Source organism: Oncorhynchus masou, chromosome 30, assembly GCF_036934945.1.
Source record: "Oncorhynchus masou masou isolate Uvic2021 chromosome 30, UVic_Omas_1.1, whole genome shotgun sequence".
Taxonomy (NCBI): Eukaryota; Metazoa; Chordata; class Actinopteri; order Salmoniformes; family Salmonidae; genus Oncorhynchus; species Oncorhynchus masou.
The window spans coordinates 7,799,615-7,943,793 of NC_088241.1; the positions used below are offsets into that span (position 1 = coordinate 7,799,615).

The following is a 144,179-nucleotide window of genomic DNA, read 5'->3' on the forward strand; positions in this document are numbered from 1 at the left end:
ACTCGGGTGGGAAAGTCTCTGTTTTCAATTTACTTGTGTTTGGCCGTGTGTGGTTCCCAATCAGAGGCAGCTGTCTATTGTTGTCTCTGATTGGGGATCACATATACGTTGTCATTTTTCTTTTGGGTTTTGTGGGATCTTGTTTTTAATTTAGTGTCTGTACCTGATAGAATGGTGCGCTTTCGTTTTCATGTTTGAGTGTTTTTTGAAAATAAGATCATGAACACCTTCTACACTGCGCTTTGGTCCACTCCTTTCGACGAGAGCTGTAACATTTACCTCTTCCCTGTCTACTCTACACTGTTGTGGGAGAGGAAGGTTCCAGTGAAATTATCCCATGGAAATCATAATCAATCCTTCTTAATATTGAGTTAAATCCCTTCAACCTCTGAATGCTCAGCTATGAAAAGCCAACTCACATTTACTCCTGAGGTACTGACCTGTTGCACCTTCTACAACCACTGTGATTATTATTTGAATTTCTTTGTCATTTTTATGAACGTTTGAACATCTTGAAGAACAATCTGGCCTTAATGGCAATGTACTCCTCTAATAACCATCCGGCACAGCCAGAAGAGGACGGCCACCCTTCAAAGCCTGGTTCTTCTGTCATTTTCTACCTAGGTTCCTGCCTTTCTAGGGAGTTTTTCCTAGCCACTGTTCTTCTACATCTGCATTCCTTGCTGTTTTCGATTTTAGGCTGGGTTTCTGTATAAGCACTTTGTGACATCTGCTGATGTAAAAAGGGCTTCATAAATACGTTTGGTTTGATTCTGCTTTCAGAACGAGGTCATCTCAACAACAACAATGTACAGAAATATGAATAATAATAATACAGTACGTACAGTGCCTTGCTGGCACGATCGTTTGTAGAATTAACGGACCAAGGCGCAGTGTGCGTAGAGTTCCACATGTTTCACTTTTTATGGCTGCAGGGGCAGTATTGAGTAGCTTGGATGAAAAGGTGCACATATCAAACGGACTACTCCTCAGTAATAGTTGCTCATATTTACGTATTAGTATTAGATATAACACACTCTGAAGTTTCTAAAACTGTTTGAATGATGTCTGTGAGTATAACAGAACTCATATTGGCAAAATCCTGAGTTGATATCTAAACAGGAAGTCAGAAATCTGAGCTTGTATGTATTCACCAGAGTCCCCAATGAAATCCCCTTGAGATATGATGTTGCACTGCCTATGGGTTCCACTAGATGTCAGCCATCAATAGAAATTATAATGAGGCTTCTATGTTATTGTGGGAGTGAATGAGAGCAGAATATATCAGCTGTCCATCAAGCAGCCATTTTGTGATCCCACTTTTTCCTCATGGTAGTCACTTGCATTCCATTGCTCACGAAGACAAGAAAGAATACTCCGGTTGGAACTTTATTGAAGCTATATGTTAAAAACATCCTAATGATTGATTCTGTACTTAGTTTGAAATGTTTCTTCGACCGGTAATATCACTTTTTGAAGTTTTTGTCTGATATAACGCTGACCAGAATTAGCTTTTGGATATGTATACCAAACGCTCTAACAAAAGAAGGTATTTGGACATAAGACATTTTCCAACAAAAAAAAAACATTTATTGTGGACCTGGGATTCCTGGAGTGCATTCTGATGTAGATCATCAAAGGTAAGGGAATATTTATCATGTAATTTCTTGTTTATGTTGACACCATCTTTGCGGCTGTGGTGTTTTTAAATTGAGAGCTGTCTCAGATTATTGCATGCATTTCTTTTTCCGTAAAGTTTAAAAAAAATCTGAAACAGTGGTTGCATTAAGGAGAGGTATATCCATAATTCCATGTGTATAACTATATTATCTACATTTATGATGAGTATTTCTGTTGAATGATGTGGCTATGCAAAATCACTTGATGTTTTTGGAACTAGTGAATCTAACGCGCCAATGTAAACTCAGATTTCTTTTATATAAATATGAACTTTATCAAACAAAACATGCATGTATTGTGTAACATGAAGTCCTATGAGTGTCATCTGATGAAGATAATTCAAGCTCAGTGTCAGGACCCAGTTACGAACCTGGGTCTCCGGAGTGAGAAACAGTTACTTAACCAACTGAGCCACGAATAGTCAGCAGAACCCAGAAGATGAGGCAGACACAGCAGTACTTAAGACGGTGTATTTAATAAAGTAAAAAGGAGAAGTCCTTAAATACAAAAATGGCAAATCCAAAAGGTGGTAGGAATAGCACAAAAAAGCCTTAAGAGATACTCAAAAACAAAAACAGAATTCCACAAGCGCATCCACCGGAATCGACAAGAATACACAGAACACTAGGGCTGGGTGCTAACATACAAACACAGAGCACAGAACTGAGGGAAACTAAGGGTTTAAATACAATCAGGGAAAACGAGGCACAGGTGCAAATAATAATGGGGAACAAGGAAAAAACATAAGGTCAAAAAGCACAATGGGGGCATCTAGTGACCAAAACCCGGAACAACCCTGGCCAAATCCTGACAGAATCCCCCTAGGAACGGCTCCTGACGTTCCTACCAGCTCTCTCAGGGTGGAGGGCCCTGAACTGACGAATGAGGTCAGGGTCCAGGATGTCTTTGGCAGGAACCCAGGAGCGCTCCTCGGGACCGTAGCCTTCCCAGTCCACCAGATACTGCCAGGACCGCTGCACCCGGCGGGAATCCAGTATCCGATGGACGGTATAAGCCGGCTGGCCTCCAATGACACGAGGCGGAGGGGGAGGTCTGTCTGCCGGGACAAGGGGAGAAAAAACAACAGGTTTTAACAATGAAATGTGAAATGTGGGATTAATCTTAAGGGATCTGGGTAAGTGTAGGCGATAAGAAACTGGGTTAACTCTCCTGGCAACCTTGAAGGGACCGATGTATTTTTGGGACAGCTTGCGAGACTCCACCCGTAGAGGTAAGTCTCTTGTGGAGAGCCAGACTCTCTGGCCGGGGCGCAGGGTAGGCCCGGGACGGCGACGTCTGTTGGCTTGTTGTTGGTACCTCTGTGAGGAACGCATAAGATTAAGACGGGTCTTCCTCCACATAAGCCGACAGCGTCTTACGAACTTCAAGGCTGAAGGCACTCTGACTTCTGCCTCCTGGTCCGGGAACAATGGAGGAGCATAGCCAAACTGACACTCGTGCGGGGACATACCAGTGGAGGAGGAGCGCAAGGTGTTGTGCGCGTATTCGGCCCAAACAAAGGATGACCATGTGGACGGGTTGTCACGAGTCATACATCGGAGGGTGGTTTCCAGCTCTTGATTCATCCTCTCTGTTTGGCCGTTGGACTCCGGATGGTACCCTGAAGATAGACTGGCAGAAGCCCCCATGAGTTGGCAGAAGGCCTTCCAAAACCTTGAAGCGAACTGGGGACCTCTGTCAGAAACCATATCTTGAGGAATGCCGAAGACTCGGAACACATGATTAATTACCAACTCAGCCGTTTCCTTGGCAGAAGGTAACTTAGTCAGAGGGACGAACCTGGCCGCCTTTGAAAACCTGTCGATTATGACTAGGATAGTAGTATTGCCATGGGATGGTGGAAGTCCAGTAATAAAGTCCAATGAGATATGGGACCAGGGTCTGTGGGGAACAGGTAAAGGATGAAGGAGTCCTTGAGGGCGGAGATGAGAAGATTTGCCCTGGCAGCACACGGGACAGGCATTGACGAAAGTGGCAACATCTTCTCTTATGGTAGGCCACCAGAACTTACGCTGGATGAACTCCAATGTGCGACCTACGCCCGGATGACAGGTGAGGCGAGAGGAGTGCCCCCACAGAAGGACCTGAGTCCTCACTGCCTTGGGGACAAACAACCGATTGGCAGGACCTCCTTTCGGGTCCGGTTCGCTAGCTTGAGCACGTCTCACGATATCCTCAACTTGCCACGAGATCGGAGCCACAATCTTAGCAGCAGGAAGGACAGGCATGTCCGTGTCATCTCGAATGGCAGGAGCGTAGACTCGGGACAGGGCATCCGGTTTGAGATTCTTCGACCCGGGCCGATAGGTGAGGATAAACTGGAATCGATTGAAGAAAAGAGACCATCTAGCTTGTCTAGAGTTCAACCGCTTCGCCTGCTGGATATACTCCAGATTTTTGTGGTCCGTAAGCACTTGAAACGGGTGAGAAGCCCCCTCGAGCCAGTGTCTCAATTCCTTCAATGCCATCTTAACCGCTAGGAGTTCACGATCCCCCACATCGTAGTTCCTCTCAGTCGGGGTAAGCCGGTGTGAGAAGAAAGCGCACGGATGAAGCTTCTTGTCTTCACCCCTCTGAGACAGGACAGCTCCAACACCAACCTCTGATGCGTCTACCTCTACCACAAATGGTTCATCCGTAGTCGATAGTATCAGGATGGGAGCAGAGAGAACGCGCTGCTTGAGTCCTTGGAAGGCCGTCTCAGCTTCTCTTCCCCACAAAAACCTTGCATTGCCACCCTTGGTTAAAGCTGAGAGAGGGGCTGCCACCAAGCTGAAGTTCTTGATGAACTTGCGGTAAAAGTTTGAAGCCCAGGAAACGCTGAACTTCCTTAACGGATTTGGGGGTGGGCCAATCCGCTACCGCCCCTACCTTCCTGGGGTCCATTTGGACTCGACCGGGTTCCACTACAAATCCCAGGAATTGTACTCGGGATGAATGGAATTCACATTTTTCCGGCTTAACGTACAGATGGCTGACCAGGAGGCGTTTGAGTACTTGTCTGACATGCTTAGTGTGTTCTTGAAGGGAGCTCGAAAAGATGAGGATGTCATCCAAGTAAACGAACACAAATATGTTAAGCATATCCCTAAGCACATCGTTTATGAGCGCTTGGAACACCGCTGGGGCGTTGGTCAGGCCAAAGGGCATCACCAAGTATTCATAGTGACCAGTAGGCGTGTTGAAAGCGGTCTTCCACTTGTCACCAGGTCTGATCCGCACAAGATGGTATGCGTTCCGCAGGTCAAGCTTAGTGAAAACAACTGCTTCCTGGAGCAGCTCGAAGGCTGTGGCCATAAGGGGTAGCGGGTAACGGTTACGGACGGTTATGGCATTGAGTCCCCGGTAGTCGATGCAAGGACGTAATCCACCGTCTTTCTTGGCCACAAAGAAAAACCCTGCTCCCGCCGGGGAGGTGGATGGACGCATGAGGCCTGCTTCCAGAGCGTCCTTGATGTAGGTCTCCATAGCAGCTCGTTCTGGTGGAGATAGGGAAAAGATCCGACCCCTGGGAGGGCAAGTGCCCGGAAACAGGTCGATGGGGCAATCGTAAGGTCTATGGGGTGGTAGCATGGTGGCCCTCTGTTTGCTAAACACCAGTTTGAGGTCATGGTAACACTCGGGAACTCGGGTCAGGTCAATGGATTCTAAAGACTCGGGAGTAGAACTCGGGGAATTCGGGAAAATACAAGTAGCTTGGCACGTAGGACCCCACTGCTTGATAGTGCCCACAGACCAGTCGATGTGAGGGTTATGGCTGTGAAGCCAGGGGTATCCAAGGACGAGAGGGAACTCGGAACAGGAGATCAAATGAAAGTTCATCAATTCCTGGTGTTGTGAAACTGAAAGTCGCAAGGAGGTAGTGACATGAGTGACAAGTCCAGATCCCAAAGGGCTTCCATCCAATGTAGTGACCCTCATGGGTTCACTTAGAGGTTCAGAGGGAACGCCATTCTCCTTCGCCCAGACACCATCCATGAAGTTACCTGCGGCTCCAGAGTCTACCAAGGCTTGAAGGTGAAGCTTGTGGTTGTCCCAGGAGAGGGTGACTGGAATGAGCAGACGGGAGTTGGACGGATGGGAGGAGGTTATGTTTCCCGTTACAGTTCCCCCCGGTCTGTACGGGACAGAGCGTTTCCCTGGAGTCCGGGACACGTGGAACGGAAATGGCCCGGTTTGCCGCAATATAGACAGCGTCACTCCCTCATCCGGCGGTCTCTCTCAGCCTGGGAGATGCGTCCAATCTGCATGGGTTCCGTTGGAGCCAGCGAGGATAAAGGTGGGGACTCGGAGCTGGGACTGATAGGGGCTAGAGGTCTACGGTTGAGTTCTCTCTCTCTCAGACGCTGGTCAATGCGTGAGGCCAACTTGATCAGGGACTCGAGATTGTCCGGTGGTTCCCGAGTGGCCAGTTCATCTTGGATAGTGTCGGAAAGGCCTTTCAGAAAGCACACCGTGAGCGCCTCGTTGTTCCAGCCACTTGCTGCTGCCACCGTGCGGAACTGGATGGCATAGTCCGTCACGCTGCGCCAACCTTGGTGGAAAGTCAGGAGCTGTTTGGCTGAGTCAGAACCACTGCTTGGGCCTTGAAACACTCGTTTGAATTCCTCAGCAAAGGCAGAGTAGCTGGCACAGCAGGAACTATGGGCATCCCACACAGCAGTAGCCCAGGCCAGGGCTTTTTCCGACAGCAGGGTGATGATATAAGCGATCTTAGACCGGTCGGTGGGAAACGACGAGGGTTGTAGCTCAAAGGAGAGAGAACATTGGGTGAGAAACCCTTTACACGCACTTGGATCACCTGAGAACCGTTGGGGAGGTGGAAGACGAGGTTCAGCCAGGGGGTTAACTGCCATGGGTACGTGAATCTGAGGTACTGGGACGGGAACTGTTGCCGGGGTAAGACGATCAGATATTTGCTTAATGGAAGTCAGCATCTCCGACAGAAGATGAGAATGTCTAGCCATTAAGGCCTCTTGCTGAACCAGGGCGGCTTTGTGGCGTTGGACAGTCTCCTGGTGGTGGGACAGCATGGCAAAAAGGTCCTGGGAACTGGCTGCCTCTGGGTTCATTTTTGGCTCTGTGTTTCTGTCAGGACCCGGTTACGAACCTGGGTCTCCGGAGTGAGAAACAGTCACTTAACCAACTGAGCCACGAATAGTCAGCAGAACCCAGAAGATGAGGCAGACACAGCAATACTTAAGACGGTGTATTTAATAAAGTAAAAAGGAGAAGTCCTTAAATACAAAAATGGCAAATCCAAAAGGTGGTAGGAATAGCACAAAAAAGCCTCAAGAGATACTCAAAAACAAAAACAGAATTCCACAAGAGCATCCACCGGAATCGACAAGAATACACAGAACACTAGGGCTGGGTGCTAACATACAAACACAGAGCACAGAACTGAGGGAAACTAGGGGTTTAAATACAATCAGGGAAAACGAGGCACAGGTGCAAATAATATTGGGGAACATGGGAAAAAACATAAGGTCAAAAAGCACAATGGGGGCATCTAGTGACCAAAACCCGGAACAACCCTGGCCAAATCCTGACACTCAGTGATTAATTTTCTTTTTCTGTTTTTTTGTGAAGGCTATAGTTTGCTGGAAAATGGCTGTGCTTAACCTAACGTAATCGTTTGTAGTGCTTTCGCTGAAAAGACTATTTGAAATCGGGCACTTTGGTGGGATTAACAACGAAAATAGATTTTTAATTATAAGACACGTATGTTTTAGAAATTGTAATTATGAGATTTGTGGTTTGAATTTTGGCGCCCTCTATTTTCACTGGTAGTTGTCATATCGATCCCGGTATCGGGATTCCAGCCATAACAGGTTAATAAATGAAACTCGCCAAAACAATAAAGAGCAAACTAACCGTGACGCTAATGGCATGCTCACGGGCATCTAAACAAAAACAAGATCCCACAACAAACAGGTGGGAAAAGGCTTCCTAAAAATGATCCCCAATCAGAGACAACGATAGACAGCTGCCTCTGATTGGGATCCATACCAAGCCAACCTAGAAATAAAGAAACTAGAATGCCCACCCTAGTCACACCCCGACCTAATCAAAATAGAGAATAAAGGATCTCTAAGGTCAGGGCGTGACACTTGCAAAGGTATTCATCCCCCTTGGTGTTTTTCCTATTTTGTTGCATTACAACCTGTAATTTAAATAGATTTTTAATTTGGATTTCATGCAATGGACATACACAAAATAGTCCAAATTGTTGAAGTGAAATAAGAAAAATAACTTTTTTTAAAACATTTAAACTGAAAAGTGGTGCGTGCATAGATATTCACCCCCTTTGCTATGAAGCCCCTAAATCAGATCTGGTGAAACCAATTACCTTCAGAAGTCATAATTACAGAAATAAAGTCCCCCTGTGTGCAATCTAAGTGTCACATGATCTCAGTATAGATTCTATATAGTACTTCCGACAGAGATGGCCACCTCGCTTCTCGTTCCTAGGAAACTAGGAACATTTTTTTATGTGTTATTTCTTTCATTGTTACCCCAGGAAATCTTTTATTACATACAGTCAGGAGGAACTATTGGATGTAAGAGCAACGTCAACTCACCAACATTACGACCAGGAATACGACTTTCCCGAAGCGGATCCTCTGTTTGGTCCACCACCCAGGACAATAGATAGGATCCCAGCCGGCGACCCAAAACAACGGTGCCGCAGAAGGGGCAGACGGATGCGTTCTTCTAGTCAGGCTCCGTAGACGGGCATATAGCGCACCGCTCCCTAGCATACTACTCGCCAATGTCCAGTCTCTTGACAGACAAAATCCGAGCAAGGGTTGTCTTTCAGAGAGACATCAGAGATTGTAATGTTCTTTGTTTCACTGAAACATGGCTCACTCGGCATACGTCATCAGTAGGTACAGCCACCTGGTTTCATCATGCATCGCACCGACAGAAACAAACATCTCTCTGGTAAGAAGAGGGGCGGGGGTGTATGCCTTATGACTAACGAGATGTGGTGTGATCATAACAACATACAGGAACTCAAGTCCTTTTGTTCACCTGACCTAGATTTCCTTACAATAAAATGCCGACCGCATTCGCTACCAAGAGAAATCATCTTCGATCATAATCACAGTCGTGTATATTCCCCCCAAGCAGACACATCGATGGCCCTGAACGAACTTCATTTGACTCTATGTAAACTGGAAACCACATATCCTGAGACTGCATTTATTGTAGCTGTAGATTTTAACTGGGCTAGTCTGAAAACAAGGCTCCATAAATTTTATCAGCATATCGAATGCATGACCCGAGCTGGCAAAACCCTGGATCATTGTTATTCTAACTTCCGCGATGCAAATAAAGCCTTGCCCCGCCCTCCTTTCGGAAAATCTGACCACGACTCCATTTTGTTGCTCCCAGCCTATAGACAGAAACTAAAACAGTAAGGGAATACCCCCTTGAAAGGGACAAAAATGAATGGGAAAACATTGGCATAGTACAAACCATGTACACGATGGACAATACCACCCAAATCGGCATTGATTCATGCAAAATGTTTTGCAAATGCCATATGGCAATTGCCAGTTGTAACACTTCAAAAATCCAACAGGTGGCGTGTGCACTCCACCGTGGTTTTTCATATAGGAAATGGACCCCAAGTCAACATCCAAAAGCCAAATTTTGAAAAAATGAATTTTTTGTCAAACTTATCACCCCTTAAAAAAGTCCTTTCTGGACCGTTTTTCGAAATTCTTTCGCTTTTTTTGTCAATTACACATGTGTAAGAACTGTATGAATATACTTTTGTCCAATTTTATTATCAATTTTCTTTTTTTTTATTAGTTGCGCATAGGCAAATGTTTTGTCCATTTGCAATATGATTTCATAGGAAGTCAAAAGTCAAGTCAAAAATTGCAAAATTTCATAAACTTCACACACCCCTAAAAAAGTGCTTTCTGGACCGTTTTTCGAAATTCTTTCGAATGTTGTGTCAATTACACACGTATAAGAACTGTATCAACATACTTTAGTCATATTTTATTATCATAATTTTAATTTATTTTTTTTACTTGTGCATAAGGCATACTTGTGCATGTTTTGTGGGGGCCAAATGTCATAAGAAATTTGACATGCTCAAAAATCCTGCAGAAATGCAAAATTGACTGGCCTGATGAACTCGGGATGGCCGGGCAGTGATTGTTGTTCCTTTCCATCACTCGTGGTGTTGATTTCATCATGTCCATTTGTTTATGTTTTCTCACTTTTGCAAAGTCACTGTGCATTTGCAATATGGTTCAATGGGCATTCACCATCACGAATTTGTCATGCTATAAAAATCGTGCAGGAATGCAAAATTGACTGGCCCGATGAACTCGGGATGGCTGGGCAGTGATTCTGGTACCTCTCCATCGCTCGTTAGGCTTGATTTCAGAATGTCACTTTTGGTGATGGTACCTCACTGTTTTAAACATATTGCAAATGGACAAGAGTCACCAGCAAGTCACCGTCCATCAGTCAATTTGATATCATTCTGACACCAAACTGATACAAACTGACACCAAACCCACTTTTCCCAACTCGTTTAGTAGCCAAGTATCACATACTTCAGAGCTGGCCCAAAATTCACAACGCCTTCGGGTCAAACCATAAAAAAAAACATAAAACATGTAGTTACATTCTAGCTGCGGGTCCATTTATTGTGTTATGTGTAGGCCTAGCTGAGGCGACCCCGAATCCCAAGTTTCGGCTCGATAGGTCATTTGGTGTCTGAGTAAAACCCTAATTGGTGCTGAAAATCCACTTTTTTCAATTACTTGCTACGGGGTCCTTGAATGAGCTATCTGACAGAAACGTTGGGGTCAGTCTCTATGGGCCGAGCCGGTTTCAATGCACCTAGTCTTGTGTCTCTGAGACTTTTCTAAATGTCGCCATTTTTGTAATGGTCAAAATGAATTGAAGTCATTGCAAATGTACGAGGCTGTTTCTCGGTCCGAGAACCTTCTAGAGCCACCTAACTCACCACGCACTATCGACCTGAGGTCTAGAACAAGTTTCTAAAGTTTCGGAACTCTAGGTCTGACGGTTCTTTTTTAGGTCGAACAAAGCTAACTATTGGAGGCAGTGTCAGTCTCTACGCACCCCAATACGTCCCTCCAAGTTGTGTATCTGTGTGATTTAGTGTTCCTTTTAATTTTTATGGGAAAAATGACTGATTTACAGTTCATGGGGGTTGCCTAATCACACATATGAAGTTTTGGACAGATCTGATTTTTTTAACCCTTCCAAACAGCCCCTGAGACACCAATTATGGCACTTCCGGTTGGCACAGGAAGCTATAAGTCAACACATATCCTCATTGGGGTATTTTTTTACAGAATTCTGAGTTTTAAGTCTTTACGTTAAGAATTGACTGATTTACACAGGGTTCAATGCACTATGTCTATCAAATTGCAGGCAGGGTATGGATACACACTTTCAGGGTGATTTTAAGCACTTACGGTTGGTCCAGGAAGCTTAGAATCGACACAGGTAGACCTCATAGTGTCCTGATGGACTGTCATAGAAGACAGGTTCATAAGGCATTCATAACCCACATAGGCCTCAGGTTGAATTTAGAGGAGCAGGCAATGTATTCCTATGGGGAGAGAAGTCAATGCAAACTGTTTGATGTAAACACCTTCTTTTAACTGTGAAGGGTTAATGCCACACAGTCAAGGTTAGGCTTGCACAGATCGGGAGGACCTTGGGGACATTCCTGTGTTTGAATTGTCCTTCTAAACCTAACGGTTCCGCCGCTGTCACCCAAAATCAAATGACGTTGTGGTGCAGGCTTCATTTTGGGCCTACTTTTCTAATGCTCGCTGCGCTTAGACCGATCGAGCTACGGTCAAGCGGGATATCTCGTTGAACTCGGCACGGCCTTGTGATTATGTTTATGCCATTGCCTGCTCTCTGTGTCTTTAAGCACCGTGCTTTGTCACTCCATCCTTGCTGTGTGTGTGTGAGAGCTTTTCTTTCACATCTGTTGGGAGAAATGACTGATTTTACAGTTCAGGAGGGTTGCCTAATCACACATATGAAGTTTTGAAAAGATCTGACCTTTTTAACCCTTGGAAACAGCCACTATGACACCATTTAAGGCACTTCCTGTTGGCACAGGAAGCTATAAATAAACCCATATCCTGATTGGGGTATGCCTTTACAGAATCCTGAGTTTTAAGTCTTTACGTTAAGAACTGAGTTATTTACGGAGGGTTTAGTGAGTGTGTGTTATTTCAGAAAATCATAGAAAATCACAGAAATCTCGCAGAGCTCCGCAGCACACTTTAAAAATATTCGTATGAACACTCTGCAACTGGATCTGTAACTGTTGAAAAAAACACCTATATTTGAACATCACCAATCTGTCATTGTGCGATTTCTCTTAATTGACAATAGATAAATGGTTGATTTTTATTTTATTGACACCGGAGGCTCCTTGACTTTGACGTGAAGTGAAAAAATAATTTCTCTATTTTCTTTTTGGACCTTTAATCCCAGAAAAATGGCCATAACTCAAAAACCGTTGAGGCCTAGACGCCATCTTGTTCGGGACCACCTTCCCATTATGCCAAGCCTATGCTCACCAAGTTTCGGCTTCGAAATATTTTCAGTTTTCGAGAAGGCCCGTCGTGATTCGTGATGTTTTGTCAAATTGCAATTTGATTGCTTATGCCCTCTTGTGGGATTTTCCGGGATAGCGGAAAAATGACCAAAATTTGATTATTTTATAAAACGAAAACCGAATGTCCGACAAAGTTCATTTGATGACTTCCCAGTAGGTCTGGCCTTGCCGCTCGGCCTGACGCCGTCCCCGAGTTTTACAAATGTTTTCGGACGTCTAGTAAGGGACGGTACATTTGCAATATGGACATTCTCACTAACCATACAGAAAATGTCAATGTTCCCTTAAGGTATGGAAGCGCCCGTGCTCAGGTCTGTTCAACGCTGGTCCGACCAATCGGATTCCACACTTCAAGATTGCTTCGATCACGTGGACTGGGATATGTTCCGCATAGCATCGGACAATAACATTGATGAATACGCTGATTCGGTGAGCAAGTTAATTAGCAAGTGTATCGGTGATGATGTAACTATTAAAACATTCCACAACCAGAAACCATGGATTGATGGCAGCATTCGTGCAAAACTGAAAGCGCGAACCACTGCTTTTAATCAGGGTAAGGTGACAGGTACCATGACCGAATACAAACAGTGTTGCTCTTCCTTCCACAAGGCAATCAAACAAGCTAAGTGTCAGTATAGAGACTAAGTAGAGTCGCAATTCAACGGCTCAGACACGAGAGGTATGTGGCAGGGTCTACAGTCAATCACAGACTACAAAAGGAAAACCAGCCCCATCGTGGTCCACGATGTCTTGCTCGACAGACAGACTAAACAACTTCTTTCCTCGCTTTGAGGACAATACAGTGCCACTGACACAGCCTGCTACCAAAATCTGCGTGCTCTCCTTCACTGCAGCCAACGTGAGTAAAACATTTAAACGTGTTAGGGCTTTGAGAGACTAGTCAAGGACCAGATCACCTCCACCTAACCTTACACACTAGACCCACTCCAATTTGCTTACCGCCCCAATAGGTCCACAGACCACACAATCTCAATCACACTGCCCTAACCCATCTAGACAAGAGGAATACCTATGTGAGAATGCTGTTCATCGAGTCCAGCGCAGCATTTAACACCATAGTACCCTCCAAACTCGTCATCAAGCTCGAGACCCTGGGTCTCGACCCCGCTCTGTGCAACTGGGTCCTGGACTTCCTGACGGGCTGCCCCGAGGTGTTGAGGGTAGGTAACAACATCTCCACCTTGCTGATCCTCAAAACTGGGCCCCCACAAGGGTGCGTTCTCAGCCTGTACTCCCTCTTCACCCATGACTGAATGGCCATGCATGCCTCCAACTCAATCATCAAGTTTGCAGACGACACTACAGCGGTAGGCTTGATTACCAACAATGATGAGACGGCCTACAGTGAGGGCCCTCAGAGTGTGGTGTCATGAGAAAAACCTCACACTGAATGTCAACAAAACAAAGGAGATGATCGTGGAATTCAGGAAACAGCAGAGGGTGCATCCCCCTATCCACATCGACATGACAGTAGTGGAGAAGGTGGAAAGTTTTAAGTTCCTCGGCGTACACATCACGGACAAACTGAAATGGTCCACCCAAACAGACAGCATGGTGAAGAAGGCGCAACAGCGTTTCTTCAACCTGAGGAGGCTGAAGAAATTCGTCTTGTCACCAAAAACACTCAACTTTTACAGATGCACAATCGAGAGCACCGTGTCGGGCTGTATCACGGCCTGGTACGGCAACTGCTCCGCCCACAAACGTAAGGCTCTCCAGAGGGTAGTGTGGTCTGCACAACGCATCTCCGGGAGCAAACTACCTGCCCTTCAGGACAACTACACCACTCAATGTCACAGGAAAGCCAAAAAGATCATCAAGGACAACAACCACTCGAGCCACTGCCTGTTCAACCCGCTATCATCCAGAAGGCGGGGTCAGTACAGGTGCATCAAAGCGGGGACCGAGAGGCTGAAAAACAGCTTCTATCTCGGCCATCAGACATGCCATCACTGACATTGAGTGGCTACTGCCAACATACTGACTCATCTCGAGCCACTTTAATAATGAAAACATTTATTACATAAATGTATCACTAGCCACTTTAAACAATGTCACTTTATTTAATGTCTACATAACCTACATTACTCATCTCATATGTACAGTGGGGCAAAAAAGCATTTGTAATTTTCATCATAGGTACACTTCAACTATAACAGACAAAATGAGAAAATAAAATCCAGAAAATCACATTGATTTTTAATGACTTTATTTGCAAATTATGGTGGAAAATAAGTATTTGGTCAAAAACAACGTTTTATCTCAATACTTTGTAATATACCCTTTGTTGGCAATGACAGAGGTTAAACGTTTTCTGTAAGTCTTCACAAGGTTTTCACACACTGTTGCTGGTATTTTGGCCCATTCCTCCATGCAGATCTCCTCTAGAGCAGTGATGTTTTGGGGCTGTTGCTGGGCAACACGGACTTTCAACTCCCTCCAAAGATTTTCTATGGGGTTGAGATCTGGAGACTGGCTAGGCCACTCCAGGACCTTGAAATGCTTCTTACGAAGCCACTCCTTCGTTGTTTGGGATCATTGTCATGTTGAAAGACCCAGCCACGTTTCATCGTCAATGCCCTTGCTGATGGAAGGAGGTTTTCACTCAATCTCATGATACATGGCCCCATTCATTCTTTCCTTTACACGGATCAGTCGTCCTGGTCCCTTTGCAGAAAAACAGCCCCAAAGCATGATGTTTCTACCCCCATGCTTCACAGTAGGTATGGTGTTCTTTGGATGCAACTCAGCATTCTTTGTCCTCCAAACACGACGAGTTGAGTTTTTACCAAAAAGTTCTATTTTGGTTTCATCTGACCATATGACATTCTCCCAATCTTCTTCTGCACCATCCAAATGCTCTCTAGCAAACTTCAGACGTGCCTGGACATGTACTGGCTTAAGCAGGGGGACACGTCTGGCACTGCAGGATTGGAGTCCCTGGCGGCGTAGTGTGTTACTGATGGTAGGCTTTGTTACTTTGGTCTCAGCTCTCTGCAGGTCATTGACTAGGTCCCCCCGTGTGGTTCTGGGATTTTTGCTCACCGTTCTTGTGATCATTTTGACCCCACGGGGTGTGATCTTGCATGGAGCCCCAGATCGAGGGAGATTATCAGTGGTCTTGTATGTCTTCCATTTCCTAATAATTGCTCCCACAGTTGATTTCTTCAAACCAAGCTGCTTCCCTATTACAGATGCAGTCTTCCCAGCCTGGTGCAGGTCTACAATTTATTTTCTGGTGTCCTTTGACAGCACTTTGGTCTTGGCCATAGTGGAGTTTGAGGTTGTGGACAGGGGTCTTTTATACTGATAACAAGTTCAAACAGGTGCCATTAATACAGGTAACGAGTGGAGGACAGAGGAGCCTCTTAAAGAAGTTGTTACAGGTCTGTGAGATCCAGAAATCTTGCTTGTTTGTAGGTGACCAAATACTTATTTTCCACCATAATTTGCAAATAAATTCATTAAAAATCCTACAATGTGATTTTCTGGATATTTTTTTTTTCTTATTTTGTCTGTCATAGTTGAAGTGTACCTATGATGAGAGAGGCCTGTAATTTTCATCTTTTTAAGTGGGAGAACTTGCACAGTTGGTGGCTGACTAAATACTTTTTTTGCCCCACTCTATATACTGTACTCTATACCCTCTACTGCATCTTGGCTATGCCGTTCGGCCATCGCTCATTCATATATTTTTATGCACATATTCTTATTCATTCCTTTACACTTGTGTGTTTAAGGTAGTTGTTGTGTAATTGTTAGGTTAGATTACTTGTTCGATATTACTGCATGGTCGGAACTAGAAGCACAAGCATTTCGCTACACTCTCATTAACATCTGCTAACCATGTGTATATGACAGATAACATTTGATTTGATTCACCTGTTCTGAAATGCCCGAGAGTCTGCAACATCACTAAACAAGGGGTACCACAAAGCAAGCTGCACCATGAAGACCAAGGAGATCTCCAAACAGGTACAGATCAGGGTTGGGTTATAAAAAAAATATCCCAAACTTTGAACATCCCATGGAGCAACATTAAATCTATTCTTTAAAAATTGAAAGAATATGGCACCACAACAAACCTGCCAATAGAGTTCCGCCCACCAAAACTCAGACCAGGCAAGGAAGGCATTAATAACCTTGAAGGAGCTGCAAAGATCCACAGCGGAGATTGGAGTATCTGTCCATAGGACCACTTTAAGCCGTACACTCCAGAGCTTGGCTTTACAGAAGTGTCCAGAAAAAAGCCATTGATTTTAAAGAAATAAAATAAGGAAACATGTTTGGTGTTTGCCTAAAGGCATGTGGGAGACTGTCCAAACATATGGAAGAAGGTACTCTGGTCAGATGAGACTAAAATATAGCTTTTTGGGCATCAAGGAAAATGCTAACACCTCTCATCACCCTGAAATCATTTTCCCCACAGTGCACGGTGGTGGCAGCATCATGCTGTGGGGATGTTTTTCATCGGCAGGGACTGGGAAACTGGCCAGAATTGAAGGAATGATGGATGGGCGCTAAATACAGGGAAATTCTTGTGGGAAACCTGTTTGTCTTCCAGAGATTTGAGACAGGGACAGCGGTTCATCTTCCAGCAGGACAATGACCCTAAGCATACTGCTAAAGCAACGCTCGAGTGGTTTATGGGGAAACATTTAAATGTCTTGGAATGGCCTAGTCAAAGCCCAGACCTAATCCAATTGAGCATCTGTGGTATGACTGTACACCAGCGGAACCCATCCAACTTGAAGGAACTGGAGCAGTTTTGCCTTGAAGAATGGGCAAAAATCCCAGAGCCTAGACGTGCCAAGCTTATAGAGACATACCTCCAAGAGACTTGCAAAAGGAGGTTCTACAAAGTATTCACTTTTGGGGGGGGGGGGGGGGGGTGAATAGTTATGCATGCTCAAGTTTTCTGTTTTTATGTCTTATTTCTACAATAAAACATTTTCTTAATCTTCAAAGTGGTAGGCATGTTGTGTAACTCAAATGATACAAACCCCCCAAAAATCCATTTTAATTCCAGGTTGTAAGTCAACAAAATAGGTCAAATGCCAAGGGGGTGAATACTTTCACAAGCCATTTTATTGAAAACCAGAAAATAAAAAGTATAAATATGCTGGTTTGTTATTTATCCCATCATTATCCACTGCATGTGAATGATAAACATAATTCACTGGATAACTTCCAACTATCCTTATGCCATAACAGAGGAAACATTATTATGGAAATGAGTAATGAGCATTCTTTTTGGACACGACTAAATTTCAAAATGTTAGTTCCTGTTTTATTGTTCATTCTGAATGTGAACCTGGCCTCATTCAACGTTCTCCTAAATCCTGCCAATCTGCTGTTGTCCAATAGCGCCCCCTCTAGGGATCCAGGAGGAACAGCAGTCCCATACAGATGACCAGCAGAAGAAACAACAGGTCTCATATAAAGTGTGCCCCTTCAACAACCAGGTGTAGTGCATCCTAGAATGCGGTTGGAGGTACAGGTGACGGTTGTCTTGAATTCAGCTCTCACCAGAACCACATAGGACAGGCCTGTTAAATCAGGTCAACTTTCCAGGGAGATTGATTTACTATACACTTCATTGTTACAGCATAATAACCACTGTCGCAATGTCATAACAAAATAGCAAACATACAAACCCACTGTCGCTGGACCAGACAGGACTGGCAAAAAGTGCTCTTCAATGACGAGTCACGTTTTTGTATCACCAGGGGTGATGGTCGTATTTATTGTCGAAGGAATGAGCGTTACAACGAGGCCTGTACTCTGGAGCGGTATCGATTTGGAGTTGGAGGGTCTGTCATGGTCTGTGGCGGTATGTCACAGCATCATCGGACTGAGCTTGTTGTCATTGTACGTGGTACCTTTCCTGCAGGCTCATCCTGACATGACCCTCTAGCATGACAATGCAACCAGCCATACTGCTCATTCTGTGCGTGATTTCCAGGAATGTTAGTGTTCTGCCATGGCCAGCAAAGAGCCCAGATCTCAATCCCATTGAGCACATCTGGGACCTGTTGAATCGGAGGCTATGGCTATGGCCATTCCCCCACCAAAAATGTCTGGGAACTTGCAGGTGCCTTTCTGTAAGTCACATGTCTGTGGAACTTGTTCTTTTTATGTCTCAGTTGTTGAATCTTATGTTCATACAAATATTTACACATGTTAAGTTTGCTGAAAATAAACGCAGTTGACAGTGAGAGGACGTTTATTTTTTTGCTGACTTTATTTGGTTTAAAATATACTTAAGTATCAAAAGTACATGTCATTTCTAAAATATACGTACGTATCAAAAGTAGAAGTAAAAGCATAAATCATTTCAAATTCCTTATATTAAGCAAAGCAAACTGCACCATTTTCTTGTTTTTAAATGTACGGAAAGCCAGGGGCACACTCCAACATTATTTACAAAAGATGCATTTGTGTTTAGTGAGTCCGCCAAACCATAGGCTGTAGGGATGACCACACGTTCTCTTGATAAGTATGTGAATTTCACAACTTTCCTGTCCTGCTAATCATTCAAAATGTAATGAGTACTTTGGGTTGTAAGGAAAACTGTATGGAGTAAAAAGTACAGCATTTTCTTTAGGAATGTAGTGAAGTAAAAAATATAAGTAGTAAAGTACAGATACCCCCCCCCAAAAAAAAATACTTAAGTAAAAATAGTTTAAAGTACTACTTAAGTACTTTACACCACTTCTACCTAGTCATCACGCATGGATCCCTGGGTAAAAACAAATAGGTTAACATAAGTCATGACATCACACACTGTGAAAACACTTATAGGTGGGGCCTTGACTTTTTCTTGACTAAGTGACCTTAAAGAGAGCTCTCAGCCAGGCTGCAGTTTTAGGCTGTAAATACGGTCAGAATTTTCTATGTCAACATCCCTTGGCCCTAAAATAAAGGACATCTATAAAGGAGGGGGAAAACACAGAGACGGACACTTGCCACAGCAGCAAGATCCATATGACATTGAAAGGAGCCATTTTCCTCATCCTCATCTGCTCCCACCCACTATCCACTAGACAGTCATCAGCTCCACCCTTTCTATCGCTTCAACCGCCACACCCAATCAGCCATGTAATCTCCAGGTCCCACCTTCCTGACATGACCTACTATCCCCCCTCCCACATGCTAGAGAGTGGCCTGTTCCCTCTGCCCCCCGGGTCCCTGCCTGCTTTCCCCAGCCCTGAACACTGGTCTTTCCCCCGGATGAGACTGTACTGATCCACATCCACTGTGACTGTCCAGAGACTGCATAGAGATGCCTCTGTGTAGTAGAGACATGCATAAGTGCAATGCTTAGACTATATGTTATGTTGATGAGTGAGTATTTTCCAAATGCATAACATCAAGTCTAATTGTTTACAATTACAACTGACTTGATATTTTATTTCTCTGTTGAATAGTGTCAGGCCATTTGGTTGGCAGAGAGACAAAGTGCCAGCTAGGAAATGTTTGCATTTTTACAAATATTTTGACATATTTTCTTTCATATGTTTCACATACTCTAAAACTACTTCCATCCTGGACAATCAAAGCACAATAATGCTGTGGAAAAGTAACCGCAGCAGAATGTATTTTTTACTGCATGAATACTTCTAATTGAAACATGTGCATGCAAAAACATACAGAAGCACTATAAAATAAAATGTATTGCATAACTTATACAGTATGTTGTTTACAGACAGCTACAGTGAGAACTTTGGCAGAACACAAATGTGTCCCTCAGGTTTTTTTTGCCACTGGGCCTACTCAAAGTATATTTGTAATTATTTTTGACAAGCAGAATTAGTCAGCACAGAAGATCAAAGACATAAATCAGCATGAATGCGTTATGCAGAGGACTGTCTGCTGTCCATGGGAAGATCTCAATTGCATACTCCTCACATCTTCTCAGAGGTCCCTCCCATCTGACCTTTTCCTCTGGGTTTTGAGGAGGAGAGAGGATGTGATTATGTAATTGAGATTCTCAGCATTTAAGATGGACTGAATCAAATGAAACCTGTGAATATAATACTGTACAAAGTAACACACTGTTTTATATTAAAATCTCATAATAGATCATTAATTAAATTTGTTTATTTTGTGCATTCTTCATTGAGAAAGTGATATTTACCATCAAGAAGTATACTTATAGAATATGTAAATTAACTTAACTTTGCAACATGATTTGTCTGCTCATCCTATTTCTCATGTCCATATCCATTTTCCTGTAATACATACAGTATTACAATATTATTAAGTACTGATCACAGCAGGGTTAAGTTAGTTTTTTCCATTACAAAAGCAAATTACAAAATCAAATAAATTATGACTTTCGCTTATTATTGCAATCGATCAAAGCATAAACAATGCTGGATTTCAAGCAAGTAGAATGTTATGGTAATGAAGGCACTTTCACAAGATATTCAGTTCCTCTCTGGATTTGTATGTGTGTGGGTAGGCAAAATTTCACTACTTTTCTCAATTGAACTTAGTTTCATATCCTGGAATCAGGCTGTTGCCAGGGCAAAGTGTGCCCTCTAACCATTCCCTTTAGTCATTAAGTAATACATCTCGTCTGTCAGTGTATTACATTTTGAGCCAGTGATATAATTATTATAGAATATTTAAATGAACTTTGCAACATGATTTGTCAGGGTACGTCTCATCAATTTAATACCCATTTCCATTTCCCTCTACATCTTTTAAATGTACACACAGTATTACAATATGATTAAGTACTGATCATGACAGGATTAAGTTTGTTTGCCATGAGAGCAAATTAAAAAAGGAAACAAATCATGACAAGCTTATTATAGCAATCGATCAAAGCAAGTAGAACATCATTGCACTGAGGGCACATTTCCAAAATATTCAGTTCCTCTCTCTGTGTATGTGTGCATCATTTTGGTACTTTAACAACATTGAACTTTGCTTCATATCCAGGAATCAGGCTGCTGCCAGAGCAAAGCGTGTCCTCTAACCCTTTCCTAAAGTCATTAAGTAATACTTAGCATCATCGTCGTGGCTAAATGAAATATCCTTCCAACCCCTCTTCCTCATCTTCCTCTTCAAAACTGCTGCTCCGGCTCCTTAGCGCTCTCCGCAGATGGTTCCAAAACAGTTCCTGGGCCTAGACCGACTCAGTGCAGTCTGACCCCGGCCACTGCAGGTAGGTCTTCTTCAACATGACCTTTCTCATACGGTGGTAAGCTGAGAGCTGCCTTTCAGCGATGGGGTCCAGGAATATGAGCAGGGGCACATCCTGGAGCTTGAGTAAGAGCCTGTAGATGGCCTGTTAATCACGCAGATGGTCTTGCGGCTGCTGTACACGGTGGAGACGATGTTGTCCACAATGTTGCGGCCCAGCTCAAAGTCACGGTGGTGCAGGCACAGCCGGAAAGAGGCTCCGTTGCCCTCCAGGTTGGGAAGTAGCTGGTCTACTAAGCAGGATTATAGTCAGCAGTAAAATCACAGTGGTTGTGGTGGCTTAAAGGTACTCACCCAGGTCCAGGTAGAAGACATTGGTGTCAAAGTTGTATATGGTTTGTTGGAGTTTTTTTCTGGGCAATGCAGTCAATAGAGTAAGACTAACTGGACTCTCTGGTTTGTCAAAGTCCAGTTCTGAAGATCGCTGTTGAGGCAGTTACAACTAAGAGGAATATTACGCAGAGCCTCCAGCACATTCTCATCTAAGGATTACATTACGTTTTGGTTGAGAAGCAAGATCTCCAGCTCCGTCAGATCCCTGAAAACCTCCTTTTGAGAATAACTGGACACGCATGTTCCTTGCGCTGAGCTCAACTTCTGCAGATTTTTGAAGATGCTCATCTGCAGCTGCATCACCCCAAAGTCAACTTGGTCAGATTGTCAAAAGTGTCCGCTGCGAGGTGTAGGGTCTTCACATTTGGTGTGTGGTGGAAAGCAAAAGAGTGTGGTTCTTGATTTGATCCTGTTCTTTGAGAAAGTGGAGGCATCTCAACTGGTTGAAGAAAAGATACAATAAACCTCTGATTGTTGGACAGTTGGAAAGTGTGTTCTTCCGCAATGACATAATCCCATTGCTTCCCAGAGACAGCTTTTTAAAAATGTAACCTTTGTACTCAAAAGGCTGCATAACTCCATGAGCAGATTGTGAGTCTTCAACCCCATACCAGAAAAGTCTATGTTCCCAGCTCTAACATTGCTAATGTTCAAAAGCTTTGGCACTGTGACATTGGTTGAATGCAAACGCATGTAGTTTAGCTTCCGCAAGTCCAGACCTTGGAAAGCCCTTGAAGGGAGCTGGTCATTGTAGGAGAGATCCAGTAGTAGTATATGGCTATGGAATCCCCACTCACATGCTAAAGTGGCCAGTTACAGAGATAGAGGGTGGTGAGGGACTCTGGTAGGTCTGAATGGTTATAATGCTGGATGGACGTTAGATTGTTATTGCACAGATCTAGTCTTTTCAACTTTAGTGAGTCACAGATTCTGCCACCGCTGAGAAGTTGTTCAGGTATTTCTGCTGTAATATGAGGACATCCAGATTGGAGAGTGAGGAGAAAATACCTGGAGGGAGCCTAATCAGTGAGTTATTATTTAGTGACAGGTTGACAAGGTTTTTGAGGACTTGAAATACAGAGGAGCTGAGATTTTATATTTTTTTCAAGGACATGTTTAGGCTCTTCAGTTGGATCAGATTTTGGGATGTCTGGTTGTCTATGGTTTCCAGATGGTTATTGTCAATCTGAAGCGTCCTGAGGTTTGGAAGATGGTCGAAGGTATTTACATTACATCTTTTAGCCTGGCCATGTTGTCTGACGTGTGCAGCAGGAAAGGGAAAAGGTGAGTAATGTTCTATATCTAGTCTGAACTCTTTCCAATGAGAATCTTGTCCTTTAATTAAAAGCACATTAACATCATTTTAATTAAGTTCCAGGAAATGTTTGCATTGGGAAAATAAATGTGTTATTTTTGTTTCTTCAAATGACTATATTCTCCATAGGTATGCATGCCAATAAGCCAGCTCAATTGGGAAGGGAAAAACACATTTTAGTGACTTTACAATACATTTCTCAGTGACTTCATTGGAAAATAAAAAAATAACTGTGCCATTGTTAATTGTTAGTTCTCTTGCAGTTTTATGTTCCTCTTTTCCATTAGGTATTTTCCTTCACCATATCACGATACACCTCAACCTTATGGTGCCATTGTTCTGCTTTACCAAATGAGGAGTTACAAACTACACACCAGTCAGAGATACACTTAAACTGCATCTTTTTATTAAGAGCTTTGCAATAGCCCTTTTTGACTTTCAATGATGCTCTATCTCCAATGAACCATTGAAAAGTGAATACAGAAAAGTACAAAGATCTTTTATAGCCAAGATACACCCCTCTCAACTTGCATGACGAACCACAGATCTTAGGAACAATTCACAAAGGTTAAGATTTGTGTGAAAGATATCTATAAAACATAGCAGACAGTTACTGCTGTGTCAACAGTTCTCATTGTAAAGACCAGTGTCTGGCCACCTCGTACTCCAAACTGGAACCCGTCTCACCCTGGTACGGTATAGCACAAAAACATTACCTTTACTATCTGGAATGCTCTTTAGGCTTTATTACCCAAAGACATCGTAAATCTCCTCTGTCAGTGCTATCTCATAGAGGCCCATCCTCAGTGGAACACACACACACAATAGTTAACAGAATACTATATTCTGTTGATTAAAACAACCATTCTAATGCAATACAAAGATTATAATCTTACCAGCACTATAACAGAATGTTGCAATTTTCCACGACAATCTCACCTCAGACATCTCCCAATGATGTCTTTGTAAATTGGACAAAGATCACAGTTTTGTTTTTAAATAATTGTTTTTGTTGTTGTTGTTTTATGGACAGTGATAGTCGAAGATGTAGAGGGGAAGCAGATACAGAGAGGACGGGTTGAGAGGGAATTGTTTCCACATCACCAGGTGTATACAGTGCGAAACAGAATAACAACAAAGAAATCCAGAAAAACACATGTCAAAAATGTTATAAATTGATTTGCATTTTAATGAGGAAAATAAGTATTTGACCCCCTCTCAATCAGAAAGATTTCTGGCTCCAAGGTGTCTTTTATACAGGTAACAAGCTGAGATTAGGAGCACAATCTTAAAGGGAGTGCTCCTAATCTCACTTTGTTACCTGTGTAAAAGACACCTGTCCACAGAAGCAATCAATCAATCAATCAGATTCCAAACTCTCCACCATGGCCAAGACCAACGAGCTCTCCAAGGATGTCAGGGACAAGATTGTAGACCTACACAAGGCTGGAATGAGCTACAAGACCATCGCAGCTTGGTGAGAAGGTGACAACAGTTGGTGTGATTATTTGCAAATGGCAGAAACACAAAAGAACTGTCAATCTCCCTTGGCCTGGGGCTCCATGCAAGATCTCACCTCGTGGAGTTGCAATGATCATGAGAATTGTGAGGAATCAGCCCAGAACTACACGGGAGGATCTTGTCAATGATCTCAAGGCAGCTGGGACCATAGTCACCAAAAGAACAATTGGTACCACACTACGCCGTGAAGGACTGAAATCCTGCAGCGCCCGCAAGGACCCCCTGCTCAAGAAACCACATATACATGCCTGTCTGAAATTTGCCAATGAACATCTGAATGATTCAGAGGACAACTGGGTGAAAGTGTTGTGGTCAGATGAGACCAAAATGGAGCTCTTTGGCATCGACTCAACTTGCCGTGTTTGGAGGAGGAGGAATGCTGCCTATGACCCCAAGAACACCGTCAAACATGGAGGTGGAAACATTATGCTTTGGGGGTGTTTTTCTGCTAAGGGGACAGGACAACTTCACCGCATCAAAGGGACGATGGACGGGGCCATGTATCTTCAAATCTTGGGTGAGAACCTCCTTCACTCAGCCATGGCATTGAAAATGGGTCGTGAATGGGTATTCCAGCATGACAATGACCCAAAACACACGGCCAATGCAACAAAGGAGTGGCTCAAGAAGAAGCACATTAAGGTCCTGGAGTGGCCTAGCCAGTCTCCAGACCTTAATCCCATAGAAAATCTGTGGAGGGAGCTGAAGGTTTGAGTTGCCAAACGTCAGCCTCGAAACCTTAATTACTCAGAAGATCTGCAAAGAGGAGTGGGACAAAATCCTACCTGAGATGTGTGCAACCCTGGTGGCCAACTACAAGAAAAGTCTGACCTCTGTGATTGCCAACAAGGGTTTTGCCACCAAGTACTAAGTCATGTTTTGCAGAAGGGGTCAAATACTTATAAATTAATTTGCATTTTAATGAGGGAAATAACATTTTTTTGACATGCGTTTTTCTGGAATTTTTTGTTGTTATTCTGTCTCTCACTGTTCAAATAAACCTACCATTAAAATTATAGGCTGATCATTTCTTTGTCAGTGGGCAAACGTACAAAATCAGCAGGGGATCAAATAGTTTTTTCCCTCACTGTATGTGGTCCAGTGTCTTGGGGGCTAACCATTACACCAGACTGCCACAGTTTTGTGACATGTAATTTTAGTGTGTACCGTATATTGTAATTATAGTATTTTTACTTTTTTTATTTTTTATTTAACCTTTATTTAACCAGGTAAGCTAGTTGAGAACAAGTTCTCATTTGCAACTGCGACCTGGCCAAGATAAAACATAGCAGTTCGACACGTACAACAACACAGAGTTACACATGGAATGAACAAAACATACAGTCAATAATACAGTAGAAAAAGAAGAAAACAAAGTCTCTATACAGTGAGTGCAAATAAGGGAGTTAAGGCAATAAATAGGCCATGGTGGCGAAGTAATTACAATATGGCAATTAAACACTGGAATGGTAGATGTGCAAAAGATGGATGTGCAAGTAGAGATACTGTGGTGCAAAAGCAGCAAAATAAATAAATACAGTATGGGAATGAGGTAGATAGATGGGCTGTATACAGATGGGCTATGAACAGGTGCAGTGATCTATGAGCTTCTCTGACAGCTGGTTCTAAAAGCTAGTGAGGGAGATGGGAATCTCCAGCTTCAGTGATTTTTGCAGTTTGTTCCAGTCAGTGGCAGCAGAGAACTGGAAGGAAAGGCGACCAAAGAAGGAATTGGCTTTGGGGGAGACCATTGAGATATACCTGCTGGAGCGTGTGCTACGAGTGGGTGCTGCTATGGTGACCAGCGAGCTGAGATAGGGCGGGGCTTTACCTAGCAGAGACTTGTAGATAACCTGTAGCTAGTGGGTTTGGCGACGAGTATGAAGCGAGGGCCCGCCAACGAGAGCATACAGGTTGCAGTGGTGGGTAGTATATGGGGCTTTGGTGACAAAACGGATGGCACTGTGATAGACTACATCCGTTTTGCTGAGTAGAGTGTTGGAGGCTATTTTATAGATGACATCGCCGAAGTCAAGTATCGGTAGGATGGTCAGTTTTACGAGGGTATGTTTGGCAATTCTAAATTAAATTTTTGATTGGAGATGCTTAATGTGAGTCTGGAAGGAGAGTTTACAGTCTAGCCAGACACTTGTAGTTATCCACGTATTCTAAGTCAGAGCCGTCCAGAGTAGTGATGCTGGATGGGCGGGCAGGTGCGGGCAATGATCGGTTGAATAGCATGCATTTAGTTTTATTTGCGTTCAAGAGCAGTTGGAGGCAACAGAAGGAGAGTTGTATGGCATTGAAGCTCATCTGGAGGTTAGTTAACACAGTGTCCAAAGAAGGGCCAGAAGTATACAGAATGGTGTCGTCTGCGTAGAGGTGGATTAGAGAATCACCAGCAGCAAGAGAAACATCATTGATGTATACAGAGAAGAGAGTCGGCCCGAGAATTGAACCCTGTGGCACCCCCATAGAGACTGCCAGAGGTCCAGACAACAGGCCCTCCGATTTGACACACTGAGCTCTATCAGAGAAGTAGTTGGTGAACCAGGCGAGGCAATCATTTGAGAAACAAAGGCTGTTGAGTCTGCCAATAAGAATGTGGTGATTGACAGAGTCGAAAGCCTTGGCCAGGTCAATGAATACAGCTGCACAGTAATGTCTCATCGATGGCGGTTATGATATCGTTAAGGACCTTGAGCGTGGCTGAGGTGCACCCATGACCAGCTCAGAAACCAGATTGCATAGCGGAGAAGGTACGATGTGATTCAAAATGGTCAGTAATCTGTTTGTTAACTTGGCTTTCAAAGACCTTAGATGCAGGGTAGGATAGAAATAGGTCTGTAGCAGTTTCGAAAAATGTTATAGTTAGGAGTGGAAATTTCAAGGTTTTTGGTGGTCTTCCTAAGCCAGGATTCAGACACGGCTAGGACATCCAGATTGGTGGAGTGTGCTAGGGCAGTGAATAAAACAAACTTAGGGAGGAGGCTTCTAATGTTAACATGCATGAAACCAAGGCTTTTACGGTTGCAGGAGTCAACAAATGAGAGAGCCTGGGGGATGGGAGTGGAGGTAGACACTGCACGGCCTGGATTAACCTCTACATCACCGGAGGAACAGAGGAGGAGTAGGATAAGGGTACGGCTAAAGGCTAACAGAACTGGACGCCTAGTACTTTCTTAACAGAGAAAAAAAGGAGCAGATGTCTGGGCAAGGTAGAATATATTCAAGGCATAATGTACAGACAAAGGTATAGTAGGATGTGAATACAGTGGGGGTAAACCTGTGCATATAGTGATAATGAAAGAGATATTGTCTCTAGAAATAACATTTAAACCAGGTGAGTTCACTGCGTGTGTGGGGGGTGTAACTAAACTGTTAGCCGAGGAGTGTTGTGCAGTGCAAGAGGCTCTACAGTGACTGCTAGCTCGTGGCTTCGGAATGTATTCGATGGGCCTCGTAAGCCAACAGTCCGTTGTGCTCTAGACAGCTAGCATTCAGGGAACGTTAGCTGCGAAGGTGAGAAAGTTCAGAGCTTGCGATAGGAATCCGGGGATATGGAGAGAAAAAAAATAAGTCCGGTATGCTCTGGTTGAATCGCGTTGTACAAACTGGCGAGAGCTTTCCAAGCTAAGGTTAGCTGATGACCGTTCGCTGACTAGTTTATGTTGGAGAGATTCCAGTAAGAGGCAAAGAAAAATACGTTAGAGAAAAAGCAGGTCCACACCACATTGGGTGAGGTGGGTTGCAGGAGAGTATTTTGAAGTACGTGTTTAGAAAAATATAAAAAGATATGCAAAAAATATATATATATACATGGGACACGACGAAGGACAAATACGTCTGACTGCTACGCCATCTTGGATATATATGATATATATTATGATACATATTATATATGATACATATTTATGTAATTATAGTGTACAGTATATAGTGTTTAAAAATATTACACTTTAGTCAATTCGTGAAGTAAAATTCCAATAACATAATTTAAAAGTGATAATTTAACTAAAAATCATCCCATCCTTCGAATGGTACATTTACATTACACATTTCCGTTGCCATACTCCTTAGCCAAATACATTTAAACTCAGTTTTTCACAATTCCTGACATGTAATCCTACTAAATATTCCCCGTCATAGGTCAATTAGGATCACCACATTATTTTAAGAATTAAATGTTAGAATAATAGTAGAGAGAATGATTTACGTCAGCTTTTGTTTTTTTCATCACAGTCCCAGTGGGTCAGAAGTTTACATACACTCAATTAGTATTTGGGTAGCATTGCCTTTAAATTGTTTAACTTGGGTCAAACGTTTCGGGTAGCCTTCCGCAAGCTTCCCACAATCAGTTGGGTGAATTTTGGCCCATTCCTCCTGACAGAGCTGGTATAACTGAGTCAGGTTTGTAGGCCTCTTTGCTCACACATGCTTTTTCAGTTCTGCCCACAAATTTTCTATAGGATTTAGGTCAGGGCTTTGTGATGTCCCTCCAATACCTTGACTTTGTTGTCCACAACTTTGAAGTGTGCTTGGGGTCATTGTCTATTTGGAAGACCCAGCAGTTGCTTCTTCCTTGCTGTTGATGTAGGACTTGTTTTACTGTGGGTATAGATACTTTTATACCTGTTTCCTCCAGCATCTTCACAAGGTCCTTTGTGGTTTTCGCACTAAAGTAGGTTAATCTTTTGGAGACAGAACGCATCTCCTTCCTGAGCGGTAGGACGACTGCGTGGTCCCATGGTGTTTATACTTGATTACTATTGTTTGAATAGATGAACGTGGTACCTTCAGGCATTTGGAAATTGCTCCCAAGTATGAACCAGACTTGTGGAGGTCTACATTTTTTTCTGGAGGAGGTCTTGGCTGATTTCTTTTGATTTTCCCATGATAACAAGCAAAGAGGCACTGAGTTTGAAGGTAGGCTTGAAATATATCCACAGGTACACCTCCAATTAACTCAAATAATGTCAACTAGCCAATCAGAAGCTTCTAAAGCATTGACATCATTTTCTGGAATTTTCCAAGCTGTTTAAAGGCACAGCCAACTTAGTGTATATAAACTTCTGACCCACTAGAATTGTGATACAGTGAATTATAAGTGAAATAATCTGTCTGTAAAACATTGTTGGAAAAATTACTTGTGTCATGCATAAAGTAGATGTCCTAACCGACTTGCCAAAACTATAGTTTGTTAACAAGAATTGTGTGGAGTGGTTAAAAAATGTGTTTTAATGACTCCAACCTAAGTGTATTTAAACTTCCAACTTCAACTGTACATGTAGGTAGTTATTAAAGTGACAATGGTTTAAAGAGGGAAGGGGAGGGGGCAAATCAAATAGCCTGGGTAGCTATTTGACTAGATGTCCATTAGTCTTATGGCTTGGAGGAAGAAGCTGTTTAGAAGCCTCTTGGACCTAGACTTGGCTGTGCAGTAGCAGAGAGTATAGTCTATGACTAGGGTAGCTGGAGTCTTTGACAATTTTTAGGGCCTTCTCTGACCCAGCCTGGTGTAGAGGTCCTGGATGGCAGGACGCTTGGCCCCAGTGACGTACTGGGCAGTTCGTACTACCCTCTGCAGTGCCTTGCGGTCGGAGGCCAAGCAGTTGCCATACCAGGCAGTGATGCAACCATGCTCTCGGGTGCAGTTGTAGAACCTTTTGAGGATCTGAGGACCCATACCAAATCTTTTCAGTCTCCTGAGGGGGAATATGTCTTGGTGTGCTTGAACCATGTTAGTTTGTTGGTGATGTGGACACCAAGGAACTTGAAGCTCTCAACCTGCTCCACTGCAGCCCCGTTGATGAGAATGGGGTCGTGCTCTATCCTCTTTTTCCTGTAGTCCACAATCATCTCCTTTGTCTTGATCACGTTGAGGAAGAGGTTGTTGTCCTGGCACCACATGGCCAGGTCTCTGATCTCCTCCCTATACGCTGTCTCGTCGTTGCCTATGATCAGCCCTACCACTCTTGTGTCATTGGCAAATTTAATAATGGTGTTGGAGTCGTGCCTGGTCGTACAGTCATGAGTGAACAGAGAGTACAGGAGGGGACTGAGCACGCGCCCCTTCACATGAATTATTAGAATATCACTTACTATTCTGTATTTAAATCAGTTTTGTAGTGGTAAAAAAATGAAAGGTGATGGGTAACCTATAATATCCGGTGGGCGATGGAGATAAGACAAACAAACATTGATATAAACAAAAACGTTTTACATTGTTAGAACTGTATTGTTAGCATGTTGATTGCATTTTAAATAGGCATATAGGGAAGATAGGCCATGTGGATATGTTCATATTTAAATATCTCCTTTTTTAAAGTTCTTAACTTGTTCGATAAGATTAGTACAGATTTTCTCAGGAGACCCCACATGGGGCCCAACCCCAAGTTTGGGAACCACTGTACTAACCTCTCTCTGTCTCTTCTGCTTCCTTCTGCATGCATTGCAGCCTGCCTCAGCCTCACCACTGAGGCTTCTATCACACCAACAGCGTCATTGCATTTTGGACCAGAATTACACCAGAATAACATTCATTTCCAATGAAACGCTGCGTTTGCCTTGCAGCATTGTGCGTTCGTTCGGTGTGGTGCTATGCTATCGAACGTATGTATCGAACGTATGCTCAAACTGTATGTGTAGATGGTTTGACAGAAGTTGGGTGAACATTGAACTTTTGTTGCATACATATCCAGATGATGCTGCATACTATGGTGTGTTTGAAGCGTGAGAGCTACATCACGGGTCTGTCTCAGTAGCCTACTCTCTGCAAAGAAAAGTTATTGTGAGAATTTAGTAGTCTATTTGGTGCTCAGTTTAGGCACTGTTTGAAGCTGCAATATGTAACTTTTTGGGCCACCCGATCAAATTCACGTAGAAATGTTATTTGTTGTTTTATACACCAGCTTAAAACAGCTGAAAATACAATATTTTTGGTTATGGAAAATATTTTTCACAGTGGTTTACAATTATTCTCTACACTATACTTCCTTGTTTGTCACATAAACTGAGATTAAGCTATTAGAATTTTAGCAATACATTTCTGAATATTTCACTTTAACGTTAGCTTCTTAAGTCCTCTTAGCTGGCTAAGGAATACTATCCAGAGCCCATCAATGTTACTGCAATATAAGTCTGCTGCCAGCTGACTGATCTATGAACAACTCTTTACAAGTTGTGCACTCATTGTCATAGTGGGTTTTTGTTTGTTTGGGGATGTCTGTAGACATGGCAGGAGAAGTGGGCCGGTTAAAAAAATTGTCTGGCATATCGCAAACCCACTGTCAGCAGCGTCTCTAGTTGCATTCTTGAACAGGTGTTGTGCCGAAAATCTCCCCCCTGACAGAATCCCCACCACCACCACCCACCCACCCACTCCCTAAACAGAGGAGGGAGTGAAATGTAGGCAAGCAATAAACATTTCAGAACAACTACTAGTCGAATAGGACATGGGAGTGATGACGAATTTTGGCAAAGAGATTTATTTATAGACTAATACACTTGAAACAAATAGCCAAACCAAAAACTGCAGACATTAGTGCCTCCCCCGCGATCAAACCGCCATAAAAAAATAAAATGAAACGCAACCTAATGTGATCATTGACAGCTGCCTTGAAGGACACGAATAGAAAATGCTTTCTGCTACTAAGATCAGTTAAATGTGGGCTAAACTGACCAGAGTTTAGAGCCGAAATCTCCACTAGCAAGCAAGTTGCAGCAATGAAAAATTGAGTGTGTGCACGCTCAAGCGAAGAGGGGGGATTCTGGCAGGGGGAGATTTTCGGCACAACACCTGCTCTGAGCTGGGGTAGTCCGTTTCATGTCTCAGGCCCTCGGCCTGCGCTGCGTGAGGGCGGAGTTGGCCGTTTGAGGGAGTGGTTATTGTGCTGCTAAAAAGGAAAATCCGAGGGACACAAGCAAACATAACGAACAAACCACTGTTAATGATTCCACTTGTTCACAGAGGCAGGCTGATTAGAACTCAGATCAAGAAGATAAATAAGCCTTCTGAGCTTTGATCGACGCTGGAAGCAATATTTAGAAGTTGAACAACTTGCATAATCTACAACTTTCATTAATTAACCTATCATAATCCATCATAACATAATTTGATTGAGTTATCAAATACTTTTGTTATTTTTAGGAGAGTCTATATATATATAACATTAAAGTAAAGCAAAATCATATCTGAAGTCCCATATAATCTTATTGAAAAGCCCCCAGTCCCGCTTTACCTGTGCTCTGAGGGCTGTGTCATGTTGGTCCTTTCTGCTACGTTATGAAAGTGTGTCTCTTAATACTTGATTAATGACTGACACGATTTTCACTTTGGTTGTACAGAAAGAGGAAGGACAACTGACCCGACACATTCAATTGATAGTTGCTCTCCATTTATTGTTCTTTATTTACACCGAGAGGGAGAAGAAAACCCAGGGACTCCAGTCAAGAATGTGCCGAAAAAAGCTTTGGTAGAAAAGCACATTCTTGACTTTTCTACCTCTGGATTTTCGTCTCCATCTCTAAGGAAATGAAAAAAAGTGGAGAACAACTTTATTTTGAATGTGAAAATTGTGCTTTATTGAAATCTGAAACATCTCAATCAGGTCATTTTCCGACAAGCAAATACACACCATTGGATAATGATAAAAAACACCACTATATAAAGTACCTCATAGTAGTAAACTATAATGTATAGTTTAAGGTACGGTTCTTTAGTAGTATAATGATATTATTAGAGTATTGCACAGCCCATAATAAATATAGGATGGACTGGCCACAGTCAAGGCAATACTTCAACAAAGTTGTGTTCAAAGCATAGGATATTCCAACCAGGCTGTGACATTGTACCTGTGACGTCAGGTACACTGTTTTTTTCCCATGACTGGATGCATGATTGTCATTAAGCCTGTACCTATTACCCTCATTTAACCAATCAGCCTCTCATCTTCTGCTCCCTGGCCATCTGACAGAGTCCGCAGAAAGGCAGGCAGGTCATGACTACCCAGTCATCACACACGGAACCCTGAGTAAAAACATAAAAGATTAACATGTCAAGCATAACATAAACACCATGACAACACTTATATGGCCTTGACGTTTGCTTGACCACATGACCTGAAAAGTAAAATCTTAGTCAGGTCGCAGTTAGGCTATAAATAGGGTCAGAGTTTTTCTTGGTCGGGTCATGTTGTCAGAAAAAACTCCTGACCCTATTACAGGGGAGTTCTGTAAAGGAGGGTGTAGAGAGAACAGGGGGGGACCCATAAGGTTGACTTGTCTAAACTCTCATCTCTTTGCATTCTTTTTTTCACCATCTTTTTTTTGCATTCTATGGTCTGCAGTAGAAAAACAGAATGAAAACACCCAGTTGTGGCTAACTGTAAACTTGCACATCCTTGACTGCATTGTTTTTTAATAGGAATAGCCAACTGTTGACTCCTTCAGTCTTCACTACTAGACTAAGGCCAGTATTCAATTAAATCGGAGGTTATAGGCATTGCAGCTCAGGCAATGTTCCTGTGTTCACAGAGATCCCACTCACGGTAAATGCTACATATATTGTCTCAATTGGATTGCCTTTAAAAAACGCAATGCCTATCAACGAGAAAGATCGGATTGATTCCCAGGCTTACACTATATACTATACTCGCTAACATTCAGTTAGTGATAAAGGAAATATTTAAATTACAACTCTTTGAGGAGGCTTAGAATTGTATTTTTCCCATTATATGTAGGTCCTGGACATAGGTTTTGTATTGAGGATGTAGTAGGGTCACTCACAGAGATGCGGTATTTGCTCCGGATGCTTGTCCTCAGGGCGATCAAGGCTCCAGGGAGGAAAGGCACACAGCAACTGTCCCCATTGTCCTGTGCAACTTTACAGCCCAGGATACAGGGCACGAAGATCGCACACAGACCTGGAAGAAAAAACATTTAAAGTCACACACTGTCTCCACCATTAATTGTTGGTGTGGCCGTTTGAGAGGTCATCACAGTTACATTAGTTGTGCAGAACTCCTGATACCGAATAACCTCACCCAGTCTATGGATTTTTAAACAGTGTACTCAACACAATGCAAACATTGTGCATATGCATAACTTTACACACACAGAGGGGGACTCACAGATGCCGCAGTCATCGCAGCAGTCACAAACGTTGGAGCTCCAATCTGAGGACCCAGAGGAGGTCACGGTGTAGTTGTTGATGGTGACCTGAGGCTGGGAGCTGATCACCATCTCACTCTGATAAGCCATTACTATCAGGGAGAAGAAGAAGACATTTGGACAAAGTTCTACATCCGTTTACACCTCCACACACTGATACCATTCAATATTCATATTCAAGCCGACTAGAGTCCCAATGGTTATCTCCTGCCACTTACCTGCTGGTGCTCAGTCCCTGTCAGTCTCCACTGGGGCCTTAGATATCCTGGGTGACCTTTGGGAAAAGCTGTGAATGGGAGCGCCACGGGGCCCTTTGCTCTTATACCCATGGTGACATCATTATATGGTGACAATGCCATTTCCATGAAATATGGCGAGACTACGAGTACCTGCGTTCTGCCCACCCATTTGGAACTGTCGGAACACCTCATAGAGAGAAATGTCAAATGTTTGGTTTCTGGGCGTAGAAGTTTCAGTCCTTTCAAGCTCTTTGGTTGTTGTTATCAGTATGGTAAATGGGACAAAGCAGGAACATAGTGCGTCACCTTGTACTGCAGCCACTCAGGTGTGTGCATGTGTGTGTTTAATGATGAATGTACAAGCCGAGGTTCGTGTTGTTTACACTCTCTTAAAAAATACATAGACTGGGTGAGGATAATCAAGACCAGCAATTCTGTACATCTAATGCAAGAGCGATGGCCATTAACAGACCCAACGGCCCCATCCAATATCAGAAATTGAACAAATTATCAGGGCAACAACACTACTGACAGGGCATTTTGGGGGGCCCTAAGGGAGATTTGGTTGGGGGGCGGCAGGGTAGCCTAGTGGTTAGAGCGTTGGACTCGTAACCGGTTAACCCACTGTTCCTAGGCCGTCATTGTAAATAAGAATTTGTTCTTAACTGACTTGCCTAGTTAAATAAAGGTAAAATAAAAATTGAGGCAAAACATTTTAGTGGCTCCCCTCTTGATGACGGAGAGACAAATGTATGTTTATTTCTTGCAATTCCACAAATTTTGCCATGGGGGGGAAGATAATTGTTTTGCAATTTTGTAACAAAATTCATGCAATTGTCTCATGGGGCAGAGGTTTAAAAAAATCTGTTTTACATGTCATTTCATGCAATTCTACCCATTTTTGCATGGGGTGGAGAGACATTTTTACAGTTTTAAAGAGAATTTGCTGCAATTCTACACACTTTGCCAAATTTATGCCAAATTAATATGATATCTGAGTGAGAATGATAGAACATATATGGGGTTTCCCTGGCTATTGACATTTGTGTGGTAGCTGTCAAGAAAACAATCATCTTCACAATTAAATCTCATACTACCCACTGAGGTCATTTTGACCAGGAGGCATATATTTTTTTTCATAGCCCATTCAGTTCTTCAAAATATTCATGACTTTGTCAATCAATTTATCAATCGATTAGGCCTACTTCTAGGATGCCTTTTAATTTCAGAAAGGATGTTCACGAAATGTCCATTTGATACCTTTCTGTTTTCTCAATGAAATTCAAATCAGCATTGGAAAAAGGCGCAAGTTTAAATTTGTTCAGCCTGAGCGAGTCTGACCACAAGTCGGAGACCACTATGATGACACACCAAATCGGTTTGATGGATCGCGGAAAAAGAGCAGGAATAGGCTTGTAGGCTACAGTCCAAGCTACTGTATGTCTTCTAATGGTGCAACTGCTGTTGGTATCCAAAGATTATCCAACTTGAATAAACGCTTGGAGGTAAAAGACGACAGTCGTGGTGTAGCCACGGGCGATACGGATATCGCTTATTTATATCTACATAGCTCATTGATGTGAATCACACTTCTGCTCTCATTTAGCTTATTGCACTTTACAGTTTGTGGTGGTTGTGGATGAATTTTCACAAATGTAGACTATATGTGTATTTTAATGGTTGGATTGAAGAAGTTTAAACTGCGTATCAAGCTTGTGTTTGTGACCAGTGGAGAGTCAGTGAAAAATAAGCTCTTACAGCAGCTGCCTAGTGCGAACCCCAGTCTTTGGAAAACAAGTTTGAGGGAGTTCCTGGTATTGTGCTCCATACTGTCAAAAATGACTTTAATTTAAGAAGACCACGAGTAGGGCTTTTATTGCTTAATCTACAGTAATTGGTACTGATTTTAAAAAAAACATGTCATAGGCCTACACTGTAAAAACAGAAAGACTTAAAACACCATGATTGTGAAGTGAAAGTAGTTTACCTGCAGCGCCTAGCTCCTCTCCCCTTCCCCAGGCGCTCTCATGTGTTGACTTCTGTAACCGTAAAAGCCTTGGTTTCATGTATGTTAACATTAGAAGCCTCCTCCCTAAGTTTATTTTATTCACTGCATTAGCACACTCTGCCAACCCGGATGTCCTAGCCATGTCTGAATCCTGGCTTAGGAAGGCCCCCAAAAATCACGAAATTTCCATCTCTAACTATAAAATTTTCAAACAAAATAGAACTGCCAAAGGGGGCGGAGTTGCAATTTACTGCAGAGATGGCTTGCAGAGTTCGGTCATACTATCCAGGTCTGTGCCCCAACAATTCAAGCTTCTACTTCTAAAAATCCACCTTTCCAGAAACAAGTCTCTCACCGTTGCCGCTTGTTATAGACCACCCTCTGCCCCCAGCTGTGCCCTGGACACCATATGTGAATTGATTGCTCCCCCATCAATCTTCTGAGCTCATACTGTTAGGTGACCTAATCTGGGACATGCTTCACACCCCGGCCGTCCTACAATATAAGCTAGATGCCCTCAATTTCACACAAATTATCAATGAACCTACCAGGTACAACCCCAAATCCGTAAACACGGGTACCCTCATAGATATCATCCTGACCAACCTGCCCTCTAAATACACCTCTGCTGTCTTCAAGCAGGATCTTAGCGATCACTACCTCATTGTCTGCCTCTGTAATGGGTCGTGGTCAAACGACCACCCCTCATCACTGTCAAACACTCCCTAAAACACTTCAGCGAGCAGGCCTTTCTAATCGACATGGCCCGGGTATCCTGGAAGGATATTGACCTCATTCCGTCAGAAGAGGATGCCTGGTTATTCTTTAAAAGTGCTTTCCTCACCATCTTAAATAAGCATGACCCATTTAAAACATGTAGAAACAGGAACAGATATAGCCCTTGGTTCACTCCAGACCTGACTGCCCTTGACCAGCACAAAAACATCCTGTGGTGTATTGTATTAGCATCGAATAGCCCGCGCGATATGCAACTTTTCAGGGAGGTTAGGAACCAATATACACAGGCAGTTAGGAAAGCAAAGGCTAGCTTTTTCAAACAGAAATTTGCATCCTGTAGCACAAACTCCAAAAGGTTCTGGGACACTCTAAAGTCCATGGTGAATAAGGGCACCTCCTCCCAGCTGCCCACTGCACTGAGGCTAGGAAACACTGTCACCACCGATAAATCCACGATAACTAAGAAATTCAATAACCATTTTTCTATGGCTGGCTGTGCTTTCCACCTGGCTACCCCTACCCCGGTCAACAGCCCTGCACACCCCACAGCAACTTGTCCAAACCTTGCCCATTTCTCTTTCACCCAAATCCAGATAGCTGATGTTCTGAAAGAGTTGCAATATCTGGACCCCGACAAATCAGCTGGGCTAAACAATCTGGACCCTCTCTTTCTAAAATGATAAGCTGCAATTGTTGCAACCCTTATTACTAGCCTGTTCAACCTCTCGTTCGTATTGTCTGAGATCCCCAAAGAATGGAAAGCTGCCGCGGTCATCCCCCTCTTCAAATGGGGAGACACTCTAGACCCAAACCGTTACAGACCTATATCTATCCTACCCTGCCTTTCTAAGGTCTTTGAAAGCTAAGATAACAAACAGATCACCGACCATTTCGAATCCCACCGTAACTTATCCGCTATACAATCTAGTTTCCGAGCTGGTCATGGGTGCACCTCAGCCACGCTCAAGGTCCTAAACGATATCATAACCGCCATCGATAAAGACAATACTGTGTAGCTGTATTCATCGACCTAGCCAAGGCTTTAGACTCTGTCAATCACCACATTCTTATTGGCAGACTCAACAGCCTTGGTTTCTCAAATGACTGCCTTGCCTGGTTCACCAACTACTTCTCAGACAGAGTTCAGTGTGTCAAATCAGGGGGTCTGTTGTACAGACCTCTGACAGTCTCTATAGGGGTGCCACAGGGTTCAATTATCAGGCTGACTCTTTTCTCTGTATACATCAATGATGTCGCTCTTGCTGCTGGTGATTCTCTGATCCACTTCTACCCAGACGACACCATTCTGTATACTTCTGGCCCTTCTTTGGACACTGTGCTAACTAACCTCCAGACGAGCTTCTTTGGCATACAACTCTCCTTCTGTGGCCTCCAACTGCTCTTAAATGCAAGTCAAATTAAATGCATGCTCTTCAACTGATCACTGCCCCACCTGCCCGCCCATCCAGCATCACTACTCTGGACGGTCTGACTTAAAACATGTGGACAACTGCACATAACTAAGTGTCTGGTGAGACTGTAAACTCTCCTTCCAGACTCACACTAAGCATCTCCAATCCAAAATTAAATCTAGAATCGGCTTTCTATTTCACAACAAAGCAACCTTCACTCATGCTGCCAAACATACCCTTGTAAAACTGACTATCCTACCGATCCTCGACTTCGGCGATGTCATATACAAAATAGCCTCCAACATTCTACTCAGACTACATCCAATTTGCTATCACAGTACAATCCGTTTTGTCACCAAAGCCCCATATACTACCCACCACTGTGACCTGCATGCTCTCGTTGACCTGTATGCTCTCATATTCGTCGCCAAACCCACTGGCTCCAGGTCATCTATATGTCTTTGCTAGGTAAAGCCCCAGATCACTGGTCCCCAAGGCAGCACCCACCCGTAGCATGCACTCCAGCAGGTACATTTCACTGGTCACCCCCAAAGTCAATTCCTACTTTGGCCACCTTTCCTTCCAGTTCTCTGCTGCCAATGACTGGAACAAATTGCAAAAATCACTGAAGCTGGAGACTCATATCTCCATCACTAACTTTAAGCATCAGCTGTCAGAGCAGCTCACAGTTCATTGCACCTGAACATAGCCCCTCGGTAAATAGCCCATCCAACTACCTCATCCCCATATTGTTATTCATTTTTTGCTCCTTTGCACCCCAGTATCTCTACTTGCACATTCATCTTCTGTACATCTCGCTCCAGTGTTTAAATGCTAACTTGTAATTACTTCGCCACTACGGCCTATTTATTGCCTTACCTCCCTTATTTTACCTAATTTGCACACAATGTATATAGATTTTTTACTATTTTGGTATTGACTGTACGTTTGTTTATTCCATGTGTAACTCTGTGTTGTTGTTTGTGTCGCACTGCTTTGCATTATCTTGGCAAGGTCGCATTGGAAATGGGAACTTGTTCTCAACTGGCCTACCTGGTTAAACCAAGGTGAAATAAAAAAATAAAAAAATAACTTTGTAGGCCTCCTTGCTCGCACCCCCACAACATGATGCTGCCATTCCCGTGCTTCACGGTTGGGAAGGTGTTCTTCGACTTACAAGCCCCCCCTTTTCCTCCTAACATAACGATGGTCATTATGCCCAAACAGTTCTATTTTTGTTTCATCAGACCAGAGGACATTTCTCCAAAAAGTACGATCTTTGTCCTCATGTGCAGTTGAAAACCATAGTCTGGCTTTTTTATGGCGGTTTTGGAGCAGTGGCTTCTTCCTTGCTGAGCGGCCTTTCAGGTTATGTCGATATAGGTCTTGTTTTGCTGTGGATATAGATTATTTTGTACCTGTTTCCTCCAGCATCTTCACAAGGTCCTTTGCTGTTGTTCTGGGATTGATTTGCACTTTTCGCACCAAAGTACATTCATCTCTAGGAGACAGAACGCATCTCCTTCCTGAGTGGTATGACAAGTGCGTGGTTCCATGGTTTTTATACTTGCGTGCTATTGTTTGTACAGATGAACGTGGTACCTTTAGGCGTTTGGAAATTGCTGCCAAGGATGAACCGTATTCGTATTACCCTCTGTAGTGCCTTGCAGTCGGAGGCCAAGCAGTTGCCATACCAGGCAGTGATGCAACCAGTCAGGATGCTCTCGATGGTGCAGTTGTAGAACCTTTTGAGGATCTGAGGACCCATGCCAAATATTTCAAGCTGTTTAAAGTCACAGTCAACTTAGTGTATGTAAACTTCTGACCCACTGGAATTGTGATACAGTGAATTATAACTGAAATAATCTGTCTGTAAACAATAGTTTGAAAAATGACTTGTGTCATGCACAAAGTAGATGTCCTAACCGACTTGCCAAAACTATAGTTTGTTAACAAGAATTTGTGGAGTGGTTGAAAAACGAGTTTTAATGACACCAACCTAAGTGTATGTAAACTTCCAACTTCAACTGTAAGTGTTAGGATACAGAGAAATTAAATGAAGTACTCTATATCACCCAAAGTGGTTCTTCAATCTGAATCTTTGTGTTTTTAAGAGAGTAGTTGGAAAACACGTTTTTGTGTTTCTGTGCATGTAAAAATCTGTGTCAAAACACAAAAAGAATGCTTTGGCATACTGTGTCACTCATAGAATCAAATGGTGAAATACAAATAGTTTACTGCTATCTATTGATTGATACTGATTCTTTAATAAATATTTTACACCAAAAAATCTAAAAAGATTTAGATACAGATCTGTTATATTTTCAAAAATATGTTCACACATTAAAGGACACTGGGAACTAAACCATTTTCCAAGGGTAGTCTAATTGTATTTATTACCTTTATTTTACTAGGCAAGTCAGTTAAGAACAAATTCTTATTTTCAATGACGGCCTAGGAACAGTGGGTTAACTGCCTGTTCAGGGGCAGAACGACAGATTTTGTAACTTGTCAGCTCGGGGATTTGAACTTGCAACCTTTCGGTTACTAGTCCAATGCTCTAACCACTAGGCTACCCTACTGTGTATGTTTCAGTTCACAGGCCAATTGTGAGATTACATACTACGTTACAATCAAATTGTAGTTTATGTGAATTTTGAAATGTGTTTTATTGCATATCCCGCTCCTACAGATAGTGTGGTCAAAGCCATTACTAACTTAAATTGGGATTGTGTGCCTTGCTCAAGGACACAACCATATTTCTCCACCAGGATGCGAACCATCCGCTACTGGACCATCTTTCTAACCTCAATTATATTTTCCACCCCAAATGTGTAGAGAATGGTAACATTATGAAGAGGAAGTGAGACATGGCACTCCCTCATTTTATTTCTGGTTCTATGGAAGTCAATGAGCTAAGCCAAAGAGATGGATAGAGGCAAAAGGCAGATTAGCATGAGCAGTGTCATCAATAGCAGTGCGTGGGTAACATCACTAGGGAAGCCAAGCTAGAAAAAAATTCCATATTACAATCTGTGTGTTGCAATAATTGCGTTGTTTGCCCTATAACCCGTTAGTGTCACAAATAGTACCGATGTTGACTCCCCTTCTGGTTCAGGTGGCGGTCGTCATCACCGGTCTACTAGCTGCCACCGATCCTTTGTTCTGTGTTCTTTTGTTTTTGTCTAATTGGTTTCACCTGTTCCTTGTTTGGTTGTTAGGGTGGGGTTATTGAAGTTGGTTTAGCCCGCTTCTGTTTGTGCGGGCTTGTTCTACTGTATTGTGAGAGGTGTTAGTATTTTGTGATGGGGTTTTACGCTGTCCTAGTATTTTAAAAGGGTCCTGAAAGGGTCCTGTTAGTTCCACCTCCTGACCCTCCTGCTCCCATCCCGATGGAGCTAGGAGGGGCCGCATCGAGGGAGACTGGAGGAGGAGGCTCCTCTTGTACCAGTTGTGGCCGGAGAGGGCACACTTCAGGTCGGTGCTGGAGGAGTTCCTCTGGGAGTCGAGAGGGCAGGCAGAACACTCCTCGGTTACCCCAGGTGAGTCAGCACCACACTCTCCCAGAGTTTCCTGTTGGTCACATGTTTTAATTAATTTGTTTCCTTAAATTTTTCCCTCTCTCCAGCATAAGGCGCTAGTCAATTCAGGCGCAGCTGGGAACTTTATAGATCGCGGACTCGCTCAGAGGTTGAGGATTCCGTTAGTAAAAGTAGACCCCCCTTTTCCTGTGCACTCTTTAGATAGTCGACCATTAGGGTCAGGGCTGGTCAGGGAGGCCACAATTCCTTTGGAGATGATTATGCAGGGGAATCATAGGGAGCGGATTAGTCTGTTCCTTATCGATTCACCAGCGTTTCCGGTGGTGCTGGGAATTCCCTGGCTGGCTATTCACAATCCCACGATTTTGTGGAAACAGGGAACTCTCCAGGGGTGGTCTGATGAGTGTTCAGGCAGGTGTGTAGGAGTTTCCATCGGTGCGACAACGGTGGAGAGTCCAGACCAGGTTTCCACAGTGCGCATTCCCGCTGAGTATGCCGATTTGGCTATCGCTTTCAGTAAAAAGAAAGCGACCCAATTACCACCCCATCAACAGGGGGATTGCGTGATAAACCTCCAGGTAAACGCTGCACTCCCCAGGAGTCATGTGTATCCTTTATCCCAGGAGGAGACGTTGGCTATGGAGACATATGTCACGGAAGCTCTGGGACAGGGATACATTCGGCCCTCCATGTCACCCGTCTCCTCGAGTTTCTTTTTTGTGAAGAAAAAGGATGGTGGTTTGCGTCCGTGTATTGATTATCGAGGTCTCAATTCCATCACGGTGGGTTTTAGTTACCCACTACCTCTCATCGCTACGGCAGTGGAATCATTTCACGGAGCGCAGTTCTTCACGAAACTGGATCTCAGGAGTGCGTATAATCTTGTGCGTATTCGGGAGGGAGATGAGTGGAAAACCGCATTTAGGACCACATCTGGCCATTATGAGTACCTCGTCATGCCGTATGGGTTAAAGAATGCTCCAGCTATCTTTCAAGACTTTGTGGACGAGATTCTCAGAGACTTGCAAGGACAGGGTGTGGTGGTGTATATTGATGATATTTTGATCTACTCCACTACACGCACCGCGCATGTGTCTCTGGTGCGTAAGGTTCTTGGGCGACTGTTGGAGCATGACCTGTACGTGAAGGCGGAGAAATGTGAGTTTTCCAAATGATCCGTTTCCTTCCTGGGTTATCGCATTTCCAGCTCGGGATTGGTAATGGAGGGTGACCGCGTCAAGGCCGTGCGTAATTGGCCGACTCCGACCACGGTAAAGGAAGTGCAGCGGTTCTTAGGGTTTGCCAATTACTACCGGAGGTTTATCCGGGGTTTTGGTCAGATAGCAGCTCCTATTACCTCACTGCTGAAGGGGGGGCCGGTGCGTCTGCAGTGGTCAGCAGAGGCAGACGGAGCATTCCATAGGTTGAAGGCGCTGTTCACTGAGGCGCCGGTGTTGGCGCATCCGGACCCTTCTTTGGCGTTCATAGTAGAGGTGGACGCATCCGAGGCTGGGGTTGGAGCAGTGCTCTCACAGCGCTCGGGTACGCCACCGAAGCTCCGCCCCTGTGCTTTTTCTTCGAAGAAGCTCGGGCCAGCGGAGCGGAATTATGATGTGGGGGACAGGGAGTTGTTGGCTATGGTTAAGGCTCTGAAGGTATGGAGACACTGGCTTGAGGGGGCTAAGCACCCTTTCCTCATCTGGACTGACCACCGTAACCAGGAGTACATCCGATCAGCTAGGAGACTGAATCCTCGTCAGGCAAGGTGGGCCATGTATTTCACTAGATTTCGTTTTACTATCTCTTATCGACCAGGTTCCCTCAACACTAAGGCTGACGCGCTGTCCCGCCTCTATGACACTGAGGACCGGTCCATCGATCCTACACCCATCATTCCGGCGGCTAAGCTGGTAGCACCAGTAGTATGGGAGGTGGACGCGGACATCGAGCGGGCACTTAGGGAGGAACCTGCACCTCCACAGTGTCCGGAGGGTCGTAGGTACGTGCCGCTCGCTGTTCGTGATCAATTGATTCGATGGGCTCATAGTCTACCCTCGGCGGGTCACCCGGGTATTGCAAGGACAGTGCGAAGTCTTAGGGGGAAGTACTGGTGGCCCACCTTGTTGAGGGATGTGCGATTCTATGTCTCCTCCTGTTCGGTGTGCGCCCAGAGTAAGGCTCCTAGGCACTTGCCACGAGGGAAGTTACAACCCCTGTTTTTGTCTAATTGGTTTCACCTGTTCCTTGTTTGGTTGTTAGGGTGGGGTTATTTAAGTTGGCTTGTTCTACTGTATTGTGAGAGGTGTTAGTATTTTGTGTTGGGGTTTTACACTGTCCTAGTATTTTACCATCAGGGTCCTATTTGTTTATAGTTTCGCCTGTGTTCGGTATATACTTTTTGATCTTTTGATTAAGGACATTAAAGCGTGTTTTTCCCCGCATCCTTTGCTCTCTGCGCCTGACTCCACACACACTCACTCATTAAGCATTACAGTTAGTTCATATGCCTTTCCACCGTGGTATATAGGCCTAAGGTCGAGACAATAAGACACTGTGGCAGAATAATTTCAACCGGAGAGCAACATCTGTCCGGTGAAGTCCACAAAGTATATTGCATTTAACTAACCATTACACGGCCTACAGCATGGTCAAGCAAGTTAATGTTTCCGACATTTTCAGACTGCTAAACAACTATTGATTTAAAACCACAGAGAGTTACCGTAAATCGCAAAGGATCTGCCTACATTATTCCAGCACCATTTCAACTTCAACATTTCAACATCAAATCACCTACAGTATGCAAAAGATAGTGTGGGTGCAAGTAGAAAAAAAAACATGTTGACTCACCCTACTGGTAGAAAAATGCCAATGTCATCCTCCTCTCTTTCATGTTAACAAAACGGTCTATGACTGTCATATAGTACACGCTTTTAGTTTTTGTTGTTCTAGGCTACCGAGTTAAAATGCTTCCTTGCTTCCATAAATTCCTTTTATGATCAAAAATGAGCCAGCTAATCAACATTAGCCTACTACATCTAGCTCGCCTACATGTTGAACTTCCATTCTTTCAGGCCAGTGGTGCAATGTATGAATTTACAGTTGGATCAGAATCACCATTATAATCATTGGCCAGTATGGAAAATTAAGTAAAATCACAAGTCCAAATCCCTATCTCCATCCATGTCCCCAAAAAATTAAATGGGCCAAATTTAGCTAGCTAGCTAGCCACCAGAGAACAACGACAAAAGGAGATGCAACAATTCAAGTTCTGTCAGAAACGTTTTGCCTTTGATGTGATTGGCCTGGACTCTAATCCAACCTGGCTATTCTTAACACTTTTGTTTTGATGCTCACTCAGTTTAGCTCAATGCTAATTGGCTGTGCTTTTTTTATCAAAGGAGGCCAAATGCTCGGTGGCTTCCATTGCATTCAATGGAAGGGCAACCACAATATCATACTCTTTTTGACCAGACAGCATTAGATACAATGCCTTCGGAAAGTATTCAGACACATTTACCCTTTCCACAGTTTGTTAGGTTACAGCCTTATTCTAAAATGTTCTCAATAGTTTTTTTCCCTCATCAATCTATGCACAATACCCCATAATGACAAAGCAAAAAAACATTTTTTAGAAATGTTGGCAACTGTATTTTTTTATATCACATTTACATAAGAATTCAGACCCTTTACTCAGTACTTTGTTGAAGTACCTTTGGCAGTAATTATAGCCTCGGGTCTTCTTGGGTATGACGCTACAAGCTTGGCACACCTATATTTGGGGAGTCTCTCCCATTCTTCTCTGCAGCTCGTCTCAAGCTCTGTCAGGTTGGAAGGGGAGCGTTGCTGCACAGCTATTGTCAATTCTCTCCAGAGATGTTCGATCGGATTCAAGTCCGTGCTCTGGCTGGGCCACTCAAGGTCATTCAGAAACTTGTACCGAAGCCAGTCCTGCGTTGTCTTGGCTGTGTGCTTAGGGTCATTGTCCTGCTGAAAGGTGAACCTTCACCCCAGTCAGGTCCTGAGCGCTCTGGAGGTTCTCATCAAGGATCTCTCTGTACTTTATTCCGTTCATCTTTCCCTCAATCCTGACTCGTCTCCCAGTCCCTGTCGCTGAAAAACATCCCCACAGCATGATGCTGCCACCACCATGCTTCACTGTAGGGATGGTGCCAGGTTTCCTCCAGACGCGACACTTGGCATTCAGGTCAAAGAGTTCAAACTTGGTTCCTTCAATCTCATGGCTTGGTTTTTGCTCTGACATGAACTGTCAACTGTGGGACCTTATATAGACAGGTGTGTGCCTTTCCAAATGATGTCCAATCAATTGAATTTACTGCAGGTGGACTCACTAAGGAGAACTGACACTCCAACCCGTGTGAACTTGGAGCCACTGCCATGCCAGGTCCCTGCTGTTCACAAATGCTCTCCATCCAACCTCACTGAGCTTGAGCTGTTTTGCAAGGAGGAATGGGAAAAAATTTCAGTCTCTCGATGTGCAAAACTGATAGACATACCCCAAGCGACTTACAGCTGTAATCGCAGCAAAAGGTGGCGCTACAAAGTATTAACTTAAGGGGGCTGAATAATTTTGCACGCCCAATTTTTCAGTTTTTGATTTGTTAAAAAATTTTTAAATATCCAATAAATGTCGTTCCACTTCATAATTGTGTCCCACTTGTTGTTGATTCTTCACAAAAAATACAGTTTTATATCTTTGTTTGAAGCCTGAAATGTGGCAAAAGGTCGCAAAGTTCAAGGGGGCCGAATACTTTCGCAAGGCACTGTAGATGATGCCAAAGGAAATACTGTACCATGTTTGATTGTGATGGTTTTTAGTGTCTCAACTCTTTGAGCAGTCTGCAATGTGTGTGGGTTTTTTTCGTTCTGTATTTTGTATCGTCAATTGATGTACCATTGTGGAGTAACACTTAAACTCTGATTGTGTTCAGGGGTTTTGAAGAGGAAACATCACCAAAATAAAGGGTTCCTATTCTGCAGTAAACAGAACTTGTAACACCAAAATAGTGCTCATGAGCTTAAGAGAGAGGAAACAACACCAAAAAAGGTTTCAATTCCTCACTAAGGGAGTGACAATTGTTGGGGGTCATGTTTTTTAAATTTCACCCAGGGTGAGGGTTTAGTATTTGTTTTATTTAGTCCAGGGGAGGGTCATGTAATTTCTAATTTAAATGTCATTTTGCTCAGGGTTTGAGAATGAGTTGCTTATTATAGTATATTGATGTGTGTCCGATGATTCCCCCATCCCTGATTCTCTGCTGGGCAAGCAATATCAAGTGTGCCTAGTCTGGTCTCAATAAAATGATCCATATTCTATAGACTTTAGGCCTAGACTATACGAAGAGGATGCTCGGAGAAGCACTGGGAAAAGTTGTATTTATAAGAAAATGTACTTCCTTCCCGAGTGTAGGCGCTACTGGGATAGTGTATATAAAACTAGGCTACACTGCATTCATTACACATTGCAATGGATAGGCGTTCCCAATCATGAGCCCCGGCCAGCCCTGGTCTTGCTGATGTAAACCCTTGTGTGCTGCCTAAACAACAACTGTGCTGTGTACGGTGGCACTTCCGGAGGCAAGTCAAATGTTTCTTCTGACAGTAATTGTTTATTTGTCCAAAACATTCTGTATCTGTGTGTGGATTAGGCCTACTGAGAGAGAGAGTGCGAAGATGAGGAGGACCAGCGGTAAGCTTGCTACTGCTATAATATATTTGAATTAAAAACATTGCCCATAATAAAGATTTTTATTCAAGATATACAGATATTGACCTCAAAATAAGCCATATTGGAGTAATTTACATAACTTTCATTACTATGAATTGGCAGCCGCAGATATGGACAGAGCATTGGTGCTGAAAGTAGGCTTATTCGAGAAAGCCTAATTAATTGGAACATTCTTCATTTTAATGTGACTTTAGCTACTAACAACAAGAGGCCTTTGTGTTGGAGCCTATTTCTTCCTATTCAAGAAATAAGAGGTATTAGCTACCTGTTAGACAGATGGAATTATAGTCTACTTTTCATTTTGTCAGCAAATTCCTTCGATCAACATGCACTCTTTAAATATCTAGTTTCCAGTGAAGAGCTTGGTGTGTTAAATTAAAAACCAGGGCTGTAATTGGGGGGGCATTGTAGCTTTTGTTAAAGAAAATGGCTAAAAAACATAGGCCTTGTTAGCATAAGATGTTGAATTAAATTAAATGGACCTGATTGTTTTATATAATCTACAATGGCGCTTTAGTCTGCAATGCTTTATGCTAGAAACAAGCTGTAAAATGCAAGGGAAAGAGGAAAAACTCTGATGCATATAGGATATATTTGGTTTGTCTCTATGACGTTCAGAGGCTGTGCTACAACCGAGGAGAGAATACATGTACTTTGCTTGGGAAGTAATGTGTGATTCTGTCACTGTCAATTGACATTCAACATTTCAACAGAATATTAAACAACATACTAACTCTAAATCAGTCAGGAGCAAGCCAGGTAGTCTAAGAAGGAACAAAAATGAATTAATTTGGCAATATTATTATTATTTCATTTGTGACACGCTACAGGCTCGCAGGAGCACTCAGCATTTCAACAACACATCAACAACAGCACGTCAACAACATGCATATTACTGTTGCATTTAGGCTCTATAAATTACATAAGTAAAAAAAAATATACTTAGAATTAAATAATAATGAAACGAAAAAAGCCTTATTTGGATATACTGTACAGTCAGTGCCTTTGAATTAACTTTTAGAAACACGAGTTTGGCCAGTCTGCGGTTTGAGGGTCTGCGGTGAGCTATACATGCCTAGTTTGTTAATTTAGCCCAGCAGGTGCTCTTATATTCCCATGCATTAATCACAGTCAAAATAAGTATATTATGTAACAACATCATGGAATAAACTTTTATACAGTAGAAAATGAGAGTTTCCTAAATGAAAGAAGTTACAAGTGCATATAGACCTAGCTGATATGTGGCTGCTGTGTTAAACAATGAATGACTTTTTCTTTAATTCATTGATGATCAGATACTTCAGTCGTAACTGGATCTGTTGCACTACATTTTTATAGTTGATATAAAACTTTAGCACTTTTCCAAACTTAGACTATCCTCTTTTTTAACATTAGTCTGTATAGAAATCAAAACACATCCGGTGCTGCGCATGCACTCATTCGTTGGCATGCTCTGTTGTGGTATTAAAAGAGATTCTGCTTGTCTCCAGTTATGTAACATGACGTAGAATTGCATGAAATGCCTATATAAAAGGCATTTTTTTCTCTGAACGCAAATAAGATGATAGATTCATGCTGTGCTTTTATTATAATGGATATCTTTTTACCCTTAACCTTGTCCACGGTGGTCTGTGAATCCACAACCTTCTGGCTACTTTGCCATGTATTGCTTACAAAATGAAGAACAGTTTCTAAAACTGCATATCTAAGTCTATGGCCTGTCCTAAAGGACACATGTCAAACTCACGCACTTTTGATAGAAGTAAACAACTGCAAATTATCAAGATATCAAAGTGTCACCAACAAAATCGTAAACAGTAGGCCTATAGCAAATGCAGCATATGGCATTAACTTTTCACATGCAAAGAGTACTTTTTTGTAGTGCTCAAAGCCTCCCGCACCTCAGACTTCTGGAGTGGACCAGCCACCACCGGCCTGAGGAGAGACACAAGGAACGACAGGTTAATGTGATAATCAGGGGGGAGTTGCAACCTATAACAAACCTCGTTCAGTCTCCTCAGGACTTTAAATGGCCCCACAAACCGCGGACCCAGTTTCCGGCAGGGCAGGTAAAGGGGCAGGTTTCGGGTCGAGAGCCAGACGCGATCCCCCGGTGCATACACCAGGGCCTCACTGCGGTGGCAGTCGGCACTCGCCTTTTGCCTCCTGACGGCCCGTTGTAGCCTCACATGGGCAGCGTTCCATGTCTCCTCTGAGTGCCTAAACCATTCATCCACCGCAGGAGCCTCGATCTGGCTCTGATGCCATGGTGCCAGGACCGGCTGATAACCCAGCACACACTGAAATGTTGATAGGTTGGTAGAGGAGTGGCGGAGGGAGTTTTGGGCCATCTCCGCCCAGGGGATGTAAACCGCCCACTCCCCCGGCCGGTCCTGGCAATAGGACAGAAACCTACCCACATCCTGGTTGACTCTTTCCACCTGCCTGTTACTCTCGGGGTGAAAACTTGAGGTAAGGCTGACCGAGACCCCCAGACGTTCCATAAACGCCCGCCAGACTCGATGCGTGAATTGGGGACCCCGATCAACAACTATATCCTCAGGCACCCCGTTGTGCCGGAATACTTGGGTGAACAGGGCCGCCGCAGTTTGTACAGCCGTAGGGAGACCGGGCAAAGGAAGAAGGCGGCAGGACTGAGAAAACCGATCCGGGGCCTCCCGGATGGCGCAGTGGTTAAGGGCGCTGCACTGCAGCGCCAGCTGTGCCACCAGAGACTCTGGCGCTCAGGCTCTGTCGTAACCGGCCGTGACCGGGAGGTCCGTGGGGCGACGTACAATTGGCCTAGCGTCGTCCGGGTTAGGGAGGGTTTGGCCGGTAGAGAGATCCTTGTCTCCTCGCGCTCCAGCGACCCCGGTGGCGGGCTGGGCGCAGTGCGCGCTAACCAAGGTTGCCAGGTGCACGGTGCTTCCTCCGACACATTGGTGTGGCTGGCTTCCTCGTTGGATGCGCACTGTGTTAAGAAGCAGTGCGACTTGGTTGGGTTGTGTATCGGAGGACGCACGACTTTCAACCTTCGTCTCTCCTGAGCCCGTACGGGAGTTGTAGCGATGAGACAAGATAGTAGCTACTAAAACAATTGGCTACCACGAAATTGTGGAGAAAACGGGGTAAAAATAAAAAATATTTTACAAATATTTTAAAAAGATCCACAACGATCAGGATCGTGGTGTTACCCCGCAACGGGGGAAGATCCGTCACGAAATCCACCGATAGGTGTGACCACGGTCATTGTGGAATGGGAAGGGGTTGTAATTTCCCTCTGGGCAGGTGTCTATGTGCCTTGCACTGTGCACATAACGAACAGGAGGAAACATAAACTCTCATGTCCTTAGCTAAAGTGGGCCACCAGTACTTCCCGGCAAGGCAGCGCACCGTTCGACAGATGCCAGGATGACCAGAGGAGGGTGACGTGTGAGCCCAACAGATCAAACAATCGCGGACATCAAACGGAACTTATAGACGCCCAGCTGGACACTCAGGGGGAGTGGGCTCTGCACGTGACACCCGCTCGATGTCCGCGTCCACCTCCCATACCACCGGTGCCACCAGGCGAGACGCTGGAATTATGGGAGTGGGATCCGTGGACCGCTGCTCTGTATCATACAGCCGGGACAGTGCGTCTGCCTTAACGTTCTGGGAGCCTGGTCTGTAAGAAAGGGTAAACACAAAACAGGTGAAAAACATGGCCCACCTTGCCTGGCGAGGATTCAGTCTCCTCACTGCCCGGATGTACTCCAGATTACGGTGGTCAGTCCAAATGAGAAAAGGATGTCTAGCCCCCTCAAGCCAATGTCTCCACGCTTTCAGAGCCTTGACAACAGCCAACAACTCCTGGTCCCCCACATCATAGTTTCGCTCCGCCGGGCTGAGCTTCTTTGAAAAGAATGCACATGGGCGGAGCTTTAGTGGCGTGCCCGAGCGCTGAGACAGCACAGCCCCTATCCCTGCCTTGGATGCGTCCACCTCAACTATGAACGCTAAGGAGGGATCAGGATGAGCCAACACAGGAGCCAAGGTTAACAGAGCCTTCAGGTGACCAAAAGCCCAGTCCGCCACAGCTGTCCACTGCAGTCGCACCTTCAGCAGTGAGGTAATGGAAGCCGCTACCTGACCAAAACCCCAGATAAATCTCCGGTAGTAGTTGGCAAACCAAAAAAACGCTGCACCTCCTTTACCGTGGTTGGAGTTGGCCAATTACGCACGGCTGAAATGCGGTCATTCTCCATCTCTACCCCTGATGCTGAAAAGCGGTACCCTAGGAAGGAGAGACTGTTGGAAGACCAGACATTTCTCAGCCTTGACATACAGGTCATGTTCCAACAGTCTACCAAGCACCCTGCGTACCAGGGACACATGCTCTACACCACTACCTTGAAAATCTCCTCTACAAAGGATTGGAAGACTGATGGAGCATTCATTTGAAATGCATGACGAGGTACTCATAATGCCCAGAAGTGGTGCTAAATGTTGTCTTCCACTCATCTCCCGCCCGGATACGAACCAGGTTGTAAGCGCTCCTGAGGTCCAATTTTGTGAAGAAGCACGCCCAGTGTAATGACGCATACACGGGCGCAAACCTCCATCCTTCTTCACAAAAAAGAAACTCGAGGAGACAGGTGAGATGGAAGGTTGAATGTATCCCTGTCCCAAAGAGTCGGTGACATATGTCTCCATAGCCACCTTCTCCTCCTGTGACAGAGGATACACGTGACTCCTGGGAAGTGCAGCTTCTACCAAGAGATCTATCGCACAATCCCCCTGTCGATGGGGTGGTAATTGAGTCGCCTTCTTTTTACAGAAGGCGAGTGCCAAAATCGGCATATTCGGGGGGGATGTGCATGGTGGAGACCTGGTTTGGACTTTCCACCGTAGTGGCACCTAAGGAAACACCTACACACCTCCCTGAACACTGACAGTACCATCCCTTGAGAGCCCTCTGTTGCCACGAAATAATAGGATCATGAGAGGCCAACCAAGGAAGACACAATACAACAGGAAACGCAGGGGAGTCGATCAGGAAGAGACTAATTCTCTCCTCGTGACCCCCTGCGTTCTCATAGCAATGGGCCCTGTGACCTCCCCAATTAGCCCCGACCCCAAAGGACGACTATCTAAGGCATGTACAGGGAAGGGAACGTCAACAGGAACAATAGGAATCCCTAATCTATGTGCTAAGGAGCGGTTAATAAAGTTCCCAGCTGCACCTGAATCTACTAGTGCCTTATAATGGGAATATGGGGAGAACTCAGGAAATTCTATAGGTAACCACATGTGTGCAACAGGGTGCTCTGGGTGAGTTGTGTGCCTATTCACCTGGGATGACCCACCAGTGCTCCGCCTGCTACCTCGACCTCCTGGAGAACCACCCCAGCACCGACCAGCAGTATGTCCTCTGCGGCCACAGTTGGTACAGGGAATGGTCCCCCCTCCGGTCCCCCTCATAGCAGCCCCTCCTAACTCCATCGGTGTGGGATCCAAGGTGCTGGGAAATGGAACGGGCGGACCCCGATCCTGAAGTCCGCGGGAGGCCAACAGGTTATCCAGCCGGATAGACAAGTCCACCAGCTGTTCCAGGTTGTAGTAGTGTCCCTGCAGGCTAGCTCCCTACGAACGTCCTCTCGTAAACTACACCTGTAGTGGTCGATCAGGGCCCGCTCATTCCATCCCGTACCAGCTGCCAGAGTTCTGACGTCCAGTGCGAACTCTTGAGCGCTCCTGATCCCCTGTCTCAGATGAAACAGTCTCTCTCTCCCACCGCTCTCCCTTCAGGTGGATGATCAAAAACTGCCCGGAAGCGGCGGGAGAAGTCCTGTAGTCAACCAGAGTCGGACCTTCCCTTCCCCAGATGGCGTTGGCCCACTACAGGGCTTTTCCAGTCAGGCAGGAGATGAGGGCGCTTACTCTCTCGCGTCCGGAAGGGGCCGGCCGAACAGCTGCTAGGTAGAGCTCCAGCTGGAGTAGGAACCCCTGGCACCCGGCGACTGATCCATCATTCGCTCCCGGACTAATGAAACAAATACCAAAATATACTTTTTGGGTGGAATTTTCCATTAAGGGGAAAGTAATCTAAAAGTCACTAGATTAGTAATCAGATTACATTACTGAGTTTGGGTAGGTCAAAAGTTACGCTACTGATTACAATTTTGGACAGGTAAGTAGTAACTAATGGATTACATTTAGAAAGTAACCTACCTAACCCTGGCTAAAAATGTTCAGTCATGTAAGGCCAAGGCGTTTATTTAAAGCCATTTTTACTGGGCCCTAGGCTACTAAAAATAGTCCCCATGTGTGCAAACTCCTGTAAGCACCTCTACTCTACTTCTTCATGCCAACACGCAAATGCGATGACATGCATGCAATGTCTTGTAATAAAGGTACCTCAGTGCTCCCCAGGTCACCCTCTCGCTTCACTTTTGCTAAGGCACCTCCTGATTTAAAAACTTAAGCACTGAACAAGGTAGTCTAGACTCTAGCTAAAATATCAACACAAGCCACTAGCCAGCCAGCCATATACAGTGGCTTGCAAAAGTATTTACCCCCCTTGGCATTTGACATTTTGTTGCCTTACAACCTGGAATTAAAATGTATTTGGGGGGGGTTGTATCATTTGATTTACACAACATGCCTACCGCTTTGAAGATGCAAAATATATTTTATTGTGAAACAAACAAAAAATAAGACAAAAAACAAAACTTCAGCGTGCATGTAAGGGAATTCTTCGTCCTCCTCTGACGAGGAGTGTGAAATGTCGGACCAATGCGCAGCGTGGTATGTGTTCATGATGATTTATTTTACTGAACACTGAAAGTACAAAATAACAAAGTGAAAATTAACAAAAACCGAAACAGTGCGTAAAACACTAAAACAGAAAATAATCACCCACAAAACACAGGTGGGAAAAGGCTACCTAAGTATGATTCTCAATCAGAGACAACGAACGACACCTGCCTCTGAGAACCATACCAGGCCAAACACATAAATACAACATAGAAAAAAAGAACATAGACTACCCTCCCCAACTCACGCCCTGACCATACTAAAACAAAGACATTAAGGTCCGAACGTGACAGTGCATAACAACAATTCACCCCCAAAGTCATTACTTTGTAGTATCAAATCTCTGAAAGACTGAAACAGGTTTCCTTCAATAATTTCCCTGTATTTAGCGCCATCCATCATTCCTTTAATTCTGACCAGTTTCCGAGTCCCTGCCTATGAAAAACATCTCCACAGCATGATGTTGCCACCACCATGCTTCACTGTGGGATGGTATTCTCGGGGTGATGAGAGGTGTTGGATTTGTGCCAGATATAGCATTTTCCTTGATGGCCAAAAAGCTGAATATTAGTCTCATCACCCCAGACCCCAGAGTACATTCTTCCATATGTTTGTGGATTCTCCCACATGCCTTTTGGCGAACACCAAACAGTTTGCTTATTTTTTTCTTAAAGCAATGGCTTTTTTTATGGCCTCTTCCGTAAAGCCCAGCTCTGCGGAGGGTACAGCTTAAAGTGGTCCTATGGACAGATACTCCAATCTCCGCTGTGAAGCTTTGCAGCTCCTTCAGGATTGTCGTTTGTCTCTTTGTTGCCTCTCTGATTAATGCCCTCCTTGCCTGGTCCGTGAGTTTTGGTGGGCAGCCCTCTCTTGGCAGGTTTGTTGTGGTGCCATACTCTTTCAATTATTTATAATGGATTTAATGGTGCTCCGTGGGATGTTCAAAGTTTTAGATATGTTTTTATAACCCAACCCTGATCTGTACTTCTCCACAACGTTGTCCCTGACCTGTTTGGAGAGCTTCTTGGTCTTCATGGTGCCGCTTGCTTGGTGGTGCCCCTTGCTTAGTGGTGTTGCAGACTCTGGGGCCTTTCAGAACAGATGTGTATATATATTCAGATCATGTGACACTTAGATTGCACACAGGTGGACTTTATTTAACTAATTATATGATTTCTGAAAGTAATTGGTTGCACCATATCTTATCTCCACCCGGGACAGCCAGAAGAGGACTGGCCACCCCACATAGCCTGGTTCCTCTCTAGGTTTCTTCCTAGGTTTTGTCCTTTCTAGGGAGTTTTTCCTAGCCACCGTGCTTCTACACCTGCATTGCTTGCTGTTTGGGGTTTTAGGCTGAGTTTCTGTACAGCACTTTGAGATATCAGCTGATGTACGAAGGGCTATATAAATAAATTTGATTTGATGAATACTTTTGCAAGGCACTGTACCATGAGTTAGAAGATTATGAATGTTAGACGTTAGTGACCATTGAAGATAAATCACAATCAATAAAACAAAATATTTAGCTAGCTAACTACCAGATTCACATCAATCATTAACATCAATGACCAGCTTATAGCCTACCCTCTTTTCCCAATGTCAATCATGTCTTTAGGAGGCACTGTAACCATAGCAGGGGGAAGTAGAGGTGTTGAGGATGCTACAGCACCCCCTGAATAAGAATGCCATATTTTTTAAATAAAATGTCAATAACAAAACAATCGCACCAAATTAGTATGCTGGGCCTTTATTACTCCTGTATGCGCAGACAAAAATATTTGTCAGCATCGTGGAGAGAAAATTCTACCAGCACCCCGTTTTCCTCAGCACCCCCACCCCGAAATATCTTCCCTCTGCCATGATTGTAACTAGCTTGCTTACAATTTGTGATTGTAAGTGAGGGTGTTGTTGCAGAAATAATCAGTTCTATGCTTAAATACAAATTAAAGTAGATTTTTCTTTTAAATAAGGGGGAGTGCCCTTTTTTCATTTTGAGCACTTGCCCCCTGAAAGGTCTGTGCATGGCCCTGTGCACTGCTCATAGTACTAATGCAAACATTTGAATAGGATGATAAATGAGAACTCAGCTGTGCAACTTCTGTGAGGGCTTTTCTGCAGTGAGTTTTTGTCATGTGCCACTGAAAACACATCGAGCAGGAGCATGTGGTGGCCTCTTTCATTCTCCCTCTGACTCATTCTAAATATATTTTCGCTAAAAGGCCCTCTGTGTGGCCTTATCTGTCTCACTACTGTTTGTGGAGATATGCTCTGGTAAAGGTCGACTGACCGAAAGCTCAGCTATAATTAAAATACATTTGATTGGAAGTGTGCAGTGACTTTTTCGTCTTTCTCCGTAAAATTAAGGATGTGAAATCTTACACTATTGTGTGTGCAATGTAGTTGCTTTCCGGTTGGTTTCCTTAAACAAATAGTAGTCTATGTTGATACACCATTAGATCAAGCAAAAAGCTTTCTCTCAATTGGATAGAAAAGAAACACTCAGCCTGAGAGTTGTAAAGATTTTCAACCAACGTTTACATAATCTCTTTTAAACTTTACTTATGACTAATAACACCAACTAATTACCCATTAATATAATAAGAAAGTTATTTCCCCACATACCTTGAATAGTTTATCAAAACATACTTTGTACATTATCTTACTCTCAGTGCCCAACATTCTGTTGCCTTTTTCCATTGACTAACATCGCACCTCTCATACAGCCCTGTGAGTCAGAGTGTCGAGGAAGGAAACAGCAGCTAGGAAGTTGCAGTTGTATAAGCCACGACTCCAAACAGTAACAACCTCAACATGCTATAATGTCCCTCTCAAATTTAGCCTCGTCTCTGCAGTGCTTTAAAAATAAGAAGGTCTAATTTTTTGTATGCAATGTAATGAGTTTCTACTAAGATTAAGAGCAAAGGTGTTGCAGGTATTATCAGATTATTGCTTCTTCCATGTGTGCTCCTGTTTAGCGCCTCTACATACCCCACCCCCTGTGTAGTATTGACTTTACAACCAAGAGTAAAAACGTTGTAGCGTCTTTATTCTTTACCCAAGTGAATAAAGAAACCCTGACAGCTCCACCACCTAACGTAATTTATCTGAACACCTAGGACATCTGAATAAACTGAATTGCACAAAAAGTATCTATGTGGATTGAGAACGTTACCCTCAGTTAGAGGTTGTTGTTACACATGGTGACATGCTGCTTTGATACCCCAGCTGTGGTAAAATATATAAATAAATAAGGTGTGACATTTTCTTCACACTGATGCTCACTACATGGTGTGGTTGTGGACAGAACAAATGAACATTTCCTTGCCGCTGGATAATAGTTGCTTTATGACTATTTACGATCTTCCCTTTCTGAATAAGACCAGATTCTAGATAACAGATTTACATGCAGTATCTATGTTTAAGGGAAATAGTGAGTAAACCAGTAAATGGTATAAGTAGCTGATCTATTCCAGTTCCCTGGGGCGTTGCATGGGTGACACAGTGTGAAAGCACATCAGCGGTAACTCTGTGACCTGAAACAGAGGTACATCTTCTTCCTCACCTAACTGCAAGTGATATCAAACCTGCTCAATCTCCTCTGGGGTCCAGGTCCCCAACACGTCAACACTCCGACAGTGAGCAGGTAAGAGGCTTTTACATCAGTAATGATATAATACAACGTCTTTGCATTTAGTTATGTGTAAAGACTTTAACAGTTTGTTCTATGCTAGACACTCTGTCTTTTTCACTATCCTGTTTTTGCAATGGTTCCACAGTGGGGAATATCTTTAGAATGATTTTCATGCTTTTTTGAAACTGTATGGAAGACTGTATTGCACTGCCGCAAGGTTTAGAAATAATTGGATATCAATGTGAGCTCAGAGAAATGCTTACAGAAATCAAAGAATGTCTGATTGTATCCATCCAACAGATTCATATCCACAAACAATGCAAATGTTTGTCTGGTTTTAGTCGCAATAGACAGGGTCGAAACTGAATAATACCACAGTACAGACAGTAAAAACCCAACTCCTGCAAAACACAGATTTCACTTCCCCAGATGGGTCAAGTTCAAAACATTTCCCAATGTTATGGGAATGTGTGCCAGACATTCAGTCTCTCTGTACTCAATTAGATTGGCAAGCAGTCAGGGATTTGTATATCGGTTTCTGCATCTAGTTCGCTCATAGACATTTGAATACACTTTCCTTCGGGGGGGGGTTCTCAATGTTTGTGTGGGTTTTTTCTTAGAATGTAGGCTACTGCACTGCACATAAAACATACAGTTTGTTACGTTACAGCTTTATTCTAAAATGGACTAAATAGTTTTTCCCCTTATCAATCTACACACAGTACACCATAATGACAAAGCAAAAAACTGTTTTTTAGAAATTTTTGCAAATGTATTAAAAACAGATATCACATTTACATAAGGATGCAGACCCTTTATTGAGTACTTTGTTGAAGCACCTTTGGCAGCGATTACAGCCTTGAGTCTTCTTGGGTATGACACTACAAGCTTGGCATACATGTATTTGGGGAGTTTCTCCCATTCTTCTCTGCAGATCCTTTCAAGCTCTGACAGGTTGGATGGGGAGCATCGCTGCATAGCTATTTTCAGGTCTCTCCAGAGATGTTCGATTGGGTTCATGTCCGGGCTCTGGCTGGGCCACTCATGGACATTCAGACTTGTCCTGAAGCCACTCATGCAATGTCTTGGCTATTTGCTTAGGGTCGTTGTACTGTTGGAAGGTGAACCTTCGCCCCAGTCTGAGGTCCTAAGAGCTCTGGACCAGGTTTTCATCAAGGATATCTTTGTACTTTGCTCCATTCATCTTTCCCTCATACCTGACTAGTCTCCCAGTCCCTGCCACTGAAAAATATCTCCACAGCATGATGCTGCCACCACCATGCTTCACCGTAGGGATGGTGACAGGTTTCATTCAGATGTGACACATGACATTCAGGCCAAAGAGTTCAATCTTGGTTTCATCAGACCAGATAATCTTGTTTCTCTTGGTCTGATTCCTTTAGATGCCATTTGTCAAACTCCAAGCGGGCTGTCATCTACCTTTTACTGAGGAAAGGCTTCCGTCTGGCCAATCTACCATAAAGGCCTGATTGCTGGAATGTTGCAGAGATGGTTGTCCTTCTGGAAGGTTCTCCCATCTTCACAGAGAAACTCTAGAGCTCTGTCAGAATGACCATTGGGTTCTTCGTTACCTCTGTGACCAAGGCCCTTCTCCCCCGATTGCTCAGTTTGGCCGGGCGGCCAGCTCTACGAAGAGTCTTGGTGGGTCCTGTCACGTTCTGACCCTAGTTCTTGTGTTATTTGTTTGTTTTAGTTGGTCAGGACGTGAGTTGGGTGGGCACTCTGTTTTGTGTTTCTAGGTTGGTTTTCTGTGTTCGGCCTAGTATGGTTCTCAATCAGAGGCAGAACAGGTGTCGTTAGTTGTCTCTGATTGAGAATCATACTTAGGTAGCCTGGGTTTCACTGTTGTTTTGTGGGTGATTGTTTCCGTGTCTGTGTTTGTTCGCCACACGGTACTGTTTCGGTTTTGTTCACGTTTATTGTTTTGTATTTCATTGAGTGTTCAGTTTATGTTTTTTAAATAAACAACCATGGACACTTACCACGCCACATCTTGGTCCGATCCTTGCTACACTTATTCAGACAAAGAGGAGGAAAACCTTTACAGTTCCAAACTTCTTCCATTTAAGAATGACGGAGGCCATTGTGTTCTTAGGGACCTTCAATGCTGCAGACATTTTTTTGGTACCCTTCCCCAGATCTGTGCCTCGACACAATCCTGTCTCGGAGCTCTGCGGACAATTTCTTCGACCTCATGGCTTGGAATTTGCTCTGACATACACTGCCAACTGTGGAACCTTTTATAGACAGGTGTGTGCCTTTCCAAATCATATCCAATCAATCGAATTTACCACAGGTGGTCCAGTTGTAGAAACATCTCAAGCATGATCAATGGAAACAGGATGCACCTGAGCTCAATTTCAAGTCACATAGAAAATAGTCTGAATACTTATGTAAATCATGTATTTCTGTTTTTTATTTTTTATAACTTAACAAAATGTTTTAAAAAGTTAAGGGGTCTGAATACTTTCCGAAGGCACTGTGTGTACTGTACATGTGCAATGTACTACGTATCGCCAATATAAGCCAGGAATAACAGCTAGAGATTCTAGTACATAACTAGAAAAACATTTCTCTGTCTGTCTCTGAGTAAGCCACATACATTTTATTTTTTTGAACCTTTATGTCACAATCCCCTTTAGACAGTCACCGGTTCCTAACAGCTGTCTTTGAATAGGTCTGCTTGTCCTAAAATATGAGAGGATTCGGTTCCTGAATTACTAACTTCTCCTTTTTATTTGGTTCAGAGTGGCAAATGAAGAGAGGAATGCGGGTGAGACTATGAGAAGAGTGTCCTGAGTCTGTGAAGGTGTTTCAGGTGTTCCGCTGTTTCGTTGGTAACAATGGATCACGTCAAGGCAACTACAGATTACTATGTGAGTAACGGTCTTGTTGTGCCACATACTGATGAATGTAGTTCTTTATGACCACAAGAGCAATAGATGCTGCAAGAAATAATTGGGAGTAGCAGACTAAAAAAAATCATTAGCCAGGTAAGTCAAATAAGAAATTATATTTTATAACATGGTTGGTCAAGAAATGAACAGAATAAAACTAAATATGTATGAGACAATGTATAACAATCTGTACATTAAAACTTGTATTTTAAAACAATGGTTAGAGAATCTGAAGCCACTTAAAATATTGTTCAAAATCATAGAAGCTACAAGTGTATGATCTTAATTTGATCATGCTTTTGTTGCTGAGAATTTTCCTGCACCACAGGAAATGCAGATAAGCTTTGTAATTTACATAATTTCACTGAAAACTTACACACGGTTATATTGACATTACTTTTCATGTAGACTACTTTTGTCCAGCTAATATTCTAACCACCAATCAAGCACCATTATGGACTAAATGTTCATATCCTGTGGCTTCAGGACTATTTTGCTGTGACTATATACAGTGGGGCAAAAAAGTATTTAGTCAGCCACCAACTGTGCAAGTTCTACCACTTAAAAAGATGAGAGGCCTGTAATTGTCATCATAGGTACACTTCAACTATGACAGACAAAATGAGAAAAAAAATCCAGAAAATCACATTGTAGGATTTATTTGCAAATTATGGTGGAAAATAAATATTTGGTCACCTACAAACAAGCAAGATTTCTGGCTCTCACGGACCTGTAACTTCTTCTTTAAGAGGCTCCTCTGTCCTCCACTCGTTACCTGTATTAATGGCACCTGTTTGAACTTGTTATCAGTATAAAAGACACCTGTCCACAACCTCAAACAGTCACACTCCAAACTCCACTATGGCCAAGACCAAAGAGCTGTCAAAGGACACCAGAAACAAAATTGTAGACCTGCACCAGGCTGGGAAGACTGAATCTGCAATAGGTAAGCAGCTTGGTTTGAAGAAATCAAATGTGGGAGCAATTATTAGGAAATGGAAGACATACAAGACCACTGATAATCTCCCTCGATCTGGGGCTCCACGCAAGATCTCACCCTGTGGGGTCAAAATGATCACAAGAACGGTGAGCAAAAATCCCAGAACCACACGGGGGAACCTAGTGAATGACCTTCAGAGAGCTGGGACCAAAGTAACAAAGCCTACCATCAGTAACACACTACGCCGCCAGGGACTCAAATCCTGCAGTGCCAGACATGTCCCCCTGCTTAAGCCAGTACATGTCCAGGCACATCTGAAGTTTGCTAGAGAGCATTTGGATGATCCAGAAGAAGATTGGGAGAATGTCATATGGTCAGATGAAACCAAAATATAACTTTTTGGTAAAAACTCAACTCGTCGTGTTTGGAGGACAAAGAATGCATCCAAAGAACATCATACCTACTGTGAAGCATGGGGGTGGAAACATCATGCTTTGGGGCTGTTTTTCTGCAAAGGGACCAGGACGACTGATCCGTGTAAAGGAAAGAATGAATGGGGCCATGTATCGTGAGATTTTGAGTGAAAACCTCCTTCAATCAGCAAGGGCATTGAAGATGAAACGTGGCTGGGTCTTTCAGCATGACAATGATCCCAAACACACCGCCCGGGCAACGAAGGAGTGTCTTCGTAAGAAGCATTTCAAGGTCCTGGAGTGGCCTAGCCAGTCTCCAGATCTCAACCCCATAGAAAATCTTTGGAGGGAGTTGAAAGTCTGTGTTGCCCAGCAACAGCCCCAAAACATCACTGCTCTAGAGGAGATCTGCATGGAGGAATGGGCCAAAATACAAGCAACATTGTGTGAAAACCTTGTCAAGTGTTTTCTGTAAGTCTTCACCTCTGGCATTGCCAACAAAGGGTATATAACAAAGTATTGAGAAACTTTTGTTATTGACCAAATACTTATTTTCCACCATAATTTGCAAATAAATTCATAAAAAAATCATTTTTTCTCATTTTGTCTGTAATAGTTGAAGTGTACCTAAGATGAAAATTACAGGCCTCTCATCTTTTTAAGTGGGATAATTGGTGGCTGACTAAATACTTTTTTGCCCCACTGTATGTCAAATTAAGATGTGTAATAGGTACACACATCTGTATGAATATAGCACTGCATCATCTTGAGTTTAGTCAGAGATACAAATGCGCTCTGTCCTATGAGGAAAATCCAGGGCCTGTATCCATAAAGCGTCTCAGAGTAGCAGTGCTGATCTAGGGTCAGTTTTACCTTTTTGATCATAATGAACAAGATTATATGGGCAGCGGGAATGCTTCATGCATACGGACCCAGAACATGTAGTAGTTGTAGTTAGCTAATCTTCCTTCCTCAAATTCTCTTTTCCTCTCCTATGTCTTCAGATTTATGAAGACAACTACAGCTTTTCACCAGAAACAGGCAGTAGCCAATCCAGTGGCGTGCCCTGCAACCAGGATGGCATCATGGACTTCACCCGGAGTTACTCCCCTGTGGTCTACAGCCTGGTGTTTGTGCTGGCGCTGGTGGGTAACATCCTGGTGCTGTGTGTGCTGATGCGCTACCGCACCTCTCAGACAGGCGGGGCCTGCACCTTCTCCCTCACCGACACCTTCCTGCTCCACCTGGCCGTGTCCGACCTCCTGCTGGCCCTCACGCTGCCCCTGTTCGCCGTCCAGTGGGCCCACCTGTGGCTGTTCGGTGTGGCCGCCTGCAAGATTTCCGGAGCCCTGTTCTCTCTGAACCGCTACAGCGGCATCCTGTTCCTGGCCTGCATCAGCTTCGACCGCTACCTAGCCATCGTCCACGCTGTCAGCACCGGCTGGAAACGCAACACCTGCCATGCCCAGATTGCCTGTGCCCTCATCTGGACAGTGTGCTTTGGCCTGAGTGGGGTGGACATCGCCTTTAGACAGGTGGTGGAGGTGGGGCACTCGGGGGACCATCAGGGCCTGCTGGTGTGCCAGACGGTGTTCCCCCACAGCTTAGTGCTGTGGCAGGTGGGGATGCCGCTAGTCAACTTGGTGCTGGGTTTTGGGCTGCCCCTGCTGGTCATGCTCTACTGCTACATCCGTATCTTCCGCTCCCTTTGTAACGCCTCGCGCCGCCAGAAGAGGAAGTCCCTTCACCTCATTGTCTCCCTGGTGTCTATGTTTGTGCTCTGCTGGGCACCCTACAACTCCTTCCAATTGGCCGAAAGCCTGAATAAGCTGGGCGTGATTAGTGGAGGCTGCCAGTTTGGCCGCACGGTGGACATCGGGATCCTGGTGTCTGAGAGCATGGGCCTGTCACACTGTGCCCTGAACCCGCTGCTGTACGGCTTTGTGGGGGTGAAGTTTAGGAGGGAGCTGACCAGAATGTGTAAGGGGCTGCTGGGACAGAGGTTCTATCCAGGGATGAACAGATGGGGAGGACAGTGGAAAACACGGAGGACCACTGGGTCCTTCAGCTCAGTAGAGAGCGAGAACACCTCCCACTTTTCTGTCATGGCGTGAGCCAGCCACGTGCACAGAGAGGGGTCTACCTGTACCCGAGCACCTTTTTGTTGTTGTTCTGAACCCACAAGTCATCGTAAAGTCAAGTTCACCACCCCCAACCCCCCCATCCCATTGGTCTGCCCTGTATAGAGCTTGCGTGTGCCTGGTATCCAAACATGCATGGCTTGGGATGCAGTCACCGGTCGAGTCTGTGTAGCAAGCTACCTAGTTTAAATATCAACAGTACTGCCACAGCAGCATAACATTTGATCTACATCATCATCAATATTTTGTTTGGTCTACATAGCCTACGCGCAGCAGAGAGGCAGAAGACCGAGAGGAGCAGCTGCATTCAGGCTGTACGACCCTCTGACCCAACTCCATCCCATCATCAGTCGGGTTTTGCACATGTGTGTCAGGGCAGCAGCAACACAGGTAGTCTGGACTTTAGCTAACCACCATATACTAAAATATCCACACAGGCCACCAGCCAGCCATATACCGTAGCATGAGTTAGAAGAGTATGAATATTATAGTATATAATGAAGTTATTATTTAAGAGCATTGAAGAGAAATCACAAAAAATGCTAGTTAACTATCAGGTTTACATCAATCATCAACACAATGATCAGCTGATAGCCTATTGTCTTTACTCAATGTCAATCATGTGTTTAGGAGGCACTAACTAGCGTGCTTACAATTTTTGATGAGTGAGTGTGTTGTTGCAGAAATAAATAGGTTTATGTTGTTGTTTTTTATCTCTACAAAGGCAGGTAGTATGTTATGAATTTAGAGATGTACTTTTTTTAAGGTGGTTGTCACTAGTTATCACAGCCAAAAAGGCTAAATTGGCTCTAATGTAAAAATTTATGAAAACAAAAAATACGTTTTTGGTCTTAATTTAGGGTTAGGCATAAGGTTAAAAGTGTGGTTAGGGGTAAGGTTAGGTTTAAAATCAGATTTGAAGAAGAGAGAGGGAGAAAGAGGGAGAGGGGAATGTGGAGACTGACAGAAAAAGAGAGAGGAAGAGAGAATACAAGACAAAAGGGGGGCAGGGAGTCATGAAAAGAGGGAACAGAAATTGGAATGATTGTGAAAATGACAAAATGGGGAAGAAGTACAGATGTGCGCATTGTGTCAAAGTGAGGAAAAAACGTACGTTATTTTGTTGTGATTCGTTCCTCTGGTGCTTCCTGATAGTTGCCTAGCTCAAAATTATGGTGCTTTTAAAGACCACACCTTCTCAGGACGGGGAATTTTTCATATAGTAGTCTACTTTCGCTATCTTCTTGTAAATACAATTTTGGGGTCATTTTTGTTCATGAGACTCTACAGTCCATCCCATTGCATAGCCTACCATGTTAACCCCATCTGCCTCTAGTGTTTGGCTTTATGATAAATTGATGACTAATTTCAAGGAACTGCTAAATAGATTTTTTTAAATGTTTGATACCCACTCCCTCAAAAGGGCCAAGTCATCACTATGTGTTACTTATATATTGCCTTGTAGTTTTGAAGTAAGCAAATACTTATACATTTCAAATCCTCGCAGCAATAATTTTTTCTTTGGTTTATTGCTTCATTTTGTCCCTTGCTGAAGAGGGGAAACAACGGTGTTAAGTCATGACAGACATGCAGCTTTACCTATGGCAAACTGTCCACGTGTCCTTTGGTACCAGACTGTTGTTCAACATTTGCTAATTGACCTATTTAGATGAGATTGTTATCAATCAGTCAGCACAACAGATATGTACATGGGATTGTATGCATGTATTTCTATGTTGTAGAAATTGGAGGAAGTAGAATAAAACATTGGGGGAAATGTAATTTTCATATCAATAACTAAATGATATGCAAATATCTTGTTACATCTCTAGATATTTTTGGCTATACAACATTTCAAGGTTAATTTACCTGCATTAATATAGCAAGTAGTATCAGGAAACATTCCAGTAGTACTTACCAAAAAAGGCCAATCTCGCCATCTGGTGGACAACATATAAAACAATTTATGTTATATTTATTTCCTCATCCTCTTAACTGATGGGGCTACAGGTTCCCAATTGGGAACACCCCCCCCCCCCCCCCCCCTTCAGCCCAAACGGTGGCGCAGGGAAAGCAAAAATATTCTTAAAAATATTTAACCTCCACACATTAACAAGTCCAATAGCTTAAATGAAAGATAAACACCTTGTTCATCTACCCAGCATGTCAGAATTTTAAAATGTTTTACAGCGAAAACATAGCACATATTTATGTTAAACCACCACTAGGGAAACATACAATATGTAGCCACATGGCTATGCAAAATAGCACAATCACAAACGCAGGATTAAAAGAAAAATAATTCACTAACCTTTTGAAAATCTTCATCAGATGACAGTAATAGCACATGTTACACAGTACATTTATGTTTTTTTCAATAATATGCAATTTATATCCATAAATCTCCATTTACATTGAGCCATGTTCAAAAAATGCAGCAGAAATGACCGGAGAAATTATAACTATCTCCAGCAGCTAACGCCAGATAACAGCAATAAACATCATAAACTTTGACTAAATATACATGTTCTACATATATTTAGAAAGATACACTTCTTCTTAATGCAAACGCTGTGTTACATTTATTTTTAACGTTACAGAATTCGTTCACTATTCATTAATCTGAGACGGCGCTCAGCCATTAGCATTATTTCTCTACTATGTTGGATTCGACAAAAATATAATTTTATAACATAAATATTCCCTTACCTTTGATGGTCTTCGACAAGAATGCCATGGAAGGAGTTATACTTACCTAATATAACGTTTGGTTGCTGTTGGTGTGTCTTTGTATTAGCAAAAGCTAACGTCTTCAGGTGAATTACCCCAAAAAGGACTTCTGATCACGAAAATTGCGCATCAAAACTTAAAATTTACATATTATATGTCGACTAAACTGGTCAAACTAAGTGCAGAATCAAGCTTTAGGATGTTTTTAACGTACAAAACAATTGGCGATTAAATCAAACGTAACGAACTCTCTTCAACCAGATTGGAAAAAACAGTCCGTTTTCACAGAGTGCGCTCCTGAAAACTCGTGACACCTCAGTATTTCGCCCACCAAGCAGTCAAAGCTCGTGCTATTTTCTCCGTTGCACGTCTCATTGAAAGACGGAAGCGCGCTGAAGAAATAGAAACTGTTCCCAGATCCGTAGCTGGTTGGGAAGGGTGGGGGCGATGATGTCAAAGTTGGAGCAACTTTCTTAGGAGAGAGAGAGAGTTTGGGAGAATGGCTGCCCTGTGAGTTCTGCTTTACATACAGACATAATTTGAACGGTTTTAGAAGCTTTAGAGTGTTTTCTATTCAATAATAATTATTATATGCATATATTAGCAATTTTTGACAGTTTTTTTTAGTTTACTTTGGGCACACAATTCATCCAAAGGGGGCAGTATTTCCCATAGCCCCATCAGGTTTAATCTGTAGGATACGTTATCTCTACTTCGAAACAACATGGCAGGTGAAAACAAATTCCCAGGCCATTTAACCTCAGAGCATTTCGTATTATTCTGTATGTAAATCCGAGACACTCCATTTAGTATGATATGTTGTGTTTGGTATTGGTACCAGTGGAGGCCCCTCAGAGGAGGAAAGGGAGGACCATCCTCCTCAGTGAATTTCATACAAATCAAACATTTTAGAAGTGATTATTTTCAGATAAAACTATACTAAATATATTCACATGTCACAAAAAAATGGATTAAAACACACTGTTCTGCAATGAAGGTCTATAGTAGCCTCAACAGCACTCTGTAGCGTAGCACCATCGTGCAGCCGGAGGACAGCTAGCTTCCATCCTCCTCTGGGTACATTGACTTCAATACAAAACCTAGGAGGCTCATTGTTCTTACCCTCTTCCATAGACTTACACAGTAATCATGACAACTTCCGGAGGACATCCTCCAATCTATCAGATCTCTTGTTGCATCAACTGACATGTTGTCCACCCAATCAAAGGATCAGATAATGAATCTAGTACAGAAGGCATAAGCTACAGCTAGCTAGCACTGCAGTGCATATAATTTGGTTAGTAGTTGACTCAAAGAGAGAGTAAGACAATAGTTTCACAGTTTTGAACAAATTAATTTCTTCCAAAAATGAAGGAGAAACAAGAGAAGGATAGAGATTTACAGATTTTTTAAATCACTTTCTGTTTCACTTACTTAGCTAGCAAATGCAGCGAGCTAGTTTAGCCTACTCAAACACCCTGCTCAAATAGAGGGATGCTATGTTAGCTAGCTGGCGATGACTATCCAACACAATACTGGAACTCTTCCAAGTCAAGGTAAGCTTTTGGTTTTACTAATTTATTGCCGCCAGGGCTCGCTGAGGTAACTGCTACACTGCTTACTGACTGTATGATTGTAGCAGGTTAACATGTTAGTTCTAGTATTAGCTATACGGACTATGACGTTATTTTAGCCAATATGGTGACAACGATGTAGGGGTTATGATATGGTTTTGCTTGTAAAGGTTTTTTCGCCTGGTCACATACAGCCGATGTGTAGTGCAGTGAAGTCCACAAGGGATGGGAAATGGTGAGTGGAGTGGAGCGCATAAATGCAAAGAGGAAAACAGTGCCTGCTATAAAAGTGAATCATCTCGGGGTGTATTCATTCTGCCGATTCTGTGGAAAATACGTTTCTTAAACGGAAGCAAAAGGAACAAAACGGGGCTAAACATACCTGAATTTGTCTAATATAAACTGGTATTTGCAACTGTTGGACTAATGATTAGACCCTAGATCAGCTAGATGCAGGCAAGAAGAGTGTGCAAGGCGTATTGAATGTGTCACCGGCTGTCCATGTGTCACTGTCTGTCACCTAAAAACATGATCTCGGCCTGTGTGCACCTACGTTGTAAACTTTCATTCATAGGCCGGGTTGTAGCAACCTCATGATGTGTATAGGGAAAATTCGAGAATCATGTAGTAGCCTAAACCTATCACTGTCACATTGAACTGGATGAAAGGAATATGAATGACAGTCATCCAATGTACTGTAATAGAAATAAGCTATTCTCATGAAAAGTCAAATTGTCCTCCCTCATCTTCAACGGCACCGACCGCAACTGATGGGTACATAAGACAGATGGTTACTTAAGGGTGGTTGGTCAGGGTGGATGGGTGCGCGAGTTTGAAACTCATCACAGACAACTTAGTATTTTAGTTCATTAGCAATTTTTCAACTACATACTACTTTTTAGCTACTTTGAAACTATGTATAACGCAAATGTCTAGCAACCAAAGGTTGTGGGTTTGTATCTCATCACGGCCAACTTTAGCATTTTAGCTAATTAGTAACTTTTCAACTACTTACTACTTTGTAGCACTTTTGCAACTACTTTGCATGCTAGCTAACCATTACCCTAACCCTAACCTTAACCCTCTACCCAAACCTAGAGGTGGCAGGTAGCCTAGTGGTTAAAGGAATATAGAGTCTTGGGAGTTAGAGTCTTGGGCTCGGAACCGAAAGGTTGCTGGATCAAATCCCTGAACTGACATGGTAAAAATCTGTCGTTCTGCCCCTTGACAGGGCAGTTAACCCACTGTTCCTAGGCCGTCATTGTAAATAAGAATTTGTTCTTAACTGACTTGCCTGGTTAAATTATAAATTAAACTTAACACTAACCCCTAACCTAGCTAACATTTGCAAGCTAGTTTATGATCGCCACCTAGCCAGAATTTGTAACATATCATACATTTTGCAAATTCATAATATAGTGTACATTTTTGCAAATTTGTAACATATAATATGTTTTGCGAATTCATAACTTATTTTACATTTTACATATTTGTAACATATAATAGGAATTGTAATTCTTAACATATCATACAAAATCGAAGATGGACATCCACAAATGAATAAATACCATACTCAGTGGTGACCCGTCATTCAGGGAAGGTGGGGCAGAACCCCACCTGTTTTGACCCCAACGTTTATAGCAAAATATATATATATGTACACTACCGTTCAAAAGTTTGGGGTCACTTAGAAATGTCCTTGTTTTCCATGAAAACATACATGAAATTATTTGCAAAATGAATATGAAATATAGTCAAGACATTGACAAGGTTATAAATATTGATTTTTAGTTGAGATAATAATTGTGTCCTTCAAACTTTGCTTTTGTCAAAGAATCTTTGATTTGCGGCAATTACTGCCTTGCAGACCTTTGGCATTCTAGCTGTCAATTTGTTGAGGTAATCTGAAGAGATTTCACCCCATGCTTCCTGAAGCACCTCCAACAAATTGGATTGGCTTGATGGGCACTTCTTACGTACCATACGGTCAAGCTGCTCCCACAAATCCTCAATAGGGTTGAGATCCGATGACTCTGCTGGCCACTCCATTATAGACAAAATCAAATCAAATCAAATCAAATTTTATTTGTCACATACACATGGTTAGCAGATGTTAATGCGAGTGTAGCGAAATGCTTGTGTTTCTAGTTCCGACAATGCAGTAATAACCAATACCAACTGACTGCTTCTTCTCTAAATAGTTATTGCGTAGTTTGAAGGGTCTTTGAGTCATTGTCCTGTTGTAGGAGGAAATTGGCTCCAATTAAGCGCTGTCCACAGGGTAAGGCATGGCGTTGCAAAATGGAGTGATAGTCTTCCTTCTTCAAGATCCCTTTTATCCTGTAAAACTCTCCCACTGTACCACAATCAAAGCACCCCCAGACCATCACATTCCCTCCACCATGCTTGACAGATGGCATCAAGCACTCCTCCAGCATCTTTACATGTTTTCTGCATCTCACAAATGTTCTTATTTGTGATCCAAGCACCACAAAATTAGATTTGTCTGTCCTTAACACTTTTTTCCAATCTTCCTCTGTCCAGTGTGTGTTCTTATGCCCATCTTTAATTTTTATTGGCCAGTCTGAGATATGTATTTTTCTTTGCAACTCTGCCTAGAAGGCCATCATCATTTCTCAGGACAAGAATAGACTGACAAGTTTCAGAATAAAGTTCTTTGTTTCTGGCCATTTTGAGCCTGTAATCGAACCTGCAAATTCTGACACTCCAGATACTCAACTAGTCTAAAGAAGGACAGTTTTATTGCTTCTTTAATCAGAACAGTTTTCTGCTGTGCTAATATAATTGCACAAGGGTTTTCTAATGATCAATTAGCCTTTTAAAATGATAAACTTGGATTAGCGAAGACAACGTGCCATTGGAACACAGGAATGGTGGTTGCTGATAATGGGCCTCTGTACGCCTATGTAGATATTCCATAAAAAATCAGCCGTTTCGAAGCTACACTAGTCATTTACAACATTAACAATGCCTACACTGTATTTCTGATCAATTTGATGTTATTTTAATAGACAAAAAAAATGCTTTTCTTTCAAAAACAAAACAAATTCTAAGTGACCCCAAACTTTTGAACAGTAGCAGGGCTCTACAGTGCGAGTATTTCACTCGCATTTGCCCCTAAAAATAAAAATATTTACGAGCACAGTGTGCGAGTAAAGATGACAACCTACCGTAATCTATTTTTCCCCCGCTGCTAATTGTTTAAAAACAACATGTCCCACATTCCACAAACGGCATACGCCAACCACTGTAGGGTTTTCAGTGATGACGCAGTCCAGTCAGATTGAAAGAAAAGTGAACGACACTGTAAAAAAATATCGGTATATACTGTAGGCTATAACTGACCATACTAAATGTAACATATCAAACTAAATTGCATCTCTCAGAATTACTTATAGAATAATATGAAATGCTCTGAAAAGAGATTGGGCCATAGGATATGTAATGTATGTATGCATAACCCTGTTGCTTTTAGTAGGCTAATCTTACCGAGGTAAAGACAGTTTCAAGTCACGCTTTCAAACCTCAAAAGCTTTCAAACCACTTCAGCCACAGACAACAAATAATGTCATGATGTTGGAAAAATTGCGCACAACAGTGCACAGGTCTTATTTTCACGATTTGGACATTAATATGCTTTCCAAAGCCAATAAACATGTGGAAATGTGAGCAGCATTTTGTATTCCAAGTTGAATTAGTTAGGGAGCGTAGACAAAGTACAAACTTTTTTTACATAAATAATTTCGATGGCTCCTTGGTCATCTGACCGACTGACTTCAAACAAGGTTCAGAATGTCCACTGACTACCCATCTATATTTCACATCCTTTAGTTTGTCTATTTTAATCTCACATGGTTTTACATGAATTTATAAAAATGTAGAATTTGAATAGCTCCTTGGTCATGTGACCTAATGTCCGCTGGCTACCCTTCTATATTGCACACTCTTATTTGTGTACTGTAAAATCACGTGGTCTAACATACATTTTTCGTAGTTTCAAATTTGCAATAGCTCCTTGGTCATGTCAATTACACATCTAAGAAGCATGCAGTGGATATACACCCATATTGCATAACCTCTAGTCATGTATCTTCTATATTGTTGTACATTATTATTCGTTTGACAATTAGGGGGTTCAGTCCAGTGTTGTGTTAACCCTTTTCTTTAATATTTCTCTACAATAATTTGTAGTACTAAGTACTTTTTTTATTTTATTATTTTTCCACAGTATTTAACAGTGGTACACAATAGGAGAGAGACAGATAATATCTCCTTTCGTCGTTAATATCAACCATAAAGGAAAAGGGCAAAGTACGAGAGTCATGTTATTAACTGTCCAAATCAGGGATGGAGAGGGAGCTAGTGAGGTAGGCTGCAGTGGGTTTGCTGGTCAATACATACACTGAACAGGGATGGAGAGGGAGCTAGTGAGGTAGGCTGCAGTGGGTTTGCTGGTCAATACATACACTGAACAGGGATGGAGAGGGAGCTAGTGAGGTAGGCTGCAGTGGGTTTGCTGGTCAATACATACACTGAACAGGGATGGAGAGGGAGCTAGTGAGGTAGGCTGCAGTGGGTTTGCTGGTCAATACATACACTGAACAGGGATGGAGAGGGAGCTAGTGAGGTAGGCTGCAGTGGGTTTGCTGGTCAATACATACACTGAACAGGGATGGAGAGGGAGCTAGTGAGGTAGGCTGCAGTGGGTTTGCTGGTCAATACATACACTGAACAGGGATGGAGAGGGAGCTAGTGAGGTAGGCTGCAGTGGGTTTGCTGGTCAATACATACACTGAACAGGGATGGAGAGGGAGCTAGTGAGGTAGGCTGCAGTGGGTTTGCTGGTCAATACATACACTGAACAGGGATGGAGAGGGAGCTAGTGAGGTAGGCTGCAGTGGGTTTGCTGGTCAATACATACACTGAACAGGGATGGAGAGGGAGCTAGTGAGGTAGGCTGCAGTGGGTTTGCTGGTCAATACATACACTGAACAGGGATGGAGAGGGAGCTAGTGAGGTAGGCTGCAGTGGGTTTGCTGGTCAATACATACACTTAACAGGGATGGAGAGGGAGCTAGTGAGGTAGGCTGCAGTGGGTTTGCTGGTCAATACATACACTGAACAGGGATGGAGAGGGAGCTAGTGAGGTAGGCTGCAGTGGGTTTGCTGGTCAATACATATACTGAACAGGGATGGAGAGGGAGCTAGTGAGGTAGGCTGCAGTGGGTTTGCTGGTCAATACATACACTGAACAGGGATGGAGAGGGAGCTAGTGAGGTAGGCTGCAGTGGGTTTGCTGGTCAATACATATACTGAACATGTAACCACAGTAATGGTGGCTAGAAAATCAATGAATAAAAATGTTATACTGACAAATTAAACAAATTGTAGACCTTTAATCTTTTCCAAAATATCAACAGACACTTAACTTCAATTAAGTATGAAACATTTCACAGTGTTAACTTTCTCATTATCCCTGGTTTTATCTCTTCAGTGTGGATGGGGTATAGCATACATTTTCAACAACAAAGACTGCACTTCCAGTTAGTGTTCTTTACTATGTTGAACTCTGTCATCATTCCTAGGCACAGCACATGGAACCACCGTTGGCATGCAAAACATTCAATCAAAACAAAACAAAGCGTAAGACGTTATAAATAATATCAAATATCAATGCAGTATGACGAATTTCGAATTAGCCGTCCATTGTGTTACATCATAAATTGTCTTACATGCCTTCACTGTTGTCAAAAGATTCTAAACATGTTAAATGAAGTTACTAACCCAGTCAGTCTTTGGACCACATCCAGGTTCTTTATCAGTGGCACACATGAAGCAGTTGTTGGCTTTGTTGAACTCTGAAATCAGAGGCATGAACTGAACATATGGCTTTCCCACACTACTACATAAAAATAAAGAATTGACATTTACTTTGAATTAAATGTCATTACATACCAGACATTTTTAGTATATCCTCAGCCATTTCTTTTCACAGTTGCTCCATGTGTTTTTGAAGGTTCCATATTAATTTGGGAAGGGATGTTGGGGATGTTCTGTGCAACTTCCTTGGCCATCTACACCAAAAAAGAACAGCTAACCATTCATTATTGAAAATATAACTATCAATTGTTGTGAAGAAGGCTTCAGGGCTTCAAGAAAGTCCAGCAAGCGCCAGGACCGTCTCCTAAAGTTGATTCAGCTGCAGGATCGGGGCACTGCCAGTACAGAGCTTGCTCAGGAACCACAGCAGGCAGGTGTGAGTGGATCTGCACGCATAGTGAGGCAAAGACTTTGAGGATGGCCTGGTGTCAAGAAGGGCAGCAAAGAAGCCACTTCTCTCCAGGAAAAACATCAGGGACAGACTGATATTCTGCAAAAGGTACAGGGATTGGACTGCTGAGGACCGGGGTACTGTCATTTTCTCTGATGAATCCCCTTTCCGATTGTTTGGGTCATCCTGAAAAAAGCTTGTCCAGAGAAGACAAGGTGAGTGCAACCATCAGTCCTGTGTCATGCCAACAGTAAAGCATCCTAAGACCATTCGTGTGTGGGGTTGCTTCTCAGCCAAGGGAGTGGGTTCACTCACAATTTTGCCCAAGAACACAGCCATGAATAAAGAATGGTACCAACACATCCTCCGAGAGCAACTTCCCCTAACCATCCAGGAACAGTTTGGTGATGAACAATGCCTTTTCCATCATGATGGAGCACCTTGCCATAAGGTAAAAAGTGATTACTAAGTGGCTCGGGGTCCAAAACATAGATATGTTGGGTCCATGGCCAGGAAACTCCCCAGACCTTAATCCCATTGAGAACTTGTGGTCAATCCTCAAGAGGCGAGTGGACAAACAAAACCCCACAAATTCTGACAAACTCCAAGCATTGATTATGCAAGAATGGGCTGCCATCAGTCAGGATGTGGCCCAGAAATTAATTGACAGCATGCCAGGGTGGATTGCAGAGGTCTTGAAAAAGTGTCAACACTGCAAATATTGACTCTTCATCTAATTGTCAATAAAAGCCTTTGACACTTATGAAATGCTTGTAATTATACTTCAGTATTCCATCCATCTGACAAAAATATCTAAAGACACTGAAGCAGCCAACTTTGTGGAAATTAATATTTGTGTCATTCTCCAAACTTTTGGCCACGACTGTAGAGCGTTTTTAGACTAAGAATAAAAATATTAAGTGACAGTTTCATCAGGACGTGCTTAAAGAAAGTCATATCACAAAGATCACAGATGACAGTGCCCACCAAATCTATGACAGTAGAGAGTGAATTGTAAGCACCAAAGTGTGTGTCAATATAAAATCTGAAAATGTCAGTTGTTGAAAATAATACTTCTATTTTCTATAGCAATTGAAAATATGCAGTTGAGGAATATTCCCTGTACCAACACTACATGTAGGACGGACATAAGACATTCCCACATACAGTATTTGATTAATTTTTTTATTTCACCTTTATTCAACCAGGTAAGCCAGTTAAGAACAAGTTCTCATTTACAACTGCGACCTGGCCAAGATAAAGCAAAGCAGTGTGACACAAACAACAACACAGAGTTACACATGGAATAAACAAACGTACAGTCAATAACACAATACAAAAGTATATTACAGTGTGTGCAAATTAAGTAAGATTAGGGAGGAAAGACAATAAATAGGCCGTAGTGGCAAAATAATTACAATTTCGCAAATAAACACTGGAGTGAGATGTGCAGAAGATGAATGTGCAAGTAGAGATACAGTGGTGCAAAGGAGCAAAAAAATATATATATATAAAAATAAATAACAATATGGGGATGAGGTAGTTGGATGGGCTATTTACAGATGGGCTACATACAGGTGCATGATCTGTTAGCTGCTCTGATAGTTGTTGCTTAAAGATAGTGAGGGAGATAAGTCTCCAGCTTCAGTGATTTTTGCAATTCGTTCCAGTCATTGGCAGCAGATAACTGGAAGGAAAGGCAGCCAAAGGAGGAATTGGCTTTGGGTGAAAAATACCTGCTGGAACATGTGCTACGGGTGGGTGCTGCTATGGTGACCAGTGAGCTGACATAAGGCGGGGCTTTACCTAGCAAGGACTTATAGATGACCTGGAGCCAGTGGGTTTGGCGACGAATATGAATCGAGGGCCAGCCAATGAGAGCATACAGGTCGCAGTGGTGGTTAGTATATGGGACTTTGGTGACAAAACGGATGGCACTGTGATAGACTGCATCCAAATTGCTGAGTAGAGTGTTGGAGGCTATTTTGTAAATGACATTGCCGAAGTCAAGGATCGGTAGGATAGTCCGTTTTATGAGGGTATGTTTGGCAGTATGAGTGAAGGATGCTTTGTTGCGAAATAGGAAGCCGATTCTAGATTTAATTTAGGATTGGAGATGCTTAATATGTGTCTGGAAGGAGAGTTTACAGTCTAACCAGACACCTAGGTATTTGTAGTTGTCCACATATTCTAAGTCAGAACCGTCCAGAGTAGTGATGCTAGGGGGTGGCAGATGCGGGCAGTGATCGGTTGAAGAGCATGCATTTAGTTTTACTTGCATTTAAGAGCAGTTGGAAGCCGCAGAAGGAGAGTTGTATGGCATTGAAGCTCGTCTGGAGGTTAGTTTACACAGTGTCCAAAGAAGGGCCAGAAGTATACAGAATGGTGTCACTTGTGTAGAGGTGGATCAGAGAATCACCAGCAGCAGGAGCGACATCATTGATATATACAGAGAAAAGAGTCGGCCCGAGAATTGAACCCTGTGGCACCCCCATAGAGACTGGCAGAGGTCCGGACAACAGGCCCTCCCATTTGACACACTGAACTCTGAGAAGTAGTTGGTGAACCAGGCGAGACAGTCATTTGAGAAACTGTTAAGGGATTTTTTATCAATAATGACTAATTATGTATACATTTCAATCAGGATTGACTAAATCAGAATACTATTATGTTACTGTATAAGATGTATGAATTGTATTTGAATCCTAGTACTGAATATAATGTGTGTAATTATAAACAAGAATTAGAACAATGACTGTCTGTTCCTTGGTAGAAACGAATGAACTTATCGTCACTGCCTAGAATGCTTATCTACACAGGAAGACCTTGGCTCGGTCATAAATTATCTAAATTGGTCAGAGACGATGTGGGAAGGCTTGAGAACTATACTGCCATTGTACCGGAGTGGAGAAGAGACGGGGCAGTTCAAAAACTAATGACCTTATTTTCAGTTTATGACCTGTGGTAAATTGTATCGTGTTCAGTACTTTCGGGAATAAACGCTAGTGCTTGATTTTGAGACTGGTCTCCGCCCATTTTAAGCAAATAAGTTTCTTACAAATCCTTAAAAATGGGCTGAGTGTATTAATTTAATTGGGTATTAAACATATAGGAATTTAATTCCTCTATCAGAAATCAAGGCTGTTGAGTCTGCCGATAAGAATGCGGTGATTGACAGAGTCGAAAGCCTTGGCCAGGTCGATGAATACAGCTGCACAGTATTGTCTTGTGTCAATTGCGCTTATGATATCGTTTAGGACCTTGAGCGTGGCTGAGGTGCACCCATGACCAGCTCGGAAACCAGATTGCATAGCGGAGAAGGTACGGTGGGATTCTAAATGGTCGGTGGATCTGTTTGTTATCTTGGCTTTTGAAGACCTTAGAAAGGCAGGGTAGGATAGATATAGGTCTGTAACAGTTTGGGTCCAGGGTGTCTCCCCCTTTGAAGAGGGGGATGACCGCGGCAGCTTTCCAATCTTTGGGGATCTCAGATGATACGAAAGAGAGGTTGAACAGGCTAGTAATAGGGGTTGCAACAATTGCAGCGGATTATTTTAGAAAGAGAGGTTCCAGATTATCTTGCCCAGCTGATTTGTAGGGGTCCAGATTTTGCAGCTCTTTCAGAACATCAGCTATCTGGATTTGGGTGAAGGAGAAATGGGGGAGGCTTGGGCAAGTTGCTGTGGGGGGTGCAGAGCTGTTGCCCGGGTAGGGTAGCCCGGTGGAAAGCAAGCCCAGCCGGAGAAAAATGGTTATTGAAATTCTCGATAATCGTAGATTTATCGGTGGTGACAGTTTTTCCTAGCCTCAATGCAGTGAGCAGCTGGGAGGAGGTGCTCTTATTCTCCATGGACTTTACAGTGTCCCAGAACCTTTTGGAGTTTGTGCTACAGGATGTAAATTTCTGTTAGGAAAACAAAGGCAATCTTTTTCAAACTGCCTGTGTATATTGGTTCCTAACTTCCCTGAAAAGTTGCATATCGCGTGGGCTATTCGATGCTAATGCAGTATGCCTGAAAAAATAGTGGAATCTGCGTGGGTAGCTGGACAGGTAGGATGACTGACAGTGAAGGTGAACAGGTGGTCACGGGTCAGGTGACAGAGGAATGGATGAGACTGAGGCAGGAATTCCTTTAACCATAAAGTTGTATATTTACTGTGTAGTCTGTGCTGCATAACAAAGGAAACAAATAACATGTATCCGATCAAATTCCTCATTCCAAAGATCATATCATAACAATCATTCATGATTAACATAATTAGGGGAGTCAACAATCCAGTTCATTAAGAAGTCAATAGTAATCATCCGTGAGTCATTTAGGCTCGTAACTATTTATCATAAATCATGAAAGAATACAAACAGTGAATGGTAATTCAATCTAAAATCCCCATTAGTTTGGTATCAAATGTCGATCAGTTAGCAAACAACAACGTTTCTCATTTCACCCTTTCAATTGTCTTCACGTGTACATATAATTAATTTCATTACATGTTAACCATATCGATTGCATAATTGGCCTATGAGGATCCGTAGGGCCATGATCATTGACAATTCACATTACACAATATGTTTGAAGCGTGCGCTCCAAGCCGCGCCCCGCGGTAATTACTATAAGCAATAACTGATGGCCCACTCCCCCGATCACCACAGATAGTTCAGATGAAATGTAACAGAGTCGGTGGCCTTACGTGGATTCATGGACGCACAGAACTTTTAGATCAGACGGAGTTAAGGAAGAGCTCCGGTATCAAACGTAACATCCCTACCGAAAAGTTGACAAAACAAAAAGGAGCAAGCAGGAGAGAGACGTGACTATTGTGGATCCTCTGGGGATCCTCAACAACATCATGATGCTGAAGAGGCAGAGAAGAGTCTCTCCAGATCAGAACACCTCAAGATTTTACACCAGCGAGTACACAGAGGAGAAAAATATCACCACTGATTTGACTGTGCTGGGCCAGGGGCGCTTTAATTAGGTCAGGTGGAAATGTCCGACATTCTGACAGGGGTGCTAACTTTGAGAGTTTGCTTATTGCAGAATTGCTTCAGTTATCTGGTGTTGAAAAGTCCCACACCACACCTTATGGGTAACGGTCAAGAAGAACGTCTGAATCGCACACTGGGTGGGATGATTAGAGCTCTGCCAGCTAGGTCCAAGGCTAAATGGCCTCAGATGTTGAACACATTGACATTCTTCTATAACTGCACTGTTCACGAGACTACTGGGTTTCCACCCTTCTTCTTGATGTTCGGATGCATGTATGTTTGAAAGTGTGCTGTTGGATGGGGACACAGTAGATGTGGATAAATATGTCCAGTCTCTGGGTGAGGATCTGAGAGAGGCCGGTGTACATAGTGGTTGCGAAGAACAGCTCACTGAACACATCGTATCCAACACCCTACCACTGGACGCATCAAAACTGTGCATAGGAACCTGATCATGCCAGTCAACTTTCTGCCTTTGCCTTCGTGGGAGGAACCTGAGGGTCACGGATCTCTATCGAGTGGTGACGTGATCTCTGAGATGTCTGCAGAGTCCAGCCAAATGGATGGGAGTGACGCCAGGACTGTCCACTGGGTAGCAGGCCTTCCTGAGTCTTCTGGGAGGATACTCCAAGAGGATGGTAAAGTCCCAGCTGATGGAAGTGAGGTGGAACAACTGTATGAAGTCCCCTTAAGTGAGGTATGCTCAGCAGAAGTGGACCAGAGAGATATCCCCAAAGCCTACAAGAGTTCTGATTGCGAAACTCCATTCAGTGTGGATGATGCTGTAACAGATGATGTTACCTTGGTTGAAGATTCTTCGTCAGTGTGGTCTGAGACAATCTACCAGGATTCTGATCAGTCGTCTGACACTACTAGTGTTGAGTCGGTAACTGAAAGTGTGCTGGCTCCGGATGTGCGGATCTGTAGTACTCCCCATCCTGAGGTCAGACCTCTGAGCAGGGTTAGTGCTGCCTGTGACATTCTTGCTAGGTTTTTGGGTGAGGGTGTTCGGACTAGACTAGGTAGATTTATTAAGCCAGTGAATAGACTAATCCAAACTATGTCTACACAGGAAATGAAACAGTTCCTGGTTTCTCGGTGACGGTAGGATATTGCCTACCTTTAATTTTTTTAAATATATATATGTAGTAATCTAAGTGTGTCTTAGAATGATTTGTGGGTTTGTCTAATATACTTGACAATTCATGTAACTTTGTGTGTAGTCCATCGGCATAAAATGTATTTGGCATTTTTCATATACGGTTCAACAAGGGATTAGCTACCCCTTATTTTTCCTAATCCTTCTTTTTTTTCTTTCTTTGTTTTGTTACCTTCGAGGTAATGTGTTTTGTGCCTATAATCTAGTGTAAAACAGTGGGGGTGAATGTAGCAGTGTGATGTTGTTCCCCTAGATTATGCACCAAGTTGCACACAAGGACCAATTCAAATAAGCCAGGTCAAGAGGGGATGTTAATAATTTGATAATAATAATAATAATAATTCAGTATATTTTTTTATTTAATTACAGCTGCATAGCTCATGTTTTTCTTTGGTGTACAAACACTTTTTCATGTCAATATTGTACATACATGTGATTGTAAAAGTTGTGTATATGTTGGTTTGGCCCATCGCGGGTTATCTGTATTTCCGTACCCCCTTATTGTTCTCTTTTGCCTGACCTTCGGCTAGCAAGGTGCCTGAGAGCTACATTTACATTTACATTTAAGTCATTTGGCAGACGCTCTTATCCAGAGCGACTTACAAATTGGTGAATTCACCTTATGACATCCAGTGGAACAGCCACTTTACAATAGTGCATCTAAATCATTTAAGGGGGGGGGGGTTAGAAGGATTACTTTATCCTATCCTAGGTATTCCAGCTAGGACTGCGCCAAGGGTTAACATAATGTGTGTTGTCTCTTCGTGTGCAGGACAAATAAAAATAATTCCACTAACAGACCTTCAGTTGTGGCAGCGTCCTAATTAAAAGGACACAACGAACCACACTACACATGTATCAAATAACTATTTATATCAGAAAAACAAACCCTCAAATGCAATATTGCATTTTGTAAATTGTAAATTGTCTGCAGGTGGCTTGTTGTGAATGCACTCAAATATCAAGTCATTATCAGGTTAAGCACCTCAGTTTGAACGACTCTCCTGTCCTTGATCCATTCCACATACAGCCATTTGCGGATCTTTTCAGTGTCCATGTGAAAGATAGTTATTGCTAGGATGGAACATTTGTTGACTTAAAAAAAATAGTTAACACCCATGTAAAATGAAGACCTGCAAAGCTTACAGATTTAAGTCTAATAGCATGAGAGGAAAGTAGACAAACATCAGAGTGTGTGATATGAAGGTATAGTCAGTGGACATTCTGAACCTGGTTTCAGTTCAGTAGGTCACATGATAAAGAAGCTATTGAAATTCAAATTTTTTATAAATTCATGTAAAACCATGTGAGATGAAAATGGACAAACTAAAGGGTGTGCAATATAGAAGGGTAGTCAGTGGACATTCTGAACCTTGTTTGAAGTCATTAGGTCACATGACCAAGGAGCTATTGAAATTCTACATTTTGAAAAATTTATGTAAAACCATCTGAGATCAAAAAATATATATATCTATATATATAAAAAAATAATTGACAAACTAAAGAGTGTGCAATGTGTAGGCCCACTGAGTGGACATTCTGAACCTTGTTTGAAGTCACCAGGTCACATAACCAAGGAGCTATTGAAATTCTAAAATTTGTCAAATGCATGTAAAACCATGTGAGATAAAAATGGACAAACTCGAGGGTGTGCAATGTGTAGGCCCACTGAGTGGACATTCTGAAACGTGCTTGAATTCACCAGATCACATGACCAAAGAGCTATTGAACATTTTCAACATTTTGAAAAATTAATGTAAATAATGTGAGATGAAAATGGACAAACTACAGGGTGTGCAATGTGTGTCTATGCCATCGGGTTAGCTACAACCAATTTTGAAATTGTTAGGAGTAATGGTTAAAGAGCTATTGAATTTTGAAAATGTTGATTTGTCACTATGTTGACGGTCCCTAACTGCTGTTGGTGGATGTAAGGAAAACTACAGGCGAATATCCGTCGAATATACAACCTGAAACTAACTTTACCTCAGTGCTAATCTTGTGTCTTCAGATCAGAGAAGAGGAGATGAGATTTAGGGCAGGCGTTTTTAGTCTAAACTATTGAAATGGACTTGCTCCGCGAATTTATTATAACTGAAGCACTATTCTCAGGCCCCGATGGAGCACAACTACCACGGTTGAACGGTAGGTTAAGCATGCAAACTAGAACTGTCTCCAACACTTCATGTTTGGACCTTGGAGCTCATATGTATAGCAGCGCCGCCTACCAATACAGAAGTGGATACAAATTTCCCCCGAAGTAGATACAAATTTCCCCCGAAGTAACCACAGCTGTTGATACCAGCAGATTATCTGCCAACCTGGTCTCAGAGCATTACGTATTGTTCTGTATGTTCCGAAGCATTCCATTTAGTATGATTTTTTTTTTTACCTTTATTTAACTAGGCAAGTCAGAACAAATTTTTATTTACAATGACGGCCTACCTCGGCGCCACTTGTGCGCCGATCTATGGGACTCCAAATCATGGCCGGATGATACTGTATGTTACGTTTCGTACGGTAAGTATTCATTTGTGGATGTCCATCACCCATTTCTTATGATATGTTAACAATTGCAAATCCTATTATATGTTACGCATTTGCAAAACATACAATATGTTATGGATTTGCAAAAGTAAAATATGTTACGACGTGCGTTGAAGATGTCGTTCCCATAGCAACGATTAAAACATTCCCTAACCAGAAACCGTGGATTGATGGCAGCATTCGCGTGAAACTGAAAGCGCGAACCACTGCTTTTAATCAGGGCAAGGTGACTGGTAATATGACCGAATACAAACAGTGCAGCTATTCCCTCCGTAAGGCTATCAAACAAGCTAAGCGTCAGTATAGAGACAAAGTAGAATCTCAATTCAACGGCTCAGACACAAGAGGTATGTGGCAGGGTCTACAGTCAATCACAGACTACAAGATGAAATCCAGCTCAGTCACGGACCAGGATGTCTTGCTCACAGGCAGACTAAATAACTTTTTTGCCCGCTTTGAGGACAATACAGTGCCACTGAAACGGCCTGCAACGGAAACATGCGGTCTCTCCTTCACTGCAGCCGAGGTGAGTAAAACATTTAAACGTGTTAATCCTCGCAAGGCTGCAGGCCCAGACGGCATCCCCAGCAGCGCCCTCAGAGCATGCGCAGACCAGCTGGCTGGTGTGTTTACGGACATATTCAATCAATCCCTATACCAGTCTTCTGTTCCCACATGCTTCAAGAGGGCCACCATTGTTCCTGTTCCCAAGAAAGCTAAGGTAACTGAGCTAAACGACTACCGCCCCGTAGCACTCACTTCCGTCATCATGAAGTGCTTTGAGAGACTAGTCAAGGACCATATCACCTCCACCCTACCTGACACCCTAGACCCACTCCAATTTGCTTACCGCCCAAATAGGTCCACAGACGACGCAATCTCAACCACACTGCACACTGCCCTAACCCATCTGGACAAGAGGAATACCTATGTGAGAATGCTGTTCATCGACTACAGCTCGGCATTTAACACCATAGTACCCTCCAAGCTCGTCATCAAGCTCGAGACCCTGGGTCTCGACCCCGCACTGTGCAACTGGGTACTGGACTTCCTGACGGGCCGCCCCCAGGTGGTGAGGGTAGGCAACAACATCTCCACCCCGCTGATCCTCAACACTGGGGCCCCACAAGGGTGCGTTCTATGCCCTTTCCTGTACTCCCTGTTCACCCACGACTGCGCGGCAACGCACGCCTCCAACTCAATCATCAAGTTTGCGGACGACACAACAGTGGTAGGCTTGATTACCAACAACGACGAGACGGCCTACAGGGAGGAGGTGAGGGCCCTCGGAGTGTGGTGTCAGGACAATAACCTCACACTCAACGTCAACAAAACTAAGGAGATGATTGTGGACTTCAGGAAACAGCAGAGGGAACACCCCCCTATCCACATCGATGGAACAGTAGTGGAGAGGGTAGTAAGTTTTAAGTTCCTCGGCATACACATCACAGACAAACTAAATTGGTCCACTCACACAGACAGCATCGTGAAGAAGGCGCAGCAGCGCCTCTTCAACCTCAGGAGGCTGAAGAAATTCGGCTTGTCACCAAAAACAATCACAAACTTCTACAGATGCACAATCGAGAGCATCCTGGCGGGCTGTATCACCGCCTGGTACGGCAACTGCTCCGCCCACAACCGTAAGGCTCTCCAGAGGGTAGTGAGGTCTGCACAACGTATCATCAGGGGCAAACTACCTGCCCTCCAGGACACCTACACCACCCGATGTTACAGGAAGGTCATAAAGATCATCAAGGACAACAACCACCCGAGCCACTGCCTGTTCACCCCGCTATCATCCAGAAGGCGAGGTCAGTACAGGTGCATCAAAGCTGGGACCGAGAGACTGAAAAACAGCTTCTATCTCAAGGCCAGCAGACTGTTAAACAGCAACCACTAACATTGAGTGGCTGCTGCCAACACACTGACTCAACTCCAGCCACTTCAATAATGGGAATTGATGGGAAAGGATGTAAAATATCACTAGCCACTTTTAAACAATGCTACCTAATATAATGTTTACATACCCTACATTATTCATCTCATATGTATACGTATATACTGTACTCTATCATCTACTGCATCCTTATGTAATACATGTATCACTAGCCACTTTAACTATGCCACTTTGTTTACATACTCATCTCATATGTATATACTGTACCTGATACCATCTACTGTATCTTGCCTATGCTGTTCTGCACCATCACTCATTCATATCTTTATGTACATATTCTTTATCCCCTTACACTGTGTATAAGATATTCGTTTTGGAATTGTTAGTTAGATTACTTGTTGGTTATTACTGCATTGTCTGAACTGGAAGCACAAGCATTTCACTACACTCACATTAACATCTGCTAACCATGTGTATGTGACAAATAAAATTTGATTTGATTTGATTTTTAGCTATGTGGCTAGGTGGCTAACATTAGCTTGTTGGCTAACGTTAGCTATGCTATCGGTTAGGTTTAAGGTTAAGGGAAGGGTTACCTAAAAGGGCTAAAGTAGTTAACTAAAAGGCTAAATTTGTCCATGATGAGATTTGAATTCACAACCTTTGGGTTGCTAGACGTTCATGTTATACGCCGATCCCAACCAACCACCATTACTTGAGTTATTTCCTTAAGTAGCCATCTGTCTTATCTAACCATACCAAACATAACATGTCATACACATTTCTGTGTCACGGTTCCGGATTTATATGTGGTAACAGTATAACTTTAGACCGTCCCCTCGCCCATAACCCGGGCGCGAACCAGGGACCCTCTGAACACATCAACAACTGACACCCACGAAGCATCGTTACCCATCGCTCCACAAAAGCCATGGCCCTTGCAGAGCAAGGGGAACCACTACTTCAAGGTCTCAGAGCACGTGACGTCACCGATTGAAACGCTATTTAGCTCGCACCGCTAATTAAGCTAGCCGTTTCACATCCGTTACATATGTACTATGTTAAGTCTTGTCTATGAGACCAGGCTGCAACACAACAAGTTACGACAAAATCCACTCTTGCCAGATCGTGACAATGTTCGCATTGCGCACAGCACAGTCGTTGTGAGCGCAAGCCACGCCAAGTACATGTTATTGACCGACAATCGGAAGCTGTGGTAGGCGTTAACTCTCTAAAAGTCCTGCATCATCCCATGACATCCTTCACTTTTGTTTTGTGTGAACTGTTAGTTCAAGTTGTTCTCTCCTTCCAGCCATTCAAACAAACTGTCTGTTATATGCTGGCTTTTTATAGTGTAAGTCTCTCTCCCGTCTCTCCAATGCTACTGGGACTACTGAATGATCGGCTATTTTCATTTTTAGTTGAACCTTTATTTAACTACAGATCACGGTTTATGTGGTAAGTATATTTCTCATTTCAAACCCTTTCTACTGTCCATGTGTTTCCTCTTTTCGTCTGTGGTCTTTGTCCTACACAAGTTCTCTTTACTCCGTGTATGTCTTTCATGTTTCGTGTGTTTGTGTGCATATATCCGTGCACCCATACATCCACATTTCCAATGTTTTCTCGTATTTGTCTCCCCCTCTCTCTTGCCATCTCCCACCAGTCTTTCTGGTTTAACAGAAAATCTGATAAGTATAGAATACCTACAGAGAGGTTAGAGAGTGTGGTTCGAGCACAACGAGACAAACTCCCATAGTGAGCCAATGGCACCAGTCAGATGGTCTGCAGTGCAGTGGACAGCCCCCTTAAGGGGAACTGTACTTTCCGCTGTTACTATGCTGTGTGTAGTGTTGCCTCATATGGTGACATCGGAATCATGTGAGCAGCGTGAATATAATATGTTCTGGCCCTTGTCAGATGAGACACTTCAGGGGATACCTCTCTTTCTCACACAACTTGTCAGTGTTAGAGCAGAGGACCGGAGACGAAAGACAGATATCTCTAGGTGTAACTTGGTGAAAGAGGAAATTGTTGTCCTCGCCAACACACATTCTGCTCGCATTGTTTTTGTCTTAAACCCAATAGATTGATCTGTACTACCCAAACGATAAACTGATTCTCGACTTCTCTACAGACAGACATGGACCTGGACCTGGGAGGGATATTTCTAGAGAATAGCACCTATAACTACGATGGGGACTATGTTTATAAAGAGGACTGCTCCCCTGAAGATGGCGTTGGAGTGCGTTTTGGCTCGGTGTTCCTCCCAATGCTCTACTCCCTGACGCTGGTCCTGGGGCTAGTGGGTAACGTGCTGGTCCTGGTGGTTCTGGTCCAGAGGAGGCAGAGCTGGAGCGTGATGGACACCTTCATCCTGCACCTGGGCATGGCTGACACCCTGCTGCTGGTCACGCTGCCCCTCTGGGCTGTTCAGGCCACTGGGGAATGGAGCTTCGGGACCCCCCTCTGCAAGATCACTGGAGCCATGTTCTCAGTAAGGACTTGTGGGGAGTAAGGGGGGACTGATCTAGCAAGTGTATATATCTGTATGAACACATGAACTGGGGGATGGGGAGAGGGGGTAGGAGTGTGGAGTAGTGTGGTATATGATGGGGGGTTCTAGTACTGTGAAATCCGAGTGCTGGGTAGTGTTGGATAGGAAGGGGAGGAAGGGTTTTTACATCCTATTATTCTTCTAAGTCATCAGATACACTTTCAATACATCATTCAATCCAGATCAGGGTTACTGTACTCTTAAGGGGCTCTTCCTATGAGTCCAATAATAAACTGTCAATATTTCTTTGAAAAGAGAAAGTACAGAGGAGGAACACAGTTGTTTCATCTTAATGTTCATTCCAGCTAAGAGCTTTCTCAGGTTTATATATATCTCTCTCTCTCTGTCTCTCTCTCCCTCCTCAGATCAACTTTTACTGTAGCATCTTCCTGCTGGCCTGCATCATTCTGGACCGCTACCTGTCCGTGGTCCACGCAGTCCAGATGTACTCTCGCAGGAAGCCCTGGATGGTGCAGGCCAGCTGCCTGTCCGTGTGGCTCCTCTCCATCCTCCTCTCCATCCCCGACTGGCACTTCCTGGAGTCTGTGAGGGACACCAAACCAGACAAACAGGAGTGTGTCCACAACTACCCGTCTCTCTCCCAGTCTGGGTTTGACTGGCGCCTGGCCTCCCGCCTGCTCTACCATACAGTGGGCTTCCTCCTCCCATCTGCCGTGCTGCTCTTCTGCTACTCCTGCATCCTGCTGCAGCTGCAGTGTGGCTCCCAGGGCCTCCAGAAGCAGAGGGCTGTCCGGGTCATCCTGGCCCTGGTGCTGGTCTTCTTCCTCTGCTGGACGCCCTACAACATCACCCTAATGGTGGACACCTTTCAGGGGAGGCCTGGGGAGTCTGTTGCTGGGTCCTGTGAGAACGGGAGGACAGCTCTGGAGAACAGTCTGGTGGTTACGTACGCTCTAGCCTGCCTGCACGCTTGCCTCAACCCAGTGCTCCATCTCGGACTGTGTAGAAACTTCCGGCGACACGTGCTGGATATGGTGAGGTGTGTTGAGGGGGTGCAGAACGATCCGAAACTCTCACTATGGGATTCAGGTGTGGTTGAAGACTCACCTGACCAAGCAGAGGAGGTGGGGACGTTGAACCCAATGACAACCATGGGACAGGTACAGTCCACCCAGAGCTAATGGGTAGGAAGAGGATCCTAATGACTAATATAGTATGTCTTCCTGCCTTGAGGGGAAGTTGTATGGGTCATGGGTCTGGTGTCTGATGGATGACCGTAACATGGGTCATGAGAGAAAGACATGCATAGTAGAAAGCCCTTATGAGGACTACTTTCTTTAAATTGCACTTTAATGGATAACGCTCAGACTAAATGTATATTTGTATAAAGTCAGTGGGTTGTCTGATCTTCATGTTTTGTTTTACCTATCGATGTCGTCCGGCTCTGTAGAATCTGTTGGAAAGATTCATGCATTAAGTTTTCAAACCTATATCTATTGTATTATTATTTTTACAGAGCACTTCACTGAATGTCATGGATTTTAGAGTAAACAATGTTTTCAGCAGACACATACATCATACATTTAGATTTTTACACTCACCTACATATTTATTTAGAATGTGAAGCTAAAACATTTTATTTGGCTCTATACTCCAGCATTTTGGATTTGAAATCAAATGTTTTGTATTAGGCGACAGTACAGCATGTCACCTTTTATTTGAGGGTGTTTTCATACGTATCTGTTTTACTGTTTAGAAATGAATGCACTTTATGTATCTAGTCCCCCTATTAGAAGGTGTCATAATTATTTGGACCAATTCACTTTAGTGTGTTAAATTTAGTCAAAAGTTTAGTATTTGGTCCCATAATTCTAGCACGCAATGATGACATCAAGCATGTGACTCTACAAACTTGTTGGATGCGTTTGCAGTTTGTTTTTGTTGTGTTTCAGATTATTTTGTGCCGAATATAAATTAATGGTAAATATTGTATTGTGTCATTTTGGTGTCACCTTTATTATAAATAATGATAGAATGTGTTTTCTTCTATATTAAAATGGCTACCATGATTACGGATAATCCTGAATCAATCGTGATTAATGATGAGTAAGTTACAGATGCACAAAGATCATGCCCCCAAGACATGCTAACCTCTCGCCATTACCAATAACGGGAGCATAGGATTTTCTTAGGAATATGATATTTATATATCTGTAATTTTCTCACTCAATATTATTCATGATTCATTCATTATTATCTGTATGAAGAAATCCCAACATTTTCTCACAGAATATTACATTTTTAGTAGGACTTGTATATGTTATTGTTCTATTGTGTAACTATAATGTTATATTAAACAAGTATATCCTGTTATTGTATTATTCCATTACTGTGTATAATTAATGAATAAGAGTATTTTTACCTTTTTACAACAATTGTTTCACTTTTGATTTCCTCAAGTCGGTGTCACAATATCCTGTAAATTGACCCACTCTGGGGAAGCCCAATGTTGTTTTTACCCTTTCTTTTGACTGGTTTTAACATGTCTGACAGCAGCATGAGACAGGGTTTCCCACTCTGTCCCAGGCATCCCAGGCTTGAGTTAATTTCTTTGTTGCAACAGGCTGTTTAGGCCCTTGGCAGGCCTGATGACACACACAGCCATGGTTAGTGACATCATTGGTCAGATGTGGTGGGAGAGGGAGACAGTAATATTCCTCTTTGTGACCTGTTCACTTTTCACGGGTCTGTGTCCTCAATATCCGTCTGAATACACCACTGTTTGTTTTACTAAGAGAGGACTGTAGTAGGCATTGTCAACCAGGTGAAACTGTGGGAGAAGGTAAGATAAGAGCAAACAGAAATGAAGGAGGTGGGAGAGATGGAGAAGGAGATATACTGCTGGTATCAGCAGCTGCGGTTACCTCGAGGGAAATGTTTATCCGCTTCTGTATTGTTAGGCACTGCTCTTTTTCATATGAGAGCCAAGGTCCAAACAAGAGGTGTTGGAGACTTCTAGTTTGCATGCATATTCTAGGCTACACCAGCAGCAGTTGTGCTACACTGCGCCTGACAGAATAGTGCTTCAGTTATATTAAATTCGTGGTGCATGTCCATCTCAATAGTTTAGAATAAGGACACCCCCTGCTCTAATCTCATCTCCTTTCCTCCTTCACTGATCTGAAGACACAAGATTAGCTTACAAAAAGCAACATGGTTATGCATACATACAGTACATATCTTATGGCCCAAAATGGTCTCAGAGCATTTCGTATTACTCTGTATTTAAATCTGGGACGCTCAATTTATTATGATATGTTACGTTTAGTATGGTATGTATTAATATGTGGATGTCCATCGCACATTCCGTGAGATATGTTACAAATTAAAATTGCTATATTGTTTTGTATTTGCAAAACTTAAAATATGTTACGAATCTGCAAAATGTTTACTTTATGAATTTGCAAAATGTAAAATATATTATGAATTTGCTAAATGTATGATGTGTTACGAATTCTAGCTAGGTGGCTAATGTTAGCTAGCTTGCCCTTTCTTAGCTAAGCTTGAGGTTAGGGTTAAGTTTAGGCGTTAGATTAAAGGGTTAAGGTTAGGGGAAGGGTTAGCTATAAAGGCTATGGCTAGGGGAAGCGTTAGCTAACATGCTAAGTAGTTGCAAAGTAGTTTAAAAGTAGTATGTATTTGAAAAGTTGCTAATTAACTAAAATGCTACATTTGTCCATGATGAGATTTGAATTCACAACTTTTGGGTTGCTAGACGTTCCCATTATACACCAACCCCGACCAACCACCATACTTTCATTGTTTCCTTAAGTAACCATCTGTCTTATGTTACCATCCCAAACATAGCATATGATACTAATTTAAGTGTCCTGGATCCGGATTTACTTTTACTATGTTAAGTCTTGTCTATGAGACCAGGCTGCAACATCGACACAATACATTCTGACAAATCCACTCTCACCGGCTCGCGACCGTGTTCACATCACTGCTTTTGTTAGCGTAAACCCTGCCAAGTAAGTGTTATTGACGGACAACCGGCAGCTGAGGTACGCATTACCTCTCTTCTGTAAAGCTCCAAAAATACTGGCGCTGGTTCTCTGGGTGTGTGACATGTGTACTGTACAACTCTGCTTACCGTGAGAGTAGAGGACTGAAATGACTATACTTCCTCTCTTCTAAAAGTCCTGCATCATCCCCTTGACCTCCTTCACTTTTGTTTTGTGTGAACTGTTAGTTCAATTTGTCCTCTCTCTTTCCTGCTCAGGGAATGCAGCCATTCAAACAAACTGTCTGTTCTCTACTTACAGTGTAAGCAAACAGAGCCGTGTTTGTCTCCTGTCTCTGCAATGCTACGGGGACTACTGAATGATCGGCTATTTTTATTTTAAATTGAACCTTTATTTATATAAAGAACACGGCTTATGTGATAAGTATTTTTCTCATTTCAAACCCCTTCTACTGTCTATGTGTTTTCTCTTTTCTCCTCGTCTGTGGTCTTTGTCCTTCACAAGTTCTCTTTACTCCGCTTATGTCTTTCATGCAATTTGAATTCCTGTGTGTGCTTGTGCATATGTCTGTGCATCCAAATTTCCCAGGACAAGTCTTCTCTCTCTCTCTGTCTCTCTTGCTTTCTCTCTGTCTCCCCCTCTCTCTTGCCATCTCTCACCAGTCTTTCTGGTTTAACAGAAAAACTGATAAGTATAGAATACCTACAGAGAGGTTAGAGAGTGTGGTTCGAGCACAACGAGACAAGCTCCCATAGTGAGCCAATGGCAGCAGTCAGATGGTCTGCAGTGCAGTGGACAGCCCCCTTAAGGGGAACTGTACTTTCCACTGTTACTATGCTGTGTGTAGTGTTGCCTAGTCTGGTGACATCGGAATCATGTGAGCAGCGTGAATATAATATGTTCTGGCCCTTGTCAGATGAGATACTTCAGGGGATACCTCTCTTTCTCACACAACTTGTCAGTGTTAGAGCAGAGGACCGGAGACGAAAGACAGATCTCTCTAGGTGTAACTTGGTGAAAGAGGAAATTGTTGTCCTCGCCAACACACATTCTGCTCGCATTGTTTTTGTCTTAAACCCAATAGATTGATCTGTACTACCCAAACGATAAACTGATTCTCGACTTCTCTACAGACAGACATGGACCTGGAAGGGATATTTCTAGAGAATAACACCTATAACTACGATGGGGACTATGTTTATAAAGAGGAATCCCTGAAGATGGCGTTGGAGTGCGTTTTGGCACGGGGTTCCTCCCAATGCTCTACTCCCTGACGCTGGTCCTGGGGCTAGTGGGTAACGTGCTGGTCCTGGTGGTTCTGGTCCAGAGGAGGCGGAGCTGGAGCGTGATGGACCCTTCATCCTGCACCTGGGCTTGGCCGACACCCTGCTACTGGTCACGCTGCCCCTCTGGGCTGTTCAGGCCACTGGGGAATGGAGCTTCGGGACCCCCCTCTGCAAGATCACTGGAGCCATGTTCTCAGTAAGGACTTGTGGGGAGTAAGGGGGGACTGGTCTAGCAAGTGTATATATCTGTATGAACACATGAACTGGGGGTTGGGGATGGGGAGAGGGGGTAGGAGTGTGGAGTAGTGTGGTATATGATGGGGGTTCTAGTACTGTGAAATCCGAGTGCTGGGTAGTGTTGGATAGGATGGGGAGGAAGGGTTTTTACATCCTATTATTCTTCTAAGTCATCAGATACACTTTCAATACATCATTCAATCCAGATCAGGGTTACTGTACTCTTAAGGGGCTCTTCCTATGAGTCCAATAATAAACTGTCAATATTTCTTTGAAAAGAGAAAGTACAGAGGAAGAACATAGTTGTTTCATCTTAATGTTCATTCCAGCTAAGAGCTTTCTCAGGTTTATATCTCTCTCTCTCTCACTCCGTCTCTCTCTCCCTCAGATCAACTTTTACTGTAGCATCTTCCTGCTGGCCTGCATCATTCTGGACCACTACCTGTCCATGGTCCACACAGTCCAGATGTACTCTCGCAGGAAGCCCTGGATGGTGCAGGCCAGCTGCCTGTCCGTGTGGCTCCTCTCCATCCTCCTCTCCATCCCAGACGGGAGCGTGATGGACACTTCATCCTGCACCTGGGCTTGGCCGACACAGGTAGTGGTCCAGAGTCTGTGAGGGACACCAGACGAGACAAACAGGAGTGTGTCCACAACTACCCATCTCTCTCCCAGTCTGGGTTTGACTGGCGCCTGGCCTCCCGCCTGCTCTACCATACAGTGGGCTTCCTCCTCCCATCTGCCGTGCTGCTCTTCTGCTACACCTGCATCCTGCTGCGGCTGCAGCGCGGCTCCCAGGGCCTCCAGAAGCAGAGGGCCGTCCGGGTCATCCTGGCCCTGGTGCTGGTCTTCTTCCTCTGCTGGACGCCCTACAACATCACCCTAATGGTGGACACCTTTCAGGGGAGGCCTGGGGAGTCTGTTGCTGGGTCCTGTGAGAACGGGAGGACAGCTCTGGAGAACAGTCTGGTGGTTACGTACGCTCTAGACTGCCTGCACGCTTGCCTCAACCCAGTGCTCCATCTCGGACTGTGTAGAAACTTCCGGCGACGCGTGCTGGATATGGTGAGGTGTGTTGAGGGGGTGCAGAACGATCCGAAACTCTCACTATGGGATTCAGGTGTGGTTGAAGACTCACCTGACCAAGCAGAGGAGATGGGGACGTTGAACCCAATGACAACCATGGGACAGGTACAGTCCACCCAGAGCTAATGGGTAGGAAGAGGATCCTAATGACTAATATAGTATGTCTTCCTGCCTTGAGGGGAAGTTGTATGGGTCATGGGTCTGGGGACTGATGGATGACCGTAACATGGGTCATGAGAGAAAGACATGCATAGTAGAAAGCCCTTATGAGGACTACTTTCTTTAAATTGCACTTTAATGGATAACGCTCAGACTAAATGTATATTTGTATAAAGTCAGTGGGTTGTCTGATCTTCATGTTTTGTTTTACCTATCGATGTCGTCCGGCTCTGTAGAATCTGTTGGAAAGATTCATGCATTAAGTTGTCAAACCTATATCTATTGTATTATTATTTTTACAGAGCACTTCACTGAATGTCATGGATTTTAGAGTAAACAATGTTCTCAGCAGACACATACATCATACATTTAGATTTTTACACTCACCTACATATTTATTTAGAATGTGAAGCTAAAACATTTTATTTGGCTCTATACTCCAGCATTTTGGAATTGAAATCAAATGTTTTGTATTAGTCGACAGTACAGCATGTCACCTTTTATTTTAGGGTGTTTTCATACGTATCTGTTTTACTGTTTAGAAATGAATGCACTTTATGTATCTAGTCCCCCTATTAGAAGGTGTCATAAGTATTTGGACCAATTCACTTTAGTGTGTTAAATTTAGTCAAAAGTTTAGTTCTTGGTCCCATAATTCTAGCACGCAATGATGACATCAAGCATGTGACTCTACAAACTTGTTGGATGCGTTTGCAGTTTGTTTTTGTTGTGTTTCAGATTATTTTGTGCCGAATATAAATTAATGGTAAATATTGTATTGTGTCATTTTGGTGTCACCTTTATTATAAATAATGATAGAATGTGTTTTCTTCTATATTAAAATGGCTACCATGATTACGGATAATCCTGAATCAATCGTGATTAATGATGAGTAAGTTACAAATGCACAAAGATCATGCCCCCAAGACATGCTAACCTCTCGCCATTACCAATAACGGGAGCATAGGATTTTCTTAGGAATATGATATTTATATATCTGTAATTTTCTCACTCAATATTATTCATGATTCATTCATAATTATCTGTATGAAGAAATCCCAACATTTTCTCACAGAATATTACATTTTTAGTAGGACTTGTATATGTTACTGTTCTATTGTGTAACTATAATGTTATATTAAACAAGTATATCCTGTTATTGTATTATTCCATTACTATGTATAATTAATGAATAAGAGTATTTTTACCTTTTTACAACAATTGTTTCACTTTTGATTTCCTCAAGTCGGTGTCACAATATCCTGTAAATTGACCCACTCTGGGGAAGCCCGATGTTGTTTTTACCCTTTCTTTTGACTGGTTTTAACGTGTCTGACAGCAGCATGAGACAGGGTTTCCCACTCTGTCCCAGGCATCCCAGGCTTGAGTTAATTTCTTTGTTGCAACAGGCTGTTTAGGCCCTTGGCAGGCCTGATGACACACACAGCCATGGTTAATCGATATCCATCTGAATACTCCACTATTTATTTTACTAAGAGAGGACTGTAATGGGCATTGTCAACCAGGTCACACTGTGGGAGAAGGCAAGATAAGAGAAAACAGAAAAGAAGGAGGTGGAGAGATATAAAGAGAGATGTTTTAGGGTTGCATGGTGTGTGACGCACTAATCCTTTGTTTTCAATGCTAAACATTGACATACAAGTCAATACATGTCTTTTAAATACAATGGGTTATTTTTGACCAGATTATGTAATGTAAATGAGTTGTAAAAAAATATCCTGAAACTGTCAAGTTTGGACACACCTACTCATTCAAAAGTTTTTCTAAATGTGTTGTAATTGTCTACATTGTAGAATAATAGTGAATACTATGAAATAGCACATATGGAATCATGTAGTAAGCAAAAAAGTGTTAAACTAATCAAAATGTCATAGTTTTGAAGTCTTCACTATTATTATTATACAATGTAGAAAATAGTAAAAATATAGAAAAACCCTTGATTGAGTAGGTGTGTACAAACTTTGTACTGGTACTGTATATACAGTGCCTTGCGAAAGTATTCGGCCACTTTGAAATTTGCAACCTTTTGCCACATTTCAGGCTTCAAACATAAAGATATAAAACTGTATTTTTTTGTGAAGAATCAACAACAAGTGGGACACAATGATGAAGTGGAACGACATTTATTGGATATTTAAAACTTTTTTAACAAATCAAAAACTGAAAAATTGGGCATGCAAAATTATTCAGCCCCTTTACTTTCAGTGCAGCAAACTCTCTCCAGAAGTTCAGTGAGGATCTCCGAATGATCCAATGTTGACCTAAATGACTAATGATGATAAATACAATCCACCTGTGTGTAATCAAGTCTCCGTATAAATGCACCTGCACTGTGATAGTCTCAGAGATCCGTTAAAAGCGCAGAGAGCATCATGAAGAACAAGGAACACACCAGGCAGGTCCGAGATACTGTTGTGAATAAGTTTAAAGCCGGATTTGGATACAAAAAGATTTCCCAAGCTTTAAACATCCCAAGGAGCACTGTGCAAGCAATAATATTGAAATGGAAGGAGTATCAGACCACTGCAAATCTACCAAGACCTGGCCGTCCCTCTAAACTTTCAGCTCATACAAGGAGAAGACTGATCAGAGATGCAGCCAAGAAGCCCATGATCACTCTGGATGAACTGCAGAGATCTACAGCTGAGGTGGGAGACTCTGTCCATAGGACAACAATCAGTCGTATATTGCACAAATCTGGCCTTTATGGAAGAGTGGCAAGAAGAAAGCCATTTCTTAAAGATATCCATAAAAAGTGTTGTTTAATGTTTGCCACAAGCCATCTGGGAGACACACCAAACATGTGGAAGAAGGTGCTCTGGTCAGATGAAACCAAAATTGAACTTTTTGGCAACAATGCAAAATGTTATGTTTGGTGTAAAAGCAACACAGCTCATCACCCTGAACACATCATCCCCACTGTCAAACATGGTGGTGGCAGCATCATGGTTTGGGCCTGCTTTTCTTCAGCAGGGACAGGGAAGATGGTTAAAATTGTTGGGAAGATGGATGGAGCCAAATACAGGACCATTCTGGAAGAAAACCTGATGGAGTCTGCAAAAGACCTGAGACTGGGACAGAGATTTGTCTTCCATCAAGACAATGATCCAAAACATAAAGCAAAATCTACGATGGAATGGTTCAAAAATAAACATATCCAGGTGTTAGAATGGCCAAGTCAAAGTCCAGACCTGAATCCAATCGAGAATCTGTGGAAAGAACTGAAAACTGCTGTTCACAAATGCTCTCCATCCAACCTCACTGAGCTCGAGCTGTTTTGCAAGGAGGAATGGGAAAAAATCGATCTCTCGATGTGCAAAACTGATAGAGACATACCCCAAGCGACTTACAGCTGTAATCGCAGCAAAAGGTGGCGCTACAAAGTATTAACTTAAGGGGGTTGAATAATTTTGCACTCCCAATTTTTCAGTTTTTGATTTGTTAAAAAAGTTTGAAATATCCAATAAATGTCGTTCCACTTCATGATTGTGTCCCACTTGCTGTTGATTCTTCACAAAAAAATACAGTTTTATATCTTTGTGTTTGAAGCCTGAAATGTGGCAAAAGGTCGCAAAGTTCAAGGGGGCCGAATTCTTTAGCAAGGCACTTTTTTTGATACAGAATAAATTTGACATGGCATGGTACAGAATAACTAAAATGGAATATTCATGACAGAACTTGACCCTATTTGTATTTTCGTTAAGCTGAATGTCTGGTTTCCAATTTTTTTAGCACAAAACACAATTTTAACCACTTTTCATCCTTCCTGTTTTCAATTATGACCATACATGTTTTGGTTTTGTTTCACTGTGTGATATTTCACCACTTGTTTTCTATGAGATATGGAGGACAGAGAAATCATGTGGCAGTAGCAGCAACACACCAAACTCAAGATATGACCTGCTTCCTGTTTCTCTTCCTGTATCAGCTAAAGTTGATTATACTTTTCTCTTCTTGCTAAAAGGTGGTAGAGGCAAGATGTTCAGTTGGACTGAGTGGAACACTCTTAACCGGTGCAGCACTCTTAACCGCTAGGCTACCAGCAGGCCTACAGTGTTGTGTTTAGTGAGGTGAAATGTTCAGAATGTTTACAGATAGAAATGTAATGTATAGAGCTGACACAATTCCCCATTCTACATGCCAGACAATCATACATGTTTATGATTGTTCTTTGATGTTCAATCATCCTGAACAGGCCCTTGTTGGTGGTGTGGCTAAATCTCTGCTGATCTGAGTCTGGCTGCCTCTAGGGGTTTTCGTTTTTGGTGTACAGACATCAATTAACCAACCATTAAAAGACAGAGATTCTGAATGATAGTATAAAGAATTAAACTTTATTCAGTATTTCACTATGGTTCCTTGAAATTGTAACCTGTCATAGGATACTGTGCATTTTTGTTGTGAAAAAATATACATCAAATCATTGCATGTGTCAGTAATAACAAATGCATTAACTATAACAGAGCACATATGCCAGTTATCATTTAATAACAAAACATAAAGCAGGTAAATTTAATGATAAATGACAAGCTTAAAACTCATAAGATATTGTTCATACTCTAAAAAAATGTGTATAATTTTGTAATCACTTTATATTTTTTTAGTATGTACAACTGATTTACTTATGTGTAACTTCATTATAGGCCCCATTATTTACAAAGAGTTTCTTTAATAGGCAATAATTCTTCAAAATAATTTGTTTTCTGAGTGTGCTCTATTGGGAAAAGATGATGGTGAAACACGGCGGATCTAACAACCTTTCCTCCAGCCCAAATCTGCTGGAGGGGAAGTTGGAGTAGGCTAAAGGTCACATTGATAATCCACTTATTGAGTCAACGACAACTCAAGAGCAACAGGATAGAGCAGTGTTTCCTAACTCGGTCCTCGGGATACCAAGGCGTGCACGTTTTGGTTTTTGCCTTAACGCTACACAGCTGATTCACATTACCATAGCTTGACGATTAGCTGATTATTTGTATCAGATGTGTAGTGCTAGGGTAAAAAACAAAACATGCACCATTTGGGGTCCTTAGGACATAGTTTGGGAGACCTTGGGATAGAGAGATAAGTCCTTAATAGATGGCAGAGGTGTGGGAGGTGTCTCCAGACTCAGACCACATGGAGCTCCTCCGGCTGGCAGTCTGCAGCCTGACTCCACTCTTCAGCTTGCAGCCCAGGGAACTCAGCATGTCCAGCAGGTGGCGCCGGAACTTCACCCCCACGAAGGAGTAGAGCACAGGGTTGAGGCTGCAGTGCAGGTAGCCCAGAGAGGAGGTGGCCGTCAGGGAGATGTCCAGGGCTTTATGGCTCTCGCAGTTGACCACCAGGGTGTTGTTGGAGTAGAGGGTGTCCACCATTAAGGTGATGTTGTAGGGAGTCCAGCAGAGGAAGAAGACCAGCACCAGGGCCAGGATGACCCGGACGGCCCTCTGCTTCTGGAGGCCCTGGGAGCCGCGCTGCAGTTGCAGCAGGATGCAGGTGTAGCAGAAGAGCAGCACGGCAGATGGGAGGAGGAAGCCCACTGTATGGTAGAGCAGGCGGGAGGCCAGGCGCCAGTCAAACCCAGACTGGGAGAGAGACGGGTAGTTGTGGACACACTCCTGTTTGTCTCGTCTGGTGTCCCTCACAGACTCCAGGAAGTGCCAGTCGGGGATGGAGAGGAGGATGGAGAGGAGCCACACGGACAGGCAGCTGGCCTGCACCATCCAGGGCTTCCTGCGAGAGTACATCTGGACTGCGTGGACCACGGACAGGTAGCGGTCCAGACTGATGCAGGCCAGCAGGAAGATGCCACAGTAAAAGTTGATCTGAGACAGAGACACAGAGACAGGGGGAAACATGACTGTTATACAACTTTTACAAGGTTCAGACAAAGACTACTGCTGTAATTGGGTATCTTGATAACAATTTTGTTGCAGTTTATTTACGTGTTATTACAGAGACGTATACTCTTGCTTCCCAGACCAGCCCCTCCCCTCAACCCCCCTTACTGTGAATATGGCTCCAGTCATCTTGCAGAGGGGGGTCCCGAAGCTCCATTCCTCAGCTGCCTGAGCAGCCCAGAGGGGCAGAGTGAGGAGTAGCAGGATGTCAGCCACACAGAGGTGCAGGATGAAGGTGTCCGTCACGCTCCAGCCACGCCTCCTCTGGACCAGAACCAACAGGACCAACCCGTTACCCAGCAGCCCCAGAACCAGTGTCAGGGAGTAGAACACGGGCAGGAACACAGCATCAAAACTCATACCCTCCTCCAAGCTGCACACCTCCCCAGTTGAACAGCACGTGTCACTGGTATCGGTGTAGTTACTATACTCCTTGTCATAAAAATAATCGAGGTCACTCACAGATATGTTAATTGTAAATTTCTCACCATTGGCCACGAGAGAATCCTGTAAAGGAAACAGAATAAATTCAGTTTTACATTAGGTTTGACTTACACTTCACGGTAAGTGAGTAAAATACAATGTCAGAAAAAGTGCCAAAAGTATTGTTTTTCCTGGAGTGTTTCACCAGTAGGATTTATGTGGCTTTAGTATGATATATGTGTGAGATAGTGCTTACATAAAGACGCCATTACTATGGAAGAGACAAAGTAAGAACAGCAGAGGGAGCACCCCGCCATCCACATCAACGGGACAGTAGTGGAGAAGGTGGTAAATTTAAAGTTCCTCGGCATACACGTCACGGAAGGCGCAACAGCGGGAAATTAATGGGGAAAGAATGGGGTTTTGGGATAAACGCCCAAAATAAGGTACATCTACTGAAGAAGGAGGCTGAAGAAACTTTTACAGATGCACAATCGAGAGCATCCTGTCGGGCTTTATCACCGCCTGGTACGGCAATTGCACCACCCTCAACCACAAGGCTCTCCAGGGGTTAGTGCAGTCTTCACAACGATTCACCGAGGGTAAACTACCTGCCCTCCCAGGACACCGACAGCACCCGATGTCACAGGAAGGCCAAAAAGATCATCAAGAACAACAACCACCAGAGCCACTGCCTGTTCACCCCGCTATCATCCAGAAGGTGAGGTCAGTAAAGGTGCATCAAAGCTGGGACCGAGAGGCTGAAAAACAGCTTCTATCTCAGCCATCACTGAGATAGCCATCACTAACATAGAGAGGCTGCTGCCAACATACAGACTCAAATCTCTGGCCACTTAAATAAACAGACTTAATAAATGGATCACTAGTCACTATAAATAACGGCACTTACATCTTGTTTACATATCCTACATTACTCATCTCATATGTATATACTGCAACGACCCCGGTTTATAAGACTGACTGGCGAGCATACTTTTGCACAGTCGATAGCGCGCCGGACATCGGGCTAGAAGGTCGAGGGTTCGAGACCTGCTCCCTGCTGTTTCATTACATTGGTGTCAGAAGTGATCGGACCTCGCATCCACGATAGTGCGCGTGCTTGGCCGGTGAGCGCGTGCCTGTAAGACGTAGAGTCGCAAACTAGCGCGAGGACGCGCTCTTTGAAAGGAGGGAATAGTGTAACGACCCTGGGTTTATAAGCGCCGAAATCGACTCTGCCGCATGAGCATGCTTTTGCGGCCCAGTCGATAGCGCGCCGGACCTCGGGCTCGAAGGTCGAGGGTGCGAGACCTGCTCCCTACTGTTTCATTACAATGCTGTATTCTACACCATGTGTGTGTATAAGGTAGTTGTTGTGAATTTGTTAGATTACTTGTTAGATATTACTGCATAGTCGGAACTACAAGAGCAAGCATTTCGCTACACTCGCATTAACATTGCATGTGACCAATACAATTTGACTTGATTTGAACACCACCAAAACAACAGCTATGCAGGTATCACTATCACTGGTTAACACTTGATCTGATTGCCTTGCAGTGAATTTACACATAACACGATCATTTGCATAGCCACACTTGCTTCGCCCTCATTTTGGTGCTAGCAAGCAGGCCAGGTAGTGCTAGGTATCAACAGCCATTATAGTGCAGTTCCACATAACACAAACGGAGCCCCATACATTTTCAATGAAGGAAAGTGGGCGAGGGGACCTTTGGGCGATGCGAGCATGGATGGTGGAGTCTGAACAGGGCGGAACCAAAGTTTGGGAAAGCTGCCCACTTTGCTTCTCTTCCATTGGATATGAATGGCTTTCTGTAGTTTCATCGCCAAAATCGTCTTCCGTTAACCCTATCAGTCCAGAGACCCCAACAAAAATTAACTTTTATCTGCATGTCCAGCCCTTATATTTTGCCTCACAATGAAATGTTTTAACATTTTATTTTCAGGACAACCAGGGCTGTAAGTACAACACAAAACTATTTGACATAAACAATTACACAAACACATTTTTAAACTCTGCTAAAGCAACAAAAAAAAAACACATGAAAAATGAATGTATATAAATGCTGTAAGTACAGCTGGGAAATGAATATCCAACTAGTCAGTGACAACTGTGTGGAGTTCAGAGTTGTCACAGCAACTATGTTAGCTTATTACAGTATTATAGACACTATGTCCTGGGATTCACTATGATCTTCTATGTAGAAGAACCCCTTCTGTTTTAACAACTCTTGTGTAGCTTGTGAGCGTCATAGAGCAACATGTTACATGTGTGTGTTTGTGAGAGTTTCAGTTTTTCATAGATAGCGTTTACATACATTTTTGTAAAAAGACCAGGGATCCACCCATGTCTCACAAATGCCACTCAACCCTTGTTAATGGTTGGTATCTATCTATAAACAAATCTAATGGTACAACCCAGAAGTCAATAACTCACACAATGTTTAAAAGGGGTTAGATGTCCAAAACATACTATGAGAAGGAAGGTGAATATAGTCACAAAATTTTCAGATTCACACCAATAATGCAACTGAGTCATAATATTGGTGCGTTATTGTGGAACATCTGAACATCTTCACAAAATGTGTGGATACCGTCTTTCTTTTCACACATTTTCTATACCCTGCACTGCACCTGTGAAACATGCTAAATGCGATGTGGGGACACTAAAGCCCTATCGGAGTTGTCAAATGTCAATAATTTATGGGTTTTGGTATCATAAAATCATCTGTCGAGATTCTGTCATTTCAGACAATTCAATTTGACTCATTCAAAGACCCTTCACACCTACAATTAATGTTAAGGTGCTTTTCTTAGGTCTGACTCAAATTTAGGGCATTTTTCAGTGCATTTAAATAATTGAAAGCCTATTGTTATTAACAATGTGCATTGTGACAAGTAATATAAAATTGCTTATAATACCATTAATGCCACCAACTTATTATTATTTTTTAAATAAATAGACAAATAAAATAAACCTGTACCCATTGGTACAAAATAAATGTTGTTATTCAATATGATAGTGATTTTTATGTATATGCAGTTGAAATATGTGTGTATAGGGACACTTACCATGCCTTTGAATGGTATTGATGCAGTCTGTCAATCAGTTTCCACAGAGATGATGGGCTGGCGCTGTTGTGAGCATGATGTCAAACAGAACTGCTATGTTCAGTAAATGGGGAGGAACCAAGAGAGAGGAAATATGTAATACTTCTACAGGCCCAATGTTGATCACTGATTTGTATCAGATTTATCTTTGAATGAGCATTCATTTGTATTCATTATATTCCATATGCCTTGTTTTCCTGTTGTTTGTAACGAATGTGTTATTAATTAAAACACATTGTTGAACGCCATAACAAAAAGAAGAGAGATGAGAATTTAAATTGAAAAAAACGCTGTTGGCTTGCACATTCTAACACAAAGGTGAAGAATGATAAGATATGATAAGATCCTGTGCTGAGGTTGGCACATTAACCACAGTCACACTGAACAGACTCCACCTACCCCAGAGTGTGAATTACGGGGGACTACAGCCCCCTGACTGAGAGATAAGCAGCCTTAAATGCAACAAAAGTCCAACTTTGGGAGGTCTCTAAGTAATTATGGCTAATTTAACCATTGTCCAATTTGTTTAAGATGCAATTTTGTACTGCTACAGTGGTAAATATGAAAATCTAATCTTATTCCGAATGAAACGAACACTCCCAACTCGCTGTCATAGTTTCAACATTGTTTTTCCCATGTAGCTGCACTTTTCATCCTGGGACAGTGTCGTGGTAATTTCCTGTATTACTAAGTGAAAGGAGAGTTTACAAACCACACACAAGGCAGAGTTATACTTTACACTTCATCTTTAATAATATAAAGCTTCACCATAGCCCTGTGACTCTCAGATCAATTCAGTGTCTATAAATTAATTCTGAGAGTGTCAACAAAATGGCAACTGAGATCTTTTATAGCAAAGATCCACCCCTCTCAACCCACAATGACGAACATTTTCACAGTTAAATTACGTCTTTCACCTGAAGAAAGAGGTATATCATTTGCAATAACTGTCACGCCTTGGTCTTAGTATTTTGTGTTTTAGTTAATTAGTTGGTCAGGCCAGGGTGTGACATGGATTTATGTTTGTTGTGTTTCTTAGTGGGGTTTTTTAGTTATTGGGATTGTGGCTGAGTAGGGGTGTTGTATAGGTTTGGCTGCCTGAGGCGGTTCTCAATCAGAGTCAGGTGATTCTCGTTGTCTCTGATTGGGAACCGTATTTAGGTAGCCTGGGTTTCACTTTGTATTTCGTGGGTGATTGTTCCTGTCTCTGTTCACCAGACAGGCTGTATAGGTTTTTCACGTTCCGTTTGTTGTTTTTTGTATTTATAAGTTATTTCGTGTATCGTCATTTGTTCCATTAAAGAACATGAGTAACCAACACGCTGCATTTCGGTCCGACTCTCTTTCGACAAACGAAGAACGTCGTTACAGAATCACCCACCACACACGGACCGAGCAGCGTGTTAACAGGCAGCTGGAGCAGCGAAGGGAGGACGTTATGGACAGCAGAGGCTTGGAGTATACGACGTGGGAAGAAATAGACAAGTGGGCGGCCGACCCAGAGAGAGTGCCGGAGCCCGCCTGGGATTCGCTGGAGCAGTGCGAAGAGGGCTATAGGAGAATGGAGTCGAAAAGAAAGACACGGCGGCGCAGAGCGAAACCCGAAAATCAGCCCCAAAAATTTCTTGGGGGGGGGCTCAGAGGGGGAGTGGCTGAGTCAGGAGACAGACCTGAGCCAACTCTCCCTGTTTATCGTGAGGAGCCAAGGAGGAGACCAGAACCGGTGTTGGAGGTGAGCGAAACAGAGACTGTGAAGGAGTTAATGGGGAAATTGGAGGAGAGAGTAATGAGGGAGTTGCTAGTTTGGTGCTTTAAGTACAAGATTCGTCCGACGGAGCGTGTCGGGGATTTAATGGCACCTGGGTCAGCGCTCCATACTAGTCCTGAGGTGCGTGTTAGTCGCCTGGTGAAAAATGTGCCAGCCTCACGTACTAGGCCTCCTGTGTACCTACCTAGCCTTGCACGTCCTGTGCCAGTCCTGCTCTCAGGCTCTCCAGTACACCTTCACGGTCCAGTCCATCCAGTACCACCTCCACACCCCAGCCCTCCGGTAGCAGCTCACCGCACCAGGCTTCCTGTGCATGTCTTCGGCCCAATACCACCAGTGCCAGCACCACGCATCAGGCCTACAGTGCGCCTCGCCTCTCCTGCGCTGTCGGAGCCTTTCTTCTCTACTGCGCTGTCGGAGTCTCCCGCCTGTTCAGCGTTTCTAGAGCCTCCTGCCTGTTCGGAGCAGCCTGAGCTGCCAGTCTGCATGGAGCAGCCTGAGCTGCCAGTCTGCATGGAGCAGCTAGAGCTGCCAGTCTGCATGGAGCAGCTAGAGCTGCCAGTCTGCATGGAGCAGCTAGAGCTGCCAGTCTGCATGGAGCAGCTAGAGCTGCCAGTCTGCATGGAGCAGCCAGAGCTGCCAGTCTGCATGGAGCAGCCAGAGCTGCCAGTCTGCATGGAGCAGCTAGAGCTGCCAGTCTGCATGGAGCAGCCAGAGCTGCCAGTCTGCATGGAGCAGCTAGAGCTGCCAGTCTGCAAGGAGCTGCCAGTCTGCAAGGAGCTGCCAGTCTGCATGGAGAAGCCAGAGCTGCCAGTCTGCATGGAGCAGTTAGAGCTGCCAGTCTGCATGGGGCAGCCAGAGCTGTCAGTCTGCTTGGCGCAGCCAGAGTTGCCAGTCTGCATGGAGTTGCCAGTCTGCATGGAGTTGCCAGTCTGCATGGAGTTGCCAGTCTGCAAGGAGCTGCCAGTCTGCAAGGAGCTGCCAGTCTGCAAGGAGCTGCCACTCGGCAAGGAGCTGCCAAAGCTGTTAGTCTGCATGGAACAGTCAGAGCTGTCAGTCTGCAAGAAGCCGCCAGAGCTGTCAATCTGCATGGAGCAGCCAGAGCCGCCAGTCAGCATGGAGCAGCCAGAGCCGTCAGTCAGCATGAAGCAGCCAGAGCCGTCAGTCTGCCAGACTCTTCCAGATCTGCCAGTCATCTGCCAGTAAAGAACATGAGTAACCAACACGCTGCATTTCGGTCCGACTCTCTTTCGACAAACGAAGAACATCGTTACAATAACTCTGCCACAGACATATGGCATCTTAAATGCGGAACTAGTATTATGACATTGTGCTCTCTAAGGTTTTCATTATGAATGAACCAAATGTTCTTTATCTAGATTTCAAACTTTTGATGAAAAAAAATCTTATCTTACTTTCTTACCCTCTTTAAATCCTTTTTCTGCTACTTTCTTTCATGTTGTAATCCTCACCGAAGCCATCAAACCACATCACCTTTCTCTCGCACACACACACACACACACACACACACACACACACACACCTGGTTTGTTTCAGTGTCGGTCTCTGTTCTTCTTGTCTGGTCTGTGCACATGGAGTAGTTGCAGTGTTTTTTTCACACCTTTGCAGCGTCCGGTGCAGCTGTGGTATGTGAGGTGGGCTATTGATAGAACAAGCTGCATGTGGAACACAAAGAGATCTCATTTTTATATCTGTGCCATTATAGCATCTGTGACAGCATGGCCATCAGGCGCAGAGAGCAGGGTTCAGTCGTTTGTCAAATTTATTCACCAGCGCAACAAAAAAGGTCATGCCAACACACAGGGCGTATATAAGTTGCCAGTTCAAAGAACAGGACAGAAATAGTCCGGCGAATAACGACAAGAACAAAATAACACCATCCAACACAGAGTAACAAGAAACAAGCCTGCACAAATACCCAGCGGGCCTTGTGCACTTAAATAACCTACAAACAAATCCTAATACAAAACAGGTGTACCCAATTAACCAATAACCAAAAACAAACGGAAAGGTTATCGATGGCAGCTAATAGGCCGGCGACGACGACCGCCGAGCCCCGCCCGAACAGGAAGAGGCACCATCCTCGGCGAGGTTCGTGACACACACAGAGAGATGCACAGATGCACTCACGAAATTGGATATCAATGAATTCTAAACATTTTTGTGGTCAAACAAGTTGGTGAGTTGGTGGTTGAAGATATCCCTCTAGTGGTGTGGGGGCTGTGCTTTGGCAAAGTGGGTGGGGTTATATCCTTCCTGTTTGGCCCTGTCCGGGGGTGTCCTCGGATGGGGCCACAGTGTCTCCTGACCCCTCCTGTCTCAGCCTCCAGTATTTATGCTGCAGTAGTTTATGTGTCGGGGGGCTGGGGTCAGTTTGTTATATCTGGAGTACTTCTCCTGTCCAATTCGGTGTCCTGTGTGAATCTAAGTGTGCGTTCTCTAATTCTCTCCTTCTCTCTCTCGGAGGACCTGAGCCCTAGGACCATGCCCCAGGACTACCTGACATGATGACTCCTTGCTGTCCCCAGTCCACCTGGCCGTGCTGCGGCTCCAGTTTCAACTGTTCTACCTTATTATTATTCGACCATGCTGGTCATTTATGAACATTTGAACATCTTGGCCATGTTCTGTTATAATCTCCACCCGGCACAGCTGGAAGAGGACTGGCCACCCCACATATGCTCTCTCTAATTCTCTTTCTTTCTCTCTCTCGGAGGACCTGAGCCCTAGGACCATGCCCCAGGACTACCTGACATGATGACTCCTTGCTGTCCCCAGTCCACCTGGCCGTGCTGCTGCTCCAGTTTCAACTGTTCTGCCTTATTATTATTCGACCATGCTGGTCATTTATGAACATTTGAACATCTTGGCCATGTTCTGTTATAATCTCTACCCGGCACAGCCAGAAGAGGACTGGCCACCCCACATAGCCTGGTTCCACTCTAGGTTTCTTCCTAGGTTTTGGCCTTTCTAGGGAGTTTTTCCTAACCACCGTGCTTCTACACCTGCATTGCTTACTGTTTGGGGTTTTAGGCTGGGTTTCTGTACAGCACTTTGAGATATCAGCTGATGTACGAAGGGCTATATAAATAAATTTGATTTGATTTGAAACAGCCTGATTTATATATTATGAGTTATTAGCGTAAACAGGAAGTAATGTGCCATTTGGTCTGCCATTTGAAAGGTGAAGTATAGTTGCCAGGCAGCCCACTTCCACTCTCACTACCCCTCACCAATTCAAGATGTGTTTTTTTTAGCAAAGACACATAAATGTAGACAGTTGAAAATATGAACTAAGCACGTGATGAGTAATTGTGAAGAGAAACAACGTTTTTCCCAAAATAATGTTTCTTCTTTTTTACTGTGTAGCAACGTACGGTGTTTCACATTGTTATTGTTCTGGGCTGATTGACAGTTAAATATATCCTCATAAAAAAGTACTACTGAATTACTACATTACAACCTATTTGTACATTTGTGACTATTTAGAGACTTGCAGGGATTGTGTAGTGAATGTGTAGTTTATGCACTACTCAAGATACATAAGTAGAGTTGTTTAGTGTTCATTAGGAAAACAGTAGTGTCTCCAGTTGGAATCAGGTAGAGATTTTTACTTTATGTTGGTAGTTCATAACTAGCCAAAACACTACAGCTTTACTAAACAGTCTTTTCAACAGTAATCAGGCAGAGTTGTGACTACTTGATGATGGTAGTAAATAAGAATCACAACTCTACAGCCAGACTACACTGGATTTTTGAAACCACAGAAGGCAAAACAGGAAGTAGTTGGTTGTTGTTAGCTAGCTACTGTTTTTGACAATCCCGAATGTAATCACCTTCCGTCCTTTATCATCCTGTCTTTGATAGCACTTATGCAGGCACCATCTGTAAGTTTAACTGTGCTTTATGTTTTATGAATACTTTCATATCGTTGTTTAGCCGTTTATATATCTTTTTAGATTGCTAGCCAAAATGGTATTAGCTGTTAGCCGTTGTCATAGAGATGTATTGAGTTTAACCTATATGTTTGCTAGCACTATTGAAATGTAGCCATGTAGCCTCTGTTTTTGTCATGCTAGCTATTAAGTGTGTGTGTTTGTATGCAAATGTACAGTATGTTCCTGTTGGTTTACTTACCCATTCTACCTACTTATTTTAACCTGTTGCCAAGGAAGCCCTTGACAGACAGATGTAGGATCTTAATTTGATCACTCTTTTGTTGCTGAGAATTGTCCTGGACAACAGGAAATACAAACTTGTAGTGCATGAGGCTTAAAGAGACTTATACGGCTTGGATTTCCACTTCTAAGTTTCAGACTTGATTTGCCCTTATGAAAATGTATCAACCCCTACACCAATGTCCATTAACTATAATCCTAATGATTCACATTTCCTGTTGTTGCAGATGTATTTTCCTGCTGTAGCAAACTAGGTCAAATTAAGATCCTACATCTGTAAGAAGACTGGAGGCCATTGTTGATAAAATTTACATTGTTTATCAAATGTTTTTCTGTTGTATTATGTGACCTCTGTTAGCAGATTATTGATAATGACATAACTGGTTGTTTTTTTGTGCTTCTTTATTTTCTAAATATAAAAAAAGAGGATCTGAAGATAGCTCTATCAACGCTGCATGAAAACAAGGCCTCAAAGGGACTTGATTTTATTAATGCAAAGTGCTATAAAGTTTGTATAAGCGTATTATTTCTTGTTTGATGATATAACTACAGTTAGAAACAACATGTGCACCAGTCTAGTAGTTAAACAAGGTGTCAATAGTGATTTTGAATAAGCAAACAGTAGTAAAAAAATGTAATAGTAATTCAAAAGGGTTAATGTTGGAAAGGAAAAAGGATCAGGAGCAGTTCAGTAGTGACAACACTAAACACACAGATGGCACTGGCAGTAGTATTAATAGGGATTGAGTAGTCATACAGCAGTAATGTGTAGGCATTGTGTAGTAATTCAGCAGTGACAACACTAAACACACAGATGGCACTGGCAGTAGTATTAAAAGGGATTGAGTAGTCATACAGCAGTAATGTGTAGGCATTGTGTAGTAATTCAGTAGTGACAACACTAAACACACAGATGGCACTGGCAGTAGTATTAATAGGGATTGAGTAGTCATACAGCAGTAATGTGTAGGCATTGTGTAGTAATTCAGCAGTGACAACACTAAACACACAGATTGCACTGGCAGTAGTATTAATAGGGATTGAGTAGGCATACAGCAGTAATGTGTAGGCATTGTGTAGTAATTCAGTAGTGACAACACTAAACACACAGATGGCACTGGCAGTAGTATTAATAGGGATTGAGTAGTCATACAGCAGTAATGTGTAGGCATTGTGTAGTAATTCAGTAGTGACAACACTAAACACACAGATGGCACTGGCAGTAGTATTAATAGGGATTGAGTAGTCATACAGCAGTAATGTGTAGGCATTGTGTAGTAATTCAGCAGTGACAACACTAAACACACAGATGGCACTGGCAGTAGTATTAATAGGGATTGAGTAGGCATACAGCAGTAATGTGTAGGCATTGTGTAGTAATTCAGTAGTGACAACACTAAACACACAGATTGCACTGGCAGTAGTATTAATAGGGATTGAGTAGTCATACAGCAGTAATGTGTAGGCATTGTGTAGTAATTCAGTAGTGACAACACTAAACACACAGATGGCACTGGCAGTAGTATTAATAGGGATTGAGTAGTCATACAGCAGTAATGTGTAGGCATTGTGTAGTAATTCAGCAGTGACAACACTAAACACACAGATGGCACTGGCAGTAGTATTAATAGGGATTGAGTAGGCATACAGCAGTAATGTGTAGGCATTGTGTAGTAATTCAGCAGTGACAACACTAAACACACAGATGGCACTGGCAGTAGTATTAATAGGGATTGAGTAGTCATACAGCAGTAATGTGTAGGCATTGTGTAGTAATTCAGCAGTGACAACACTAAACACACAGATGGCACTGGCAGTAGTATTAATAGGGATTGAGTAGTCATACAGCAGTAATGTGTAGGCATTGTGTAGTAATTCAGTAGTGACAACACTAAACACACAGATGGCACTGGCAGTAGTATTAATAGGGATTGAGTAGTCATACAGCAGTAATGTGTAGGCATTGTGTAGTAATTCAGTAGTGACAACACTAAACACACAGATTGCACTGGCAGTAGTATTAATAGGGATTGAGTAGTCATACAGCAGTAATGTGTAGGCATTGTGTAGTAATTCAGTAGTGACAACACTAAACACACAGATGGCACTGGCAGTAGTATTAATAGGGATTGAGTAGTCATACAGCAGTAATGTGTAGGCATTGTGTAGTAATTCAGCAGTGACAACACTAAACACACAGATGGCACTGGCAGTAGTATTAATAGGGATTGAGTAGGCATACAGCAGTAATGTGTAGGCATTGTGTAGTAATTCAGCAGTGACAACACTAAACACACAGATGGCACTGGCAGTAGTATTAATAGGGATTGAGTAGTCATACAGCAGTAATGTGTAGGCATTGTGTAGTAATTCAGCAGTGACAACACTAAACACACAGATGGCACTGGCAGTAGTATTAATAGGGATTGAGTAGTCATACAGCAGTAATGTGTAGGCATTGTGTAGTAATTCAGTAGTGACAACACTAAACACACAGATGGCACTGGCAGTAGTATTAATAGGGATTGAGTAGTCATACAGCAGTAATGTGTAGGCATTGTGTAGTAATTCAGTAGTGACAACACTAAACACACAGATTGCACTGGCAGTAGTATTAATAGGGATTGAGTAGTCATACAGCAGTAATGTGTAGGCATTGTGTAGTAATTCAGTAGTGACAACACTAAACACACAGATGGCACTGGCAGTAGTATTAATAGGGATTGAGTAGGCATACAGCAGTAATGTGTAGGCATTGTGTAGTAATTCAGTAGTGACAACACTAAACACACAGATGGCACTGGCAGTAGTATTAATAGGGATTAAGTAGTAGTCATACAGCAGTAATGTATAGGCATTGTGTAGTAATTCAGTAGTGACAACACTAAACACACAGATGGCACTGGCAGTAGTATTAATAGGGATTGAGTAGTCATACAGCAGTAATGTGTAGGCATTGTGTAGTAATTCAGTAGTGACAACACTAAACACACAGATGGCACTGGCAGTAGTATTAATAGGGATTGAGTAGTCATACAGCAGTAATGTGTAGGCATTGTGTAGTAATTCAGTAGTGACAACACTAAACACACAGATGGCACTGGCAGTAGTATTAATAGGGATTGAGAAGTCATACAGCAGTAATGTGTAGGCATTGTGTAGTAATTCAGTAGTGACAACACTAAACACACAGATGGCACTGGCAGTAGTATTAATAGGGATTGAGTAGTCATACAGCAGTAATGTGTAGGCATTGTGTAGTAATTCAGTAGTGACAACACTAAACACACAGATGGCACTGGCAGTAGTATTAATAGGGATTGAGTAGTCATACAGCAGTAATGTGTAGGCATTGTGTAGTAATTCAGTAGTGACAACACTAAACACACAGATGGCACTGGCAGTAGTATTAATAGGGATTGAGTAGTCATACAGCAGTAATGTGTAGGCATTGTGTAGTAATTCAGTAGTGACAACACTAAACACACAGATTGCACTGGCAGTAGTATTAATAGGGATTGAGTAGTCATACAGCAGTAATGTGTAGGCATTGTGTAGTAATTCAGTAGTGACAACACTAAACACACAGATGGCACTGGCAGTAGTATTAATAGGGATTGAGTAGTCATACAGCAGTAATGTGTAGGCATTGTGTAGTAATTCAGCAGTGACAACACTAAACACACAGATGGCACTGGCAGTAGTATTAATAGGGATTGAGTAGGCATACAGCAGTAATGTGTAGGCATTGTGTAGTAATTCAGCAGTGACAACACTAAACACACAGATGGCACTGGCAGTAGTATTAATAGGGATTGAGTAGTCATACAGCAGTAATGTGTAGGCATTGTGTAGTAATTCAGCAGTGACAACACTAAACACACAGATGGCACTGGCAGTAGTATTAATAGGGATTGAGTAGTCATACAGCAGTAATGTGTAGGCATTGTGTAGTAATTCAGCAGTGACAACACTAAACACACAGATGGCACTGGCAGTAGTATTAATAGGGATTGAGTAGGCATACAGCAGTAATGTGTAGGCATTGTGTAGTAATTCAGCAGTGACAACACTAAACACACAGATGGCACTGGCAGTAGTATTAATAGGGATTGAGTAGTCATACAGCAGTAATGTGTAGGCATTGTGTAGTAATTCAGCAGTGACAACACTAAACACACAGATGGCACTGGCAGTAGTATTAATAGGGATTGAGTAGTCATACAGCAGTAATGTGTAGGCATTGTGTAGTAATTCAGTAGTGACAACACTAAACACACAGATGGCACTGGCAGTAGTATTAATAGGGATTGAGTAGTCATACAGCAGTAATGTGTAGGCATTGTGTAGTAATTCAGTAGTGACAACACTAAACACACAGATTGCACTGGCAGTAGTATTAATAGGGATTGAGTAGTCATACAGCAGTAATGTGTAGGCATTGTGTAGTAATTCAGTAGTGACAACACTAAACACACAGATGGCACTGGCAGTAGTATTAATAGGGATTGAGTAGGCATACAGCAGTAATGTGTAGGCATTGTGTAGTAATTCAGTAGTGACAACACTAAACACACAGATGGCACTGGCAGTAGTATTAATAGGGATTAAGAAGTAGTCATACAGCAGTAATGTGTAGGCATTGTGTAGTAATTCAGTAGTGACAACACTAAACACACAGATGGCACTGGCAGTAGTATTAATAGGGATTAAGTAGTAGTCATACAGCAGTAATGTATAGGCATTGTGTAGTAATTCAGTAGTGACAACACTAAACACACAGATGGCACTGGCAGTAGTATTAATAGGGATTGAGTAGTCATACAGCAGTAATGTGTAGGCATTGTGTAGTAATTCAGTAGTGACAACACTAAACACACAGATGGCACTGGCAGTAGTATTAATAGGGATTGAGTAGTCATACAGCAGTAATGTGTAGGCATTGTGTAGTAATTCAGTAGTGACAACACTAAACACACAGATGGCACTGGCAGTAGTATTAATAGGGATTGAGTAGTCATACAGCAGTAATGTGTAGGCATTGTGTAGTAATTCAGTAGTGACAACACTAAACACACAGATGGCACTGGCAGTAGTATTAATAGGGATTGAGTAGTCATACAGCAGTAATGTGTAGGCATTTTGTAGTAATTCAGTAGTGACAACACTAAACACACAGATGGCACTGGCAGTAGTATTAATAGGGATTGAGTAGGCATACAGCAGTAATGTGTAGGCATTGTGTAGTAATTCAGTAGTGACAACACTAAACGCACAGATGGCACTGGCAGTAGTATTAATAGGGATTGAGTAGGCATACAGCAGTAATGTGTAGGCATTGTGTAGTAATTCAGTAGTGACCATGTAGGAATTGTTTAAGTATGTGTAGGTTTTAAGTATTAGATACCCAAAAGCTCATTAGTTACACAGTAGCCATTAAGGGAGAAATATGTAGTGATTTAAACAGGGAAAAAATGTCCCAATTTATCATTACATAAATCACTACACATCTCAGTATCAACCAAGTAGTATTTCCAGTTGTTTTGTGTATATCTTGTGTAGTACTTTTTGAAGGAGATGCTGCAGGTTTTCATGGAACAAACATGTGGCTGCTGGACACTGTGTTGCCCATGGGACTGGAGAAGCTTACTGAAGAAGTAGAGGGGTAGTCTGTAATTGTCACGCCTTGGTCTTAGTATTTTGTGTTTTCGTTAATTAGTTGGTCAGGCCAGGGTGTGAAATGGGTTTATGTCGTTGTATTTCATAGTGGGGTTTTGTAGTATTTGGGATTGCGGCTGAGTAGGGGTGTTGTATAGGCTTGGCTGCCTGAGGCGGTTCTCAATCAGAGTCAGGTGATTCTCGTTGTCTCTGATTGGGAACCGTATTTAGGTAGCTAGGGTTTCACTTTGTATATCGTGGGTGATTGTCCCTGTCTCTGTGTTAGTGTTCACCAGACAGGCTCGGTCACTTTGGATTTTCTTTTTTTTTCTTGTATTGGAAGAAAAGAGAACGAGCGCCATTCTCCTTGCAGAGATGGTGCTAAATACATCAACACGGTCGGTCCCTGGGATTGGGCTGGCCAACACGATTCGTTTTGCTTGGAAGGAAAAGGAGTTGGAGCCTTTAGGACGAGAATCTTTTGGAAGGATAATATTGATGGGGATTCTAAAGCTGACGGTGAAGGACGTGTTTTGTTTCCAAGGCAACTCGTTGGAGGGAGCATACGACGTCGCGCTATATACAGAAGAAAAACACGATGATATCCTGAGAAGGGCAAGAGCAGTGGGAGGTGAGAGGCCGATGTGCCACTACGAAATATCAAGCCTGGCGAAGAATAACTTTAGGGTTGTAACTGTCAACATTTACAACCCTTACGTTAAGGACGAAGAGGTGAGGGCTTTTCTGGGGAGGTTACATGGATAACGTTTCCTCAGCTAGGCACCTCAAAGACTCCCTTGGGTTTTGGAATGGGAGGAGAGGTTTCCAGGCCCTCCTCAGGGAGGACCCAAAGGGACATGGTGGCTACCTCCATCCTCCTGCTATGTTCTCCCTTGGGGCTGACAGGGGGATGTTGTTTTATGCACGTCAGCCCCCATTTTGCAGGCGCTGTATGGCCTACGGACACATTTTCGCCTCGTGCAGCATGAGAAAATGCAGATTTTGTGGATCTGAGGATCACGAGGCGAGGGATTGTGACAAGCCTAAGACATGCCATGGGTGTGGCTCGTCAGCACACCTGTGGCGGGGGTGCTCGGCCCGTCAGAGGTCATATGCATCTGCGGCTGGGGGGGGGGAGCAGGAGCGGGGGATGGGGGAAGAAGAGGAGGGGAAGGAAGCACGCCTCATGACAAGAGTACAAGTCCAGAGGGGAAGGCCACAAGGAAGGAAGAGGAGCAAGAAGCGACGGATGGAAGAGAGAAGGAAACGGAAGGCACGGGAGTAGGAGAACCAGGAAAAGCGCCGGAAGAAGGCAACCGAGTGGAGGAGCATGAGAGAGAAGAAAGCGAGGGAGGAGTGGTGGAGAAGGAGAAGGTGGAAGAGCAAGTGGACTGGGGGGAAAGTGACATGGTGGAAGAGATGAGGGGTATGGTGGAGGAGCTGGCGGGGGGGAGGGTGGTATCTCTCCACTGCCGCCATCACCAAAGAAGAGAATGAAGAGGAGGGTGCGATTGGCCGACAGTGAGGGGGAGGGGATGGCCAAGAGAGTGATGGGGGTGGGAGAAACCTCTGGGTTGCTGCTGGTTTCCCCAGGCTCTCAACTTCATTTGGGTGGGGAACACCTAACAAGACTCAGGACTGGGTACAGGAGGAGTTGGGGAGTTTTTTGTTTGGGGACTCAGCCTCCCCAATTTTTTTCCAAACCAGCTGCAACACTGGGGAGGGGGAGGATTGTGGGGGTAGACCCAGGGTGCAGGGCACCCCGGAGCCAAACACTATTCCTGCATCCTGGGATGGTGTGATGGAGGAAGAGGGGGGGATGTCGGGATTACGGATGGTGTTCTCACCGGTAGATATGGAGCAGGGGAGCATCGGGTGAGTCTCCTGTTTTTGTTTTTTTTTCTGTCTGGGTTTAGAATTTGAGTGTATTACATGTTTTATTTTTTCATGGAGTCTAATTTTACTTTTGTTAGTTTAAATGTAAGGGGTTTAAGAGATATTGTTAAGAGGAGGGCGGTTTTTAGTTATTTGGAGGGTGTGGGGTTTGATTTTTGTTTTTTACAGGAGGTTCACCTGAGGGATGGAGGGGATGTTAGTAGATTTAAGAGGGAGTGGGACAAGGGGGAGTCGGTTTGGGGTGTAGGGGGGTAGGGATTTTGTGTGGGCACAGGGAGGTAAAAGTGGAGGATTCTTTTGTGGTAATGCAGGGGAGGGTTATAGGGGTGGATGTCACGATAAGGGATTGTAAATTTAGATTAGTGGTGGTGTATGGGCCACAGGTGGTGGCAGACAGGAGGGAGATGGTGGACTGTCTGACGCCCCTGTGTGTCACAAATAGGAAATTAGTGATAGGGGGGGATTTCAATACAGATTTAGGAAGAGGGGGGTTAGCAGTGCAAGCGCCATTGCCAGGCTAATGGCTTGCCATGGTCTGGTAGATGGTGGTATGCACACTACTCCGAAAATGGACGGTCCTACATGGCATAACTCCAGGGGGGTTGAGCGGAGGCTCGATTATATTTTTGTACCCAGGTCTTTGGGTAAGTTGTCTGGGCGGCTGTTGCCTGTTTTCTTTTCGGATCACGACGGGGTGCTCCTGCAGGTGGGGTCGCCAGTCTGCCTCTTTGGTAAGGGGTACTGGAAGCTAGATCGGGATGTGCTGGAGGAGCAGGCTTTTGTTGACGGGTTTTATGGTTTCTTTAGGAGGCTTGAGGGCCTCCGGTCCATGTGCGAGGGGGTGTTAGAGTGGTGGGAATTAGTTAAGGTGAGGATTAGGGCTTTTATAATAGGGTATTGCAAGAGGAAAAAAAGGGAGGAGAGGAGGGAGGTGGATCGTATCCAAAGGTTAATTGAACCCGAATACGAGGCAGGCAACCTCGGCGGGTCGTTTGACTGGGAGAGATCCGCAACACTAAAGGCGCAGCTCAGGGAGTTGCAGGAGCGGAAGGCTCGAGCTTTCCTGGAGCGTGCGCATAGTGGGTTTCTAGAACATAATGAGACTTGTTCTGCTATGTTCTTTAAGTTGGTTAGGGCAAGACAGAGTAGGAAGTTAATGCATGGTGTTAGGGAAGAAAATGGTAGTATAGTTAGAGAACCAGAGGATATGGTCAGGGTGACAACTGATCATTTCCAAGGTTTATTTAAGGAAAGGGAAATAGATGTAGAGCAGGGAAATGTGTTTTTAGAACACTTGTCCAGGCGGTTGCCGGAGGACATTAGAGAAGTGATGGAGGCCCAGATCTCACTAGAAGAGGTTGAGAGCGCTCTTAGGAGGATGGGAAAAGGGAAGGTGCCTGGGATGGATGGGCTGCCGGCTGAGTTTTATCTCAAGTTTTGGGGTATACTTGGACCAGTGGTCCTCAAAGTCTTGAAGGCCATCCTTGAGACGGGGGTCCCGGGGGATCAATGGCTGTTGGTGTGCTGTCACTTTTATATAAGAAGGGGGAAGTAACAGACCTTGGCAACTGGCGGCCGTTGACCATGCTGTGTGTAGAATACAAGCTACTTGCAAAGGTTTTAGCAGACCGGTTGCGCACAGCCCTTCCCTACGTCGTTCATGAGGATCAGACGTGCGGGGTAGAGGGCCGCTCTATTAGATGGAACCTACAGTTAATCAGGGACTCCATCGCTTGGGTTGAAGATAGAGGACTGCCTTTTATGGTAGCAGCGCTAGATCAGGCGAAAGCCTTCGATTGCGTGAATAGATCCTTTTTATTCAGAGTGTTAGGTCGATTAGGATTTGGGGAGAAGTTTATAGGATGGATTCGTACATTATATGTCGGAGCGGGGTGCCGAGTTAGTGTAAATAGTCACTTGGGTGACGTTTTGACCTCTCGTCTGGGGTCAGGCAGGGGTGCCCACTTTCGGCTCTCCTCTTCGTTCTGTACATGGAGCCTCTGGGGGCTGCCATTAGGGCAGACACAGGGGTGGAAGGTTTGCTGATCCCTGGAAGTGGTGGACTGCGTGTTAAGATGACGCAGTACGCCGACGACACTTCCTTGCTGTTGTGCAAGGACTCGTGCCTGACAAGGTCCCTTGCCATCTTTGGGGATTTCACTCAAGCGTCGGGAGCAGTTCTGAACCATGCAAAGTCTTCCGTCAAGTTTTTCGGAAGATGGCGCGGTAGAACGGATGTGCCTGGGGGGTTATCTCTCTGTGAGGGGGCCCTGAGGATTCTCGGGGTCCATTTTGAGACCTCCGGCTCATTGACGCTAAACTGGAACATGCGTATCGCAGTGGTACAGAGGAAGCTAGCAATGTGGAAAGCTAGGTATTTGTCTTTTATGGGCAAAGTCCTGGTCCTAAAGGTGGATGTGTTGCCGTCGCTTTTGTATTTGGCATACATCTACCCATTGCCGGCTTGTCTGAGGAGGCCTCTAGTGAGGCTTGTGTTTCAGTTTATGTGGAGTGGCAGGTATGAGTGGGTCGCCAGGGCACGCATGATCTGTCCCATCGGGGATTGAGGTAGGGGGGTACCACATTTCCCCCTCAAGCTGGACACAATTTTTGTTTCTTTCTTGTTAACGGAGCTTGCTCAGCCAGTGATACACCCGTCCGGTTACCTCCTGCGGGTATTTTTCTCGTATCAGGCGAGAAGCATAATGGTGTGGTCTAACACGGGTCCTCGGGCGGAACAGCTGCCGTGGCACTTTGGTCATGCGGCCAAGTGGCTGCATGCGCACCCTGAGGTTGAAGTTGCCCGAGTAGGTTTAGATCATAGGCACCTGTACGAGGAGGTCAGAAAGGCAGGGAGTCCAGCGCCTGTAGTGGGCATCTCGGAAGTGGTCTGGGAGGGAGTGCAGGTGCGGGGTCTGGACAACAGGCTCAAGGACCTGAATTGGTTGAGCCTTCATAAGTGTTTGCCGGTACGTTCCATCTTGTACCGGTATAGTTTGGTGCAATCCCCCACCTGTCCAAGATCCTCTTGTGGCAGGGAGGAGACTGTGCGCCATGTCTTTTGGGACTGTGCCTTTGCCAGAGTAGTATGGGCTAGGGCACGGGTGTTGTTAGGTTTGGTAAAGGGGGATTTTGTATTGACGTGGGCCAGGTTAGAGAGGGGTGTAGGGAGAGCGAGAGGGACGGATAGGGACAGGTTTCTGCTCTGGCTTCTCATGAGTCTCTTTAAACGGGGCTGTGGGAAGCAAGGCAGAACATGGTGAAGACAGGGAGAGATTGGGGGGTGGAAGGGATAGTGAGGAGAGTGGAAGGAGATTTGAGGGGGAGGATGAAGAGGGAGGAGAGGAAGTGGGGGCAGCATGCTGCTCGGGAGAGGTGGAAGCGGGGTTTAGGGCTGGGTGTCATTTAGATTTGTAAGAGGATAGATTAGGGACGGGGAGATAGGGAAAGGTATTTTGTAGGGTGACGGGGAGGGAAGATGCTCCCCTGAGGTTTTGTTTGGGGTTTATGTTTAGTTTAATTAGTTTAATTAAAAATACAATTTTTTGAGTATGTATGTAAATTATGAGTTGTAAAGAATGAATGGTATTGAAGATAATAAATTAATTTTTATTAAAAAAAACAGGCTGTACAGGTTTTTCACGTTCCGTTTGTTGTTTTTTGTATTTATAAGTTATTTCGTGTATCGTCATTTGTTCCATTAAAGAACATGAGTAACCAACACGCTGCATTTCGGTCCGACTCTCTTTCGACAAACGAAGAACGTCGTTACAGAATCACCCACCACACACGGACCGAGCAGCGTGTTAACAGGCAGCTGGAGCAGCGAAAGGAGGACGTTATGGACAGCAGAGGCTTGGAGTATACGACGTGGGAAGAAATAGACAAGTGGGCGGCCGACCCAGAGAGAGTGCCGGAGCCCGCCTGGGATTCGCTGGAGCAGTGCGAAGAGGGCTATAGGAGAATGGAGTCGAAAAGAAAGACACGGCGGCGCAGAGCGAAACCCGAAAATCAGCCCCAAAAATTTCTTGGGGGGGGGCTCAGAGGGAGAGTGGCTGAGTCAGGAGACAGACCTGAGCCAACTCTCCCTGTTTATCGCGAGGAGCCAAGGAGGAGACCAGAACCAGTGTTGGAGGTGAGCGAAACAGAGACTGTGAAGGAGTTAATGGGGAAATTGGAGGAGAAAGTAATGAGGGAGTTGCTAGTTTGGTGCTTTAAGTACAAGATTCGTCCGACGGAGCGTGTCGGGGATTTAATGGCACCTGGGTCAGCGCTCCATACTAGTCCTGAGGTGCGTGTTAGTCGGCTGGTGAAAAATGTGCCAGCCTCACGTACTAGGCCTCCTGTGTACCTACCTAGCCTTGCACGTCCTGTGCCAGTCCTGCTCTCAGGCTCTCCAGTACACCTTCATGGTCCAGTCCATCCAGTACCACCTCCACACCCCAGCCCTCCGGTAGCAGCTCCCCGCACCAGGCTTCCTGTGCGTGTCTTCGGCCCAATACCACCAGTGCCAGCACCACGCATCAGGCCTACAGTGCGCCTCGCCTCTCCTGCGCTGTCGGAGCCTTTCTTCTCTCCTGCGCTGTCGGAGTCTCCCGCCTGTTCAGCGTTTCTAGAGCCTCCTGCCTGTTCGGAGCAGCCTGAGCTGCCAGTCTGCATGGAGCAGCCTGAGCTGCCAGTCTGCATGGAGCAGCTAGAGCTGCCAGTCTGCATGGAGCAGCTAGAGCTGCCAGTCTGCATGGAGCAGCTAGAGCTGCCAGTCTGCATGGAGCAGCTAGAGCTGCCAGTCTGCATGGAGCAGCCAGAGCTGCCAGTCTGCATGGAGCAGCCAGAGCTGCCAGTCTGCATGGAGCAGCTAGAGCTGCCAGTCTGCATGGAGCAGCCAGAGTTGCCAGTCTGCATGGAGCAGCTAGAGATGCCAGTCTGCATGGAGCAGCCAGAGCTGCCAGTCTGCATGGAGCAGCCAGAGTTGCCAGTCTGCATGGAGCAGCTAGAGCTGCCAGTCTGCATGGGGCAGCCAGAGCTGCCAGTCTGCATGGAGCAGCTAGAGCTGCCAGTCTGCATGGAGCAGCTAGAGCTGCCAGTCTGCATGGAGCAGCTAGAGCTGCCAGTCTGCATGGAGCAGCTAGAGCTGCCAGTCTGCATGGAGCAGCCAGAGCTGTCAGTCTGCATGGAGCAGCCAGAGTTGCCAGTCTGCATGGAGCAGCTAGAGCTGCCAGTCTGCATGGGGCAGCCAGAGCTGTCAGTCTGCTTGGAGCAGCCAGAGTTGCCAGTCTGCATGGAGTTGCCAGTCTGCATGGAGTTGCCAGTCTGCATGGAGTTGCCAGTCTGCATGGAGTTGCCAGTCTGCAAGGAGCTGCCAGTCTGCAAGGAGCTGCCAGTCTGCAAGGAGCTGCCAGTCAGCAAGGAGCTGCCAAAGCTGTTAGTCTGCATGGAACAGTCAGAGCTGTCAGTCTGCAAGAAGCCGCCAGAGCTCTCTATCTGCATGGAGCAGCCAGAGCCGCCAGTCAGCATGGAGCAGCCAGAGCCGCCAGTCAGCATGGAGCAGCCAGAGCCACCAGTCAGCATGGAGCAGCCAGACCCGCCAGTCAGCATGGAGCAGCCAGAGCCGTCAGTCAGCATGAAGCAGCCAGAGCCGTCAGTCTGCCAGACTCTTCCAGATCTGCCAGTCAGCCAGACTCTTCCAGATCTGCCAGTCAATCAGACTCTTCCAGATCTGCCAGACAGCCAGACTCTTCCAGATCTGCCAGTCAGCCAGACTCTTCCAGATCTGCCAGTCAGCCAGACTCTTCCAGATCTGCCAGTCAGCCAGACTCTTCCAGATCTGCCAGTCAGCCAGACTCTTCCAGATCTGCCAGTCAGCCAGACTCTTCCAGATCTGCTAGTCAACCAGACTCTTCCAGATCCGCCAGTCAGCCAGGATCTGCCGGATTCAACTGTCTGGCTGGGCTTCATCTCAGTTGCCCCTCAGTCCCGAGCTGCTCCTCAGTTCAGTGGGGTTCTGGGTGAGGACTATTCGGCCATGGTCGGTTGAACTGACGTCTGTGCCCAGTGGGTAACTTTTTTTGAGAGAGAATAATACTGAATCACAAAACATTTTATGTCCTCTAATCATCTCAACCCAGTTAAATCTGGCACAGGTGTTGATATCCTTGCTATCAATTACATTCGGACTATTCAGCACCCTTGTTAGGGCTGTACTGACCAATGCAGCGTCCCACCATACGCTGACCTGCATAGGACAATACAGTACATTTTACACACACACACACACACACGTCTTTTTCAAAATGGCTTACCTGGTGGACATTTGTTGCAGCACCATTGGCTTAGAAGGGAGGGATAGAAAGATGTGGGTGATCCAACAGAAGAGATGCATCTGAGAGGAATGAAGAGAAAAAGAGGAAGACAGTCAATATTTTACGGGATCATTTACAAGAACTTCAGAACATCGACATATTACTGCATTCATAAAAATACTGTATCAAACAATATATTATCAACAAAAAAGCATTGAAATTGTAACGAGTGTGCTGAGAGTCGGGAATCAAGTTCAGGGAGTGAGTGTCTTAATAAATAAAATAAACACGAAACAAACGCACCGACATGAACACATAGCAATAACAGAACCAAGGGGAGTGACAGATAGAGAAGATAATCAAGGAGGTGATGGAGTCCAGGTGATAATCTAGAGGTCGGAGAGGGAGTATACATGACAGTACCCCCTCCCTGATGGGCGGCTTCAGCCGCAGGACGCCGTCAAAGGGGACGAACCCGGGGATCAGGAGCAGACCGGTCACCCCTGCTGATGCTCAAGAACCTGTCAGATCGGTTGAGCTGTGGTCATGCCAGCTGAGGCGTGGGAACCTGTCGATTCAGCTGTGGCGCGGGAACCTGACAGATCGGTTGAGGCAGGGGAGCCTGGCGATCCGGCTGAGGCATGAGAACCTGACGAGCTGATGGAAGCAGGAGAGCCCGGTGATCCGGCGGAGTCATGAAAGCCAGACGAGCCAGCTGAAGGGGGGAAGCCCGACGATCTGGTTGAGGCATGAGAACCTGTAGCAGTTCCCGGACCCAAGAGGAGTTCCCGGACGCAAGGGGAGTTCCCTGTAGCAGTTTCCGGACCCAAGGCAATCCAAGGGGAGTGACAGATATAGGGAAGATAATCAAGGAGGTGATGGAGTCCAGGTGAGTGTGATGAGGCGCAGGTGCGCGAGATGATGGTGACAGGTGTGTAGGATCAGCAGCCTGATGACCTAGAGGCCAGAGAGGGAGTATACGTGACAGCAATGGCAGGACATTATTGTAGGCTCCTAACAGTTTTTTGTAGGCTCCTAACAGAGACAGTTTCAAGGACATGATAAACAGGAGACCCCCTAAAGTAGAAAACACGATACAGACTCCAGACAAAACGCCTACATGCTAACAGTGAAAAACTAAGCGTTACCGAAACCTCACATTTATTGTGCGACTCCCTCAACACTATTGTTCAGAGTCTTTGTCTTTTACTGTTACTGCAAACAATCCCACCCAAAACATGGTTCCGTGGGGTCTGACTTCCTGTGTCTCAGTGAGTGTAAGAGGATGAGCGGTGGATAGATGTGACCCTAGACCAGGGATAGACAACCAAGGGTAGGAAACCCTGGTCCCGGACTGCTGCAGGCACTTCATGTTTTTGATTTAACCAACCTGGAAAACCAGGTATGTTGAATTTAGGCAATCACAGAACTGATCAATGAGCTCAGTTGGTCAGGTGTGGTGCCTAGTTGGGACAAAATCCTGCAGTACCTGTGGCACTCCAGGAACAGGGTTGCCTACCCCTGCCCTCGATTCTTTGACTGAAAAAGATTTTAGTTTGTCAGAGTATTCAACTCAACATGACAGTCGACGGCTGCACTATCCACTCCAACTCCAATGTCAGGAATCTTGGGGTGACATTTGACCCAACTCTTTCATTTCACCCCACATCCGGGAATATCACCAAGTCAGCCTTCTTCCATCTCAAAAACATCTCAGGACTCAGAACCTATCTCACTGACCCCACTGCAGAAACCCTCATTCATGCTTTTGTTTTGGTACCTGGCCTACGCACGAGTCATCACACACACCAGACCTTGGGATCACATCACCCCCACTCTCATCAAAATCCACTGGCTCCCAGTTCAATACAGGATCATCTTCAAATTGCTCATGCTCACCTATAAAGCACTCAATGGACTGGCGCCCACATACCTACACTCATAGCAACGAGATGTTGGGGGGCTGTGGGTGCTGCCACACCCCATAAGAAATGCCATTTTTTAAAGTAATTAATTTGGTCTATATATGTGTATATATATAGTACCAGTTAAAAGTTTGGACATCCCAGGGTTTTTCTGTAATCCCAGGGTTTTTCTGTTTTTCTGTAATAACTAGGTAATGTCAGCTGCACCCCCAACTCATCCACATGCTGTTGAATGGACACACATCCTGGAGTATCAGACCTCCTCCAGCACCTATCTGCAGATCTAGGTACTCTTGCATGTTGATACTCAACATTCTCACCCCAATTAGTACCAATAATCACCTTATACCAATTATTATCTCTCCATATAACCAACATTTCACTCTGGTTCAGAGGAATAGCCCTTAATGGAATACCTGGCCTTGATGTAAATGGAGCATGCGTACAAACCCAACAACTACTTTGATTGACTACTGTGGCATAGTGTAGCGAGAGAGCTAGAAACGTATTGACGCCCGAGTGTCCCTCATCCTTCTGATTCATCTCTGTGTTAGAAATGGAAACACCACCCACATACTGTATTTGGGGGAAGCTCACAAGGAAAATAATTTCAAACATCTTTCACTTGTCTGCAAGACAATAATATTCAATAGTCCTATTGTCAAGAGCTGGTGTAACTGAGTCAGGTTTGTAGGCCTTGCTCGCACATACTTTTTCAGTTCAGGTCAGGGCTTTGTTATGGCCACTCCAATACCTTGACTTTGTTGTCCTTAAGCCATTTTGCCACAACTTTGGAAGTATATTTGGGATCATTGTCCATTTGGAAGACCCATTTGCGACCAAGCTCTAACTTCCTGACTGATGTCTTGAGATGTTGCTTCAATGTATCCACATAATTTTCCTTCCTTATGAAACCATCTATTTTGTGAAGTGCACCAGTCCCTCCTGCAGCAAAGCACCCCCACATCATGATGCTGCCACCCCCGTGCTTCACGGTTGGGATGGTGTTCTTCGGCTTGCAAGCCTCCCCCTTTTCCCTCCAAACAAAACCATTTTTACTTATTTGTTTATTTATTTTACCTTTATTTAACTAGGCAAGTTAGTTAAGAACAAATCCTTATTTTCAATGATGGCCTAGGAACAGTGGGTTAACTGCCTGTTCAGGGGCAGAATGACAGATTTGTACCCTGTCAGCTCAGGGGTTTGAACTTGCAACCTTCTGGTTACTTGTCCAATGCTCTAACCACTAGGCTACCCTGGTCATCATGGCCAATCAGTTCTATTTCTGTTTCATCAGACCAGTGTAAATTTCTCCAAAAAGTCAGATCTTTTCCCCGTGTGCAGTTGCAAACCGTAGTCTGGCTTTTTATGGCAGTTTTGGAGCAGTGGCTTCTTCCTTGCTTAGCTGCCTTTCAGGATATGTCGATATAGGACTCATTTTTACTGTGGATATAGATAATTTTGTACCTGTTTTCTCCAGCATCTTCACAAGGTCCTTTGCTGTTGTTCTGGGATTGATTTGCACTTTCCGCCTCCGCCGGATCACCGGGCTCTCCTGCTTCCATCAGCTCGTCAGGTTCTCATGCCTCAGCCGGATCGCCAGGCTCTCCTGCTTCCATCAGCTCGTCAGGTTCTCATGCCTCCGCCGGATCACCGGGCTCTCCTGCTTCCATCAGCTCGTCAGGTTCTCATGCCTCCGCCGGATCACCGGGCTCTCCTGCTTCCATCAGCTCGTCAGGTTCTCATGCCTCAGCCGGATCACCGGGCTCTCCTGCTTCCATCAGCTCATCAGGTTCTCATGCCTCAGCCGGATCGCCAGGCTCCCCTGCCTCAACCGGTCTGTCAGGTTCCCGCGCCACAGCTGAATCGACAGGTTCCCACGCCTCAGCTGGCATGACCACAGCTCAACCGATCTGACAGGTTCTTGAGCATCAGCACGGTTGACCGGTCTGCTCCTGATCCCTGGATTCGTCCCCTTTGACAGCGTCCTGCGGCTGAAGCCGCCCGTCGGGGAGGGGGTACTGTCATGTTTACTCCCTCGCAAGTACGTTAATCTCTAGGAGACCGAACGCGTCTCCTTCCTGAGCGGTATGACGGCTGCGTGGTCCCATGATGTTTATACTTTTGTTCTATTGTTTGTACAGATGAATGTGGTACCTTCAGGCATTTGGAAATTGCTCCCAAGGATGAACCAGACCTGTGGAGGTCTACAATTTTTTTCTGAGGTCTTGACTGATTTCTTTTGACATCCCATGATGTCAAGAAAACTGGCATTGAGTTTGAAGGTAGACCTTGAAATACATCCACAGGTACACCTCCAATTGACTCAAATGATGTCAATTAGACTACCAGAAGCTTCTAAAGCCATGATATAATTTTCTGGAATTTTCCAAGCTGTTAAAGGCACAGTCAACTTAGTGTATGTACACTTCTGAAGCACTGGAATTGGGATGCAGTGAATTATACGTCAAATAAGTAAACAATTGTTGGAAAAATTACTTGTGTCATGCACAAAGTAGATGTCCTCACCGACTTGCCAAAACTATAGTTTGTTCACAAGAATTGTGTGGAGTGGTTGAAAAACGAGTTTTAATGACTTCAACCTAAGTGTATGTAAACTTCCGACTTCAACTGTCCTTTTGAGGACTCAAACCTCTATTGTCTTCTAGAACACAATTTGTTTCTGTAGGGCCTGTTAGTTTACCTCCACAACATCCAGCAAACTCTGCTGCTGAGCTGAAGAAGGCTTCTTAAATTTCTGCATTAGCATTGTGTCATTGGGGCTGTTGTCTTGATTCCATTTTCCCTTAGACGGATCCTACTTCTCCTGGCCACTTCTCATAAAATCAAATTTTCTTTTCCAACATACTCGTTACCAGTGAACAGAAATCCCGCAGTAATGACATACACCAGGCTCCTTTTTTGCTGAAGGAATAATGTTGTTGGTTTCTCTCTGATCCTGCACAACTCTGATATCCATGTCTCGTGGATGCTTAAAAGATTTTGACCATTCATTCAACTGCTTTGGAGATGCTGATGTACAATGGGGCAAAAAAGTATTCAGTCATCCACCAATTGTACAAGTTCTCCCGCTTAAAAAGATGAGAGAGGCCTGTAATTTTCATCATAGGTACACTTCAACTATGACAGACAAAATGAGAAAAAAAATCCAGAAAGGCCTCTCTCATCTTTTTAAGTGGGAGAACTTGCACAATTGGTGGATGACTAAATACTTTTTTGCCCCACTGTATGTGTGATTACTGTCACTAGAGGTTTATCTTCACTACCTTTTACAGCCTTTGTTCTGTTTTGCCTAAGACATCGTTCGTCACTGCTGTCAGTATCCGTTGACTCAAGGCCAGGCAGTACTGACCAGATCTGTCCTGCACAACTCAATGCGAGGATAGATAGAGGGAACAGAGAGGCTACAGGTGGGGGTGACGCCTGACTTTTTCACCCCCATATTTCCTCCTCTACTTTGCAATGGTTCTTTATATTACTGGACAGTGAGTTTAAAATCTGTTTCATGTTCACATGCGGAATAGCTGTTCCGCCCTTTTCCAGAGTGGTTTTCTCACTTAACAATGACATTACATTAACGTCAAAAGTTGTATAAGATATCTCTCTATGTTTATATATTTATTTAACCCCAATATACATATATATTTATGTAACCCCCTTTGTGGACTCACACCTCTATTATCCTCTAGAACACAAATTGTTTATGTAGGGCCTGGTTACCCATAAAGCTTATGTTCACTTCAAAGATTGTTGAATGCTTTAAAGGCTTACATTTTTACACGTGCTTACCGCACGTGTAAAAATTGCTACTCAACTAGCAACTCACTTCTATGCAACAAGAAGGTTTATCAAAAACAGAGGCCTCAAACGTTTTAATAGCGGACTCGAGCCACTAAGAGGACTTGAACCCCTAACCGAGCAAACAAAGAACTAAACTCTGTAATAAAAAAAGGACTTGAACCCTTGTATATAACAGATACATTTCACTCATTGCATGCATTATTTTAATCTGATTTGGTTCTTTTAAAAGGATATTGGTCTAGACTCACCCAGCAATTCTGCCATCAATCAGGAGATTAAGAGTTGACTCCCCAAAGTGGGTTACGCGCAGCCTTCTCTCTTTCCTCTGGATCATCACACAGTTGATACGTTTCCCTGTTGTTGTTCAGTCCAATTTAGCCTGTCATCATGTTTAGTGTTCTCCATGGTTAGTCTGTCATCATGTTTAGTGTTCTCCATGGTTAGCCTGTCATCATGTTTAGTGTTCTCCCTGATTAGTCTGTCATCATGTTTAGTGTTCTCCATGGTTAGTCTGTCATCATGTTTAGTGTTCTCCATGGTTAGCCTGTCATCATGTTTAGTGTTCTCCCTGATTAGTCTGTCGTCATGTTTAGTGTTCTCCGTGGTTAGTCTGTCATCATGTTTAGTGTTCTCAATGGTTAGTCTGTCATCATGTTTAGTGTTCTCAATGGTTAGTCTGTCATCATGTTTAGTGTTCTCCCTGGTTAGTCTGTCATCATGTTTAGTGTTCTCCATGGTTAGTCTGTCATCATGTTTAGTGTTCTCCCTGGTTAGTCTGTCATCATGTTTAGTGTTCTCAATGGTTAGTCTGTCATCATGTTTAGTCTGTCATCATGTTTAGTGTTCTCCCTTGTTAGTCTGTCATCATGGTCAGTGTTCTCCATGGTTAGTCTGTCATCATGTTTAGTGTGGTTAGTCTGTCATCATGTTTAGTGTTCTCCATGGTTAGTCTGTCATCATGTTTAGTGTTCTCCCTGGTTAGTCTGTCATCATGTTTAGTGTTCTCCATGGTTAGTCTGTCATCATGTTTAGTGTGGTTAGTCTGTCATCATGTTTAGTTTTCTCCATGGTTATTCTGTCAACATGTTTAGTGTTCTCCCTGGTTAGTCTGTCATCATGTTTAGTGTTCTCCATGGTTAGTCTGTCATCATGTTTAGTGTTCTCCATGGTTAGTCTGTCATCATGTTTAGTGTTCTCCATGGTTAGTCTACTTTTATATACTGACTTATTTTGTGTGATTGTATTGCTTTTTATTCTGCTGATTTTCTTATGTATGTAAAGTGACTGAGTGTTGTGAAAAACAATGTAAATAAAAAATGCATTATTTTTATTATACTTTGTAACAATCCGGGTGTCGTGGGTGTGGAGTCAAAGGCAGGAGACAGAGAGTACAATGCTGTACTATTTAATGCACTAAACGCACCACAGGGTGCTAACAATAATCATGGCCCCAAAACACAGGGAATGTCAAAATGACGATTCAAAAATGCACGACTAGGCACTAACACGTTCCTCTGATACAGAGCAGAAGGTTACAAAGAATAATCCCGCACAACAACCAGGCGGGCCGGCTGTCTAATAAAGACAAACTAATCATACACACAGGTGCTACCAATAAACATACAAGGAGGGGGAGGAAAGACAATCAGTGGCAGCAAATAGGCCGGTGACGACGACCACCGAGCGCCATCCGACCGGGAAGGGAAACCACCCTCAGTCGGACTTGTGACATACTTCATGTCAAAGATGTGTCATAAGGGAACCTCTCTCTCTCCCCCTTTAGTTCACTCTGAACCACTGTGCCACTTAAAACCCTAAACTTGCACCTCTTCCTCCCCCTTTCTTTCCACTGCCGCCTGCCTGTCGTCTATCTTTCTAGTTTCCCCGAAAACCGTGATATTAGGTTCTCAAAACATATCAAAAAGGCAATTGTTTCAAAAAGGTAACACGTTTGACTGAGTGCACTACTTCCACATGGTACAGGAACTGAAAAATAGTCAAAAGGAAACTCTTTTATATATGTTGTTGTTCCAGGAACTGTTACCACAAAACACATGAGTTGTGATTATAGTTCACTGTGGTGCTTGAGCAGCAAACAAACCGTATCAATGACATCACAAATATTAGGACTGAATTTGACCGAGTTTAAAAGGTTATTTAATATATTTTTGTGTTTTCAAATATCTGAGAAAAATAATACTGAATCTATTTTAAAACCAGAGTTTTGCCATTTGCACTGAAGATATGACTTTGAATAGGTCTCTCGTAAAACCACTCTTTCCTACCTCATCTCTCAATTTTTCTGTTTGGTGGAAGATATGGTGTCACCACAGCACACTACACAGCCAGCCGCTAACCTGACACACTGACACAGTCAGACACAGCTGAAATCAAAGGGGATGACAAGCTCTATCTAGATATGAAACGATATCAATACCTACAAATGTGTTATTTGCATACATGTCTGCTACAGTTTCTTATCATTCCAGTCATCTGTAATCACCTGAACCCTGTTTAATCTGGCACAGGGGCTGATATCCTTGCTATCAATTCTATTCTGAGTAATTGCTACATTATCAGAGTGACTCCAATCATCAATTTGACACAGCTGTACACCCACAAACATGGTGTGTATGTGTGAGTTTGGCCACAGGGGTGTAGATTATGCTCTGCTGTAGCCTTTGTGTGACAGAGATAAGTTTGTAGCGTCTACAACGTATCCATATAGATACATTTCTATATATGGTCTGATCTAGATGTGTGTGTTGAGGATGTTGTAGCATGTGGTCCCTATAGTGTGTGTGTTTGTGAGTGTGTATGTGGTACAGGCATATAACCTTCTCACATTGTCTGCTGCACTTTTGTCGGTTTCCTGTGTCTCTTTGCCTGAGGCCTTTTAAGCTTAAAGCGATGGTTTCATATTTGGGCCCCTGAGTGGTGAAGTGGTCTAAGGCACTGCATCGCAGTGCAAGAGGTGTCACTCCAGTCACTGGTTCGAGTCCAGGCTGTATCACGTCTGGCAGTGATTGGGAGTCTCATAGGGTGGTGCACAATTGGCCCAGGGTAGGCCGTCATTGTAAATTAGAATTTGTTATTAACTGACTTGCCTAGTTAAAATACTAGTAGTACTCAGTGCTTGACTTGGGCAGGAGCTTACCGGTGCCTCATATGTTCTACAGCTTGAGTTCCAATTCCTCTTATAAAATATTAAATCAAAAGTATTGTGGTGCACCTGCACCCAAATATAAACAGTACCTTGGCATTTTTCCTAATTTGTTGCATTACAACCTGTAATTTAAATGGATTTTTATTTGGATTTAATGTAATGGACAGCCACAAAATAGTCCAAATTGATGAAGTAAAATTTAAAAAAATTACTTATTTCTAAAAATGTTTTTAAAAGAAAAGGGAAAAGTGGTGCGTGCATATGTATTCACCCCATTTGCTATGAAGCCACTAAATAAGATCTGGTGCAACCAATTACCTTCAGAAGTCACATAATTAGTTAAATAAAGTCCACCTGTGTGCAATGATGTGTCACATGATCTGTCACATGATCTCAGTATATATACACCTGTTCTGAAAGGCCCCAGAGTCTGTAACACCGCCAAGCAAGAGGCACCGCCAAGCAAGAGGCACCGCCAAGCAAGAGGCACCGCCAAGCAAGAGGCACCGCCAAGCAAGAGGCACCGCCAAGCAAGAGGCACCACCAAGCAAGAGGCTGTATAAGACCAAGGAACTAGGTCAGGGACAAAGTTGTGGAAAAGTACAGAGCAGGGTTGGGTAATAAAAAAATATCTGAAACTTTGAACATCCCACGGAGCACCATTAAATTCATTATAAAAAAATGGAAAGAATATGGCACCACAACAAACCTGCCAAGAGAGGGCCACCCACCAAAAACTCAGGCAAGAAGGGCATTAATCAGAGAGGCAACAAAGAGACCAAAGAAAACCCTGAAGGACCTGCAAAACTCCACAGCGGAGATTGGAGTATATGTCTATAGGACCGCTTTAAGCCGTACACTTCACAGAGCTGGGCTTTACGGAAGAGTGGCCAGAAAAAAATAAGCAAACATGTTTTGTGTTTGCCAAAAGGCATGTGGGTGATTTCCCAAAAATATGGAAGAAGGTACTCTGGTCAGATGAGACTAAAAATGAGCTTTTTGGCCATCAAGAAAAACGCTATGTCTGGCGCAAACCCAACACCTCTCATCACCCCGAGAACATGAAGCATGGTGGTGGCAGCATCATGCTGTGGGGATGTTTTTCATTGGCAGGGACTGGGAAACTGGTCAGAGTTGATGGAATGATGGATGGTGCTATATACAGGGAAATTCTTGAGGGAACCCTGTGTCAGTCTTGAGATTTGAGACTGGGAAAGCGGTTCACCTTCCAGCAGGACAATGACCCTAAGCATACTGCTAAAGCAACACTCAAGTGGTTTAAGGGAAAACATTTAAATGTCTTGGAATGGCCTAGTCAAAGCCCAGACCTCAAACCAATTGAGAATCTGTGGTATGACTTAAAGATTGCTGTACACCAGCGGAACCCATCCAACTTGAAGGAGCTGGAGCAGTTTTACCTTGATGAATGGGCAAAAATCCCAGTGGCTAGATGTGCCAAGCTTATAGAGACATACCCCAAGAGACTTGCAGCTGTAATTGCTGCAAAAGGAGGTTCTACAAAGTACTGACTTTGGGGGGGTGAATAGTTATGCACGCTCAAGTTCTGTTTTTCTGTTTTATTTCTTGTTGGTTTCACAATATAACATCTTTTACATCTTCAAAGTGGTAAGCATGTTGTGTACATCAATTGATACAACCCCCCCCCCCCCATAAAAAAAAAACTATTTTAATTCCAGGTTGTAAGACAACAAAATAGGTCAAATGCAAATGCAAGCCACTGTCTTTCAGTCAAGCACTGCTATTACTATTAATAATGTCATATTGTGTCTATGGCTACTACTCACAGTCCACAGGGGGTGGGAGTTAGTCTAGTGGTTAAGAGTGTTGGGCCAGTAACTGAAAGTGTTGCTGGTTCAGATCCCCAAAGCTGACTGGGAGAAAAATCTGTCTGTGCACTTGAACAAGGCGATTAACCCTAATGGTGCCTGTAAGTCACTCTGGACAACAGTGTCTGCAAAATGCAAGTGAGATTCAGTGCTGAAATGGTGGCCAATCAGACCATAGAATCAGATCCTATTAGCAACATATAAAACCAGTATTACCTGTGGAGTGTGTCTAAGCTTGACTGATTTGTTTTTGGTAATAATGAGAACAGGTATAAAACAAGTGTTTATTATTGGAAATAGTTTCCATGGTGTTGGACACGCATTGGAGCCATGGAGCAACTCATCCAGCAGATGAAGATTATTTGATCAACAATGAGACATTTGTATTCACATAATGTGGAATTCAGGTCTTACTGTCACTGATTTGTAATGCAAATATACTTACAATAATAAAAAATGATATAATGTGCATTTCATTTTTTTGCATTTAGAAATATTTGATACTGGAAACATTATTTCACAATTTCATTAAATAAATGTGATTCATAAATCACAAACAATGGTAAAACTCTCATGAGCAATTATGAACATAATTTATCAAATGTTTGGGCTCCCTCTGTTGGAGAGAAAATATTGATCACGAACATACATGTAGTCTATTTCTAGGCCTAAATCCATTTAGGAGGATATCATGGATTGCGGGAAAAGGGGGGAGACAGCAATGACAGGAGCAATTTACCCGCTGGCACAATGTATACAATGAAATGTATCTTGACACAGCATTCAATCATGTATACTTTACATTGCATTACATGTACCAATTCAATAGCAACGTGTATAATACATGGTTGTACACCCTAAGCTCCGCTAGGGACCGTTGTGCAGTGAGCTTGAGTTGGTTAAAAATGGCAGAAAAAGTTGAGATGGTTTGTTAAAGAAGAATGGTAGAAAGTGTAAGCAGAATGAGCTGAAGACAGGAGGAGAAATGGAAGTAAATGAGGACGAAGTATCGGAGGTGGTCTTTGTGGTGAAGTTCTCGGAGCCAGAGGCTTGCACCGAGGATCAGAATAGAGATGAGTCTGTGACAGTGGGAGTAAAGTGTTAGGAAAAAGTGGACCCTTGCCTTTTGGCTGATCCATTTGTGGTTTCAGGGTGGGTGAAATCGGTGAGGGTAACCAAAAGTGGTCTTGAGATAATTGTTTGTGTTTCAGCTGGTCAGATGGAAAAGGTGCTCCGAGTTAAATGAATGGTCTCAAGAAAAGGACACCATTGAAAGGAGTGATTGCTGGGGTAATAGTACATGTAAAAGTTGACCAACTGAAGGGGAAGATTCCCTGGGTTTTTGATGCTCTTCATTTGGTGCGACACAGACAGTGTGGTGTGAGTGGTGAAACAGAAGAGTCATTGTCTGTTCTTTTGAGTTTTGATGTTGAGTCTTTGTCTGACAAAGTGATGTTAGCATATGTAAGTTATCCTGCACAAGCTTTTGTGCTGAATACATTACGTTGTTACAGGTGTCAAGCTTATGGGCATGTGGCAGCAATGTGTAGAAGGGAGGTTACTAGATGTGAGAAGTGTGCAGAAGGGCATGAGACAAAGGAATGTGTAGCATTGGGGAAAGTCCGTGCGAGAAATGTCCCGTGAGAGAGAGGCAGGTTGAGGTTTCCAGGGTTAGAGTCGTGCAGAAGTTGTAATGCTGAGGCAGTGTGGAAGATGGATCAAGGGGAGGGATCCTGAGAGGAGTGGTGTGAGTAGTAGATCTGTACCAGTACAGAGGGATAGGCCAACAAGTGATGTTTCAGTAAGATTAGATTTGTAGCATTTAAAGCAATGGTTATTAACTGTACTGCAGGGAGGGAATGTAAGTCACAGAAAATGGAGGTAGTGGTGGCAGCTGCAGAGAGGTATTTGGGTGTGCAAGACTTGACATCAGAGTTACAGGGTGTGTTAAGTGGTGTCCCATCCTTTCAGGTTGTTGGCCTGAGGTAGGACTAAATAGATTTAAATTGTGGAGTAGGGTGGTGTTATTTTTGTATTATTTTATTGGAGAGTAGTGTTAGTATTCCAGTCTAGTAGATGGCGGTAATGCAACGTTTATTGGGTGGCAACCGCCTTTAAAGCTCATCGAAGAAGAAAGGTGCATACACACATCCACTCCATTGCGGAAGGAAGTCAGAAGGGAGGTTACAGTTGGAACTGTAAGCGACGGCTCTCCAAAAAGGCACATTTTACTTGTTTACAAACTGAAGTTTTGTGTTGGTGTTAACAAACAATAAAGGTAAACCGTTAAACAGAAGGGAAGAGTGTCTCTGGACAACTGTCAGCGTATAAAAAGGAGCATTTTGAAGAAAGAGAAAGTAAACTTTTCGCGTTTTCAGAAGGGGCCTGCATTGCCGACAGCGACACCATGGCTGAATGTGCTTGGAATGAGGAGATGTCCGAGGGTCCAGACCTCCTTCAGGAAGATCTGACCTGTCCGGTGTGTAAAGATCTTTACCGGGAGCCCGTGCTTCTTTCCTGCAGCCACAGCTTCTGCAAGGAGTGCTTGGAGCAAAGCCGAAAGATGGTGCAGAGGTGTCCCGTGTGCAGGAAGAGCTGTGACGGGGAGCAACCAATCTCTAACCGGGCGCTGATGGCCGCTACCGAGTCCTTTCAGAAGGAGAAGCGCTGGCGGGGACCGAACGCAATCAATAACGTGCCTCTTTGTAACCTGCACCGTCTGGAGCTTCAACTTTACTGCGTAAAGGACGAGGAGCCCGTGTGCGTTGACTGTGTCACTCTACATCGAACTCACGAGCTACTGCCACTCAACAAGGGCGCGCCGTTGTGTAAGGTAAGTGAGGAGATTTGATTATCTGTGCCGGGTTTCATTTGGGTGAAAAGTGATTGCATTCGTTTTGGAACAGGTTTTCCTCCGGGGCTTGAGCCAGGTGCCCGGCTCTGGCCGGCGGCGAAGTTGGCAAAAAAAGTGACCGGTTAAGAACGTGGAGTAATTAATAGAATGCTGTGTTTTAACATGCAACGCGATTGCGTTTAATAGCGCTTTATCTGCATTTCCAATGAAAACTCGTTTGAAAATTAGAACATTTTATTTTATATGTTTTATATGTTGTATGTTTCTGAACGATGCACCATGCTGCCTTGTTGACAACATGACCAAACGCTGCAGATAACTGTTCATTTGAGAATGGCTCTCCTCCCTCATCGCTTCTGCCCTTGATAGGTGGTTTGAAGTAAAGTACAAATCTGATTGCTGGCCATGCGAATTGTATGAACTGCAGTGGCTCGCCAAAACGTTCGATCATCTTCTCCTTTGAGGATTTAAGCGTGTTCTTACACTATGATTTTGAACATTCAAAGCAACTGGGAAACGTCCATGGCAGGGCTTTTTCTTCAGGCCTTTTTCTTCTTCAAGATTTTATTGGCAGACTACATTCGAATGGTGTATTGTCGCCACCTACTGGGTGGGATAGAACTGACAACGAAAAGAAATAATAAAACACTCATATTATTATTTAAAAAACATAACAAAGTCTATGTACTCCTTCACTTAGTCAACATGTACTCAGAACCTTACACAGGTTCTAGGGCCTGAGAGGGGGACGCGTCTCATTATTTCCCTGCAATGTTTCAGATGTGAAAGCCTGGAGTTATAAGAACCTTTTATTTAGCCGCTTCCACAATATTTAGATTTTTTTGGTTTTGTTTGTCCTATACAATAAATCACCTGCGCAATGAACGCAACAAAATCAACATTCTTCACGATTAGTGTTTCAGGATCTCTCAACCTACTGACATTCACAGACTGATGGGCATCCACTGCCATAGCTTCATCATCTCTACTTGCTGCTTTGACAATTTTCACTGACTCTGCATAGGAGACCTTCTCAACAGCCCTGATCCTTCCTACTTCGACCTCCTCCATCTTAACAGGGCACTCGGGGAACTCTGGAATGTAATTCCCATCACAATGGCAACATTGTGCATCCTCAGACTCTTCAACAATGATATTCCGTTTGTAAACACTTGACACATGGCCAAACTTTTTACATTTATGACATTGAAGTTGCTTTTGTACATAAACTCGCACCACATATCTCATATATCCCAGCTTTACATGGGATGGGAGAAATTCTTCATCGAACATCAATAACACAAAGGCTTTCCTCCTTTCCATTCACAGTGCGGATTAAGCAACGTGAATCAACTATTCCTTACATGTTCATCTTAAACCATTGAAGCCACAATATCCATAGAGACGCCAGATATGACACCTTTTTATTGGTGACCTACTCCGATAATCATAGCATTCCACTTTGTGCGTCGATAATTTGTTCATTCTTCTTTTTGTTCCTTTGACACACATGAAATCAACATCATACCACTCCTGGTCACTCTGACTCCACTTCTCTCAATGCATCCTTCGCCATTTTTGTGACCAAACGGATTTCCCCAAAAAACATCCTTGCTCATGAATCGCAGTCCAACAACAAGTGAGGCAGTATCATACCGAGGCTTATCTTGATTTACAACTTTAGTCCTTTTGGCTCCGTTCTTAGAGGAAATGATTGGAATATGGAAATATCTGTCTTCACTCGCACCAACAGAATCAAGCATTGCTTCTGGTTCCACCATTGCTCTCCCTCCCCAAGTAAACGCTTACAACAATCAAACTTTCCCGGCAGGCATTGTTGTCATTGTTTGAGCATTTAAGACCTGTAGTGTGAACAAGGCTTTATTGTTATTATTGAACAAGGCCTTAATCAACACCCAATAGCTTAGGACCTGAAACAATACTGAAAGATAAGTTGCTGTATGTTTTTATTATCTGGTAGAGTCACTAGATCACAAACATATGCATATTCATTGTGGTGTTTTATGTGTTCTATTGCAGGAAGAACTGACCATTAAAGTCAACATATTAGAGGAGAAAGTGGAAACCTTCAAGAGAATGAAAAAGAAATACTCTAACACAGTTGATTTCATGAAGGTACTATAATACTGTATCTGCTTGACCTGCTGACATCTACACTGTAGGGCCTATCCATGACCGTGACTAATGGTGAAGGTTATGTGTAAGATAATGGGATTTGTTAGAGCTCTTTGATGCCCTCACAAGTTCTATCCAGACGTGTGTAGCCTATCCAGAGCCCAACTGTTTGATGTTCTTCATTGTTCTGTAATGAGATATGTGAACCAACCTGTTTGACTGGTAGGGACAGACTGAGATTAAATGAGCCTCCAGAAAGAATTGGAAATAACAAAATAGTTGACTGTAGATCAAACCTAGGGCCTGGAGTCCTGACAAGGAAAAACTCCAGGAAAGCCTCTAGAGGAAACTATATAATTATAGCCTATAGATGAGTACTGTTGTGTGAGATATGAATTGCAAGAGGTATGTCATTATCATTACAAAATGGCACTCTTCCTCCAACCTCTCTCCTACCCAGATCCAGACAGAGCAGGCAGAGAAGCAGATCAAGGCAGAGTTTGAGAGGCTCCGTCAGGTGCTGTGTGTAGAGGAGGCTGCCAGGCTGAAGGCCCTGGCAGACGAGGAGGAGGACAAGAGATCTGTTATGGAGGAAAAGATCAGCTCCTTGACCAGTGACATCGCTGCCCTCACTAAGCTGGTCCAAACAGTAAAGAGGGAGATGGGGGCGGAGGATTTAACCTTCTTGCAGGTAAGCAGGAGGGGTCTCCCTCATGGAGGGGGTTCATGGGTCTCTCTCTCGTGGGGTGGGGTGGGGGTCGCCCTCTCTCATCCTAACTGTACATTGTCACTATGCATGAGTGAGACATTTTTGAATGCAAGCATTTGTCAATCTTATTCACAATGAATTAATGGGTTCAATTGTGTTGTTTTTCAGAACTTCCAAGCTTTAAAGGAAAAGTAAGTACAGTAACATCCTATCAGTTGCCCAATAGTTTGGGTACCCTCCCTCTAATATCATGGTCATCTTCTATGATGTCATGTTTTCATAGAGCCCAGTGGCCTCGTGAAGACCCCCAGAATCCCTCAGATGCTCTCCTGAACATGGCCAAACACGTGGGCTCTCTGGGCTACAGCATTTGGAAGAGCATGCAGGCTCACGTCACATGCAGTGAGTACATGTACTGAAGGGTTAGGGTCCTAACTTGCTACATAAGTTATGACACACAATAAAATGGGTGTGGGTGGCTATATAATGTGTAAGGGGTCAATGTTTTGAATAATGGAGGAAACACTTTTTTTAAGCAACAGTTACACTTCAATCATAATGTTTGGTAACACGTCTCTTTCTCTCTCTCCAGTCCCAGTGGTGATGGACCCTAACACGGCCTCTCCCTGGCTTTCCATGTCCCCAGACCTGGCCAGCGTACGGGACAGCCCAGAGCGCCAGTCTCTCCCGGACAACCCTGAGCGCTTCGACCCCTGTGTCTTTGTCCTTGGAGCTGAGGGCTTCCGCTCCGGCAAGCACCGCTGGGAGGTCCATGTGGGAGACAACCCGAAGTGGATCCTGGGAATCTGTAAGGAGTCTGTGGCTCGCAAGAGGAAGTTCACTGTGTCCACAGACAGGGGCGTGTGGACCATCGGTCTGAGCAAAGGGGTGTACAACGCCCTGACGGGCCAACGTACAGTACTGGTCGTGGAGAGTCGGCCAGAGAGGATCCGGGTAAAGCTAAACATGGATAAGGGGGAGGTGTCATTTTGGGATGCAGGCAACGGAGGGAAGCACCTGTGCACCTTCACACACAAGTTTACAGAGAGAGTGTTCCCCATATTTGGTCCTGGGCTCCACACCACCCCGATGGAGGTTAACCCGGCCAAGGTGACCATTCATACTGCGTGACAGGGTAGTGTGACAGTCACTACAGCTTGCTAAGTGTCTGGTTCAATAGCCAATGGGCAGTAGTAGTACTCGCTTGGATAGACATCACATGTTATGGTCAGAAGGTAGCCTAATATGTGCACTTGAATAGATGGGGCGTTCCACTGTTTCAGCTGTCAGGCTGGTGTGGTTGTATTCTAGTAGTTTTACTGTGGCTATAGGTTTGCGTTGAGGAGGTTTGGATCAAGGCCTTTTGTATTGTCACAATCATCTTTGAAATTGTGCCATAGCAGTATTCCTATGCTTTCCATAGGATGTACATAATGCAGGCATTTATTACATGAGGGATTTTTTTGGGCCCTGATTCTTTAACTGGTATGTTTAGATTGCTGATCTATTATACATACATTTTCTAGGACTAGAGGGGTTCCAGTGGTAAGAATGTATTTTCTGTCATATCTTACTGCGTTCTGAGATTTATTGATATGTTTACTGATTTAATTATGTTTCTGTATGGAATTATGTGAAAAATAACTAATAAAATGTTGTCACATGCACCAATTACAACTGTGCCGAACACGGTGAAATGCTTGCTTACCATCCCTACCCAACAATAGAGTTTAAAAACTTCTTGTGGCTTAGATCCTGCTAACGGGATCAATATGACAACAGCCAGTGAAAGTGCAGGGCGCCAAATTCAAGACAACAAATCTCATAATTAAAATTCCTCAAACATGCAAGTATTTTACACCATTTTAAAGATAAACGTGTTATATCCCACCACAGTGTCCGATTTCAAAAAGGCTTTACGACGAAAGCACACCAAACGATTATGTTAGGTCTGCACCTAGTCACAGAAAAACACAGCCATTTTCCAGCCAAAGAGAGGAGTCACAAAAAGCAGAAATGGAGAGAATTAATCACTAACCTTTGATCTTCATCAGATGACACTCATAGGACTTCATGTTACACAATACATGTATGTTTTGTTTGATAAAGTTAATATTTATATTCAAATATCTCAGTTTACATTGGCGCTTTATGTTCAGTAATGTTTTGCTTCCAAAACATCTGGCAATTTTGCAGAGAGCCACATCAATTTACAGAAATACTCATCATAAATGTTAATGAAATACAAGTGTTGCAACCACTGTATCAGATTTCAAAAAAGCTTTACCGAAAAAGCACACCATGAAATAGTCTGAGTACAGCGCTCAGACAACAAAACAAGCCCTACAGATATCCGCCATGTTGTGGAGTCAACAGAAGTCAGAAATAGCATTATAAATATTCACTTACCTTTGATCTTCATCAGAATGCACTCCCAGGAATCCCAGTTCTACAAATGTTTTATTTGTTCAATAAAGTCCATCATTTATGT

The 144,179-nt window shown here is 43.6% G+C and overlaps 5 protein-coding genes and 3 pseudogenes across 8 annotated transcripts; 4 read left to right on the forward strand and 4 right to left on the reverse strand.

The window, feature by feature from the left end:
• Positions 1–21,237: 21,237 nt before the first annotated feature.
• LOC135521956 (toll-like receptor 13) lies at positions 21,238–22,317 on the reverse strand (annotated as a pseudogene).
• On the reverse strand, positions 22,278–33,018 carry LOC135523018 (leucine-rich repeat-containing protein 15-like; annotated as a pseudogene).
• LOC135521955 (C-X-C chemokine receptor type 3-like) lies at positions 22,672–91,528 on the forward strand. Of its 2 annotated transcripts, none has more exons than XM_064947784.1 (3): positions 22,672–23,203; positions 88,775–89,134; positions 89,560–91,528. In XM_064947784.1, the coding sequence occupies exons 2-3, from the start codon at positions 88,781–88,783 to the stop codon at positions 90,334–90,336; spliced, it is 1,131 nt and encodes a 376-aa protein (XP_064803856.1). In that variant the 5' UTR covers positions 22,672–23,203; positions 88,775–88,780; the 3' UTR covers positions 90,337–91,528. The 2 variants fall into 2 exon arrangements, with proteins under 2 accessions (XP_064803856.1, XP_064803855.1); XM_064947783.1 differs by lacking the exon at positions 22,672–23,203 and adding an exon at positions 87,384–88,095.
• Positions 33,341–35,213, reverse strand: cnfn (cornifelin). 2 transcript variants are annotated; one of them, XM_064949787.1, is made up of 4 exons: positions 35,144–35,204; positions 34,886–35,017; positions 34,542–34,678; positions 33,341–33,783 (listed from the first exon to the last, which is right to left on the reverse strand). In XM_064949787.1, the coding sequence occupies exons 2-4, from the start codon at positions 35,013–35,015 to the stop codon at positions 33,694–33,696; spliced, it is 357 nt and encodes a 118-aa protein (XP_064805859.1). In that variant the 5' UTR covers positions 35,016–35,017; positions 35,144–35,204; the 3' UTR covers positions 33,341–33,693. The 2 variants fall into 2 exon arrangements, with proteins under 2 accessions (XP_064805859.1, XP_064805858.1); XM_064949786.1 differs by having other exon boundaries at positions 34,886–35,213.
• LOC135521954 (C-X-C chemokine receptor type 3-2-like) lies at positions 58,881–67,233 on the forward strand. Of its 2 annotated transcripts, none has more exons than XM_064947781.1 (3): positions 58,881–59,051; positions 61,808–62,053; positions 64,315–67,233. In XM_064947781.1, the coding sequence occupies exons 2-3, from the start codon at positions 62,003–62,005 to the stop codon at positions 65,422–65,424; spliced, it is 1,161 nt and encodes a 386-aa protein (XP_064803853.1). In that variant the 5' UTR covers positions 58,881–59,051; positions 61,808–62,002; the 3' UTR covers positions 65,425–67,233. The 2 variants fall into 2 exon arrangements, with proteins under 2 accessions (XP_064803853.1, XP_064803854.1); XM_064947782.1 differs by having other exon boundaries at positions 58,887–59,051; positions 61,808–61,936.
• A 1,964-nt stretch (positions 91,529–93,492) lies between the features above and the next one.
• LOC135521957 (C-X-C chemokine receptor type 3-like) lies at positions 93,493–96,727 on the forward strand (annotated as a pseudogene).
• Positions 96,728–100,284: 3,557 nt separating this feature from the next.
• LOC135523062 (C-X-C chemokine receptor type 3-like) lies at positions 100,285–105,712 on the reverse strand. The gene is made up of 3 exons (XM_064949788.1): positions 105,371–105,712; positions 101,963–102,361; positions 100,285–101,779 (listed from the first exon to the last, which is right to left on the reverse strand). The coding sequence occupies exons 1-3, from the start codon at positions 105,371–105,373 to the stop codon at positions 101,045–101,047; spliced, it is 1,137 nt and encodes a 378-aa protein (XP_064805860.1). The 5' UTR covers positions 105,374–105,712; the 3' UTR covers positions 100,285–101,044.
• A 32,439-nt stretch (positions 105,713–138,151) lies between these two features.
• trim35-28 (tripartite motif containing 35-28) lies at positions 138,152–143,365 on the forward strand. The gene is made up of 6 exons (XM_064947786.1): positions 138,152–138,822; positions 140,884–140,979; positions 141,440–141,670; positions 141,857–141,879; positions 141,972–142,090; positions 142,281–143,365. The coding sequence occupies exons 1-6, from the start codon at positions 138,397–138,399 to the stop codon at positions 142,817–142,819; spliced, it is 1,434 nt and encodes a 477-aa protein (XP_064803858.1). The 5' UTR covers positions 138,152–138,396; the 3' UTR covers positions 142,820–143,365.
• The last annotated feature ends 814 nt before the right edge of the window (positions 143,366–144,179 follow it).

Coding starts and splice junctions, on each gene's coding strand:
- cnfn (XM_064949786.1), bottom strand. CDS start 35,015: ATGGCTTATCAGAGTGAGATGGTGATCAGCTCCCAGCCTCAGGTCACC. Junction 34,679..34,885: donor CTGCGATGACTGCGGCATCT/GTGAGTCCCCCT, acceptor TTTTTCTTCCAG/GTCTGTGTGCGATCTTCGTG. Junction 33,784..34,541: donor GGAGCAAATACCGCATCTCT/GTGAGTGACCCT, acceptor GTTTTTACTCAG/GGTTCCGTGTGTGATGACTG.
- LOC135521954 (XM_064947781.1), top strand. CDS start 62,003: ATGCTGCAAGAAATAATTGGGAGTAGCAGACTAAAAAAAATCATTAGC. Junction 62,054..64,314: donor TAAAAAAAATCATTAGCCAG/GTAAGTCAAATA, acceptor CTATGTCTTCAG/ATTTATGAAGACAACTACAG.
- LOC135521955 (XM_064947784.1), top strand. CDS start 88,781: ATGGACCTGGACCTGGGAGGGATATTTCTAGAGAATAGCACCTATAAC. Junction 89,135..89,559: donor TCACTGGAGCCATGTTCTCA/GTAAGGACTTGT, acceptor CTCCCTCCTCAG/ATCAACTTTTACTGTAGCAT.
- LOC135523062 (XM_064949788.1), bottom strand. Junction 101,780..101,962: donor TGACTGGAGCCATATTCACA/GTAAGGGGGGTT, acceptor TCTCTGTCTCAG/ATCAACTTTTACTGTGGCAT.
- trim35-28 (XM_064947786.1), top strand. CDS start 138,397: ATGGCTGAATGTGCTTGGAATGAGGAGATGTCCGAGGGTCCAGACCTC. Junction 140,980..141,439: donor ACACAGTTGATTTCATGAAG/GTACTATAATAC, acceptor TCTCCTACCCAG/ATCCAGACAGAGCAGGCAGA. Junction 141,671..141,856: donor AGGATTTAACCTTCTTGCAG/GTAAGCAGGAGG, acceptor GTTGTTTTTCAG/AACTTCCAAGCTTTAAAGGA.